The 123,671-nt window shown below is 39.8% G+C and overlaps 1 protein-coding gene across 2 annotated transcripts; it reads left to right on the plus strand.

Annotated features, from left to right (window-relative positions):
- Positions 1–51,074: 51,074 nt before the first annotated feature.
- On the plus strand, positions 51,075–120,028 carry etv4 (ETS variant transcription factor 4). Of its 2 annotated transcripts, XM_041815114.1 has the most exons (13): positions 51,075–51,550; positions 51,661–51,768; positions 52,317–52,407; positions 52,607–52,654; positions 70,291–70,344; positions 101,217–101,346; positions 103,434–103,616; positions 104,005–104,465; positions 112,302–112,370; positions 112,970–113,017; positions 115,311–115,483; positions 117,430–117,531; positions 119,513–120,028. In XM_041815114.1, exons 2-13 carry the CDS (start codon positions 51,712–51,714, stop codon positions 119,738–119,740), a joined length of 1,644 nt encoding a protein of 547 aa, XP_041671048.1. In that variant the 5' UTR covers positions 51,075–51,550; positions 51,661–51,711; the 3' UTR covers positions 119,741–120,028. The 2 variants fall into 2 exon arrangements, with proteins under 2 accessions (XP_041671048.1, XP_041671047.1); XM_041815113.1 differs by lacking the exon at positions 51,075–51,550 and having other exon boundaries at positions 51,562–51,768.
- The last annotated feature ends 3,643 nt before the right edge of the window (positions 120,029–123,671 follow it).

Here is a 123,671-nt window from a genome sequence, read left to right on the forward strand (position 1 = left end):
ATGCATATGATAAAATGCAAATAAAAAATGTATAAAGGGGGAATATATTTTGGAGCAAAAATATTTTCATGAAATGCAGAAAAAAAACCCAAAAGATTAAGTTTAAAAAAAACATTTTGTGAAAGTCAAAATCATTGCATAAATTTGAAACAGGAAAAAATGCATGAAACCTCAAAAGATTAAATATCAATTTTGTTAAAAAAAAAAAAAAAAAAGAAAGACAAAAGGAATTTAGAAACATTCAACAACTCTAAAACTTGTTATATCTTATAATAGTTTAATGTAAAAAAAAAAAAAATTTAACTGAACAAAAATACAATATGTAACATGATAACACTTCAAGACACAAAAAAAACATTCAAGCGAAAGGCAAGAAAAGTAAGGAAAAGAAAAATAAAGAAGAAAAAAAGAAAGGGGAATGAATCCCATTGGATGTTAAAAAAAAAATTTTTTTTGAAAGTCAAAATGATTTCCAAAAACTTTAAACATTAAGAAAACATATAAACATTTCACCAAGCAGAGAAAAATGGATGAAAACTCAAAAGAATAAATAAAAAAACATTTAGTAAAAAAAAGGATTTTAAACTCTTCATGAAATTAAAAAGCATTCAGCAACTCTAAAACAATATTTTAATGTAACAAAAACGTGAATTAAACAAAAATACAGTATCTTACAAGATATGCAAAATGAAGAACTGAAGCTCCTAGACACTTCAAAACACACAAAAACATTTCATGGAACTCAAGAAAAGAAAATAAGAAAAAAAAGAAAAGGGAGTGGATCAAATAAAATACAACATTTAAGGAGTGACAACAAAAAAATAATTTCATGAAATAAAACATTTTCTGATAACCAAGAATATTTTAGAAGACATGATGAAACACAAAATCCCTGGAAAACATGACACACAAAGATTTACTGCAAAATAAAAAAGATTAATTAAACAGTTATCCATAATCTTGTGGGGTTTTTATATTTTTTTTCTGTCTTTGCCTTTAAATAAATATTTTATGTTGACTGAATTGTTTTTGTCTTTTTGGAAGTTTTTGTATTTCATGTGATACTTTTGTGTTGAGTGAAATATTTTTTGCATTTTTTCTTTAGGGCCACCGTACCAAAGCTATCTTTGTTTGACCCAGCTTCCTGTAAAGCAGAATTTTGCTTTTACATGAGAAAACATCATCAAACCTCTGCTGTTTGATCACATTTCAAACTGAATCAGAGGAAATAACCACAGAGTGGTAGAGTCATGGACTTAAACTAATCTTAGAGTGAAATTGTTGTCAAAAGGTGTCATAAAGCTGTTTGTTCCTCCTCTGTCCATCTGCAGCTCTGCTGTGAGCTGTAGGGTGTTACGTTCAACACGTCCAAAGACAAACACACCAAAAAGAGGAAATGCCTCACCAAATGGCCCCAAAAGTGAAGTGACCGCTGTATAGCGTGCCTCCTCTCACGTCACCTGTGAAGAAATGCACGATGGAGGGCGTTAAGAGCTGTTAAATCCAGCACAGCGGCTGTTAGAGGAGAACGCTCCCCTGCTGGCTCTGCAACATAACATTTGACACCGCAGCCTGACATGAGAAACAAACTTTTGGCACCGGCGTCTGTCCTAAACAAACGGAGAGCTCTGCTGGGCACAACAGGAGGCAAAAAGCCCCTGATAAAAAACAGAAACGGTACACAAGTCAGGAAGTATTTGTCATTATTATGGATTATTTCTGACAGGCCGTATTCCTGGACGTGGAAACTATTTTGTGTTTCTGTGTTCTGGAGGGTCTGGGAGCAACCGCCGCAAAATAAAGCTGTTCAAATTTCCATATGCTGCTGCGTGCAATTATGTTGTTTTCTGCCCGCAAGTAATGCCTTTGTCGTCTAGGTATCTGTTCAGATTAGCCGTCCTGTCAGAGCGCACGGATCAGCAGATCAGTCCAGAAACCTGCTGCCAGGAAGGAAATCTCTGAGAGAATCTGGTCAAACTCTTGCTGGAGATCTAGGAGAATAAGCAGAAAATGTTTATCCTCTCAAAATTCATGGGGTTCATATAAATCCCAGCATGCATTTCATGAAATTTAGTTTGAATCAAGGAGGGGTTGTACTCATAAATCCCATAGAGATGATCAGGATTTATGGTTTTGGAGCTTCATTGCTCGGCCTCTCCTTCTTATAAAATCAACATGAGGTGGCTCCTATTGCTGAGACTGATATCGTCTGTTATAGAAATGTTTATGCATTAAACACCTCAATGATTTCATGATCCTGTGTGACTTTTTTTTTTTTTTAACCAAAAACAAGGTAATGTCTAGTCTAAATGAGTAACTTTGTATTTGTTGTTTTTTAACCATCAAAAAAAGCAGAAAACGTCCTCACACTGTCTAAATTGCATAAAAATGTTGGCAACATTTGGAGAGAAGGGTAGAACTGGCAATGCGTGCTAATTTCCTTGCTGATGTATGATACCATTTTGCCATTCAAGGCTTTATTTGAGGGTGCACATGGTCTAGCAATCAGGTTTTGTCCATGTAGGTGTGTGTCCTGTGGCTCCTTTCCTTAAAATCTCTCCCCGCTTTCTCATTCCTGTTTCCAGCACTATCCTGTCTATGGCAAGCCGTTTTAACATTTAAAAGTTACGTCTGACTATTCGGAATTCAAATTGTAGGTATCTATAATTCAATTTCACCTAGTCAAAAAGAACATTTCGGATATCTGAAAATAACTTTCTGCCTATCCAGAATTGTCATTTAAGATATCTACAACGTCATTTTGACTAGGTGAAATGACGTCACTTTTTCCATTCATGTGAATGGGGTATGTCATTTCAGATATCCACAATGTGAATTACGGATATCTGAAAATGAATTGTAGATATCTGTAATTCTAATTCAAGATATCTCTAATTACATTTTGACTAGGCAGAATTAGAATTACAGATATCTTGAATTGTATAGAATTGATGCGAATTAAAGATATCTGTAATTCTAGATATCTACAATTTAAATTCCAGATAGTCAAACGTAACTTTTAAATGTTAAAACGGCTTGCCATACCCGTCCTCCTCTTTAGAAGTAAAGACAAACGGAGCTCAAAAACACACATGAAAGGGTAATAATGGAGATTTGCTTGGATGACTGTGTCTTGACTGCGGCTGCATGAAAACATTCTGGACCTAGCTGTGGAGTGAGTAGGCCGCATCATATCAAGGCTGTCGGAACGAATTTCGGGGTTCGAATATAATTCGAATATTCAAAAATGTATTAATATTCGAAAGCTGAAGTTGCTATTTAGGCGTGTTCTTTAAAATATTTTTGCTGATATAATCATTCTCGAGTCTCTCCCCTCTCTCCTTGGCCTCTACTTCACCCATATGTAGGTGTGGGCACCAAATGTTCCGTCACATGACACATGACATGATGAACAATTAAATTTTCACACCAAAGCACGGAGGCGCAGCAATGGCCGCCTTTGGGAAAGTTTATCGCCAAGGTGGTGCACATGCTGGTGGTGATTTGGCAAGTGAGGCTTCGCCACATCAAGAGATGCTGATGTACAAGAGTAAACCGCTCTGCCCACCGACAGTAACTCGCTGTTGTGGTGGAAAACGTTCCAGACCAGGTATCCTCTCCTGTCCCAGCTGGCACACCGTTACCTGTGCATCCCAGGCACCTCCATCAGGGCGGAGAGGGTTTTTCCATGGCTAGGACTATAGTTTACAAAAAATGCTCTGTTCTTGATTCAGAAAACATGGATCGCCCCATGTTTTTAGGTAAAACACGTCCGGGCAAAATAGTGTCAACATTTTTTAAAATGTTTTGTTCATTATAAACACGATGTCATCACCGCCGTAAGCGGCGCAATTTTGGCCTCTAAATGGTGCAGGTGGCTGTGTTTGCACTAAAAAAGTACATTCAAATTAACATTAACTACTTTTGCTTTTAGCTCATCATTTCTTCGTTGCAATCTTTAATGTAATATTGGAGGGTCCTCTAGTAGACGGTGATTAAAGCAACTGAATGTTTTACATACATATTAATTTAAAAAAAATGTGCATAACTATTTCAATATAATTTGAAATCTGTAAAAAATAAATGAAATTCGAATGGGACTGTAGATAAATAATGACAACCCTACACCAGAGCGGACAGGACACCCGACTTCTGTAATACTAGAGGGGGTTGTTGGCTCTCCCCTCCCTCCTCTTAAAGACATCTACCAGAGTCGTCTCCACTAGCAGGCCTCCAGGATCCTGATGGACCCCTCGCACCCTGGACACAGTCTGTTCAGCATCACCCACACAAACCTGCCGTAGCGAGCATCTTTCTCGCACCCTCACCAGCAGGATGGACGACGGGGGGCTGCGGATTTCTAACCACCACTTGGACGACTGAGTTTGCTGCTACAGAGGAGACTGCCAAATGAAATTTAATTGTATTTTTACTATGCAATGACAATAAACTATCTATCTTTATCACTTGGATATCATTAGACATCCTTGACATATGGAAAAAATCGCCAGTGTGCTGCTTCGTGCAGTTTAGACATGTGAAGTTTGTCTGCCATTTTTTAAAATTATTTAAAACTAAAAATTGCCTAGTATCATGTGTCTGGGACTTTCAGTTTTATTGACCCCACAGCTGGCACAGTATCAAGACAAGCTGATGTGGAATTTCAAAATAAAAGCCATCGCAAATATGTCAAAATCACTCAACATCTGTCAACATTTGATTTTAATTTAAAAAAAAAAAAAAAAAAAACTACCTCTTACCATGGACTCATTAGAATTTAGATTGATAGTTGACAAGCCTTTAATACAACTGGCATAGTGTCAAAATAATCTAATGTGGAATTTCAAAATAAAAGCCATTGCAAATGTGGAATCAAAAGAGTTTCATTAAGGGTTGATTTTTAACAGAATTGTTTAAAACTTTACTGTTCTGATGTTGTTTCCTTAAAAAAAAATATATTGGGACTCATGTCATGTCTTTTCATTCAGTTAATAAATATTGAGATGTGATTGTTGGTCCGTGTCACCCAGACACATACATGGGGAGGGACCCCTCCCCATGTATGAATGTGGATATGAATGAGTTAATAATGCTCTGTGCAGATTTCAGGAGCTAAAGTACTTATTCTACTGCAGAATTCTTATTCTAAAAAGTGTAAGAAAGTCAGCGATCTGCGGCCCCAGCCTGTCTCCCATGAACTTCTTGACCGTAGGACCCGTGTTCATGTGTGTGTACCACACATGTTTAAAGAGAGTGACTGCTCAGGAGGTTTCCGGGAGCTTTCTATGTGTTTTTCCTTACTCTTTCACCCACTGACACCCACATGACTTTTCTTTGGATCTCTTACACCAGTCATGATATATCTGGACTCTCGGCACAGCAGCGCTCTGACAGATCTCATGAGTTTGCTACCTGCAGAAAGGGGGTTCCCTGTTGACCCACCTCGGGCCCGGGATCGTGGCAGCGGGGTGGAACAGCGGCAGGGCCTATTTACTCAGCTGTGGGGCTCCCCGGGTCCAGGGGAAAGAGAGGATGTGTTCAGGGTCTCATTAATCATGGCTGCTTCGGAAGAGATAAACAGGCCGGGCCCAGCAGGGATGCTGCAGCTCCTGCTGCTGGTTGGGGGAGGGGGGGAGAGGTGGACAGCACGGAGGGAAAAAAGAGGAGGTGCAGAGGGCCACGAGGAGAGGAGACGGTGGACTTGCACACCAGGGGATACACCATAACACTTGCTCTTTGGTTCCACATCTGCATGGCCGTGCAGGCTTGTAAATCTACATTCCTCGTCTGGCCGGATGCAAACAGACGCCCGATGCAAGTGCATGAACTCAAGGCCACTTCTGCACACAGGGTTGGATTGTTGTGCAGTTTAATTTTAGAGCCAAGTTATGTGCACATTTGTAAGCATGAATCTGCAGATTTCCTCTTCAGAATTATACTCAAACTTTTTTAGTGAATGAGATATGAAGTGTAGATTTTCTCACCATATTATCCCCCCTTGCACAATCCAAAGCAAACTTGATTTTTACAGCTCATTTTTCTCCAAACCTAGATTCACAGTTGTGATTTTCACTGTAAATGTCAGCTCACATTAGCTCTGAGAATGTATGTTGCTGCTTTAGGGAGGTTTCACCTCACAGCCAGTTCAGACAGAATGAAAAATTGAGGGAAAAGCCGACTATTTTGGTATACATATGTTCGAGATTGTTTAAAGATTAGGTTGAAAAATGTAAACCCATTTTTACTCATGCAGGACAGCAAAACTACAACTTTTCTGTCTAACAGAAGTCATGTTTCATGTCTGTCTACACACCTGGTTATTGAATGAAGACAAAAATGGAAGTGCAATTTAAAACACACAAAAAGAGAATAACTCAAAAATGGAAAGTGAATGTTTTCGGTCTTATTTCTAACCTGTTGCACACGTGGAATTACTGGGAAACATGTAGAGAAGTATTCCAGCAGGAATAAGAACCAAAAGCAAGCTTTTTTCAGCCAAACAGAATAGACTGTTAAAGCATTCAACCACACCGATTGCTAATAAGTTCTTGTAGGTGCACCCTAGCTAAGCTGCCCTTGTACGGCTGCGGTTTGATACTACCCACTTTAGCTTCTTCCTGCTCTTACAGTGATGGAATAAAGTCAAGTCAAAAGTAATCAACACCTTATGATGTCAATTATTTCTTTCTTTTTGCTGTCTTCATTTAATTTTCTATTCCATGGTTGAGCATATGTCATTACTTCTGCTGTATTTGAACTTCTTTACTTTCTTTTCAGTTTTTACTTACCTTACAAGGCACATTGATAAACCAAACTCCATGTCTGTAATCAGATGGATCCATCCTACAAAACATCAAGCTGATACACTTGTTCCTGGTCAGAATGACCAGACCAATCAATCATTAGAAGAGAAAGAGGCAGTAGCTATGGGTGTGGTTTACTTGAAACAACTGCAACCCAGTAAACAATGGTGGCTGCCCAAGAAATTAGTGTGGATCTAGTTATAGCAGCAGTTTGATCAGAACTGGTCAACATTTCTTAATTAAAAGACGTGAAGAGCCACACTCAAGCTTTTCTTGGCAGAAAAGAGGTTTTTGCTCTTCTCTTGACCAGTGCTGGCAAGAATTTAATTGATGGTAAGAAATCAGGACATCTTCCTGTCGAGCTTGTATCATGGGGTTTACGCATTACACAAGTTTCAGTCCTTTTTAAACACCATCTATGGGGTGTTGCCGAAACAGATATGAAAATAATCCCATGCCATCGATATGTATCTATATGTATATATGGTTTTATAAGTGCTAATCCAAATTATAATAATTATAATCCTAACTAATCTTAGGATGTGAATAATCACAATTACTGATAGGAATTCTTTTTATCACATTTTTACATCCCTCTAGTTTGCACTTTAAACTGCTTTTGTGCCGATGTAATATGTCGAGTGTCCACTTGAGGCTGGCTGCAGGAACACTGAAAGCCCATCTGAGCACCTGTTAAAAAGCCGGTTCTTACATTAGAAATATACTGGTTTGCAGACTGGTTTAAAAACGTAATGTATCTCATTAGCTAATGTCTTTATGTGCTCTCACTGTAGGTGGGGGGGTGGGGGGTGGGGGGTCACAATCGTTTTGATTATATTTAGGAAAAGCCTCACTGCGGACTGATTGGCATGTCTTATTTAATTAACAGATAGCTTGACAGGCAGGAGCTACCTTTCTGTCAACCAGAAGGAAGTCAAGCTTAGTGGGCGGGCTGTTAGGTTGATCAAAAGTTTGGTTGAGACAGTGATTTTAATATGAAGCCCGCCACAGATTGGTTTCCAAAGCTGTTTGAGTCCACGTATTGTAAGCAGATGGCTGACGTCACACAGGCTTTGTCCAATTCTTTCTACAGTCTATGTGGTAGACTTACTTTACATCGCTGTGCTGCAGTGACTTGTGTCATTTATTTATTACAATCTTTTTGATTAATCTTGACAGCTCTAGTTTTTATCCCAAGAGGAAGTATCTTTATCTTAACATAGTGTAAATTGCAAAGTACAAACATAAAGACAACAGTTTCTTGAGGAAAATCTCTTGGACATCACTGAGTCATTTTGTACACGCACTCCTGCATATTTCTTAATGTTTTAATGATTTAAACAGTATATTTTAAAGGAACAAGCACTGCAGGTTGTCTCCTGCCTCTAAGTCATGGTTTAAGACCACACTGGAGTAGCAGAGTACTCAGTCGACTTACAAATCAATACAGGAAGGAATTTATTTTAAATCATCAATATAAGCTGAAAATGTTTTGAAATGCAAATAATTGAATTTTAAGCATGTAATTGATGTGAAAACATGATAACTGGGACCTGGATTTTGCTGGTGATCCTTGTGAAGGGTCTTAACTTGCTGAGTGAGGAGGCTTAAGCATTGGGAATGCACGTCTACTGTGCCCAAACAAGATCCAGGAGTTTGGGGATGCCTTAGATGCTGCTATGAATCTGAGTCTGAGTGACAGCGTGCAAGACTGAGATCAACGGCAGACTTGGACTCGCGCATGGGGTGATGGGTGCGCTCGGCAAGACAGTGTGGCGTCCCCGGTATCCGAGCATACGTACGAAAGTCAGTCTTTGGGTCCTTGATTGTTACGGTCTTACTCTTGTGAGGCCTGGACGTTGACTTGTGGCCAGAGGTGCCGACTGGACTCGATCTCTTCAGTGCATCGTTGGGTATCATTGGAAAGACCGTGTGTCTAATGGTGACATGCTCAAGAGAGAGGGGGAATGGCAACAGTGCTTTTTACATGCCTTCCCAGGCCTGATCCTGCTCACCAAGGACCCGGTGGGCTGCTCCAGATAGGATGGATATATTATGGTGTATTTATATGTTTACATTCATTCACTCTGCTTAGCAATAATCACTCTGATATGTTGCAGACCGAGCATTTAGTCTGTTTTATTTATTAACGGAAAGTTCTGGACTCTCCAACTCTAACCACAAATATCTGCTTTATTTGATACAAATAAAATCTCTCTGGATGTTAACTTGACTCTGCTGGCTTTTATCCCAGCAGATCTCTCCGTCCTTCTCACTTTCTCATTAAAAGAAAAGGGAGATTTGTATGCGACTGTAGGGAAACGACAGAGAGAAATAGTGTTTGTGTCAATCTGTCATGTGGATGAGACAGCAGGGTTGCGCTGCTGTTATTCTACACCCACTCCCTCCAAAAACCCCACCATCATGACCTGCTTCTCCTCTCCTCGGCCTGCAGACTTCCTCTCAGACCTTTCTCCTACCGTCTGCGTGTCAGAGCAGGCAAGATTTCACTCATCTCCTGCACTATATTTCATCAGACTGCAGGAAAGAAAGAGAAATGTCTGCGAGCTGAGGACCAATCAGTTTGAATGAGCTGACAAATGTAATAAGGCGAAGGTTTATTTCACTTCTGCCTCTAAATGGGTTTTAAGATATTGTATTTCTCTGTTTATGTAGGTCTATTTCTTAATTATAGGCTGTGTTCGTGCTCGTGGATGTATGTTTGTGTGTGTCTGTCTGTGCCTGTGAGCACGTGTCCTTGTGTTGAACACTAATTGCTCTTGATAGGCTCGGAAAAGTGACATCATTACCAGATCGTCTGGATTTCCCTCCGAGGTCAAACAGGAGGGCACGAGTGCAGCCCGATGAGAAGGAGGAAACAGATATTCTCTCCTCTGCTACTATCATAACTCCATCACTGAGGGTAACTGAGTCCGACACTGCTGGCGGACCGGGGCCTGTATTTATGCATGTCAGTAGTTTTCATCTTGAACTTACACAGAGCAGCGTGATGGAGGAGCAGAATATTATCTCCAACATCTCAAAGTCAGAGAGAGAAAGAGAAGCAATCTAGACGCTACGCAACCTCAGCTTCTATTGGATCAGTGGCTCTAGGAGAAATGTGAGGACATCATCACGATGTGGACACTTTATAATAAGACCCACAGAAATTACCAGGAGAAATTAGTAACTAAGAGAACAAGTCTCCAAATAATGAAAAGATAACTATAGGGTAATTAATAACAGGATAGGATAATGCTCCACTTTACAAGAGGTGATAAAAATTTTTAACTAACATTAGATAATCATCAAGTACTGATTTAACATTGAGTATCTACCCAGTTTGATGATCAACTGTAAGCAATCAGTTACTTTACAGAGTTTAAGAGGAGTTACCTATAACCTGTCAGTTTACTAATGGTTAACAACAGTTAGGGGCACAAAATAGTGAAATTTAAGATACCGAATTTCAAGTTACTTAATTAAGTTATCATTAGTTATCCAATCAATTTAAGGAGGATTTACTCCCGAGCTATATGTCAATGACTGGTCAACTAGCAGTTAGTTACTGACTCGTTACCTGCTAAATTGTTCTAGTTTTGTATCTGACAAATAGTAGCAAATTTGTAAACAACTAGCTTTGTCTCTTTCATGTCAGTTGACTCGCAGTTATGGACTTGTTAATAACCTGGTAAACTAGCAGTTGTTGATTCTTTCCTACTTAACTAGCAGGACATACCTCTTTGATCACTGGTTAATTAGCAGTAAGTGACAATCCAAATCCAGTTTCACTTGCAGTCAGTAACTCATTCTTTCCATGGTTTGCAGGCGGATACTACTTTTTTCTCTGGTTGACTGGCAAATAGTTACTCATTCTTTACCCTATTAACTAGCAGTCGGATACTACTTTTTTCTCTGGTTGACTGGCAAATAGTTACTCATTCTCTACCCTATTAATTAGCAGTCGGATAATACTTTTTTCTCTGGTTGACTGGCAAATAGTTACTCATTCTTTACCCTATTAACTAGCAGTTGGATACTACTTTTTTCTCTGGTTGACCAGAAAATAGCTACTCATTCTTTACCCTATTAACAACCAGTTGGATACTACTTTTTTCTCTGGTTGACTGGCAAATAGTTACTCAATCTTCCCACGGTAACTAGCAGTCGGATACTACTTTTTTCTCTGGTTGACTGGCAAACAGTTACTCAATCTTCCCCCGGTAACTACCAGTCGGATACTACTTTTTTAATTGGTTGACTGGCAAATAGTTACTCATTCTTTACCCTATTAACTAGCAGTCGGATACTACTTTTTTCTCTGGTTGACTGGCAAATAGTTACTCAATCTTTCCATGGCTAACTAGCAGTCGGATACTACTTTTTCACTGGTTGACCAGAAAATAGTTACTCATTCTTTACCCTGTTAACAACCAGTTGGATACTACTTTTTTCTCTGGTTGACTGGCAAATAGTTACTCAATCTTCCCACGGTAACTAGCAGTCGGATACTACTTTTTTCTCTGGTTGACTGGCAAACAGTTACTCAATCTTCCCCCGGTAACTACCAGTCGGATACTACTTTTTTCTCTGGTTGACTGGCAAATAGTTACTCATTCTCTACCCTATTAATTAGCAGTCGGATAATACTTTTTTCTCTGGTTGACTGGCAAATAGTTACTCATTCTTTACCCTATTAACTAGCAGTTGGATACTACTTTTTTCTCTGGTTGACTGGCAAATAGTTACTCAATCTTCCCACGGTAACTAGCAGTCAGATACTACTTTTTTCTCTGGTTGACTGGCAAACAGTTACTCAATCTTCCCCCGGTACCTACCAGTCAGATACTACTTTTTTCTCTGGTTGACTGGCAACAGTTACTCAATCTTCCCCTACTACCAGTCGGATACTACTTTTTTAATTGGTTGACTGGCAAATAGTTACTCATTCTTTACCCTATTAACTAGCAGTCGGATACTACTTTTTTCTCTGGTTGACTGGCAAATAGTTACTCAATCTTTCCATGGCTAACTAGCAGTCGGATACTACTTTTTTCACTGGTTGACCAGAAAATAGTTACTCATTCTTTACCCTGTTAACAACCAGTTGGATACTACTTTTTTCTCTGGTTGACTGGCAAATAGTTACTCAATCTTCCCACGGTAACTAGCAGTCGGATACTACTTTTTTCTCTGGTTGACTGGCAAACAGTTACTCAATCTTCCCCCGGTAACTACCAGTCGGATACTACTTTTTTAATTGGTTGACTGGCAAATAGTTACTCATTCTTTACCCTATTAACTAGCAGTCGGATACTACTTTTTTCTCTGGTTGACTGGCAAATAGTTTCTCCATCTTCCCCCAGTAACTAGCAGTCAGATACTACTTTTTCTCTGGTTGACTGGCAAATAGTTACTCCATCTTCCCCCAGTAACTAGCAGTCAGATACTACTTTTTCACTGGTTGACTGGCAAATATTTACTCAATCTTCCCCCGGTAACTAGCAGTCAGATACTACTTTTTTCACTGGTTGACTGGCAAATAGTTACTCATTCTTTACGCTATTAACTAGCAGTCGGGTATTACTTTTTCACTGGTTGACTGGCAAATAGTTACTCATTCTTTCCTCCGTCAACAAGCAATAGGATGATACTTTCTTAATTGGTTAACTAGCAACAGTTACTCGGTCTTTCCCCCTTACCTAGCAGTCGGCTATTATGGTTTTTCAATGATTGACCCATTCTTTCTCCCATTGGTTGGGGACTAGCAGTTGGATACTACTTTTGAACAAGTCAAATACAAATAGTTACTCATTCTTTCCCTTGTTAACTGGCAGTAAGTCTGTTTTTTTTTTTACTGGTTAACTAGCGAGAAGTTAGCCATTCTTTTCTGGTTTACAAGCAGAGGGTCATTTTTTATTGGTTTAACAGTGAGTTACATATCCAAATGTGTTTAACAAGCAGCTTTGACTCATTTTTCCCTGGCTAACTAGCATTAAGTCATGAATTCTTTAACCCATTAACTTGCAGTAAGTGACCGATTATTTCCCTGGTTAACTAGTAGTTAATTACTCATTCTTTCCCAGGTGCAGAGTTTTGTGTAATATCTGTGAATATTTGCCTATGTTATTATTAAGTTCTACATGGATATAATAAAATGTTTTTTTTATATAAATGAACAAAAGCACCCTAAAAGAGAGGAATCATATTTGTCTACAATTATCTCAGTATATTTACTCAGGCCTTTCCCTAGGCTAAAAAAAAAAAGAAAATGAGTTACTGTAGTCCTAATGATTTTTCTGTATGAATTTACTGTTGACAGTCACACATAAGTCTTCATTTAGACCAGGAAGGTGTGTCACATTAATCCAGTATTTGAATGTTTACACAGACTTCCTGAGTGTCAAAGAACTGGCTCTAAATTTATATAAAGTGCCGACCGTTTTAGGCCAAAACACATTTCCCACCTGATGCAATGTTGCAAACCTTCCTGTCTCCATCAGTTTAAAATACAAAGCAAAATGACACAGATCTACTTTAAATCTGCTCCAGGTCAAATATAGACAATTTAGATGTGTTAAACTTTAGCGCATAAAAGCTAACAGCGGATAGGAGATGCTTATACAGTCACGCTTGTCTTTTTTTTCTACAATATTCACACCAGTCTTAACAGAAACTATGCCACACACATATATGTATGCTACTGCCTTACCTGCACATTTATGCAAAATGCTCAAATCTAAGTTTTTATTTGTGTAATAATACAGGGCTTGGGCTTTGTCTGTCCATCAAACTCAACTGTTGTCTTCTGTGTTGCTCTGATTTTTTATTTCAGTAAACATTTCTGAAACTTTTTTAACACTATGTTGTGTTTCTGTTTAAACACCTTTCATGGCTGATTTTCAGTTTTCAGTTTCCTTAGAAAAATTGTTGTACTACCAACTTCTTCTCTCCCCTTGACTGAAAAATCCAAATCTGAAAATGAATCAAACTCAAATGAAAGACGATGTTTGATAGAGACCTAAGTGAGACTTTAAACCTGAGCATGTGTGGGTCCAAACTTGGTCAAAAAAGTTGTGTTTTTCATGTAAAGTTATTTTCAAGCTATTTATTTGTCAGTTTAGCGGAAAATCACATTTTCATTTTGTAACTGAATATCAGCCATTCATAATTTGATATGAAATTAAATACCACACACTTAATCTGTTTTAAAAAAGCATAGCTTCCATAAAGAGTCAGCCACTGAAATAACTCTCTTGAATAAATTTATTTCTTCCTTTATTCCCCTTCAGTGTTATAAAAGCTGAAGTAGTTTCTCTTTTCATCTGAATTCCAGACTTTTTTTTAACCTTGAATGTTGTTATTTAGTGCTTTCATTGCTCTCATATTCATCTGTGCCAGCTCACTGGTGGGGTTAAAGATCACTTAACACAACAGTAAGTCACTGACGCCACCTAGTGGCCAGCTACAGCACTCAGCCATTCACATGTCTGGATAAGAGAATGAAACCTACACCTAAACACAACTTCTGTTTGACTTTGGCCTTTGTAACAAAAATTTATTTTTGGACTGTTGAGAACAAAAATATCAAGACAGGATTTTTTTTTTCCTCTTTAAAGACTCGGATCTTATTTCCAATAGTTTTGATTAATGTAGCACATCTAAAGCCAGTTTATATCTAAAACATGACTGATTTTTCTTTATATGGAAGAAAAAGAAATATAAAGGCTCAATAGTGGATGGGATTTTATTTTTTATTAGTGGACACAGCTCAGGACATGACTATGATGAACAAAATGTATTTTCATACATGATTATTTTCTTACACAATGTTTGATTTACGAGGAAAAAAATGTACTTGCTGAGTGGGCATGAAAAATATAATAATAATAATAATAATAATAAATACAATTATTTAAACAAGCTAATTCTGTTCCACTTTTAAGACTCAAGTCCTTGCAGCTGCTTTATATAAAATAGAATACTTTTTTCATTTTAATACTTTAAATGGGAAACTGAAGACCTAATGCAACTAGGCTAATTTTAATTTTTAAAAACTGACTTAATTTCTACATATTTAATGCTCACCTTTTATTCTTTGGTGAACACAGTCTGGAACATGTTAATGATTGACTAGCAATGAAACTAAGAAGGCAAACACAAGCTTCAACTTCAACTTTTTTTCATTTTACTCAAGAATTTACTGTGGGCCAGTCATGGGTGTAGCATGGGGGGGAGTACTGATTACCCAGGTCCACAGTGGAGAGGGGCCCTTGAGCGGCCTGCAATGAAAAGTGTGTTTTTATTTATTTTTACTAGTAAAGAGTGTCATTATTGAACCAAAAGCGATTAAATGAATTCATCAAGCGACTGCAATTTGCACCAAATAGAGTAAAATACAATACTGGGGTCCCCTGCTCCACCTTTAAAAGTGTCCAAATGGTGTAGTCCAGCGCTGCAGAATAATGCAAGTAAATTTAATTTAACCATAGTAAAAATATCGCTCATAAATGGGGAAATTATGGTTCAAAAATACATTAAAATGCAAAGATATTTGTCAAAATTTTGCAACATTTGTAGCTTGGCTAGCTGGGTAAGGGGGGCCTGTGTATTCTTTCTGGGGGCCAAAGATCCTTAGCTGTGCCCCTGGGGCCTTTAGTTGTTTTAGGCCACGGGCCATAGGTTGGACACCAGTCTATAGGGATATAATCTGCTTTATATGAAGACATTTTAGGGCTGTTTGAGGGACTTAGACCTTGCTGTTGGAGCCAGGAGTCACCAACTTTTTGTAACCTGAAATGTCTGGGAAGGGAAGGACTTGTCAAAAAACTCCTGGAAGCTGAATGGATGAATCCCCAAGCTAAAGAATACAACAACCCCAGGCCTGAATGAGGCTCTGGACCAAGGTTGTTATAGTTAAATTAAACTAAATAACTAACTAAAATTCAAAAACCATTTTAGTTTACTGAAACAAAATAAAAACTGAGCTTTACCAAAAAAATTAAAACTAACTAAAACTGTATAGTGCACTTACAAAACTAAATAAATAAAATACAATGGAGACAAAATATCTTTCATTTTAGTCTTTGACACAACCATACTGACTGGCACCGACACACAAGTCTGGGGAGTGTAAAATGGCCTGATCTGATTGGTTAAGATTTCACACAGTGGTAGTTTGATGTCTGCAGTTGTATTCAAACGTCATCTTTAAAACTAAACTAAAACCAAGAATTTTTGCAAAATAAAAACTAAACTAGCAAACCAGCAGTAAAAACTAATAAAAACTAAACTGAAATCGAACACAGAAAGTGAAAACAAAATAGAAATAGAAACTAATGAAAAATCCAAAACTATTACAACCTTGCACTGGACTACACCTTATATCTGTGGGTCACTTTAATTCCCATCATTAGAGATCCTTGGTTGTGTCCGTAATCATTATTTTTTTACTCTTTTTATCCTTTTCTTTGTGATAAAGGTTTAAATTTCTTTGTTATTGCTGATTGTGTAACAGTTGTATTTCGCTCTGAGCCTGCCTTATTGGATTGCACCAATCAGGAAACACACCCGCTTTTCTCTCTGCTCCTGAGACGAGCAATTACTCTGATTGAAAGGCAGCTGCCACAGTCTTCAGATCTGTGACCAGTCATGCTTTAAAAGCCCTGGTGGAGACTTTGTAAGATGAAACACGTAGGCGCTTTAGCCCATTTGTTTAAAAAAAAAAAAAAAAAAACATTTTTGCAAGACGGTGTGCCTTAGTTTTTTCTGGTTTTGACTTTTTTCACACTCAGGCAAAATAAGTCTGACCCTCCTTGTTTGATTTCATGAATTTTTCTTTGAGACCTGAGAACACCTGTGTTTGATAAAAATACGTGAAGCAGCATCTTGGCTCTTTTTCATCAGTGATTCTATGTTCTGTTTGTCTTATGACGGGCAAATCAGAGCATCAAAATAAACTGAGGTAGTAGACATGCATTACTGGTGGGAGTATACTACAGTATCGACATACCTGTGCTGACCTCACTGTTTGTCTGTTTATCAGACATGTCTTTCCTGCCGTACCATGTGACCACATGTAAACACCACTAAATGTATGAGGATCAATTTGTAAAACCTTTAAAAGAAAAATATTTCAATGAAAACCTTTTGATGACTTGTATTTCTGAAATTCTTGATTCACTGTTTCCTCAAAGGCAGCATGAGTGACATTTGAGTGGCTCTGTGTACCAAATATGTTTAATTTCCTTCATAAAGAACAAATATTAAATCAGTATCCTCTAGCACAAGGCTTCTCAACGTTGGGTCGAGACCCCATTTGGAGTCACGAGACACTGAGAGGGGTCTCCAGATGCCTTAAAAACAGAACATTTTTGAACTACACTGTTGCCACCTTACACCAATTTTGCCTAATTCTAACCCATTTTTATCACTTTTCCATCAATTTTGCCTTTTTAACACATTTTTGCAACTTAAAACCCTTTTTTTTGTCTATTTTAAACCCTTTCCATCACTTTTTTCTGCCTGTTTTTGCCACTTCAAACCCAAATCTTGCAACTCTCTGCCTGTTGTTGGCTCTGTTGACACATTATTGCCACTATTAACCCCTTTTACCACTTTTTAAGCCACATTTCACAACTTGCTATGCCCATTTTGGCAGTTTCTAAATATTTCTGACTCAGCTGTTTTTTTCGCCAGTTTATATCAATTTTCATCCCATTTCACCAAATTTCCACCTTTGTTTGCCACTTTAATGCCATTTCAGCCACTTTTGAATCCCCTTTTACCACTAAATATACCATTTTTGCCACTTTAACACATTTTGCCATTTTGGGGGTTATGTTTTGCCACTTTTTTGTAATTTTTTGCATTTCTAACCCATTTCTGCTACTTTCAAAATCTAATTTCACCACCTTTCCCACCATTTTTTGCCATTATTAAACCATTTTAGCTATTTTAATGTAGTTTTATTCTGTTTATGACAAAAAGATTTACATTTTTAAGAGGGCTACTTACTACACTAATGAATTAAACTTTGTCTCTTTGATAAGAGTGGCTATTATTGAGGTTAAATATAAAATACCACTGTTTAACTTTACAATGGACCATAATTTTGCTGGCCCCCAGTCTGGCTGGGCCCCAGGAAGCTCTCCCATTTTTCCCCCTCTAATGGACGGCCTTGTCTGTACATGACTATTCTTGAATGTGCATGGCTGTGTTCAACCACCTTCAGGTACAGTGGGGGTCCCCGGTCTCTGGCACCTTTATTTTGGGGTCACGGGCTGAAAAAGTTGAGAACCCCTGCTCTGACAAGCCCATGCTCTTCCAGAAGTCACCTCAAGGTGGCATCAGTGACTGCAGCAAGACAAACGCTTCCCTGAACCCTCTTTAAACCCCCCCATTTCCTTTCAGAGAACATTACTAAAAACACACAGTCAACAATCAAACACCACAGAGGTGTAAGAAATGTTTTTCCTCCTTGTTCTCTGCATTCACAAACAGTGGCTCTAAATATGACGAATGAGTGCAGCGGTTGCCACCATACACCCTCCAAAATATTTACTCAAATCAAACACAGCAGCAGAATTTTATCGCCGTCACACTGTGTTGCCCGGGGACGTCACCATAAACCTTATCGTCTGCTCTTAGCTCATCACCTCGGCCATCTGCTCTCACTTAGTCAGAGAGAAAGGCCACATGTGCAGGTAGAAGCAGGAGTTTAATGTTTTATTCCCAGCATGGACATCTATTTCTTTATTTAACGCACTGCCCTGTTTAGTGAGCTAGCACACAAAAAGGAGGAAAGTCTGAGCCATACAGTACATTTTTATTGAGAGCAGGTTTCATAATAAATTGGGAAAATGTTGCACCTAAAAAACTCTTTAATGTCAAAGTAAGACTGATTCCTACAAATTAATGTCAATTAAATAACAATATTGAAAATAAGTGAGTGCGTAAATATTTACTCCTTCAAGTCAGTATTAAATAGAGTCACATTTTGCTGCAATCACAGCACTGAGTCTGTGTGGATAAGTCTCAATCAGGCTTGCACATCTGCTCAAGCTCTGTCAGGTTGCACAGGAATCAGGTGGGACCAGCTCTTTCAAGTCCAGCCACAAATTCTCTACTGGATTGAGGTCTGGGCTTTGACTCAGAACATTCACTTTGTTGTCTTTAAACATTTCTGTGTAGCTTTGTACGCCTTGGGTCAGTGTCCTGCAAAAAAATCTTCTCCCAATCCGTAGTTGTCTTGCTGACTGAATAAGATAGTCCTCCAGGATTTTCCTATATTTTTCTGCATTCATTTTTAAGCTCTACCTTTACTTCCAGGGCTGACTGTCGAGGAGCATCCCCACAGCATGATGCTGCCACCACTGTGCTTCAAAGTGGGGATAATGTGTTTGTGTCAACCAATCATAGCATCTTGTCTGATGGACAAAAAGCACCATGCAGGCTTCCATGGTGAACTCCTTTGGTAAACTCTAGTCCAGATGTAATTTGAGTAGCTTTCTCTTTGCCACTCTCCCATAAAGCTTTGACTGGTGAAGAAACGGCCAACAGTTGTTGCATGCAGAGTCTCTCCCATCTCAGCTGCTGAAACTTGTGAATCTTTCAGTGTAGTCATAGGTGTCTTGTTGACCTCTCTCTCTCTCCGTCTTGCACTGTCACTTAGTTTGTGAGGACGGCCTGATCTAGGCAGATTTACACATGAGCCCTACTCCTTCCATTTCTTGATGTTGGATTTAGCTGAACTCCAGGGTATACTCAGTGCTTTGGATTTTTTGTATTCATCTTATGCTTTTCAATAACATTTTCTCTCAGTTGCTTGGAGTGTTCTTTTGTCTTTTTGGAGCAATGGTAGCCAGGTTGATTAACCAGTGACTGGACCTTCTAGGCATAGGTGTCTTTATACTAAAATCATTGGGGCACATTCACTGTGATCCCCATTTCACTGACTGTGAGACTACTAGCACCAATTGGCTGGAACACCATTGACTTCAGTCAGTCCCTGAATATTCATGCAGTCACTTATTTTACTTCGCATATTTTTTTGACCCACTCTACTTTGCAGAATTGTTTTAATTCAGCCACATTGGAATGACCCCCAACAGGAATGACCTCTTTAAGGTCATGCCATAATACCTAAGTCAGATTTAAGTCCTGACATTGACTAGGCCACTCAAAAACCACCATAATGGTTTTTTAACCTTTTAAGCCCTAGTGGGACCACATTTGGTCCTGCTCACCTTGAGCCAAACAAATTTGCTGTGTGCACTCTATTCTAGCACAAAAGCAGTCACGTTACACATCAAATTAAACAGCAGAAGCCCGGCTACAAGCCCAAATAAACCATTTTTACCTTCACTACATCCAAGTCAAAAAGGACTCAAATCGATGAACACATGTCAAAGTGGCCGTAGTGCTACATAGCCAGACACTTCCGCCCCCTATGGGACGGTGCCTGGTACTACAGACACAAACATGGTCTCATTTGAAAGCCCAACCTCTGCTGAAAATTCTAGTCATGTTTGTGCAGTTTTCATTTTTTTTCTTTTAGTTTTTTGCACTTTATTTTGTCGGGTTTTTTTGTTTTGTTTTTTTGTTTGTTTGTTTTTTGTGCCATGGAAATCAAATCTGCTCCTCTTGGTGCCAAACTTTAGTTCCTTTGTAAGACTTCCTTGAAAGGGAACTATATGGAGGTCTGGGTGATTTGAAGGGGAAAAAATTATTCCATGATGCAGTAACCACCTATAATGGCATATAAGTTAAAAAAAAAAAAAAAAAAGTTTGTTACCTGAGATTTTTCAAATGGCAGAGATAGTGCCAAATTGGGCCCAAAGACAAAAGAGGGGATTTTTCCTGGATATTTTTTTACTAAAATCTCTCTTATTTTGTCCTAATAACCCTCTAGTGGCATGAAAGTTGAAAGAAGTAATGTCAAAATGTGGTGCTTTGGCCGACTGGAGATTTTTGGGCTTCAGCTGCATTATTTCAAGGGGTATATATGCAAAAATTGCAAAAAGAAAAAAAAATGGCAAAATGAAATTTTTCATTTGCCAACTTGATTCTCTCTGATCCAGTAACATATATACAAATATTTACACTTCCAAACAAATTTCACAAGTGCTCTCTTCATTATTGTACCTTGATCATTGTGCGCTCAATGCAATGGACATGTTAACAGACTGATAGGGATTTTTGTGAGCCTGCTCCTCATCCTCACTGCTCTAAATATCATTAACAATGAACAGGCCACTTCTTTCAAGAGTACCTGGATGCATCTGAGGACCTCCACTTCACACCAGAAGTCAGAAAATCGCCGCCATATCTCGTCTTCTCGTCTAATACCAGAAGTCACTTGAACTGAAAGTCTTCTTCGTTGTTTTTCTTTGTTGTGTTGCCGCCATGTTAATAGAGGCAAGCCCGCCAAGAAAGGAAACACAAATCAAAAAGCACTCGTAGTTACAGAGTTATACTCATTTAAAGATGGGCTATAAATTACAAGCAGTAGCCTAATAAAAGAGGCTAAAAGAGACATGCTGGTGTGTTCTGGATCTCTGTCCTGCTGCATAACCCAACAGTGTTTGAGCTTGAAGTTGCAAACTGATGGCCAGACATTCCTTCAGGATTTTCTAGCAGCGAGCGGAATTCATACAACTTTTGTCTCGTCAGTCCACAGCATATTTTCCTAGAAGTCTTGGGAGTCATCAAGATGTTTCAAGTTAAATGTGAGACGATCCTTTATTTCCTTTTAGCCTACTTAACTTTGTCAGACAGGTTCCATTTAAGGGACTTCTTCATTCAACATGTCTACTTCAAATATAGAACAGGTACAGATTTAGTAAGCCATGCATGTAGCTGGACGTGCAACCTGGTTTGAACACACGCAAGTCATGGCTTTAAATAAGTTAATGAATTAAACAACACAAGTGTAGAAATGATCAGCTTTTCCTCAAAGAAGCTTACTCCTCAGTTTTAGCAGACTCAACATCCAGCACCATGTCACCAGTCAGATAGTGTTACCAATAAGTGTTGAGTGACCTGTCTTGTGAAACTCCAGCGTAACTCCTGCATATGGATAGAAAGCTTCCTATATCCCAGAAGCTCTGTATTATGACACAGAGAACATCTGATATGGGAGGGTCTGATTCAGTGAAAACATTTTCCCTGTGCTATTCTGTTACACTCAGCATTGCATAATCTGAAGTGATTCTAAATGGGTCATTCAGGCAGCGGTTATTTAAGATCTTTGGAGGACCTGTTGTGACAGTCATGATCATTGATCCAGCCTGGAGTCCAGTTTCACATGAGGATTGATTATGAGATAAAGATAGAGAGACTGATTGGCTTGATTCAGAAAACTCTGAATGGTACACATAAGTCAACAAAGGGAGGCTTTATAGGATGCAGTGGGTTACATCATAGATTAAACTGATCCAATAAATTAGAAAGTTTGTTTAAAATCCAGCGATGGACTTTTGGCTTGTGTTGAGCCAGAGACTGGTCCACAGCCTAGACCAGTGATACTCAACGTGTGGCTCTGGAGCCACATGTGGCTCTTTTTGGGACAATTTGTGGCTTTTTTTATGTCTTAATTTGAAACATTTTCCCATTTTTGCCACTTCTTTTTGGCACTTCTCACCCATTTTTGACACTTTTATCCAGCGTTTTGCAAATTTTTTTGCTCCTTTTAGCCTATTTTTGCCAGTTCTTGCCCATTTAAGCTGTCTTTTGCAGTTAAATGCCAATTAATTCCTGTTTTCCTACCTTTTTTTCTGATTTTTGCAACTTTTTGCCACGATTATTTATTTTTGGGTCCCACCCGTTTTTGCCACTTTCTGCCCTTTTTCGCCACTTTTCTCACAGTGTTTGCTGCTTTTCATCACTTAGATTGTGGCTCTTGCAAATATATTTTTCAACAATTTGGCTCTTTGGTTGAGCAGGGTTGAGTAACACTGGCCTGGACCATGTCAGTTCAGGATCCCTGCTTCTCCTCTCTGGCCTATGCTGAGTGGAGAATATTTTACCTTAGATTTTATCTTTTTATTACATTTTCTTATAACGTCATTGAAACTTAACTCAGTGCAGACCCACTGTACAAACTATGAGACGCACTACTGATCATGGTACTTGAATTAAAAGTCTTAAAAACTCATTCCAAGCTGGTAAACATCACTTCACTGTTGTCTTTAAATGTGTTGTACTGTGCCTCAGTTTTAGGCATGTTTAGGCCAAAAACTGAGGCTAAAGTAAGGTGTAGATGTGGCAAGTAAACTGGAAACCGGAAGGAGGATTGACACAACCCCAGTCATGCTCTGGATGTCCTTGCATATTACCGGGGGCATGCATAAATAATCTGTTTACAAATAACAAATTCTGCACCTTTAGGGTAGAGTAGGGATGGATGTGGAGCCGTGACGCCAAAACATCTGATGCATTTATACCTAGCACCGGCTTCCTCCTTGCTGCAAACCAATTTTCACCCTAAAGCTAAGTGGGGAAGTCTCTTCAAAAAAATCACATCTAAAGCATGTTTTAATGAAAGTTATAGAGGAAAAGAATTGTTGTTTTGACTAAAGAGAACCATGAAGAAGAAATGCTGTGCGTACTCTTGTTGCTACGACAAAGAAAGGAGAGGAGATGGTCTGTTCGGCCACTCAACCAAGAGTGGCTGGTCAAGGAGTACAATATACTTGTGTGCTCAATGCAGGGGACATGGGAGGAAGTACACCATTCTTCTTTTTTTCCTACTGTGTGTGATATTTCCAGCCCCACTCAACTCCAATCTTTTACAAACTTGTTCCAAGCCAGCAATGTTTAATCATCTGGCTGCATCCGAGGACCTCCACTTCACACCAGAAGTCAGAAAATCGCCACCAAATTCTTGTCTTCTAGTACCACAAGTCACTTGAACTGAACGTCTTCTATGGTGTTTTTCTTCTTTGTGTCGCCGCCATGTTAATAGAGGCAAGCCCACCAAGAAAGGAAACACAAGTAGACGAAAAATTAGCGAGTTTTCGGGTTAACAACCACAGTGATAACATTACATTTATTTTAATTAATCGATTTATGATCGAATTCACGTATCACTATGCACAGACATAATATGCAACTGGCTGGCCGGACATTGCTGTCGCCGCAAGGTTGCCAGAGGCAGGTCTCTAATACAGTGGACAAGGATTGTGCAAGTTTTAGGAATAAAAAGCTCAAATGACGAGATTGCATGGATTTTAATGAATCATTTACAACAAAAGATCCATGTTTAAATAATAACTGACAGTGAAACATAAAAGCAGAATCTGCTTTCTTGTATTTTCTCAGTTAAATGAAAAGATGTACTCCATGATTTCAAATAAAATAATTCTATATATAATACTTTCATATATGTATAGATATTTTTTATTTTAAATATATATATACATATATTCATATATTAATCTGTTCGTTTGACCTTTTTTATTTCAACAACTTGCACAACAAGGCCTTTTTCACCTGTATACGAAGTACTTCCAGTTCAGCGTTCATTGTGGCGGACCACTTCCACCCAAATGGACTATCTGCACGAGAAACGATTTACGACTTATTTATATATACATTATATATATTATTATTATTATACAGATCATTTTCAAATGATTCATTAAAATCCATGTAATCTTGTCATTTGAGCTTTTTATTCTGAAAACGTGCAGAGTCCTTCTCTACTGTATTGAGTGACGTAGTGGACTTGCCTCTGGAAACATGGCGGCGATGTCAGCGTCCAGCCAGTCAATCTCCGGTCGCGTATTCTGTATGTACAAAATGATACTTGAATTTAGATCATAAATCAATTTAGTAAAATTAATGTTATGTAATCACAGTGCTTGTTAGTCTGAAGAGTCACATATTTTTTGTCTACTTATATTTCCTTATGCGACGAACTTGCCTCTATTAATATGGCAGCGATGCACGAAGAAAACAATGAAGAAGCCACTCAGTTCAAGTGACTTCTGGTATTAGAAGATGAGATATGGCGACGCTCGTCCGACTTCCGGTGTGAAGTGTAGGTCCTCTGATGCATCCAGGTCCCTCTCACTTCTTTAATACATGCCCCTGTTTTAGGTTCATTTCGATCACACCTGAAGAAATTTCTGTCATTAAAACAACTCAGAAGTGCAGTTTAATTTGAATAGAACAGCTAATTTAGAAGAAAATGTTAGGTTTAAATCACACTCAGGTCCGTAAATACAGTTATTGTAATGTAATGACTGGCCGTGCTCAAACAGAACAGGCTCTGGTAGGGTAGAGCTGGTATTTTTAGACCTAATCTAAACTCTAATGTTTGCTCTGCAGCACATTTAGAGTAGTATTTGATCCTTGGCGTTCAAGCTTGTCTGGGGCTTGACCTACTGGAAGGATGTGGCTTTTGATGTTTTATTAGTAAGGTAAATAGTGCTTTGGTTAGAAATGGTGTTGCATCGACCCTAGAGTCCTACCAGTCAGCTCCCTTCTCCAAATGACGCCATCAGTGCCATACGCCACTTTCCATTGTGGGGGGTATTTTGGCCTTAGAGAAACAGAGAAGTGCTGTCCATTTTGATGCTTTAAACCTGGATAAATCCCAGCACTGATGCTTTAAAACCAGCTATCCAAACTCATATCTTACCAGGCAAATCAGAGCATCCTGTTAACCCAACCTGCACGTCTTAGGATAGGACCTACCAGCTTGTTTTTTAGTTCACTGGAGCACCTGTAAAACCAGTGCTGGGAATCACTGTTTACCTTTCTTTACATCTCACCATCTCCCATGAGAAAGTAGCAAGACAGACACCTGATACAGCTGCTCTCAGCTCAGGAGAATGCTCTTGTATAATAATATATGACAGGAATGTGTGGGAACCATATGAGTGAAGAGTTCAAACAAAGCAGTGAGTAATACAGTAAGGAGACGTGTACCTGCCAATAGAGAAACCAGTCTGAAGAAGAAATGTTATCAATTAATCCTGATTTACAAGCAATCAAGCATCGTCTCAGGTGTTTGTGGGGTTGAGGTCAAATTCGTCACTCCGTTTCTTTCTGTTCTGAGGCTATGTGTGAGATCTCAGTGCATTCCTTCCCCAGTGTTGCCAGTAAAGTGATTACTGAGTATCATTTCCTCTAGCTGTGGAAACCCATTTTCTGGGTCAGTGGACCCCACCAAAGGACTGATTGAGTCTTAAAAGAGGCTCCGTCAAGCATACGTTTGCTCGCCTTGTACCCGAGACAATGGGCCCAACTGCTGCAAAGTAAAGCAACAACGCCCTCGCAACATTACCGGGAAATGCTAGAACATCAGAAGAAAAGGCGCTAAAGTCAACAAGACAACCATCACAGAGACCCTCGGCCTGATTTATAGCCTGAGTGCTACCACCATGGCATGGATGGTAATCGGAAACAGGAATAAGGTGGACTAAACGTTTGGTCTGCCTGGTGTCGATGCATTAGTTTACTGCTGAGCGTCCATACTGTTGTTGCCTCTTTAGGCTTGTAAACTGTGTAACAGTAATTTTTCCATGCCACCCCCTCATCAGCCCCATCACTTGGCCTCTGTTGGTTCATTCACGGCATCAGTGGTGGAGGAGAGGAGCGGTGGAGTACAGAGGAGGAGGGATCTGTTGCCCCATGTGTAACAAGATTCTCAGCTAATCAGTGACTTTCCTCCTTATCGCTGCCATCAGGACACTCGGGAGGCCGAGTAACCCAGGACGAGCTGATGTCATGCTGAGATGGGTGAAATGGGGGGAGGTGTGTGTGACTGTGAGTGTAATCCTATTTGTTTGTGGGCACAAGTGTTTTGTTTCGTGTTTTTTGTTACAGTGTGTTTCAGGTGTAACATGCCTGTGCTCCAGTTAAGGTATGTCACTAACTACAGGTGAGTTTAACACTTAAACACTTGTTTTATGTGGGGGTGATAAAGAGAAAATGTACAAAGAAGGAGACAACAAATGCAAAATAAGACATATCTTTTATCCTTTTTATACAATGTATGCAAGGGGAATCGTCAGTTTTGGGTGTTTGGGTACCAAGCAGTAACTCTATGTGTTTTTGCCAGTCCATCCATCCATCGAAACCCATCCATCCATTCATCCATCTTCTCCCTCTTATCTGAGGTCAGGTTGCTTTGGCCACAGACGAAGTAAGTCAACACAGATATCCCTCTCCCCTGCAACAATTTCCATTTCCCCATGAGGGAGTCCAAGGTGCACCCAGACCAGCCGGTATATATAATCTCTAGAGAGTTCTGGGCCTACCACGGGGTCTTCTTTCAGGTGAACGTGCCCGGAAGACCTCCAAAGGGAGCCAACCAGGAGGCATCCTAATCAGATACCCGAACCACCTCAACTGGCTTTTTTTATGGAAGTGAGCAGTGGCTCTACTTTGAGATCCCTCTGGATGTCTGAACTCCTTACTGCATCTATAAGCTTGAGCCCAGCCACCCTCCTGAGGAATCTTATTTCAACCACTTGTATCCACGATCTCATTCTTTCGGTCATTACCCAGAAGTCATCCCCACAGATGGCTTGAATATAGATCAACCAGTAAATTGGAAGCTCCCTTTTTACCACAACAGTCTGGCTCAACGTCTGCAACACTGCTGATAGTTATTGAATTCAGGTGTTTCAATTGGACCTGTCGCCACAAGCATATAAAAACAAGCTCCTAGCCATGCAGTCTCCATTTGCAAACATTTGTGATACAAAATGTGTTGTTCTGAAGAGCTCAGTGACTCAAAACCTGGTACTGTGATGGATGCCACCTTTGCAATAAGACAGTTTGTGAATTTCCTCCTTGCTGGATACTCCACAGTCAGCTGTAAGTGATATTAGAAAGTGGAAGCATTTAGGAACAACAGCAACTCAACCACAAAGCAGAAGACCCCGTAAAATCTCAGAGCAGGGTCTATGACAGCTAAAGACTCCACATATGGATGCAAATGGACTTCTTCATCCTAACTCAGTGTTCATTTCGTCTGTTCTGTCAAAGCTTATGGATAGCTTACAGAACAAACACTGCAATACCAGCGCCAGTCATTGGGCAGTGTTGAGCAATGCGGCCAACGTTTCAGCACACACTTTGCTACAACATTGGCAAACACAGCAAACATTTGAAAGAACTTAATCGAGTTTTCTGAGGAAATATAAACAAATATGGAGTGAGTTATTAGAAAACACAAACCTAATAATGATGTTAGCTCACCTGGGCACAAAGACAGACAGCTACAAGAGCACAACTGAGCAGTGGACAGATGGTTCTGTTTTTTCACTCTATGGGACGCATGGAGCAGCATCAGAGTAGCTCGATGAGAGACGACAGCCTCTTGTGGATTCGTTTTTCAATGTCCACGCCAACGGTTGTAAAGTTCAAAACGCACAGATCTGTTTTCATGCATGCGTACAGCATAAATGAGCCTTAAAGGGCATGGTGCATAAAAGTTGCTAACTCTCTGCTGAGTTCTGGATTTCCACTTGCATTAATGTAAGCACAAAAACTGTGCGGCAGGAGCTTCATGGAATGGCTTTCCATGGCCAAACATCCTCACATCACCAAGTCCAATGCCAAGCATTGGATGGAGAAGTGTAAGGCATTCCAACATTGGACTGTGGAGCAGTGGAAACGTCGAGTGAGGAATCACGCGTCTCTTTTTGGCAGTCACATGGCAAGTCGGGTTTGGCAGAAGCTGGGAGAACATTACCTACCTGACAGCATTGTGCCAACTGTGAAGTTTGGCAGGGGATGGATAATGGTATGGGGCTGTTTTTAAGGGTTTACGTCAATCTTCATGCTTCAGCATACCAAGGCATTTTGGACAATGCTATGCTTCCAACTTTGTGGGAACAGTTTGGGGAAGGCCCTTTTCTATTCCAACATGACTGTACCCAAGTGCACAAAGAAGGACTATAAAGATATGGTTTGATGAGTTCAGTGTGGAAGAACTTGACTGGCCCACACAGAGACCTGACCTCAACCCCATCGAGCACCTTTGGAATGAACTGGAATGGAGATTGCAAGCTGTACCTTCTCGGCCTGACCTCATAAATGCTCTGCAGAATGATTGGGCACAAATTCCCACCAAAACACTCCTAAGAATTTGATTATTAGCCACATTGTTATGAATAGCAAAGTCAGACTTACCACAAGCCTCCTGGATGTGAAATATTAATACAAGCTGTAAAAACAAAAGTTTGTAAGATATCAACCTCTTTTGAAGAAAAACTGTTTTCCATTTATGAATGCCATTTTTGTGCTGAATGAAATGTTTAATAGTCATGAGTGTTCTTGGTTTAAAAGTGTTGTAATAAGGATTTAGCTAAATCTTGACCAGCCTGTGTTTTGTTCATCATCTCTTTGGAATGCATGTCTGACAGACAGCTGAGCCCACAGAAAGACGAGCAGGGAGGCATAAGAGCAGATAGACAGGCAGGTCGATAGACAGGCGAGCAGGCAGACCAGCAAACATCTCCCTGATTGCCACAAGAGGTGTCCCTTACAGCGGCCCACTCTGCAGTCAATGGAAAAATGATCTCACCCCTTCAAACACGGCTGACTTCATCTCCTGATGTGAGGCAGAGAGAGGGGCTGACATCAGGGCGGCTTTACCTGCAAAGAGCAAATAAAGCATGACATGAGGAGGGAGTGGTCACTTTGCACTGCCCGCAGTACGGGCCCGAGTCTCCTCAAAGGAATATTGTTTTAATTATGTCATGCTGCATGGTGCTGTACCCTCATAACATGGACTGAGAGAGAGGAAAACAAGGTGCCATGTTACATTAGACTGCTCACACCCTGGCTCTACTTAACACTGCTTATACACAGTCATGTAGTGGTGTCTGAAAACATGGATATACTCTTTATTCATCCCCCATACTTTTAAGCCGTTGCATTAGCATTGAATTGAATTCACTTAAATATGCCTTTTTTATTAACAGATCATGAAGTCGCCTCTGCTCCACAGAAAATATGTATTTTGGGTGAACTATTCCATAACTCTTAGAAGTGTGAAAGGAAAAGCATCACAAAGAAATGCACTAGTGTGCTCAGATTGCTCTTTTTGTTGTCTTTGCCATCATACAAGAGAGGATTTAGAAGTACATATACCCTAAGAAGACTGAAATATGTTTAAATACTCCATACACCTGTGTATACACTGTGCACTACTGTGTTCAATCTACTGGGCAATCCTCTTAAACAATAGCTTCAGTTTATGCCAAGGTTACATGACAGGAAGTTACAAGACTTTGAATATTCTACAGTCCATAATATCATCAAAAGATTCTGAGAATCTGGAGAAATCTCTGTGCAAGGAACAAGAACAAAGGTCCAGATTTAATGCTTATCATCTTTTGGCCCTCAGGCAGCACTGCATTAAAAACAGGCATGGTTCTGTACTGGAAATCATTGCATGGGCTCACAAACACTTCCAGAAATCATTGTCTGTCACAACACAGTTCACCATGCCATCCCCAAATGAAAGCTAAGGCTGTGTCATGCAAAGAGCAAGCCATATGTGAACATGATCTGGAAACGCTGCCATCTTCTCTGGGCCAAACTCATTTCAAATAGACAGAGGCACAACGGAAAACTGTTCTGTGGTCAGTTGAATGCAAATTTGAAATTCTTTTTGGAAACCATGAATGCCGTGTCCAACAGACTAGGAGAGAGAGACCATCCAACTTGTTATCAGCACATTGTTCAAAACCCTGCATCGTTGATGGTATGGGGTTACATTAGTGCCAATGGCAGTGACCATCAACTGGTGGTCCGGTTCAGAATACATGCAGAGAAAAAGATGTTGCTGTATCTTTTTTTTTTTCTTCTTCTTCATATAAATGCCCTACAGCTATTAAAACAACTCAAAAACATCTGAGATCAAAACAGTTTTATCAAGAGTGACTTTATGTTTCATCCTTTTTTCAAAAATCTACCTTTCAGTCGTCACTAGCAAATATAATGCTTATTAAACATGAATATATCAGTCCGTTCTTGATTTAAAAAAAAAGAAAAAAGAGGTTTTTTGTGTCAACTTTCATCTTCAGATGTTTTGGATGGCTGTTTTCCTGCTTGGGGTTTTCACTTTTACTACACATCATATTGGCATCAACCCCAGTGATGAACTACATGACAGCCACAGAAATCCATCCATCCATCCATCCATCCATCCATCCATCTATCTTCTTCTGCTTATCCGGGTCCAGGTCGCGGTAGTCTCAGCAGAGAAGCCCAGACACTCCCCTGGGCTTCTCTGCTGAGACACTTCCACTAGCTCCTCTGGGAGGATACCGAGGCGTTCCTAGGCCAGCTGAGAGATGTACTCTCTCCAACACGTCTTGGGTCTGCCCCGGGGTCTCCTCCCAGATGGACATGCCTGAAACACCTTCCCAGGGAGACATCTGGCAGGCATCCTTACAAGATGCCCAAACCACTTCATCTGATCTCATTGCTAGAACCTAAAAATTACATACATTCAAAAGAAAAGAAAATATTTCAACAAAGATATGTTAATTAGGCAAGTATTTAAAAAAACATTTTGTTAATTTGAAAGTTTGGCCCCTAAATTACCTGATTAGGAAAAAGCTGGCCCTTGTGTAGAACTAATTGATGACCCCTGACCTATGGCATGGGCAGCTTATACATCTAGAAAGGCACGGTCAGTGCTGAAGTATAAGAGCAACATATGCTCCCATCCAGACAACGTCTCTTTCAGGGAAGGCCTTTCACATTTCAGCAAGACAATCCTCAACCACATACCACATCCACCACAACAGCATGGCTTCACAGTATAAGAGTCCGGGTGCCTGCAGTCCTGACCTTTCACCAGTAGAGAACATTTAGGGCGTCTGTAATGCAAAAAATCCAGCAAAGAAGGCCCAGTACTGTTGAGCAGCTTGAATCCTACATCAGAAAAGTATGGGACAACATTCCTCTCCCAAAACTCCATCAGCTGGTCTCCTCACATCCTGGATGTTTAGACTGTTGTTTTATTTACATGCTATTTTTCATTAAATGGTCAAATGTCCCACTCTACTGTGAATAAAATATGGGTTTGTGAGATTTGCAAACCACTGCTTTCTGTTTTAATTTACATTTTACATACTTTTTTAAAATTGAGGTTGTATAAACTTGTATTTTGGGAAAACAAGAAACATTTCTCCTCTTTATAATATATCAAAGGTGTTTTATGTTACTATAAAGATAGCTCCTGAAACATACAAGCATATCAGCTTATATCTGAAAACACTAACATATCAGCGCTACAGAGGAGGCTTTATCTGCAATCATTACAACAAAGCATAAGATGAAAGGTGACCTTTTGCACCTGTACGGCCAGCTAATGCCCAACACGTCGTCCTGTAACTTTAAGCTCTCTTTGAAGTGAGCAAACGGTGGGAATTGTATCTGAGATCAGCACTCGTGCCATCCTGTGACATCTGGGACTCGAGCGGTCCAGGAATGTGCCTGACTGCCCTTCATGGAGGTTCATGTACGGTACTGTATGTGGGACTGATATCAGAGGCATGAGGACATGGTTTAAAGGTAATTACCATAAGCTGTGTCCTTCAGGGTGGAAATGCCGGTGGGTTTCTGGGATGTGGTTCTAATGAATGGCATCCTCTGACAGAAAGTGGATGCCTGTCATTGATATTAGTGCTATGTGTTTGAGGCTGACACCTCAGTTTGAGCTCTTATTACATACAGATCTTTCTTTTCTTTCAAAGTCTTCTCACAGGACTTTATTTTCACTGAAGGTATATTGTGATCGTGTATGTGAGCTGAAAGTACATAACATCCAGCTAGTGACAATGTGGCCCTTCCATCTATAACATCAAACATGTCTAAGGAGGGGTAAATCTGGCCTAAAATCAGGCTTTAAAAAGTGCAACCAGCCTTAAAGACATGATGTAAATCTGGGTAATGTTCTCCCACAGAAATTATGCATGCATGCCTCAGGAAAAACACCAAAACTGAGCCTTAAAACCCCTCCAGATTCCCTGTTTGACATCCTGATGCAGCACCGGCCTGAATGAAGTCATCTAAACTGTACTCCCTCAGTCTAAACTATCAACATGTCCTGTGTATTCACTGGATTTTTTTTAATACAACACACTTCGGGGGAGCTAAACAGTTTGTCCCTGGAAAGGTTTCCTACTTATGAAAAAAGATAAATCCAAACAGAGGCCGGGAAAGACACTTTACACATTACATATATTTGCACATCTAAGTGGGAAATCTGTGTTTAACCTCAAGTCTAAATAATGATATTTATTTATCTACTGGATTTTAGCAGCTACTCCCAAGAATTTTTTCAGGGAATTAAAGGTACAACCCCAACTATACTTAAGAAAAATGCTAATTTTGATTCATCTGACCACAGAACAGTTTTCCATTTCTCAGTCCATTTTAAACGAGCTTTGGCCCAGAGAGGACAGCGGTGTGTCTGGATCGTGTTCACATATATGTTCTCTTTTGCATGACACAGCTTTGAGTTGCATTTGTGGATGGCACAGGGAACTGTGTGATGATTTTTAAAAGTGTTCCTGAGCCCATGCAGTGATTTCCAGTGTAGAATCATGCCTGTTTTTAATGCATTGCTGCCTGAGAGTCCAAAGATCACAAGCGCCCCCTCCAAAAAATAGATTTAAATTGTTATACTGATAAAATCCTAAAAAGAAGCCTATGCACGCTTTTCTTATCAAAAGACCTTTGCATAAACTACTTAATAATTGCTATATCATGGTTTTTCAGCAGCCTCAGAACAGACAAAGCCATGTGGCCCCCCCCAAAGATCTTTGGCGCCCACCCTGGAGGACCCACACAGAAAAAAAGTGATAAACTGCTGTCAGAAATACACATGAATTTGAAATGTATTCATCGTTAAAAGCCAAACACAATAGCCCCAACCACAAGTGTTATTTGGAAAAGACCTTGGTATGAACCATTCGTATAGGTTTTACCTTGATTTTAGGTTGTCTGAGTGAACCTAATTTTAACAACCTCAGAGCTGACAGACCATTGCCCTCCCCTGAAATCTCTAGCGCCCCCTCAAGGGGGTCCTGGGAACCAAGACTCCAGAAGGTGGTATATTCAAAGTCTAACACTAACAATATTCGACATGTTTTTCATGCTGATGAACCTCTGCCTTTACTTCGGAGTGACTCTCCTTCTCTAAAATCCTGCTTTTATACCCAGTCATGTTACTGACACATTGCCAGTTAATTTAATTAGTTGCAAAACGCTCCTCCAGCCATTTTTATTAGTACCACTTACTTTTCCAGCCTTCTGTTGCCCTGTCCCTACTTTTTTTGAGATGCCATCAAACTCAAACTGGGCTAACGGGTTAAATTGTGAATAATGTGTGAAGTAATGAGATTTGCAAATCATTGCATTCTGTTTTTGACATTTTACAGAGTGTCCCAATACTCTTGCTGTCTAAAAAATACAAATTTCTGAAGTTTTTGGCTTAATGTGTATGAAGGCCTTGCTGCCACCACAGCAAGTTACAAAGACAAATCATCCAATAAATACTGGATGATGATTTGCCATGAAATGTTAAACAAGCATTGGATGGCCTCAGAGGATAAATTCCAACAAAATGACCTTTTGACCTTTTAGCAAGCTTAACCAGAAAGCCACATTTACAGATCAAATCTTCTGTGATCAGCAGGAAAGACAAGGGCATGGATGTTCAAGTTCACAGAGAACGTCAGTCCTGCTGCATTTATCTCTTTTTCCACCATAAGGCCAAAGTTTTTGACCTTATGTTCACAGATAATTCCACAGAATCAAATGCTTAAAGGGATTAGATCTTGCTTATATATTAGCATGCTAATGTAGCAACTATCGAAAACACATTTCCAGATAAGTATGGAGAATGTTGCTGACCTTTATAAGTTTACTTTCTACCATAGGTTCTTTGCAAATGATGCCACATGGCAGCGAAGAGCACCCCTTGGGGGGCAAGTAGTGATGTCTGCATGGAGAAATGGGGGATTCTGAGTTCATTAAGACAGGATTTCTGCAGAGAGACAGAAAATATTAGGACAGAGAGTTGGGGGAAGACATGCACCAATCAGTGTTGAGAGCAGGAATCGATCCTGTGACCAGTGTGCCAAGGACCAGTGTCTCCACATATGGGCACCCGCTCTACCCTATGAACTGAACCAGCGCCCCAAAAATGCCCTGTTTTGAGATATTTATGTCTTGGCCAAGCCTCCACCTAAGCCTGGACGAGCCGTTACGTAACACTCATTTATGATCCATTTCCACAATGCAGTCCGGTTTGGTTCAGTACAGTTTTGCCATGGTTTTAACACGAGGCCCTGATCAACTGACTAACCACCAACCTCTCACATTGTGATGGGCAATCTGTCTCTTTAAAGAGATCCAGATCATTATGCTCAGCTCGGCAGAGCAGGTCGCTCTTCATTTGGTAACAGATTGGCTTTTTAAATGAATGATTAACTAACGACAAAGAATAGAGGAATGGAAACTGGCACTCAAACAGGAGCTAGCTACAGTAGCTTGCATTAAAGAGCCATTTTGTAGGACATTTTTATTCATGAAAGACATCATCATCATTCGGTTGCTTACCCCACAACCATTGCTTCAATTAAAATCATGTTTGTTGAAAAAAATATGGACTTTTTGCATGTTAAAGGGGCTCAGCTCTCTCGTCAGACTCTCATCTCCCTTCATCTCTCTAGAGGGTCGCCTACACACCAGGCAAATCAGTTAAACTGTATTTAAAATCACTGCTTTGTGAAGTGTAGTGATCACACTAAATGTAATGTGGAAATTTTCTGATGATAGAGTTTTAGAGTGCTACTTTTTCATCTGTTTCCACTTATTATTAATGGCTGTCCCCCACTTCCTGCCCCCCAACGGACATTCTGGATCACATTACTGTCAACAATCTATAATTTGGACCTTTAATCTCATACCCTTTACAATTCAGTCTTATAAAACATTGCAGTGTTGATCAAATCAATCTATTTTCCCACTGTTATTGGAAAACAAAACAATGCCAAACATAAGTTTTTGGCACCAAAAAGACAGAGTTAAGCAAATATTTCTGTCCTCATCAACAGCAATAAAGTAGCATTGGGTTAAGTTTTTTTTGAGGTGTGTTTTTGAACTCTTTACATGCCATTAAACTCCTAATCAGCCATGGTGGGACACATGCAGTCAAGCTGAGAGACCTCATGTTATCAGGTCTCCTAGTACCGGATAAACCCACACTAAACACAACCGCCCACTCGTTCAGGCCTCCAAACAGACTTGTGTGTTGTTTTGGTGGAAAGATCTGGAGGCATTGTTTACACCACAGAGTTTACAAGGATTGAGAGTCATTACAAGCAGGAATCCGACTAAATTAGACTAGCTCCCTTGTGAAAACACTACAATACTGGATTTCAAAACCATGAAACCCCAGCAGAAAATGGGGAGCAGTGCACAGAGAAGCTAAAATAACTTGGCTATTAATCTGTCTTTGTTTGATTTTCAACCACAGAGCGGAGCATTATGCTGAATTCATAAGAGACATCTTTATGGTCAGTGTGCCAAACAGTCCCAGCATGTAAATATCCTGTCTTTGATTCAACAGAGGCAGTTTTGATGAGGGGGAGGCCGTGCCCCCAGGCCAGCCCCTCTGGTTTTCCCCCTTGTATGGATGGATAAACCAGCTGCATCACTATAAAATGACATAATATGGGAGTTTTTGTCCCTGAAAATTAGCATGGAAATGAAGTGGAAAATGGGATATAAATGGAAATGTGGGTGAAGAGGAGGCTGGTGGCAACAATGGGAGGGTTTACACAGAACCAGCGCTATGTGGACCGCGAAGGAGTGAGAGGGAGACATCAACAAGGCTCCTCTGTGTCTCCTCAAAGCCATCCTGCTCTCAGAACAAAACAATGTCTCCCACAACACTTGTTGGTTTCCATGAGATGTCCTTGGCCACTAAAAGAGCGGCTGGTTTTATGGAGTCAGAGTGTGAATGAACATGAATGTGAATACCAGCACATTTGCATCTTGCATCTGCGACCCCATTTTAGTGAGTAAGTAAAGGTCAAAGCAAGTGTTATAAACCTCAAAACTAAATGTTGGAAAAATAGATTCCACTTGTTTTAAGGTGTAAAAACATTTTACAAATAGCCTCTTTGTCTTTGTGGTCCAAATGCAGAATTTGCAACAGAGCCATTATTTGACATACTTCCTTACTTAGATTTTTAATCCCAAGCTTCTCTTCTACTTCCAGCTAAGGCCACCCATAAGGGGGAGAAAGGGAAGAGCTTTCATTGGGCACCCAGGTCAGGACAGGTATGGGAGCAAATGTTGCTTCCACACTTGGTCCTGTACTACCCTGGCCTCCTGATAGACATCATCCAGACCTACGCCAGGCCCATGCCCCATCTCTCCCTTCCACGTTAGCATTAGCCACACTGACTTGCCAACAATGCCAAGGCCTCACAAGAGAATAGTAGGACTGGAGGAACCAAGGACTGAAAGACTCTGACTCTCACCCACAATACCTTGCAACTCGGTGGTTGATCTCAGGTTTGCAGTCAGTGGATTGTATTACCAAGGTAGGTGAACTCTCCATGGCAAAAACATGGTCAATTATTAAGTTAATCTACTGCAACCATATTTTACTTTAAACAAAAAACATTCTTGTTAAAGAGATATTTTAATATTTTTCAAGTTGGATTGTTTAAGGTACTTGGCACACCAGATCCATCTGGAAAACCTTCAATACTAAGCGTTTTGGAAAAACGAGGATTTGAAAAAACTCAAATCAAAAGTGTGACTGGATGAACTTTCTGTTGCACATCTTTATGGGCCAATCAGAGCAACAAAACACATGATGTAGCCATGACCGAAGTGCGCGTGCGCAGCTAGCAAGGAATAACACGAAACATGGCGACTATAGACATGTCAGTACACAACTTTTGTCGTTTTTGGAAAGAAAACAACAAACTGCTGTTCTTTGTTCTTCCTTTAACAAAGAAATGTCGTCAAGTTCTGAATAAACTGGTGCTTTAGCAGCATCCACGCTTATCTCTTCTGCCATAATTGCACAGGCCTCTTGTTGCTGCTTGCTTATGTCACGACTCCACCACGCCTGAAAGTACTGCCTGTCATCACTGATTGGTCCTGTCACTTTCTAACCGGGCCCAACGGATCAGGCGGGAGCTTTACAAGATGGATTCTCCAGTGAGAAACAAGGAAACAGATGTCTCCATCTGCTTTGCAAGGTTAGGTACTGGTATTAGCCTCCACAGATTTAAGTGTGTTGCCCCTTTAAGGAGAGCTGTGGTAGGAAGCTAGGCTATACAGCGCTACAGTTGCGCTGCATGTTTTAGCCGATTTTAAGGAAAAATACGCCTACATGAAAAATATGTCAACAGATTTGACAGAAACCTAGAATTTGGATTCAGGTACACAGAGGCTTGTTAGAATATTTAATTGTATGTATTCTTGTGAAAATGATACATTTAATTGTCTTACTTTTAAATGTAACAACTGTGTCACTGGATGATAAAAAATAAATTTATAAAATAATCCCATTTATTTTCTCCATAGCACATTTGATTATGAGCCTCTATTATCAAGAGTATCAAAGGTAGACTCACCATTCACTACTTCAGTATGAAATGATGATATATACTCATATAGAAGCCAAAAGATTACAAGATATTATCCCTGTTTAAAAAAACATAGTTTATTTGTGATCAAAGCCAAAAATACTACAATACCAACAATCCTTGAGTATCACGGCAGCATCTCTGATTGGTGGGATCTCCAGTTACCATGGAAATGTCCACCAAGCCGCGAACAAAGGCTGTAGGCAGTTGATGATGACGATACTGCCATAGTATGAAGAGGTAAATACTCAAACTATGATATATTACAAGATTACAATTTCAAATATAATCAGTGTAAAAAAAGCTATAAATAACAACAAATAAAATATATCGCAATGGATTGTGGGATATGTAGTTCCTTCCTTCTTGTAAAGAAATATGCACACAGTCTTGCACCTTTGCCTTTTTCTCCATTTTCAAGCGCCGTTTTTGTGCTGAACCAAATTTATGGTCATCAGTACACAGGTAGCTGTTTAAGGCCCATTTGTGCTCAACGTTAAATATGGATCCAGATACGGACGGAGCCTTCGGTCCGTGCTCCGCGTTCGTTTCATCCGTATTTCTGCACGTTTCCATAAAGCTTAGGGATACGGGCCAAACGGAGCAGTACCACCGGAAACCGTGAGGGCAGTGTTGCTGTCACTACCCGACACGTAGCTCTAGTGAGACACGAAGAAGAAATAACAATGTCGGAACTTTTTAAAGAAAAGTTGAACGAGTTGGTTTGAAACGCTGCCTCCATTTTTGTCTTATATGCAAGAGGTACATTATCAATACCTCCTCCACAGTCGCAATGTTTGTTTTTGAGTTTGTTGTTGTCATAAACTTTTGACTCTGGACTGTGTTGTTTTGTGTTGTCTGTGTTGTTTTGAAGCATGGCTAGCAATGCTGACATACTGAGTATAAAACATGTCTTTCATTAAACACGAACTTTTTTATGTGCTTTTGTCATGTTGCCAAATTTAAAGGGAGACTATGAATATAAAGTGCACATTTTTCATCAAATTGATCTGTACTGGTTCGAAATTTGACATTACCAGCTGCTTACTGGGCGCCGAACGTGTCTGGCCCGGCTACATTTCTTAATTTTCAAATTTGGCCCAGTTGAATTTCTAATTGAATAGCCCTGCTCTAGACCCCCACTCCAACATAGCCCTCCACCCTGAATTTTGGCTTGCATGACACCCCTGTATGTGTATACAGATTTCAATGCATGTAGCTCACATGGGCTTCTGTGTGATTGAACTGCCTCACTTTGATCACTTTTTTGGGCCTTACATAAAGATAGATACACCTGCTGTTTCCTGTATTTCCACCTGTTGTAAATCATTAAATGCTGCATTCTGCTGAGTCTGTGTATCTGTGAGTGGGAGCATTTAGACTCAGCTTTGTGTTTAATCTGGCAGCTCAGCTGTGCTGGTGCAGCTGCATGGCAGCTCCTTCTCTTCAGTGCTGCTGGTCAAAAACAGCCCTATAAATGCTATTGTGCTCACCTGATTGATCTTTCACAACCCAGACAGGCTGAGTTTGGAGGGCGATGGTGGGGAATGGTCGGTGAACAAACAAGCGGGCCAGTGTCTGCGGCGGAGGAGGTTGGGCCGCAGGTGGCTAGGAGGCACGCTCGGGTTGGCGCACTAGTCCTCATCAGATGCCAACAGTGACATTTCCTGACTATGGCTATACACAAGCAGGCATCCCAGCAACGGTGCGGCGTCCTGGGGGAATGAAGAACAGGCCCTGGGCGGGTTTTACAGCACACACAGACGGAGGGGGAGGAGGAGATGTATAGAAGCACAGAATACACAAACGCATGCATTAAACATGACACAGACTCTACATTAAACAAGCTAATAAAGATCTCTTTCACCTCCATTGAAGCTCATCTGCTGCTTTGAGCAGGCACAGATCAGCTGAGGGGAGTGAAGCCTGTCTGGGTGCTGAATGAACATCACTGCCAGGAATTCCACAGGGGTGGTGCTCGGGTGGGAAATCACTGATGTGCTTGGTGTTTAAAGCCCTACAGGCAGCGGCCTCAGGAGGAGGTGCAAATCAAAGTCCTTTGTTGTCAACAGAAATGACTCATAAATAAGCTTTTCAGTGCAGTTAAATACTGTAAGTTGCTCTTTTTCTGATTTTCCATAACCAAGGCACTGTGCCATAGGGCAGCTCTCCAAGAGCAACCTGATATGAAGAACTTTAACGCCCTAAACAATGGGATATTTTCAGGAAGGTTGCAAGTTCAAATAATCCTTTTAAGGAAGTGTTATTTTCTTTTAAAAATCATGTAAGAAAAACATCTCTGGAGCTATTTTCAGGTAGGTATTGTTTGCTGAGGAAATATTGTGCTAAAAAAATCAGACTGGTTGGTTTTTACGTAAGCAGGACACGAAGCAGCCCTGGGGGGGTCCAGATTTGGCACTATGATGTGGTAAGGAAGTGACATAAATAAGACAACTTGCGTAGAGTTGGTATTATTTTTGGTCACGCTAAACTGGTCTGCAGGTACAGACACGCAAGCCAGTTACAAGGACATGAGAAATAATGGCATACAGTGTTGCATTGGGGATTATTTTTCGTGGCTGCTCTTCCTCAGGAGTGTACCTCACGCAGAACAGACCAGGACTCCACAGTGACCTCCAGCCAGAGAGTATTTCTGTTTTAAAGGGGCTGTGGTGCTCAGCCAAACCCTCAGGATGGACGTTGAGCCTTGAGGCTAATTTGGCGAAGGAGCCAAATCCGTTGTGTGACAACTTTTGTGTCTGTGTCGTGATACAATCTGGGTCAAAAGACTTTTCCAGAGTTGTTTTCACGCATGCACTCCTGAGGCAGGATGTGGTTAAAAAAGGAATGGCATTAACATGACAGATTTTGCTTTTATATCAATGCTACGTGAAGAAAATTCACCATACACCCATAAAGATTGTACAAGCCACAGGATGCACTCAGTGAATTTTCTACTATTTCTACTACTACCAGCAATGTTCCTGTTTGTCTTCACACGTGAAGCTTATGCTGGAAATTTTAATACATTTCAGCATGACTGTGTAAAAACATTCAACATGAGTGTAAAAGAGAAAAGAGAATGTTCTCAAAAGTTCCTTATGCCCATTCATAGTGGGGCTGATCGCCCCAAACTGTGCTGAAGCAGGACCCCCTTCTAAGTCCACCTGCTGACCTCGCATTGCTCTAAGCCACTGGTGTGCCTTGAGCCAAGTCTTTGTTTGCCATGGGAATATATACAACCGTAAGTATTTAGTACAAATATACAATAACTTAGGTTCAGTCTGGACCACTTTTTCAAGAAACACACATGATTTGTGGTTATAAATAGTTTTTATTTATTATTGACATTGATAAAGTCAGAGGCAGAATAAAAGAGGAGCTGGGGTGGAGCAGGGTTGTAAAAAGGGGCTTGCAGAGGGAGCAGCGATGCGTAGCAAGTATAGACTGTAGAAAGAATTGGACAAACCCTGTGTGACGTCAGCCATCTGCTTACAGTAGGCGGATTCAAACTGCTTTTGAAGCCAATCCACGGCGGCTTCCATATTGAAATCGCTGTCCCAACTGAACTTTGGATCACCCTAACAGCCCGCCCACAAAGCTCGACTTCCTTTCAGCTAGCTAGCATTCTGCTTGACAGAAATGTAGCTTCTATCTGTCAAGCTATCTGTCACTCAAATGAGACGCACCAATCAGTGCACAGTGAGATTTTTCCTAAATATAATCTAAACCATTGTGGTACAAAAAAAAATTCACCCCTGTGCAGTGAGAGGACATGAAAACATTAGCGAATGAGACATGTTTGGACTTGTAAACCAGTTTATTTCTAGTGTAAAAAACACGTGTTTAACAGATGTTCAGACATAACTTCATGTGTTCCTGCACCAGCCTCAAGTGGACACTTGCTGTATTGCAATTTTTTGCACTTCCACATTGGCTTCATTTTTCAGGACTGGAGGTTGCCTCTTGGTAGCAAGGAAAGAGCAGTTTAAATGTGGCAGCATGAGTGTGATTTGCCTATACTGTGCTTAGAATGAATTAGCTTGCCATCAGCTGATGAGGGCTTGTGTGAGATAATCTGGTCTCAGTTACATGGCAGGGCTTGACTCTGTGGCCTTCCTGAACTAATGCTATATTCTTGATTTGCTGTAACATGTAAGGGCGCATTCACACCAGAGCTGTTTGGTCAGTTCTCCCATTTGGAGTGGTGTGAAAGCTCACACAAACTCTGATGCAGACCAAACAAGCGAACTCTGGTCCGCTTGAAACCAGGGGATCTTGGTCCGCTTCCAAACAAACCCTGATGTGGTTCATTTGAGGTTTGAAAGCAACGTAGACCAACTTGTGAACCAAAGGCAGGAAGTGGCATAAAGTGTTATGATTAATGGATTTATATGTGATTTAATACACTCAAATACATTTCAGTACCTCGCTCAGCATCTGTGTAGCCATGGCAACACGTCATAGTCTCTAGAATGACATGCTTGGTGGCTCACCACCTCGCTGGCTGCTCATAATTCCCAGGTGTGAGGTCAGGTGTGAAAACGACCTAAGAGGCTTTTTCTTTTTTTTTTTTGTACATATATGGTTTTGTCTTAGCTTGATCTTAGGATCTTAGGTTTGCCTTGTGCAAAAAAGAAAACTACAGCTCTAAGCCCAACTGCACCTGAGCACAGACACAGCATAACATGCAGATATGGCGTACGCAGTTTACAAGATGCACGGCCTCAGAGTTGGCACAGTGAAGGAAAACACAGACAACTTGACGGTAACTTTACTCACTTTGTGGATTAATCTGACTCATTCTGGTCAAACAGATTGCTAAATAACTAGTATATTGACCCCAAAATGTACTGTAAGCACTGAGTATAAAGGTACAAATATGTACAAGAGCAATGTGAATGTTTGAAGGGCATGGAAATGCCAGAAGAAGGCAGGATTTGACAAGACATTACAAGAAATCGCAGTGGAGCAATATAGAGTATATGAAATGATATTATGAGGAAATTATGAGTCACCGATAAAGCAGAGACTAATCTAAATAATTATACATAGGGTGAGGTAATATACTAATGCAGAGTGGAATAGATAGGTAAGAGCAGTAGTGTAAGCTAAAACATAGCTGTGCAGTAAAATAAGTTATTTAAAAGTGCATGGTGCTGTTTTTTATGAATATATATACCTCATATACATGCATGCATTATCTCAGAACACTGCTTTTGTTTAAAGTGGTTGCAGAGAGGAATAGTCATATCAGTTATATACCATATGCATGCAGCACAACCACGCTTGTGTGCATGTAAGCGGTCATACCGTGTTGTGAAACACCTAGGACTAAGGAGGTGTGCCATGCCTTGGCACGCTACGGATACTCACTTGGGTAAAAAAAAAAAAAAAAAAACTGGAGTGTGGGGGTCAAACATGCTTGGGCACAGTAAAGATTGCCTTGTTTGATCAGGTCTTGCATAAAGTTTAAGGATGTGTTGTGGAAAAAAATGGGCAAAAAAAATTTCAAGAGCACGGATAGAAGTTCAGCAAATTTACTGAAAAAGACCTCAGAATGGCCTTGTTTTCTCAACTTTTACTCTGATTTTTGTTCCATGAAGTTTCCTGGTATTACAACTGATTTTTTTGTTTTATCTACAATAAAAAAAATCCATTAAAGTTTTATAAAATGAACAATAATTTCATTCAGGTTGCATTGTGTTAACCCAGTGTCCGAGGAAAGTGAACTGGTGGAATTCAAATGTTTTATTCATGCTTCCAGTAAGTCGCTGTCCTTGTTTTATCACAGATCTTCATTTGTTTATCGGTCACCATCGGCCTTATCAGGAGCGAGAGAGAAGTGGGAGAGGAAGATGAAGCTCCAGAGAGGAACGAGAGGGAAGATGAAGGGGTGTTGTCGACAAGCCTTCCAAACAGCACCATCCCCCATGGATGCCTCGGCCTTCAGCTCTGTCTCTCTTTAACCCCATCATCTCACCTTCTTTATTCTCTCTTTTATGTGTCTTTTTAGAATTATTTCACTCTGAATATTCCTCTCTGTCTACCTCCATTTCCACATATCTCACTCCATCTTGCTACAACTACAACAGCTGAGGCTTTAATGACATTTGGTCCATCCATCAAGCACAGCCTGCCTTGATCAATAAGCACTTTGAGTCCACTCCACAGCACCGCACTGAACTTAAAATGTCTCCCGTCTGTCTCCGTCAGTACTTATCTGTGTGCTGACAAAGCCATATTACACTCAGGGCTGTGGATGACTGTTACAAGAGATTTTACGACGCATTTCACCTCTGTGCCGAATGTACTCTCAATGAAATACAGTGAGGCGATCTGAGGATACAACTGCTCTCTAGTACTTCATTCATCATGAACTATTTAAGATATCTACAGTGCTGTGAAAAAGGTATTTTCCCCTTCCTGATTTCTTCTTTTTGTATATATACCACACCAGAATGTTTCAGGTCATTAAACAAGTTTAATAATAGACAAGGATAACCAGAGCAAATGTAGTTTTTAAATGATGATTTCATTTATTAAGGGACAAAAAATAATCCAAAGCTACCTGGCTCTATGTGAAAAGTAACCCCCCCCCGAAACCAAATAAGTTGTGCTACCCTTAGCAGCAATAACTTTAAGCAAGTGTTTTGCAACATAGTTGTGGAGGAATTTTGGCCCAGTCTTCGTTGTAGAATTCAGCTCTATTGGAGGGTTTTCAAGCCTGTTTAAGGCCATTTAAGGCCAGACTTTGACTAGGCCACTTCTAAACCTTCATTTTGATTCTTTAAGCTATTCAGAGGTGGACTTGCCGGTGTGTTTCAGGTCATTGTCCTGCTGCTTAACCCAGTTGTTCTTGAGCTTGAGGTCACAAAATGATGGTTGTCTGGTAAAGATCAGACTTCATGAGTTCATCAGTTACATCAGCAGACCCAGACCATCACACTGTCACCACCTTGTTTGACTGTTGGTTTGACGTTTTTTTTTAATGAAATGCTGTGTTAGTTATACTCCAGATGTAACAGGAAGCATACATCTGAAAAGTTTAACTTTTGTCTCATCAATCCACGCAATATTTTCCCGAAAGTCTTGAGGATCATCAAGATGTTTTAGTCAGATGTTAGACAAGCCTTTGTGTTCTTTTTTCTCAGCAGTGGTTCTGGCCTTGGAACTCTCCCATGGGTCCGGTTTTGGCCCAGTCTCTTTCTTATTGTTGAGTCATGAACACTGACCTTAAGAGAGACAAGTGAGGCCTGCAGGTCTTTAGATGTTGTTCTGGGTTCTTTTGTGACCTCCCGGATGAGTCGTTTATGCACTCTTTGAGTCATTTTGGTAGATCAGCCACTCCTGGAAAGGTTCACCACTGTTCCAAATTTTACGCATTTGTAGTTAATGGCTTGAGATGTTGTTCTGGGACCTTTTGTGACCTCCTAAATGAGTCGTTGATGCGTTGTTGGAGTAATTTTGGTGGACAGGCCACTCCTGGGAAGGTTCACTACTGTTCCAAGTTCTCCCTGTTTGTGGATAATGGCTCTCACATGCTTCACTTCAGTCAAAAAGCCTTAGAGATGAGTGTAACCCTTTCCAGACTGATAGATGTCAATGACTTTGTCATCTGTTCTTGAATTTCTTTAGATGGGGTATGATGTGTTACTTTTTAAGATCTTGTAGCCTACTTTACTTTGTCAGACAAATTCTATTTAAGGGATTTCTGGATTCAACAGGTCTGGAAGTAATCAGGACCAGGTAGGTTTCTATGACTTTTATTCACTAAATCAATTAAACCATTATTTAAAAACTGCATCTGTATTGACTCAGGCTATCCTTGTCCAAATTTGTTTGATGGTCTGAAACAATTAAGTGTGACAAATATGCAAAAAATACAGGAAATCAGGAAGGAGAAAAATACTTTTCAGCAGCATTGTATGGAGTACATCCACTGGTCAATGACATGACTGTATCTGTGTCAGAAAAACGTGTTTCACTGGCATGGCAGTCCCTTACCTTTTTTTTTGTCTTTTTAAATATGTCAAACACGTGAATTTTAGACACATGGCCTCTGAACACATGCCGTTCTTCAAAAAGGTCAACTTTTCTTCTCCCTGTTGTATTCTGTCTGGAATCGCCTGCAACAGTTAAAATTAAGGCTCGGCTTTCATGACAATTCAAGTTGAAAATGGCCCCCTCTGATGCGTTTCATTGTTCGTTCACAACAACATCTCAAGTGCCTGAAAATGGAAAGTTTTAAAAATGTACGTGTGCAATTCCTCTAAGAAATCTTGTACATGCTGGCGCTGTTCCAAATACGAAAACTCTTACTGTACCGCTGAGTTGAAAATGTGTCATTTTCAAAAGGGGAAATTTGGTGTTTCTTTCCACTAGCTTGTACTTTTTATGTCACATGAATTATCATGTGCTACCTTTTTGCATTGTCAGGAGTTTCCTGTGCGGTAAAAACAAAGTACTGTTGAGTCATGCTTCAAAACCAGGGACAAATACCGCGGTTGCGGAAATAAAGTGAAGGGAAATCCAACCACCAGCACAAACTCTCTCTTTCTGTTTTAGAAAACAAAAAGAGGCATGGTGAACCTCATCATGGTGACTGTTCCTTCAGTGTAAACATAAACAGTGCAGGTTTGGAGTGATGGCCAACAGCAGATCACCCATATCTGTTTTTATTTACATTTATTTAACCGGGAAAAACCTAACTGAGATTAAGACGATAAAGTTGATTAAAGGGAAGAAGGTTTTCTATTAACATGGCATCATTTTAAGAAATGTCCACATATGCATGAAACCCCCAAAAACACTGTAGTATTCTGTGTTACACTGCCAGAGAAATGCACCAAAAACAGAGAGGACTGTGAAGCAGGTGCACCCAAAACTTTCTCTTCCAAAATTTTCTCCTGAATCCATCTTGCAAAGCTCCCATCTGAACATTTTGGGCCCTGTAAGAAAGTGACAGGGCCAACGAGGAGTAAGAGGCTGTACTTTCAGGCACGGCAGAGTCGCGATGTAAGCAAGCCGCGAGAAGAGGCCGGTGCAAGTATGGTGGAAGAGACTAGCATGGATGCTGCAATAGTGTGAGTCACCGGTGTCAAACTCAAGGCCCGGGGGCCAAATCTGGCCCGTGGAACAGTTAAATCCGGCCCAAAAGATGACCTCATATTTCTGTTATAACTGGCCCATCAGTCTTAGGTCTGCAGGTTTCCCTTAAGTATAAAAATGTGAACTTATCCTTGACGATTTAAGATATCCTTGTTAAGTCATAAAATCTGAAAAGTAGGGAGTAAAAATAATCAGATAAGAAGTCAGGAATGTGAGGAAAGAAATTAATTTGTGTTTTAATTTCACATTTTCAATTTAGCATCTCACAATCAGGACTCAAACTTAAGATTTTGACTTTTAATTTCATACTTGAGTGTTTCAACTCATAATTTTGACTTCTCATACAATATTTTGTGCTTTAAGATTCATAATTCTGATTTTCAAGTAATATTTTAAGCTTTTAACCAATTATTTTGTATTTTACCTCATATTTTTGACTCCAAACTTTGACGTCATAATCCCTAGTTTGACCTTTTTGACACTATTTAAAATTTTGAATCATATTTTGACTTTTAATTTCATGATTACAATTTTCATTTCATAATTTGACCTTTTAAACTCATGATTTTGACTTCTTTGTAATATATTTGACATTAAAAAACATTTTTTATTTCAATTTCATGTTTTGACTTTTTTGAACTAATAAATTTACTTTTCTCGGACTGTGAGCCTTTAAACTTAACTTTTTAATTTTTTAAAAGTCAAAATCAGTTATCATCAGTGCTAGGTTTTTGCCCTTATATTTCATTACCAGTGAAACAAGGTTGACAGGTTATGGTTAAAAAGCTGACCCTGTTAGGCCCTCAGGCTAGTCCTGAATCCAGAATCTGGCCCCTGCTGTGATTTAGTTTGACACCCCTGGTGTAAGTTTTATCAGAACTTGACGACATTTCTTCATTAAAAGAAGAACAAAGAACAGCAGTGAGTCGTTTTCTTATCAAAAACGACAAAAGTCATGTATTGACATGTCTACAGTCGACGTTCTCAGTATCTATGTAATCTAGAGCTAAGGTTATGAAATTTACAAAAGTATGAACAGTATTTGTCTTGATCTGAATTTTGTTGGATTTGGGATAATGATGAATACATCACTGAACAACATTTGTAGTCTAGCTACATCTTTAAAGAAATTCAAGAGATTTTTTCATGTTACACATGTAGACTTAAACCAAGAGTCAAAATATGAATAGAGTTCTTCAATCCAGATATGGATATAAGTTCACACAATGTTGCAATCAGTGATTTTTAAAGGAAGAGGGTGGCATGATTATCTTCAATGAAAAGGACACTTTTTGTTCAAAGTTCACAAGGTTTGTAATCACATCGTATTGGTTTTCCTGGCAGCGCGTTACAACATAATAATGTTTAGTCATGCTTAAATGTCTGGAGTGAAATGAGGAACAGAGGAAATGTAAGCATCAGCACAAACAGTTCCAATAAAGTTTGAGTTCAGTCTGTTGATCTTAACCTTTTATTTGCCCCAAAGTCAACCTGAAATCACAGGATATGGTCTGAAGTGGACCTTATTGTTTGGTTTAGATATTTATTTTTAGGGTCAAAGAGGGTAAACTATGTTTTAATGTAGCAGAATACAAAAAAGAAAGACAAAAATGCCATGCTTGTCTTCATATTGGGTTATTCTTTGCCCTTTTTCTAAAAAGTATTCACCCTCTTTGGATGTTCTGTCCTTTAACTGATTTTATAAATCAATACCACCAAGACACCTCTGACTACTCTGAAGGAGTAACAAGCTTCAGCAGCTGAGATGGGAGAGACTCTGCATACAACACCAGCCACAGCTTTATGGGAGAGTGGCTAAGAGAAAGACACTGTTGAAGAAAACACATTAAATCTGGACTAGAGTTCACCAAAAGTATGGGGAGACTCCACGGTCAAGCAGTGTTAATTTTGCTGACTAATTATTTTCGTTATAGTTTTCGTTAATAGCCTTTTTTTTATTAACACTGTGGTCAAGTGGAAGAAAAATCTTTGGTCAGATGAGACCAAAATAGCAGACATTAATCACTCAACAAACACCGAACCCCACTGTGAAGCACAGTGGTGGCAGCATCATGCTGTGGGGATGCTTCTCAGCAGCCGGCCCTGGAAGGCTTGTAAAGGTAGAGGGTAAAATGACCGAAAACACATGAAACTACTGAAGGACAATCTTATTCAAGTCTGTGAGAGAACTAAGGCTTGGGAGAAGATATACTTTCCAGCAAGACAATGACCCAAAGCCTATATAATAGGAATTACTTTGTAAAAATGTATTTTGACTTTTACAAAGTTACTTTTTTGTCAAAAAAAAAAAGCCAAAATGTATTGCCCATGATTATTTACAATAAAACCAAAGGAGGAGAATACTCTTTATAGGCACTCAAGATTTTAAATTAGGTTATATGTGGGCTTATGCATGTCAAAACAGCCATAATGCTTTCTTTTTTGAAACCTTTGAGTCCATTTTGCGCAGCAAAGCTGCTCACTGTTGCCTGTTCTGACAGAGTACGGCTGATGCAATATTTACAGTCTGTTGAGTTCATCTAAATGTGCATCTAAACATCATTAAGCAGGAAATAATATGAGGAGCATACACTCTAACTGTTCTGAATCAATATCCAAAAAAGCTTGAATCCATTCAGCAGATTTTAAGAGGTTTAAAGTCAGCTATTTCCCTCTTCTGTTTGTCTTGTGTACAAAGCTTCGAGGAGACTCGAGCCCTACATCCTGTGGTTGCGCTGCAGTGTGGACTTAAAACCACAAAAATGCAAGAATGCATATCCCTGTGCTGATTTACGTCAGTTTAGGTGCTCGTTTTTATTGTTCAAGTCTCCTGCTGAGGTTGTGCCACTCTTTTCCTGCTTGTCAAACACAGAGGCAGAGACATGAAATGAGGTAAACAAGTTCTTGAGTTTGTCCGGGCAGAGAAAGAAAAACATGTCAGGACTTTCGTGCCAGGGCAGGTTTTTATGAATGGAAGTTTTCCCCCCCTTAACTTTCCCTCTCTCTCTTTTTTGTGAATGAAAAACAACTGGAAAATCCAGTATAAAGCCCGCAGTCTACTGGGACATGATTGGCCTGTGTGGCGCAAGCTCCGCCTACGGTTGCTAAGAGCCTGACTACTCGGCTTGTGATTGGTTAGTGTTGGGAACCGAGACTTCATTCATTAGTCAGTGTATTCAAGCGGACAAAGAGGAGAAATTCGAGCTCTTGAAAGAGGAAATGCACCAATCACGAGCTTCGTCTGGCTCGAGCGAGAAAAGCAAGTCTCGCTTTTATCGCCAAAATCGCGTCTGAGTGAGGAATGACAGCACAGCTGGGGCTCAAAGTCACCACATTTCAAAAACAAGTACACAAAATCAGTCTTAACAGCGTCTTTTTCTCTTAAAATATGGTTAAATGTTTGTTGAAGTGACTGCAGTCAAACGCAACATCTGTTTCGTGTCACATCTTGAGCGCTGGACTGCTTCCTAAAGAAAGTGTTGCGGTTTAAAGAGCGACCGTGCTATCTGGTGGCTCTCAGGAGAATGCGCTCGTGATTGTAGCACTTACAACAGACGCTGAGGACGTAAAGTGTCCTCGCGAATGCCTGTTTCTTTCTTTTCTTTTATGAGAATATCAACCCTTGGATACGCTGTTAATAAAAGCTAAACAAAAAGAAAAGACACCCGTTTACACGGGTCACTTTTTAAAGCATAACACCTGCATGGTGTTATATGGGCGGATGTGGCAAAGAGCCCAAAAAGCAGGCTGCTAAATAGCACTCATAACTCATATACTCCTGACGAGCCGTGCTGTTTTGTTTTTAAGCTAGCATGACACGACTTAAACGCAAAAAAGTCGAACAAACCCGCAAAATTCTGCTTAAACTCGCACAAAAAAGTGCCTAAGGTGTTAAACTTGGGTTACCTGGACTCATGAGGAGCTGTCTATCACACAGACAAAAAAAGAGATTTGTAAAGGAGGGCAGCAGCCCGCTGGGTAATCACTCGCCATCACTTCCCCTCGGTATTTTTTGTGAATGGAGCTCATTATGCATGCAGCCTCCACGCAGCTCCATTCACAAGCAGCGCTCCCTCCTCTCCCTGCAGGCTGCGTGGATCGCACTCAACTCAGCCTAAATGACCACAAACGGTTAACGGATGGATTATAAGATGGATGGATATTTGGACCAGCAAGTGCCTTACACTTTAGCAAATGTACGTATGGGTTATTATCGCTACATGTTCTTTCTAAGCTCTTTTTAATGACTCTGCTACCGGGCTTTATCTGTGTCTCCGTCTCGCGTCTGCACGAGTTTTGGCCGAAGCAACTGTATGTGTTGCGCGATAGAAAAGTAATATTTCTCTCACAGTTTAGCACGCAATAACCTCAATGCCAAGCGCGATAAGTTTTGCATTTAAAGCTGTTTTGATACGGGTTTGTTTGTGCGTTAAAGGAAGTGGCAAAGTGTGCCAAATGGTCACTTTCTCAGACGCAAACAGCGCGTTTGTTTTCCCAAGACTGCCTCCTCAGCGGAGGGATTTCATGTTCACATAAGCCTCATATTTGTAGCTAATCAAAACTACGCCTTGAGCATGTTACAAGTATTACTTGGTGTTATTTTTTGCCATGTGTTTGTGCTGTTTTCCTCCCCACATGCCACATTAAACATGCCATTAGCTCCTCTGACTCTGATGTTCTGGAAATGCCCAGTTGGGAGTCTGTTTTCTCACTTCTGCTCTCTGTACATGGATGCGTTTTGCAGAAGTCGCATGGAAATGGGCCCCTAAATAGACTGTTGATGGCAGCGAAAAGGAAATACATGGACACAGAATTACCCCCTCAGGAATCTGAAGGTAAAGTACAGTGGAGGCTCAGCTCTCCTTTTACATGACGCATGTTTACATCATGGTCTATCAACCCCAGGCCAAGTCAGTCTGAGTATCAGTTTACTACAATTAAATATCACGAAGGACCAAACAGGCATTAGTAAGTCTTAGTGGTTTGTCATTATTCAGTGTGCTCATTAGACTCTCTTTTTATCTTTCTGTTCAGACCTCTTCCAGGATTTAAGCCAACTCCAGGAGACATGGCTCACAGAAGGTGAGGCTGCCTCAAGGCTGCTTTTACTTTAATTTGTACTTTTTGTGGTGTTTCACAACTCACAGCCAACATAAGGATTCATGGTGTGTCTGCCTGGAAAGACTGGTAAAGGACACCTAAAAATAAGACATTTACAGCCCAATATCTCCTTTTTCACTTCGGCTCTGAAGGAATTAAAACCATATGGCATATGCAGTCTTGAAAATCTGCAATAGTGACTGTTCACTTTATATTATTCTTTTTTCTTGAACTATTTAGGAATTTTATGCATTTGCCTAAATGTTTATTTAAAACTCAAGCCAATGGAATGTATTTATCTTATTTACAAGTGGGTGGATAGAGTCATGTAGGATTTAAAATATATTTTGATTCTATTAAAGACCTAATTTAAGGATTGTAAGTGAAGTCAACAAGCACAAACAGAGCAAAATAAGGCTGTTATCTTGTATTTTACTCATATTTTTAAGGATTTAGCCACAAATGCTGCTTTGCATCCTCTACAGCCTACACATAAATACCTCAGTAGGTGGATTAAATGGAACATAAAAACCCAACTGTCAAATTTTGAGGTTTCAGAGTAGATTTGTATGCAAGAAACCTTTCAAAATAAAACAAATGTATCACTACTTTTAAGGCATTCTTCTCAACTTCTCTTCCCATGAGGTAAAAACGGAATAAATGTGCAATTTCTTAGGCATCTGGATTGAATCTTGTATGATAAGCCCCCCCCCTTCAAAAAAAGAGAAAAAACTAGGACATATACAGCCGCTATCAACTGTTTTTCTTTGGCTCTTAAAGAACTATAAATATGATAATTCAGACTTATTCATATGAGAAGATAAAGGGCTTTTTGTTTTTGCTTTATGAATAAAATAGTGAACACAAAAGCAGAAAAAAACAGGGAAAAAAGGCTGCATCTTCTACACATAACATCATATATGTAAGATATCCTAGTAGGTGGACAAAACGGAAGATAAAAGACCAGCTTGGTCTAATTTCCAGGCTTTTGGATATAAACATGAGCAAGAAACCTTTTAAGATAAGAAAAACTCAGCTTATTTCCCTTTATTTCATTGAGTTATTGAGGAGTTATCTACAATTCAAGATGTTACTTGAAGGTGTCTGGAGAAAATCAAGATGGAGACACTAAAAAAAAAAAGCCAGTTTCTGTTTTTTGTACAAATGAACAGAGAACACATGCCACTCTCAGCCTTTACACAAATCTACATTTGAGTCTAATTCATAAGCTTTTGATTGAGCAGAATTTTAAGGGATTTATTTTTTAGGTTTAAAGATAATAATTGAACACGAACATCTTCTATTTTAGTCATTTTTTAAAGGATTTATTCAGAAATGCTCCTCTGCATCCTTCATACATTTATGTAAGACACCACCGCAGACCAGCTTGGCCTAAACCTTTCAAAATAAGACAAATTCAGTTTATTTTCTTACATTTTATAAAAGTAATCCAACTTATGTACCTCTTGTGGAGCATTCAAATCAGCATACATGTATATTTTACTCAAAAGCTGATCTATACAGTTTAAGATGGCAGAGTTTGCATCACTTCTAGGTGTCTGGGCAGAGTCATGCATGAAAAGCCTAAAAACAGCCATTATCTTTTTTACTTCTATTTTTAAAATAATTTTTAAAAGCCTACATTTGAGACTTATTCTTGAGATTTTGTTAAATAAGGAGACAAAGGGCCTTATTTAAGTGTTTTTGGTAGACAAGTGAATAAAAAGCTTTTATCAATTTTTTAAATCATATTTTTAAAGATTCATTCACAGATGCTGCTTTACATCTTCTTTACATAGCAGCATACATAAGAGACCACAGCAGGTGGTGAAAATGGATGATAAAAGAGACATTTCAAAAAGTTTTTAGGTTTCAGAAGAGAGTATTGTGCAAGAAATCTTTCAAAATGAGACAAATTATGTTTATTTTCTTCTATTGTACACATTTGCCACTCCCAGTCTTTTCAAAAAGCAACATTTGTGACTGTGTCTGAAGATTTAAATGAAACAGAATATAAACGACAAGTTTCTCATTATTTTAGCTTTAAGGATATATCAATGAGTAGGAAACTCCCAAAATAAGACAAAAAACGTTTAATTAGGGAGGATTAAATATAAGATATGGGTCCACATTTGCTCTGTTTCATAGCTTCTGGTTGGATTTGTGAGCAAGAAAATATTCAGTTCTCTTCCCATTAATTTAACTCCTAAGAAATTCAATTCATATGCATCTTTTTATGGAGTACTAAAAGCAGCAAATATGAACAAACTTTTTAAAAAGATACTGAGATTCAGGTTGTGCTGCCTTATTTTTGGGTGTTTGTAAGGATAAGTGTACAAGAATTGCCCAAATCAAGTGAAATACTGTCTTTCCTCTTGTATTTCACATGCATTTTGAGTAATAACGTATGACTTTTATGGGTTTTCAAATGGATAAGTAAATTAGAAACCTAAAAATAAGAGCTGAACAAGCTTCTTTATTTCATTTTGACCCTGTTTTGAGGAATCCTACACTTATCCTGCGGTCTGACAGCCATGTCAAGCATTTAATCACTGATTTGTTGCTACCAGCTTCTCTTTAAATGCTGAAGTGTTGCTACAAAGCCGTATGAATGCTCTGTTATCCAAATGCTTTAAAAATGGTGGTGTATGTTGGAAAGATGGCCTTCTTAGTTGAGCTGATTCTCACTTTAGAGCCCCAAAACTTTGTGATGAAACTCTCAAAGCCATAAAACATGGAGCAGAGGAAAAAAAAAAGAGAACACAGACGGGACATTATTAGCTTAGAGCATGTCCTATTTTGGCCATGTTGGCATGTAGCGTGCGTGCCAGCCAGCAGCCAATGCAAACAAACAGGCTATTTGGCTTGTGTCACTCAAAGGCACATAGCGATGAAATGAGGCCCAGTCGGAGGCAATTGTCAGCTAGTAGACTTTAATAAGAGCAATGATGATGTGAGCCCTAATAGAGTAATTATACCGTACGTCAGACGAGGGGAAAACAACGCTGTGAGTCACCGCTCTGTGTCTGTTTGTGGTGTTTAACCTGCAGCTCCGCGGCTGAGGGTCTGAATGAGGAGCAGGAGTGCTGCAGGAGGTGTGAATTTGGTTGTGTTAGTCTGCTTTGATGTGCTTTGATGTGGGGCTTTAAAGGGAAATGCCACTCATTTTTGACATTTAATGTGAACCACATCAGTCTGATAAATCCTGTGGAAAGTCTCCCCTCCATGCAGAAATGCTTCTGTTGTATCTTGGCTGTTACACAGAAAATATCGTGCTGAATGGTGCTTGTGCAGTTTGTTTTGCATTTATTAGCTAATAGGAGTTTAAGTGTGAACACTTTTTGCCAGAAACTTGCATTTAGAATGTAAAGAGAGGCTGTTTGAGATGAAACATCAACACTGGAGGCTAGATTGCACAAAGCTGGATCATGTTTGAGGCTTAAACTGTGATTGGTTGAAGTGTACTGCCTTTATTTGATCAAATTCAACCATTTAAGATTACAGGCCGACCAATCCAGAGAATTTAACATGATATATGCGCTCCTTTGACGTTGTAATGAAGTTTGTTGGCCAAAAATCCCATGCTAGAAAAGTTTATCTGTATGCTTACATTGAAAACGGACAAAACCTGCCATGTAGTTGCACTATAACGCACATTCAAAGATTTTCTGTCCCTTAAGAGAAAATAAATTAGCAGCATTAAACATTAAAAAGCCTAGAGTATATTCTGTTTCCAAGATATCAACTTTTTGTTGCATTTGGGTATTTATTTTAATTGATTTTATGTGTTTCGTTAAACTTTTTGGCAACTTTTATGCAAAATCTGTGTTGCTTTTCATGAGGATAAAGTAATTTTTTGCTAATTATTTAATATTTTTATGGTTGCACTGATTAAAAACCCTTGTTATATGGTGTTTCAGAGTAGCAAACATAAATATTGTTAAATAAAGGATGCACAGTAGGATTAGGAAATAAATTGAGTTTTTAAGCTATAATGGTTAAGTTTCAAATGGCTAAGACAATATTGATTTAGTTTATACTGATATGTAAAAAATAGACACATGGAGTAAAAAGATTATTTACAGTAAGAACCATTAAAAAGTAATTTACATATTGACTTAAAAGCAATCTGTTTGAAGTGTCAGTAATTTTTTGTACAACAAAATTCTGTATATAAACTGCACTTTTATGCCTTTTTCCCATTTATAAAGTGTATGTGCAAAAAAGGAACTGAGACATGCAATGACTTTACCACAAATGTGTGCAGCTGCAAGCGTCACAACCTGCCTGAAACCTCACGTGATTGAAAATTCGTAAACATTCGAAAATTCATTGTTGTGTAATAGAGCACAAACTTTGCTGCTCAGAATAAGCTGGAATACATAACAACACAGTCCAAACCACTAGGGTTTAGCCCCACTTTTTAACCGCTTTTCTCCCCTGTTAGGTCATAAGAAAAAGGTAGCATACTGTGAAGAGGACAGAGGATGGCAGAGCTACTTGTAGGCTGTGAGTCACAGCAGTCACCGTAAGATGAGATCTAAACTATAGTACTATAGCTTGTAGATTTGCAGATCCAGATGAAAGCAGATGATACTAAAAGAGTGACACAGATGTGTACAAACTACACATTGTGGACTTTTCTGAAAGAAATGGAAATTGTCATGCAGGAGAACCATGGGGGGAATTCAAAATGCAGGCTGCAGCCCAGATATGGGAGAAACACCACTCCAGATTTACGCTACACGTTTGCATTTTGCCACTGGGCGTTGATAAAGTATTCGTGTGACATTTGGCATTTTGCCCATGTGGATTTGACTCAGAACAGACTTTTCTTGTGTTATATCCTAACAGAAAAAAATAACAAGATATATAACATTCATGGCCGTTTAACTAAAAAAAATATCCAGATACGATTTTTTTGTCCATATCGCCTAGCCCTATGACTGTGTATATTTAATGTTGTGGAAATACCAGGTCTCTGTTGTTGTATTTTATATTTTGCACAAAAACTTAATGCTCCTTACTCAGCTAGTTAACCTAATAAAATTGTGAGTTGATTAGTCAGGAGTTTAAATAACTTTGCCACCCATTCCAACTTTTTTGAAAGGGTTGCAGCAAAGAATAAAAATGGCATGTATTTTTTCTGAAAACCTTTACTCATTAACCTTTGCAATACAGGACAGTTCGATTAAGATACCTTAAGATATGATACACTAAGATATGAGACGATAAGATAGCGTACGATGTGATTCGTTAAGACATGGTAACATGCGATTAAGATACTAAACAATACGATACATTAAGATACAATTTGTTAAGATGTTACATTAACAAACAATATGATTTATGTGAAGATACGATACATTTAGATACAACACGTTACGATGTGATACATTAAGATACGATACGATAAGATACGATACATTTAGATACAATACATTAAGATACGATACGATAAGATACAATACATTAAGATAGGATAAGATACAATACATTAAGATACAATACATTAAGATAAGATACATTAAGATACAATATGTTAAGATACATTAAGATATGATACGTTAATACGATACGAAGAATATGTTACGAAACAATCCATTAAGATACCTTAAGATAAGATACACTATGATACTTCAAGATACAAATCTATATGATATGTTAGGATATGAAACAATATGTTAAGAAACAATACATTAAGATATGTTAAAATACAATACAATAAGATATGTTAGGATATGATATGCTACTAAATGATTTGTTAAGATATGGTACAATACGATGTGTTAAGATACAAAACAATATGTTAAGATATGATACGATATGATATATTAGGATACAATATATTAAATTATGATACGATATGATATGTTAAGATATGACACGTTACTATACAGTTTGTTGAGATACGATGTATTGTTTTTAAACAATACTTTAAGATTATGCTATGATACGTTATGATACATTAAGATATGATACATTAAGAAACAATATGATATGATATGATACGATAGGATTTTTGTTAGATATGATAGATACAGATATCATGATGTATATTCCCTTTGGTAAAGTTTGCCATTGACTCCATGGATGTGTGCAGCACTTTGAGTCCAAGACAAATTTCAACAAGGGTATCGGATCGCATCCTAACGTATCATGTTGTACCATATTGTTTTGTATCGTGCTGTTATGTATCATATCATATTCTATCATATTGTATTCTATTGTACTGTAAATAATATTCAACAAAGTTAAATGGTAGAGACTAACCATTAAAAACTGTCTTTGTTGCTTTTCATTGGGTAAAGTGCAGATTTTTAAAGTATTTTTATATGAACTGATATAGTTGTATTGATTTACAAAGCCATTAATGCTGTGTTTCCATCAGATCATTGTACTTTGGTTGAGAAACAGAAGCATGAACACCACACATTAGGTAATAAAGGGTTACTGGGTGAATTCAATGTAATTTTCTATGGAAATAAAACTTCAATCTGAAGTTTTTTTCTCATCCAAAGGGGAGGAGTTGAGGCAGAAGTGCTGTTGTGTATTCTCTGTAACTGCTGTTCTCATTAATTGTAGGTACATTGTGTGAGGTTGTTTTTGGTAAAGTGGAACTTCTTCAGAAGTTTCGCCTTCTTTCATCATGAGGACGGTTTGTTCCAGCAGTCATACCCCAAACACATCAGGTCAGCAAACTGTAAGGAAGTGATGACGTTACAGCCAGGCATTGTGGAAGCTCCTCTGTCTGCCCTAAATTTAAATAGAGACGATTCCTGTTTATGGCAAACAATGCTGCATCCACGTTAGCCTCTCACCTTTTCTCATGCATCGTCAAAAAGCCGGCAAGTTCACTTCACACCTGCGTCTCAGGCAGACAAAGACCAGAGACCAAGGCAATAAAAGTGTAACAATGGGTGTCGCTTTAAAGATTGAGCCCATTTGTATTCATAGATTTCACTCTTAAAGGCTCAGTTCACTCAAAATCACACTTTTCACTTAACCCTTGTGCTGTTAAACAAGAGCACGGGCGTTAGAGAACACCATTTTATGGTACAGGTTTTTTGAAGATAAATATTTTGAATTAGGAGGACATTGTATTTTGTTATTTTTTTTTATTTCTCACTTACCACTTGTACGGTGCATGTCACAACGTATGTTTGACTTGTGTTGGTACAACATATGTCTGAAACAACAGGATTTTAAGGAGTTTCAAAATTTTTCAAGATGCAATGCAACTCATAAATACATGCATTAAATCATTAAGCATAAGCATATTATATAAGCATATTTCATTATGCATTAAGCATATTCTGTTTTCTCCTTTTTTGCTTACTGTAGTTTGACTAGCAGGGCTGGATACTACTCACTGAAACATCCTCCTGCTCTCACAGTGATGTAAAATATTGACATGGCTGCTTCTTTGAACATCTTATTTTTCTTTTATAAAATGGTGAACAGCTTAGTGGACAAGTCAAAAGTGATCTGCACCTTGTGATGTCAAATATCCTCTCTTTCAATAAGTAGTAGTAGTAGTTTTCCAGGGTTAAACTTTCATGTCCTACCTGCTTCCTATTTCTCTCAGAATAAATGCAGGCATTTATCTGAACAGCACATAAATTACTGAGTCACTTACACAGAGAGACTGACAAAATGTGAACTCCTGAACAGCGTAAATGAGGTCGCATTAGACAGGAATCACTGGACTTCAGTGAGTCATTTTGTACATGAAAACTGTGTTTCACTGAATAAGCACTCTGAAGCTGTGTCCTATCTCTGAGTCATGGCTTCAGGCCACACCGCTGTAGCAGTGCACCACTCATTAAAATGATAAACCTAAAAATTATCATTAAAAAACCACGTCACTTTGACCCCCAAATCAAGACGCTGGTAAGAATTGCTTCTAGTTGTCAGTATAACCTTTTAAAACAAATTAATGCAAAATGGTTCAATCTTGATAAGCAATCAAAGACATTTTAATTACAATCAAGTGTTGAAATTCAGAGATTTATCATGATAAAAAATTTTTAAAATCCTCTATAATAATGTTAGCCACTTTGTTCAGTTTTCTTCTTTGACTACTGACTGAACTAAAGAAATGAAGTCCATATGAAAACAGATAGATATGTTTATGCCCCTTCTTTAACTGGTTTGAGCAACATGTATATAAATGATGAATAGACAGGAATTATTTGACTTCAGTGAGTCATTGCGTACATGCACTCCTGCATATTAAAACTTGGTTTCACAGAGTAAGCAGTTGTAAACTGTCTCCTAGATCTGAGTCATGCTGACCATGCTGGTGTTGCAGTGCAACGCTTGTTTAAATAATAAATCTAAAAAATCTACATCATAGAAAACATAACTTTGACTTTATTTGATTTCCAAATCAAGATGCTGGTAAAATAACTTGGGTAGGACTTAAAAATAGTTTTCGAAGCAAAATTATTCAGTTTTAAACACAAAATCAATTGGTTGTGATTAACCCTTTTGCTGTTTTAATTTTCTGCATATTGCTGGTGTCGGGCTGAAACCTTGTATCTCTACTTTGCATGATTTTTTTTTTTTTTTCATAAATCAGTGCTAATAGTTACTCTTTACTTTTGTCTGTGGGTTTAAACCATAATGAAAGCAATGATAAGTGTCAAAAAGATGCTTACTGTGACCATTCAGTGTTAAATTAGATAAAAAATACTTTTTTTTTTTCATTCCTTGAAAAGTGGTGATTTTGGAGATAGGAGGTTTTGGCCAGAAGCCAGCGATGTTCCCCTTATCCTAAGGGTCAGAAATTGAATTAAATTCCCTTCACTCCTACCATAAAGAAATAACTTGTGGTTAACAGGAATGTAGCTAATATCTGGGTTTTCATGGAAAAAGGCTCAATTTAACCACTAAATACCATTCATTTTGTTAAGGAAAACCCTTGTCATGATGTTTTCTTTACTCAGTTAGAGGTTTACTATTTTTTCATTATTGCTTAAATTACTGCATTGCTATAAATATATTTTTTATTACTTGTAAAGCCTATAAGAAGCAAAAATGTGCAGAAATTAGCTTTAAATGTAGTTTATTATGTGCACAAAGAGATATTGCATATTCTTCTTCCACCTTTAACAACCATTTCCACTAATATTGTGAATAAACAACATTATATATGTCTAGGATAAGATAATGGATGAAAATCATTCAGATTGGTCTAGGCCACTTTTGATGACACAAGGGTTAACTACTGAAATACAGAGATTTATCATGATTAACAATTTGATCATTTTAAAATCCTTTCTAATAACATGAGCCACTTTAATCAGGTTTCTCCTAGAGTTGCTGTTTGACTCAGAGGGAAGAGTTGCTTATGAAAAACAGACAGTAGTTCTGGACTATGTTTGAGGAGAAAGAGCATTTCTTTTACTTTGAGGAATATGTTTATGCCCTTTTTTAATTGGTTTGAGCACCACAAATCATCTTTTTTTAACCTTAATTTTATTGAGCTGGCAGAGAAGATTAGTGGGACGGAAAAGTCAAAACCATTGTGAATGAAAATAAAACCAGAACTCATGGCTAGACGCCACTTTGGCATGAATGAGAGGGCTTGTTTCTTTTGTGTATTTGTGGTGAACCAAACCTTAAAGAGGCATTATTTTATGTTCCATGTTTAACTGTTTAAAGGCAGAGAAAGAGATGGGCAAAGATGGAAGTGTACCTTCACTATCAAAGTGTTATTTAACCCTAAGTACTGGCTTGTTTTCAGCTTCCCCGGCTAAGACCTCTCCTTTCCTGTTGCATTAATTAAAGACCTTATCATGACTGATTGCAGTTGTGAGGGATTCACCGAGATTGTAAAAAGCTGGGTAGCTGGAGGGAGTTTCTTTTTTTTTTTCACTGCCAAAGGAGAGCGGAAGCGAGTGAGAGACAGAGAGGGGTGAAGCGCTGAATGGCAAGAGTTCAGGAGCTTGTCACATCTTGTCTCATTTTTGGCCTTTAGGTTTATATGACTGCGGTGGCTTAGCTCCTCCCAGGATCTCCCACTGAGAGAAAAAAAAAAGTCATTCAAGGTGCCTGGAAGCATCGGGGAGAACATGCGTCCGTGCTCGTATAAACACTCTTCCCCTTCTTGTGCTGACTTGCATCTCAAAGCCCCCCTGACGGCGTGTTCCTGGAAACAAATCACACGTACAGGAAAGCGCACAGACGCACGATGAAGCCTGATGTTCATCCGTGTCTCTTCTTCTTTTTATGAGGTCCAGCGTTTTCCCTTTTGGACATGTTGAAACTAGCAGAAATGATTGATTGTTGGGTCTGCAGAACTAAATATCAGCCCCTGCTCTGTCTCACACAGCAGACTTTATCCCTCCGTCCCCGAGGGCGAGAGGCTGAAAAGTTAAAAGGGGGTAATATTATTATGGTATAGTAGGCCACAGGATGCGGCGTTATATAAGAAATCGATGTAATTTATCTGAACATGCTCCAAAACGCCATCATCCGGTTTCCTCTGTACAGGAAGGACGAGTGTGACGACATGAAAGTAGATTTCAATTTCTTGTTTCCTCTTTTTGTCCTCTGCTGCTGTCTCTCTGGCTGGAGTTTTGGTTTCTGTGTTTTGTGGCATTAATTGCAAAGTAAAAGAGAAAGAAAGGACAGTTGAGGCTGAATTTTGGAGACACATTTAGGTGAATAGATACAGTTACTCTCACATTGGTTTGATGCAAAATGCACTGGATTCTGCACATTTAAGAGGTACAGAGAAAAATTCTAGCCACTTTACAATACACCCTCCACCCAAGAAAGTCCCACAAAAACATAATCTGATCATTTCCAAAACACTGAAATTGACTTCTCCTATGCTATTTAGTTGATTCCACTTCCTTAATTGTAACTTTTTGCCATGACAGAGCCACAGGCATTATTATTTCTGTGGTAACACTGTATGTTACGCCAAAGATGGAGGGAAGCATGTACTGCTACTGGAAGCTGCTGTTCTGTTGCTGTACCAGTCATGCTTTCTGCTTACTGGTAATCAGCAATGATCATTTTCTGCCTCTCTTCCCTATTCTCTCTGTTGTGCAAGCGCCCCATCATTTGGCCCTTCTAGATATTTCCAGGTCAAGTAGGAACCAGACCCCACTCCACCCATCTCAGTAGTTACTTCCTCTTAAAATTCAAGGACTTTTTTTCAATCAAAACTGCTTTCCATAAGGTGTGTTTGCTGAATAGTGTACTGACATATATGTTCATGGATGTCGTTCACATAATACAGTGGTTCCAAAAGTGGGGGTCGGGACCCCCAGAAGGGCTTTCCAAAAAACAGAGAAATTTAAACTGATTGAAAATAGGTCTGAACAATTTGCAAAAACAATCTTGTTGCGATTTTTTTCCCACAAAATATTGTGATTGAGATTTAATATGCGATTATTCTTGAGTTAATCTTATGTATTTTTCAACCAATTCAAGCAATAAAGAATTCCATAAATAAGACCATGTGTATTGAAAACAATGAAATTATTTCCAAAACAATTAATCCATAGTAGCATGAATCTGAATATGGGGGTGCAACAAGCTTTAAGCTATAAAGGAGGCAGCTTGGATGGGGGAGGTGAGGCTGGCTACCAGCTGATCGCAGCCGGGTTATGACTCTAGTGAAGCAACGCTAGGCTTCATCAGTTTTTGAGAGAATGAACTATTTTTGCTCGTATTGCAAATGTGATGTCATTTGTTTTGTTTAAGGGCATTATCATTTTTATGTCACTCATTTTGATTAAGAAAAAACATATTTAAGACACAAAAAAGAGGATTTTTGTAAACCCTTATAAAAATAATTCACACTTGATCTCTGATGCCATTATTTTGGGGTCACAGGCTTAAAAGTTTGGGAACCCCTGACATAATAAAGGAGAAAAGCTGTTAAAAGTGACCTTCCTGATTTATGCTGCAAGCTCCCTGCAAAGCACTCTGGGTTTACTTGCACCATTAACCAGGAAGGCCTCTTTTAACAGCTTTTCTCCCTTATTATGTGAAATCCATCAATGAACCAAAACATTGGATTAAAGTTGGTAAATACATGTTAAGTGCATTTCTTTTTTATTGAAGATAGTCCTCGATTAGAATTAAAAAAATCTGCTGGGACTTTGGGCAGAGCTGAGAGTGTCCCTTATTTTCATCTTTTATTATTGTTCTGATAGAGCGCCCCCTGGTGCTGGGATTTACAGACGCATTGAAACAGCATACGTCATTAATGACCATGTTAACACAAAAACAGACAAAATTTTTTGTTTTGAAAAAAACTTCCAAATACAAAGTATCCACCCACTTGGATATTTTACCCTTCTATTATATTTCATAAATCATTCATGATAAATAAAATTGGCTTTTCTGACAAAATGAAGTTTAAAACAAAGGTTTATTATCAAAATGAAAACAATATTCACCCCTTTCAAGTCAGTATTTAGTAGTATTCTTGGTGTACAACATAAAAATGGCTAACCCACAGACATTTGTGTGTGAGGAGATTGGGTTGCCGCTCCTCTAAACTACAAACGGTGTAAATTGCAAGAAAATATCTTCTGGAATTGGCTTGAAAAATACAAGAGTCCACCTCATGAAAACATTATAAGCAGTATGTACCAATCAAAGCTGCCAATAAGTGCAACTTATGGAAAGTCTAAAAGAGGCTTGCAGAAGAAACTCTGGATAAAGTTAAAGTAAAAAAGTTTGGCTCATTTGTTTAGCTCGCTTCCGAAACTTCAGGAAGTTCAGGACTGATACTGATTTTTCAGACCTGATACTAATACCAGTTCATAGCAGCTAGTAGGACCAGTCACTGATATTTGGAGTTGATGTGTATTGGCAGTAGTCAGGCTTCAGTGTTGATTGGCGACTACTCACGTGATGTCTAACAAAGTTGACAGGAAATGCGGTAAAGACTATGAATGCTGAATATCGTCCATAAAAATCAGCTTGGCCAACAAACAGTTGGCCTATAATTGAGGGTAGTAGGTTATTGTGATCATTAGGCATGATAGAGAAGTAAACCTGCATATCGTCTGCGTAAGAACAATAACAGTGACCACAAACTGGAGGATGGTATGGCCTAGAGGGAACTTAAAACATGAAAACAGAATGGGACCAAGGATTGAACCCTGTGGGACGCCACACAAGAGGGCAGCAGAGAAAACTACATAGTTGTTGATTTAACTTTGAAATCTAGAACCGAAGGTGCTTTCAGTGTCTGGTTTAACTTTCAAAACAGGTGGTACGCCTGTTTTTGAAACTGTACCATATAGAAAAAGCCTTAAGCACAGCTCTAGATAATCGTTCAGATGCTGAGTATCAGCCCCAGTAGTGCATCTGGACCCTAATTCCAGGAGTGGAATCATCAGGGTCTTCATTGCCATATGTTCTAAACATGTTGCTAATAAGTTAACCTTATTAAAATGTGAGATGTTCCATTTGGGTGTTCTTGTAGCATTTCAACACTTTTCCAGCCCTTTTCCTCACTCTCAACTATTTTAAAAGGTGTTGCTGGCATAAAATTCAAATTTGGTGCATATGAAAACAATGACACTTCAACATGTGATATGATTTGCTCTATTTTGAATTAAATGTGGTTTTAGTGATCTAAAACTCATCAGAATCAGTTTTATTCACATTTAAACAACTTCAAAGGAATTCTTCTTTTTATTTTTCACTGAAATAAATAGGGAAATGGTCCTTTTGTCCATTTTCAGCAAGTGAAAGGTGCTAAAGTACTCACAGCATGGCCCCACTTTGTTTTGCAGCCCATTACGCCCCTGATTGAGTCCATGTTATTTAATGATACCCATCAACTTTTCCCTACCAGTTAGCTTGTACCATGACGTAAGTGTGACTCTCAGGCGATGGAAACACTTTAAACCCAGAGAAACTTGTGGAGATGGACCGGCGCCAGTTCCAAAGGTTGCTAGCTGTGGTTCTGCTTTACTTTACGACTGTTAAATCAAACGTAGGGGAACCAAACGCCAGCGCCTGTTGGTGAATCTGACCTCTGAGCCTCTGCTGGCAGTCAAATGTTTTTGGCTTTTCTGAACTGTTTGTGTAACTCGATGTCCAAAGCTCCGAAAGCACAATTGTGAATGGGTTTGGATTCCCAAAAAAAAAGAGCTGCACAATGGTGTCTGTCTAGCTGAGCTGCACCTGGGCTTGGCATCGCTGACTCTGCTTTTTCAGTTCGACCCTATGAGGTTCATTATGAGAGAGTGTCACTGAAATGGACACCACGCCATTGATTCTAATACAAATCTTTAAAATCTGGCTGCACATTATCTTTGTGGCACTCATAATAAAGGCTGACTCATTAACTGTTTCTACATGGGAGATGTAGTGGGCTTAAATCTTGTAGAAAACACACATTCAAAGCAGTTTGTTGCCACTTGACAAGATCTAAGAAGTACAGTACTTCTGCTCTCCTTGTTTTATATCCGCTTGTATCAAGCCATTCCTCATTTACGCAGCAGATGAAATCCAGACTTCTTTTACAATGGAAGACAGAGTCCCTAACTCTTTGGGGCAGAGAGACTGTTTCTTCACAGCACTTGACAGATTTCCACAGTTGTTAAGCCAGAACAGCCTGTTTAAGTCCATCTGGATTTATATGATTGAAGTTAAGGGAACTGACTAATGCCTGGTTGTTTATCTGTATGACTCATCTGTTTGAAATAAAAAGTCAATAAAGATATTACTCATCTCAGATAGGATGTACTATAAAGTATGGTGTCAGACATATGATTTCCCGATGAAAAGGAGCATTGTAAAAATGGTCCCTGGGGAAAATGGGGTTGTAACGTATGAGTGAATGGACAATTTGAAATAAGAAACCATTGAATTGAACTGCCCTTGTCTCAGTCATTAATGAAGGCGTATTTCTGACATGCATTCAGCTCTGGTCTGTATGCTGCCTCTCTGCTCAGATTAATAGACATCAAAAGGACATATTGTGCTGTGTCCTATTATAGCTTTAAGTCATGAATCTTTGATCTTTAGTCAGTATTCCTCGCTACCATTACACCATGAAGTCAAAAGAACACCCCAGGCAACTCAAAGAAAATCTTACTGAAAAGTGTAAGTTAGGGGATGGATGCACAAAAATTTCCAAGAAACTGAACATCCCCTGGAGGTCACTTAAATCCATCATCGAGAAAATGAAAGGAATAGGGCACACGTGTCAGTCTGCCTAGATCCTCACAAACTGAGTGAGCATGAAAGAAGGGAACTAGTGAGAGAGGCCAACAAGACACCTATGACTACTCTGAAGGAGTTACAAGCCTCAGCAGCTGAGATGGGAGAGACTCTGCATACAACTGTTGGCTGGGTTCTTCACCAGTCAAAGCTTTATGGGAGAGTGGCAAAGACAAAACCACTGTTGAAGAAAAGTCAGCAAATCTTGACTAAAATTCATTTGTGGGATGTTCAAGTGGAAGAACACACTGGACTTGAAAAGAGCCATTCATGCTCCATCCCTGCGTGACAGAGCTTGAGCAGTTTTTCAACGAAGAATGGAGGACAATTACAGAGTCCATATGTGCAAGCCTGACTGAGACCTATCCAGACTCAGTGCTGTGGTTGCAGCCAAAGGTGCAGTCTACTAAATACAGACTTAAAGGGGGGGGGGGGGGGATATTGATATATATCAATATTGGAATATATCAATTGGCATTACTTTGTTAAATTTGTAAAAAAGCCAACTTATGTTGACCATAATTGAGTTATATAATTAATAAAAGGGTTCAACATCTTATGCAATACTGTATCGCATCACATTGTATCATACTGTATCAAACTAAACTGTACTGTACTGCGTCATATCATATGTCATACTGTATCGTATTGCATTGCATCACATTGCATTTTATTGTATTGCATCACGTCACATCGTATCGCATCAAATTGCATCGTGTGATATCATAATGTACAATAATTTATCCTCGTGTATCAGATCGACCCATATCATAACTTAATTCGAATGTAATATATTTTGTGTCTTTAGGTATGGAATGGTATAGGGCTGAACGATTTTGGAAAATAATCTAACTGCAATTTTTTTCCCCATTATTGCGATTGTGATTTGATATGCGATTATTCCTGAACTCTATTTCATTCGTAAACAAGGGCCGAAAAATTCTTTAGAAATGTGTAATTCTGATGATTTTGACTCGTATTGCAAATTGGATACGAATTGTTGCGTTGACAAGTTTTTGTCATTCTCATATTTAATAAGAAAAATGTACAAAAATGAAGGTAGGGTTTTTTTTTATAGACTATTCTAAAAAATTGTCACTTTAATGATTGCATGATATGTCATGCATAGCATTTCTGCTGCAGAAAAATGTGTAAAACTGCTATTTTTACACAAATTTCAGTTCAAAGAAAATTGCACTTTCTGCGGTTTGAAAATTACGGCAGGCCATATTAAGATTTTATTTAATTTTCGATTAATTGCCCAGCCTTAGTGTGGTGTAGCATAGCAATGCATCATATCTTTGCTTAAATATCTTAAGGTATTATAATATGGCATATCTTCCTTCCCAAAATGATACTACATGTCAGTATTACTCAACCTTGCTCAACCAAAGAGCCAAATTGTTGAAAAATACCTTTGCAAGAGCCACAATCTAAGTGGTGACAAGTGGCAAGAAGTGGCAATATAAAAAGTTGTAGGTGGCAAACATGGTCAAAAAACTGCAAAAAGTGGCAAAAATGGGGAGAGAAAGTGGCAAAAATGGTCAAAATAGCTGTGAAAAATTAGCAAAAATGAGTGAAAATTGGCTAAAATGGGGAAAAAAGCAGCAGAATGGTAAAAATGGGAAAAAATAGCAAATAACAGCAATGAAAATGTACAGACAAAAATAAAGGCTGACAGTGAAGTTTGACATTAAAGTGTGGGAAACAAACTGATTAAGGTGACTTGCACTGGATAATTTCTGAGGACAAAGTTTCCCTTTTTTAAAGATTTTCTGGGAAATAATATTTCAAATCAATACATAAAAGAGCCACAATTCATCACAATAGAGCCACACATTGAGTAACACTGCTATATACAATCATATCATACTTTTTTATTTTTGTATCATACTTAAATTGTATTTTTTCATGTTGCATTAGTTCTTATGTTTCATGTTTTTATTTTGAATTCTGTCATTTTTCCTGTCCTGTCTCATATTATATTACATTTGGAGATATAACACAATGTACTCATAGTTTGTTGTAATGTTTCGTCACATAGATTGTATCCTATCAAATCTCTTCGTTAGAACGTTCTAGGTATCTTACTAATTGATCATACTGTAATAAATATCTCAATCTAAGTCCAAAGTAGGCGCTTCCAAGCGAAATGATTTACAAACCAGGCTGGTGGTGGTTAACATCTTTGATGTCTCTCAGGAGCTTTGTGTCTTCATGTATTGATCTCTGGGTGAACAAAGCACTGACATGCTGAAAAAAACAGGAAGTGAAGGTCGCATAAATGAAGGCGAGCCTCGCTCTAATTTCAGAGAGAAGCAGAGAGGAAATGAGGCACAGAGAAAGGTCAGATTTAGCCTGAACAATAATAATAATAACAATGTTATGTTTTTTTCTTTTTATTTCAGCTCAAGTTCCTGACAGTGACGAGCAATTTGTTCCTGATTTCCACTCGGAGAACTGTGAGTACTCCACTTTAAATCGCCATGTCCTCTAAACACATCCATATAAATGTGTTGTTATGCTCTTAAACCACATGGAGTGGGTATATATTTATTGTTTATTCAGTCAGATGTTGATTCATGAAGCAGAGCTGTGCGTTGAGTCTGGCTCCAACATGTTCCCTCTTTGACCATTAGGCCTGCTCATGTAATTCAAAGTCTGCGTGTCATGAGAAAGTGTTGAAGAAAGCAGTGGTCAGATCTGTGCCGTGGGACCGCCAGAGGCTTAGGTGGGGATACTATAACCCGCTGATGTTACAGTAATCTCTTTGGCAGACAGAGCCGTGCAGAAACAGAAGGCCTAATGAGCCGGTCATCATGAGGTGAATTTGGATCCCAGCATTGTGTGCTGCCGTCACCCATTTGCATGCCTTTGAAAAGCTGAATGGGTACGGCCCAGGAAACCAGTAAAAAATAATTCAGGGCGCAGGTACAAAGATTTCCCTTTGTGTACATCGGAAGGTGTAAAATGGAAAAGCAAATTCCTGGGCTACACAACTGAGCGCCTATTTGAATGTGTTTCCCTTTTCTTGTTGTAGTCTCAACAATGGCGATTCAGGATCTGGGCGGGGGTACGTGTTGCTCTACAAACACTCTTTTTCTGCCCCATTGAACTCGCTGCGGGCTTCTCCATCTTCTAGCAATGACTCTGAAATGCCCTGAACCCCAAAAAGAGCTTGAAACGCCTCCAAGAATAATCTCAACAGCAAAGTAAAAGTGACAGCTTTCAGTCGCAGTCAAAGGCACTTCCTCTCATTGAAGCCCCGTGTGTCTTTTGTGTGTAAACATCATGTGATTTAACCAGCTCCGAGTCACAACTGCTCGGCCCCTCTGTGACACATGCCCTGTGCGAGATTGTCGCTGTCTGCCGGCCAACAATGCGAAGGAGGAAGTGCAGATGAACCCCAGGGCACGCCGAGGTCGTGTCTACTTAACCCCCTGACCTGTCAGCCAATCAGCTGTCAGGCCTTTTGCTAACGGTTGAGCAGGGTATGATTTGCAGGGTCACGGGGGCTTCAGTTTGACGGGCAGCTCACTTATACACGGCAGAGACACTCCTGCGTTGACAGACAGTATCCCTGCTGGTCTCAGTGAATAGCCACGGCGTCCAGTAAGAGCGTCGCTATTCATCTTTGATTTATGGGAAATTTAAGCTGACAAGCGCCATCAGTATATTCATCTATCTGACTAATAAAGGCATGCACAGGCTTGAGTTTTCCCATGTTTTAAAATCATCATGAAGTGTCTTAACAACACTTTTCAATCAAGAAGTTGCAAAGTGCTTTATACTTAAACATAAAAAAAGCATTAAGTCCTACACAAATGATATAGATGAGCATCATATTTGAACAAAAACCTGCTCACATGACTAAAATAACACCTGAAAGGAAAAAAGGGAGTAGTTATAAAACAGGGAGGCCTTTAAAAATACATTTTTAACAGCCTTTCTTGAAAAGCCACAGATTTATCCAAGGCTGTCTTAGAGTTTGGGAGCTGATCCTGCAAAAGCACACACACCTCTGATTTAAAACTGGGATATTCTTGCTGATATTCAATATGCTGATATATACAAATTCACTTTAGCTGATTGAGATGTGTAGAAATGTGGTTCAGACCAAAAAATCAGTCCTTAAAAAGACTTTGAAGTTTAGGGACTAAGGAGCTGATGTAGTTCTGTTGGTCCTTTTGATACTGGCATTTTACTGATACTACCTAACCTGGCAAGCCAGATAAACTGTTTCATGCACCCTGTAGCTGCCCTCGGCATCAACGACACAGCGGTAGATTTCCACTGGTGCTCAATCTTGTCTTTATTATACTCCGTAAAACAAAACCAGGGACAAGGACTGCAAATTAGCCATGGCTAGATGTCTTTTATATATTGCATCGGTTGCACTGTAATTAAATGCAGCAATGCTTATGTATTGTCCCTGATAAATAAATGGATAAATAAATAAATAAATAAATAAATGAATAAAACTTACAAAAGCATTTTCATTGTAACAAAGTTAAAATGTGATCAAGCAAACAGTGTCAGTAAATTGCAGTTTTGCATTCCTTTTAAATCGCTACACAGCAAGGTATAAATGGTCATTAAAAACGTAGAAAACAATGACCTCGCTTCGCCTGCCAAGGGTGCAAATTTTGACTGCCAACGGGTATGCTTCCGTTTACTCACTGTTCGTGATCAAATACACAAATACAATCAAACACGCATAAAAACAACAGAATTAAACCCATAAAAAGATTATTTGATGCTACATTCCTCCCGAAACTTCCTGCACACACACAATGAACTTTTGTCTTCAATCAAAGTTGGCGTGTGACGACACACCTGATCTTTATATCATTTCCGGGGAGTGCCGCTCAACCATGGAACATGAATACACAGCAATAACAAAAAATGCCGGTGGCCACTTACATACCCATTGCATGGATATATCATATTGGACAGCTCCCACGGAAAAGTGGAAGCTTACAATACTTAGCTACTGCCTCACTCTTCTTAAATGACGCTGATTGATCAGAACCAGTTTCTGGTCTGGCACAAACGTTGCACACTGAAGCTTTGCAAAATGGATTTGCCAGATTACAGAAATAGAGTTGAATTGATCTGCTTTGCAAGACCGTGTATTATCATGCATCCCCAAAAATGGCAAGTGATATTTGATGTTTCTCCAGGTAAAAACTGCTTGAACAGTGCTAATCTGTTAGCCTGTCAATGGCAATTCCAATTATGTGTTTGCATCAAGCTAGCCAACCAGATGTGCATACTAATCTATCTCTCAGAAGTTGGAATTTTCTTTGGATAGTTGCCAACTACTACACAAGATATTGAAATTATTCTGTTTTTGCTGGAAGTCAATGTAGAGAGGAAAGAATTGGGGTGATTTTTTTTTTATCTGAATACAAGTTAATACCAGTGAAGAGAAAATTAGGATGTTTACATTATGTGTTATGTGTGGGGATAGCAAAGGTTTGGTCTTGCACAAGCCCTCAAGAGACTAAACAATCTTGGTATAAAATATTGGCCTTAAGAGTTCAAGCATTTCTAGACGTAGAGCTTTTTTGCAAAGCACATGGGGACAAACAACAGGCCCTTAATCTTGCCTGAATCACAGTGAAGGAAATTTGTAGACATCAAATTTGTACCAGCTGCTAGACCCTTATTAAAGCTAGTAAGGTTGTTGAAATCATTAGTCTTGATTGAGAAGCAAATCAGCGTATCGTCTGCATAGCGGTGATACCAGCTACCACAAATGGGAATTTAATAGATATCGCAGCGGTAATGGAAACAGAATTGGTCCCAGGATTGAACCCTGAGGGACGCCACACAGTTGTTGATTTAACTTTGAAATTTAGAACTGAAGGTGCTCTCAGTGTCTGGTTTAACTTTCAAAACAAGTGACTCACCTGTTTTGAAACTCTACCATGTTAAAAAAAAAAAAAAAAAAAACATAAAGCACAGCTCTAATCCCAGGTGACCGGAGTATAATTGAGGCTTTTATTGAAAACGGCGCCCTGTTAAAATTAAACATTGTTGTTTACTGAGTCAGGTTTTTACCTGCATGGGTGTGGTGTTGACGGAGAGAGAGGGAAAAGAGTCTAAGAGTGAAAGAGGAGAGGTTTAAAAACAAGGGGACATGCTGGAATGCTAGATTAGAGGAAGGAAAGGAGGGGGCAAAGGAGGAATTGTGCAATACCTGCACATCTGGTAAATCTATCTCATCTGGTCCTTCAGTTTACAGCTAACAAGCGTGCTCTGTCTGCAGGCTGCCATAGCGGGAAGGTTACGCAAACATGCAGCTTTAAAGGACTTTCTGACCTTCCTTAACTGTAATGGAGCCATTCGTGATAACCTTGCTAGGTTTTTTTTAGCATGATTGGAAGCAGGGTGTGATTTTAATCTCACAAAGAGCAGATGAGGATTAATGTTTAGTGTTGACAGCTCTTCAAGATTTTATCCTCTCCTGACGCTGAGCTGTCGGACAGACTCCTTTGTCTGTTTTCTGCCTGCAGGGAAAGAAACACATGGAGGTGTCACTCAAATTTATGGAGCACGTTTAATTAAAATAGTTCCAACATGTCAATTATTTGCCTTTTTTTGTGTCCGAATGTCTGAGCCGGAGCGTTTAGCGAGGCCCTGGCTGCGCTCGAGAGCTCGTCCTTCTTTGTCCAAGTATGTTGTTTACACTTGGAGCAGCTCGAGAGATGTGACCCATTCATAAATTTTCTTCCCTGTGTGCGTAAGAGGAAGTGTGCCTCCCCCTCCCCCCGCTCCTTCTCTCTCTTTCAGTCCTTCGCTGCTCTCCTTCGCTCTTCATTCATAAAAAAGCCCTACAGTACTACAGACCCCCCCCTTCCCTCTCGCTCTCTCTCTGACACCCCCTCCTCTCAGAGTGGATACTCCAAACCCCTCCCTCCCTTCCTGTGTCTGTACAAACTAAGTCGAATTTAAAAATCTGGACTCCCCCTCCCTCCCCTTTCCCTTTTCTCTCTCTCTTTCTACCTCTCTCTTCTGTCTCTGCACACACAAACACACTCTCTGAGTGTTCCAAGATGTGAACTAATCCAGCGATTTTGGAGTTGTGTGGGACGATTGTTTAGTTTTGTGCCTTGCAGTAATTATATAGGAAGTTGTGGCTATAGAACGGCGTTACAGCGCTTTCCAGAGAGTTTGACAAAGAGGACAGACGAAGTAGGACTGGAGAAGGAAATGAGAGATTTAAAATAATATGCAAATTTTCAGAATTTTCCAGTCCCTTGGAATATTTTTGTCTTTTGGCATTTATTTAACATGAAATCTATATTTTCCTTTGGATTTGCATTTTTTGTTCGAAACTATTTTTGCAAGAATACGCTTTCTTTATAGCATGAAAGAGACTGCAAATGTATTTCTCATTGAATTGACTGAAAAGGAAAGAAAACCAGGGATGCAGATCAAAACCTGGGTCCTCAAGAACTCAGTTCTGCCAATGTTGAGCTTTTGGACAAGGCTGCCCATAAAGGGGGGATAAAGGGGAGAGCTTTCTGGGGCCAAATGGGGGGCCCATGGAAGTCAGCAAAATCATTGCTGTGATATCAAAGAAAAAATAAACTTAATTTTTGCTGTCAGTGTAGCCTAATTAAAATGTAAACACCTGATCTCAAACTGAAATTCCCTTTCTTTTGCTAGTGTTAACAATGTGCATGAGCAAATTGACTCAAATATTTGAAAGTACTGTCAGAGTCCATAGCGAGGCCATAATGTGCACAAATGTCAGGATGGCAGGGAACAAAGTAGAAGGAACTGGAATAACCTTTAGAAAAAAAGAAATTATTGGGGGGGGGGTAAAAGGGGAAAAATTGGTTAAAATATGCAAAAATAGTTCCAGGAAAGACAAAAAGGGGGAATAAAATGAGTGGGAAAATAGTGAAAAGTGGCAAAAATAGGATAAAAATGGGCCATGAAAGGCAACAAGGAGCAAAAGATGGGAGGAAAAAATGGGACAAGCACCTTCAAAGGGGCAAAAATGGGTGAAGAAAGGCAACAAAGGAGCAAAATGGGTGGGAAAATGGTGAAAAGTGGCAAAAATAGGATTAAAGAGGCAAAACTGGGTGAAGTAAGGCAAAAAGGGGCAAAGTGGAAATGGGAAAAGCAGATAAAAAGTGGCAAAAATTGGCCAAGAAAGGCAAAAGGTGGGAGGGAAAATTGTGGGAAGTGGTCAAAAAAGTGGCAAAAATCAGATAAAAGGGGCAAAAATGAGTCAAGAAGGCAACAAAGGGGGAAAAATTGGTGGGGAAGTGGTTCAAAAGAGGCGAATAGGATAAAAGAGATGAATGGCATAAATGGCAGGAAAAGTGGAGAAAAATGGTTAAAAAGGACAAAAAAGGGTTAAAAGAGGCAAAAATGGGTTAAGAAAGGCAAAGAAGGGCAAAAGATGTGAGGGAAAATAGTGGAAAGTGGTTAAAAAGTGCCAGAGTTGGATAAAAGAGGTAAAAAATGAGTTAAGTATGGCAGAAAGGGGGCAAAAAATGGGAGGAAAAATCTCAAAAATCACTTACAAAGGGGCAAAAATGTGTCAAGAAAGGCAACAAAGGGGCAAAAAATGGGAATGGAAATGGTTAGAAAATGGCAAATGGGATTAAAGAGGCAAAAATGGGTCAAATAAGGCAAAGCAGGCAAATAATAGGAGGGAAAAATGGAAAATGGTTAAAAAAATGGCAAAAATGGGACGAAATGGGTCAAGAAAGGCAAAAAGGGACAAAAGATGTGAGGGTAAAATGTTGAAAGTGGTTAAAAATTGGCAAAATGGAATAAAAGAGGCAAAAAATGAGTCAATTACTGCAAAAAGTAAACAAAAGTGGGAGGAAAATTGTGAAAAGTGCCTACAAAGGGGCAAAAATTGGTAGGGAAAATGTTGTAAAGTGGTTAAAAAGTGGCAAATTGGGATAAAAGTTGCCAAAACGGTTCAAGAAGTCAAAAAGGGGGAAATATGGGGTTAAAAGAGGCAAAAATGGGTAAAATGGGGGGAAATGGCTGGTCACAGCCGGGCGTCTGACTGCCGTGTCCTGCATGAACTACTGCTGAGCTTCATTAATGTCTGTTTTTGGTTGTTTTAATGGGAAATAACAGTTTGTAGGTGTAAACGTAATCATGGTGCAAATTTAACTTGTCTTTCCATCTTCTGTGGGCCCCTGTGTGACTCTGAGTAAAGCTTTACCCTTTTTCACCCCTTATGAGCAGATTTGCTACAGCACCCATAAAAAGGACCTAAAATTACATAGGACAAGAAGAATTGTTCAGGGTGTAATTAAAAAGTAAAAATCCCCGTCCCTTATGGAAGCTCTTGATGTGAGAAAAGGATGAAAAATCAAAGTAACCCCGTTTGTATCATGTCCTGGCCTTTAAGAAAGTAGATGTTGGTTATAAATTTCTCTTTTGCTTATCAATAACTCCAATGATGGGTCAGAAACAGCAGAAAGAAAGACACAATGAAAGAAAAGAATGAACAAAGAAATGCGGGGTTCCAGTAACCCAGTTGAACCAAATCCTCACAGCGGTGTGTCCCTCTGACCCTCTGTGTTCTGCTTTGTCATGAATTCACAGCCTTCCTCTTGTTTGGGTTGTTTTTCTGGACCAGAACTGGCCCAATCAGGCCCCTATTTGGCACATGGGACCATGGGTGAACGGAGCCCCTCCCTCCTCCTCTCTAACTCCCTTTCTCCCCCGACAGAGAAACATGCAGCTCTGTGTTCTCCACTTTCCAAAATACAGCTGCTATGCAACAAAGTGAGCAAAAACAGCCAGGTGCCTGCCAGAAATGCACGGATACCGTCTCTTTCTGCCGCTCTGCCGCTCGCTCTGGGGGGGCGGGGCTTCCTCTAAAGGCTGTTTGTGGCTCTGTTTTGTTTTGTTTATGAGTGAAATGCTTGATTTTGCTCTAAAGTGAACACATGATTTCTCCTGACAGCCTCTCATGCACTTACTCGAGCGCACGCATAAACACACTTGGCACGTCGCACGCACAAACTTGAGGAGAGCAGTTTTATGAATGGGCCGGTTGTGAGAGACTGGCTGAGGCAGCACATTGAGTTAAGGGGAGGGAACCTTCATTCATGACATGGGGGGACATTACTCCACCAGTAACAACACCTAGGAGAGGTGTAGGCTTGTTTTTCAGTCAGCCTTTGTCCGACTACACTGGTTTTTCAAAGTAAACGGCATTTTTAGGCACAGAAGTAGAGTTTTATCATTCTAAATGTGTGATCTCTTTTGCATTTTCCTTTTTAAGGAAGGAGCTACACATCACAGATTTGATTTCCACTAGCTTATGGGTGTTTTGATTGATTGATACTACTCAGCCTGAAGATACCTGTTTTTCAAAGTAAAAGCCACTTTTAATGAACACAACTGCTGTTTTATTTCACTAAAAAAATCCTTTTTTGGGGGGAGTAGTTACACGTCACAGCTTTGATTTCCACAACTTTCAGAATGGTTTGATTTAATTTAGTCAGAGAGACATTTTTCAGCCTGAAAAGAATTGTTTTTTCAAAGTAAAAGCCATTTTAAGACATGCTACTGCTGTTTATCATTCTAAATGTATGAAATATTTTGCATTTTCCTTTACTAGAAAGTAGTTACTCATTGCATCTTTGATTTTCTTTTAGGATAATTTGATTGATCTTTGTTAGAAAGAAACTATTTAGCCTTAAAAAGATTGTGCTTTTTCAAAATAAAAGGCAATTTTAGTCACACAACTGCAGTTTTGTCATGCTAAATTTGTTATTTATTATGCATTTTCCTCTTTTAGGAAGGAGTTACACATCCCATCTTTGATTTCCATAAGTTCAAATGTGTTTTAAATGATTTTGGTGAGGGAGACACTACCCAGCCTGAAGATGGTGTGTTTTCAAAGTAAAAGCCATTTTAAGGCATGAAACTCCATTTTTTATGCTAAATTCGTCGTTTATTTTGCATTTTATTTTTTAGGACATACCTACACACCACATCTCTGATTTCCACAGGTTTTAGGAAGTTTTGGTTGATTTTAATTGGGTAGACACTCTTTAGCCTGAAGATCACCAAAGTAAAAGTCATTTTTAAGAGATGCAACTGCATTTTTCAACGCTGAATGTATGGTTTCTTTGCATTTTCCTTTTTAAGGAACTCATTGCATATCACATTTTTTAGATTCACAAGTTTTAGGATGTTTTGATTGATTTTGCTCCTGGTTTTAACCTTAAAAGTGACACAAATCAGCCTGAAAATAAGGATTTTCAAAATAAGGGCCATTATTAAAGAATGCAACCTCCATTTTATTTCGCCTTCCTTCAAAAAAGATGCTTTATAGGAAATTTTTACTCATCCAGTCTTTGATTTACACAAGTTTTAGGGTGTTTTGATTGATTTTGCTCCTGATTTTACCTTAAAAGTGACACAAATCAGCCTGAAGATAGGGATTTTCAAAGTAAAAGTCATTTTTGGCATGCAATCTCAGTTTTGTTGTTCTTTTCTTTAAAAGATCCTTTTTTGAAAGTTTTTACTTATCAAATAGTTTTATTTCCACAAGTTTTAGGATGTTTTGATTGATTTTGCTCCTGGTTTTAACCTTAAAAGTGACACAAATCAGCCTGAAAATAAGGATTTTCAAAATAAGGGCCATTATTAAGGAATGCAACCTCCATTTTTTTTTCGCCTTCCTTCAAAAAGATGCTTTATAGGAAGTTTTTACTCTTCCAGTCTTTGATTTACACAAGTTTTAGGGTGTTCTGATTGATTTTGCTCCTGGTTTTAACCTTAAAAGTGACACAAATCAGCCTGTAAGTAAGGATTTTCACAGTAAAAGCCATTTTCAAGGCATGCAACTACAGTTTTATTATGTGAATGGCCATTGAAGACAAAGTTGCATATCACATTTTTCATATCCATTAGTTTTAGGATGTTTTGATTGATTTTGCTCCTGGTTTTACCTTAAAAGTGACACAAATCAGCCTGAAGATAGGGTTTTTCAAAGTAAAAGGTAATTTTTGGCATGTAATCTCAGTTTTGTTATGTTAAGTTAGGAAGTAATTCACATCTCATTTTGATTTCCTCAAGTTTTGGGTTGTTTTATCTAATTTTCTGGTAATTTTCTGGCTTCTGGTACGTACTTTAAAAGAGACACTTATAAGTCTTAAGATAACTATTTTTCAAAGTGAAAGCCATTTTAAGGCACACAACCTTAGTTTTATCATGCTAAATTAGTCATTTCTTTTGCATTTTCCTTTTTTCAGGACATAGCTACACATAACATCTTTGATTTCCACGTGTTTTAGGGGGTTTTCATTGAATTTGGTTTGGATTTTAACCTTAAAAGACACACTACAATGAGCCTGAAGATAAAGTTTGTTCACCACATCATTTAGCCAGCTTTAGTCAATCAGATCCACTGAAAATGGGTTTATATGTGCAGTAATGGCCGTTTAACAGCTTCCAGTGGGGAAGTAAAAGCCGTACTGCTGCGTGTTGATTCAGAACAGCCCTGTCAAAGCCGGGGGGCCGCGGGGATTTGAGCCAGGCAGCACAGCCCGAGTGTCAGCAGCATAGCTTTGTGAATGGACGGCAGTGTGTGTTTTATTACAGGAGAGCCAGGGGAGGTGTGTGATGCTTCTATGCGTGCCTGTGCATTAGTGAGTCCGTGTTGGTGAGTTTACTCGGACAGGACAGCTCGGCGCTCTGAAGCTGGAATGTTTTCTCTGTTTGAAAGAGATGGGAACAGAGGCTGTGAAAGGGGGATGGGTGAGGCCGTTAGAATAACAGTAGCTGGACTTGAAGGGATCATTAATAAGGAGATACTGGAGCTGTGTGATCTTTGGCTGCAAGGAAGTCATAATAGTTAGAACTTTAGCTTTAGTCCTGTTTATTTCATCCTTTCTATCTGAACAAATAAAATAGTAATCACTGTGTGAATGGATGAAAATATGGTGAGTTTGGTTAAATGAAGACCGGGAGCAACCAGACCAGTGGACCTCAACTGGTCTAGAGTCACGACCCACCAACACCATTTTGTCAATCAATCGCTACCCAAATCTTTGAAAATTTTAAGTGTTTTCAGCAAAAAATGGGGCAGTTTGGCTTCCACATGTCAGAATTAATAGTCACCAGACCCTCTAAACTTTGTCACTCAGTTTTCCCTCCCCACTTGTAGCATCCACCGTTTTTGCACTATTAGATCAAGCCAGTGGAGCACAAAGGATGATGGGTACCCAAGGCCCAATGGTAACCATAGTTCCTGCAACCCTTTGACCTGCTCCAGTAAGGAAAAGGCACTTTTTGCCCTGAAGACCTATCACTTGAAACTGTCACATGTCCATGACAGTACTGAGGTGCTTCCGCCACCACTACACCACAAAATTAACGGTACCTTTACATCTCTAGCTGTAGGCTGGTAGAAATCAATGCAACGATTCTCCTAAAACTTCAGCGTCTTTGATTTTATGAGAACTTTCAAAAATGCTAAATGGCTTTTAAACAGAAACTGTATATTCCAAAGAATACCCAACAGATCAGGCTGTTCACACATGAACCTCACAGCCAGAGACTATACCTGCTGGACATTAAAGATCCACATGGAAGTGGGATTTGGAGCACAGCATCGACAAATGAAAGCATCATGCAGATAAATAACATACACTGTGATGACACTGGTGACTTGCGTGCAGTCTGTGGCCATGCACCGATTGCAGGGAATAAGCACCACTCCCTCCCACTCACTTCTGGGGAACTCTCCTAATTATATTTTTCACATCAGCTCACTTAGACTTCCTGCAGAAATGCTACACCGTGGTCTCTCAGGGAGGTCCGTTTGCTTTAATGCAATTCTCCAGAAACTTCAGGAAGTTTTCAGGAGTTTTGTGCAAACAACATTCGGCTTGTTTGGACACTTTTTACACTTTCACAGTCAATCAGGGACTCTTACTTTAAACAGGCTTTTGCCAGGCTCCATACATCATCATCATCAATGCACATAATAAAAGATTTGTCTTGAACTTTCTGTTTGGAGAATGAGCATAACAGTGCTCTGGAGTCTTTCACCCCTTCAAAACAGCTCTGAACTTTTTAGCCTTCAGATGTGGTACAGTGACACATCGTTTGAACTAGATTGTTTCAACCCCAGCCTTCTGATCATGTTGTGTTTTTTGCCTTCTCTGATTTTGTTGCAACAGTGTCACCAAATATCCCAGATCATAGCGATTACTTAGGTCAGTCCAGTGTTTTCATAACTGTAGAAGCAGTTCCAGTGAATTGATCGCAGAGATTTACCCTTTAGAAGACGTCTTTCTGTCTTTCCTGAGCAAACGTCTCGCTGTATTTTCTACTTTCACATCCCGTACAATCCCGCACCCGCTCTTATCGACCCACTAAACACACCAACACATAAGTGGAGGAGGTGTCTGCAGAGCGTGGACCCATAGTAACCTGCTGACACAGAGCTGTAGGTGTGCGGAGTGAGCTGAGAGCCAGCGTATGACCGTATCGATCCTCGCTGATCTGCGGGAGGAGTCGGAGGAGATGGAGAGGGTTGATAGATGAGTTGATAGAGATAAAGCAGAGATAAATCAGCGCAAGGAGGGGCAGGAGAGGGGGTTCAGATCCTGATCATGAAAGGGTGAAACGGGGGGGGGAGTAAGAGATGTAGATGTGGCAGGCATCCTGATAATTTAAGGCAAGGTGTCCTGGCCTTTCTTTACAATTATCTCCCTCTGATGAGGTAGAGTCAGCCATCAGTGCTCACATACAGGCATGCATTGTAACATCTAGGTGAATGAATATGGAAACACTGCACACAGACACCCCTCCCTCACACGCTGACCCCCTGCTAAGCGCTGGGAGCTCATTATATCATTGCAGTAACAGTGTGGGGGGAGGATCGATCGCTACATTAAACATTAAGAGGGGACAGCTATATTGGGGGCCGAGAGATCGAGAGTGTGGAGTCAATATTGTGCCAGATTAATTACATCCACCCCGCGCCTGTGACGGCCTGTCCCTCTCGCTGCACATGTCCCGGGACAGGGATGTATTGTATCGGCTCCACTAAACAGCAATGGAAGAGCGAGATTTATGGCTGGTCAATGGCCGTTTATAAAAAGCCAACGCGGCACAATTGAGAGTGAAGTGGACAATGGGGAAAACGTGAGATGTCAGGGCATTTACCGATTAAAAATGTGATCCGTTGAAGCTAAGGAAACTGAGAAAACATGAGCGTTTTTATTCAGTTTTTGGTATATCTTTTAATATCAGCTGTTGTGATATCTGAAGCAAGCTTTTCCAAACATCCCAAAGTCATGGCCCATCTAGAAACCTGAAAATCTTCTGAGATCCACTAACAAAACTTCTCTACAGTAACATGAGACTCAAAGTATTTACCTCCTCATATTTAGGATATTTGCTGAGTCAAAAAGTACAGCTAACATGCCACTGCTACTCACTGTGTTTTGATCAGGCATCTGCAAAGTAATCGATATTTTCTTGCTCTATTTTTGTGTTCCATAATTCACTTATTTAACTTACTTTTGGGATCCAAAAACTCTTTAATATCTCAGAAAGTAGTGGCAAACCCTTATGAAAGTGAAGCCAGCAGCCAAGCGAATGCTCTCCAAAGAAGCAGTTAATCTAACACCAGTTTCACCATGACACTGATTCTACACACAAAAAACAAAAAAATTATAGAAGGTTATACCTTAGTTAAATTGTCTCTTGGTTTTGGACTTTCCAAAACACATTTTTATGTAATCAAGTATTTAATGATAATTTAAAACATGATTTCCATTTTTGAAATCATGTTTATGGTTTCTATTTATGCAAAAGAACTCCTGCCGTCCACCAGTAGTACCAAAGGGGCCCAACAGGGGGAAGCACATTAGGAAGGACTGATCTAAATCACCAAAATGATGGCCTTGGATGGGACAAAGTTCCAGAAGGTCATCCATCACTGCAGCCTTCCACTTATCCAGGAGTGGAGGCCTGGAGTTCGCAAAAAAGCACCTGATGAACCCTCAGTCTGTGAGAAACAAGATTCTTTAGTTTGATAAAACCAAGATTAAATTCTTTGGCTTCTATTCTTTACATAATGTCTGGAGGAAACCAAGCATCGCTCATCACCTGCCCAATACCATCCCAGCAGTGAAGCATGGTGGTGGCAGCATCATGCTGTGGGGGTATTTTTTAGGTGGGAGACTGGTCGGAGTTGAGGAAAAGCTGAATGGAGCAAAGTACAGAGATATCCTCCATGAAAACCTGTTCAGAAGCACTCAGGACCTCAGACTGGACCAAAGGTTCACCATCCAAAATAACAATGACCCCTACGAACACAGCCAAGACAATACAGGAGTGGCCCTCCTGTATCAAGAGCCCTGACCTGAACCCTGTCAAACATCTCTGGAGAGACCTGTTAGTGGCAGACAGTCCCCATCCAACCTGACTGAACTTGAGAGGGCTTACAAGAGAGAATGATAGAAAATTCCACAGTGCTGGTGTTGCAAAGCTTGTGTTATATTTGAAAAGACTTGAGGCTATAATTGCAGCCAAAGGTGCTTCAACTAAGTTCTGAGTAAAGTGTCTAAATATTTATGTCAATGTGATATTTAAGGTTTTTCTTTTAATAAGTTTAAAAAATTCTGTTTTGTCATAATGTAGAATAATAAGCAAAAAATGAAATTGTCCAACTAAAACTGGGCATTAAAGGCATTTTAGTCCAACTGAAATCAAAAGGGAGGCACGATATTAGAATGACATCAGTATCAGCATACTGATATTTACAGACAATATAGTGCAAATGTTTGCCTTAATTGGCTCTAAATACCAGCCATATTACTGACAAACTATGGAGTTTTCAGGTGGACCAACAGACCTACATCAGCTCAAGTCTTCTTTGTTCATCCTGAAGTTTCAGATCTGAAATTGAGCATATAGTGTTAGTTCAGGCAGGCCACAGTGTCAAGCGCTGCCATTTCATTGAGATCAGCTGATTTTACGCAACCCCATATCAGCTGACGGCCTGCTAATTCACGCTAAGCTAAAGTCACTCATGCCACCATATGCATGGTATGCCTTCTCTTTGCTGCTCCCTTTGCAAGCCGCTTTTGCAACCCTCCTCCACCCCAGCTCCTCCTTCATGCTGCATCTGATTTAATCAATGTCGTACTGTTGTCAATAAGGCCCCATCCACATGGAGATGGAAAATATATATTGCCATTTCATTTTGAAAAAGTTTTCCGTAAAGACGGGATCGTTTCAGGAAATATCCGCGCAAGCACGGAACCGCTGAAATGACTGAAAACGCTTTAGTGCATATGCCAAGCCTGTACATGGTGCTGTGACACTGCCACAGAAATGCACCAAAGGAGAAGAAGAAAATCACAGAAAACTGACACAAACTTTCTTCTAGTTGCCCTTCTGGTTGTTCTCCGTGTTGGACTTAAGAACATGTGGTGTATGCGTTTCGCAGTGGTGGTAAAGGAGCATCAGATTTTGCTGTAAAAGCCATAACAAGCTCAGTAGCTTCTGCAGCACGAATACAACCTTGTAGTCCGCCATTATTGTTTTGGCTGGACCCGCGCAGGCGCCTTAAGAGAGCTATGCTATGTGACATAATCTTTTCAAGAAAGATGCGGACAGCCGTCCACACAGTGATGACACGGTAGTCGTTTACGGATTTATGCACTCTGGGACTCGTTTTCAAAAAGTATCGTTTACAGTCACCCGAAACGCCATTTCCGTGGGGATGAAATGCTGCTTCAACAAAAAACTTTTGCGTATACACCTGAATTCGTTTCCGTGTGGACGGGGTCTAAGGCTTTGGGGTTGCTTCCTGCCTCAGGCTTTCCTTGTAGGCGCAGGAAGAGCAGAAGTGTTCCCAGAACAGCCTCACCACCAAATATGAATAACAATTGCAATAGCAAATTTTGATGGATGTATTTTATTTATTATTCTTGGGGCTTTTTATTGTGTATAAAACACCCAAAGTTTCAAAGTTTGAATGTTCTATTGGATCTCACTTGCCTCATAAAGCTCAAATATTTCTGACTCTAAAAACTAGACCTTGTAAATGATTTGGCACAAGACATTTTTTATCTTTGAAGGTTGAAGTTCAGTGGAAAAATTCAGAACAAGAGGTAGAGAGTGTGAGAGAGGGAAGCAATACAATATGATCCAGACCGCTTCGACTGCACAGTGTATCCAGTCATTCCACTGATGCATGGAAACATGTGCTGGACATGTGTGAGCACTTCTCAGGTCACTGCACAATCAGGAAGACACAGAGAGAAAAAAAATCAGCCTGGCCGGCACTAACAGGCTCATCCTCATCTGGCCCGAGAGCAGCTTCAGTCTCTGTCTGCTCGGGGAGCGTCGGGAGTGTTGCATCCATTAGTGTCTGCTCTATCTGATTTACAGGTTGTCCTCTCCCATCTGATAATGGCCCAGGCTCCTTGAATATTTAAAGAATGGTTGTCAGATACCTGCCAAACAAGCCTAACGAGATTGATGGAAAGAACGCTGGTATCAGCAAGACAGATGATTGGCTGTAACCGAACTGGAGCCCTGCTCAAATGTGTTGTTCTTTCTCCTTTTTGATGCATGATGTGGAGTTGGCTAACAGGAAGTAGATGTGAATGACACTCAGCATGAGAAAGGCAGCAGCCCAGTCAAATTTTGCAAACATCAAAGTTTCGTTTCCCTTTTGTAGACCCAAAATAGATTGCAATGTTTGTCTGAAAGGATGGGAAAGTTCTTGTCTGAACAAGTACAAAGCTTTTTCTCTGAGTGATCTTTAACTGTTGGCTTTGAATCTTTTCTTTGAGCACTGATACGAGAGAAACAGTCCACATTTATGCACTGTTAAGACCCAAATCTGGCAATTGTTTGTCTAATTTCAGTCAAAATCTATCATTACTTTCCATAAAGCCAGGCTAAGTCTCTATAAAGTGCAACCCAAATTCTAAAAAAGTTGGGATGTTGTGTAAGTCAGAGGACAGTGATTTGCAAATCATTTTCAACATATATTCATCATAAGGCAGCACAAAGACAAGATATTCAATGTCCAAACTGCAATGTGCAGACTGCTGTATTTTATGCCTGCAACACATTCCAAAAAATTGGAACAGGGGAAAGAAACATGAAAAAGTTGTGAATTGCTTAGAAATACCTAGTACATTCCACAGCTAAGAATGTTAATTGGTAACAGGTGATAGTATTATCATTGGGTTTTAAAGGGGCACTCCTGAAAGGCTCAGCCAGTCATGATCAACAATGGCTTGAGTTTCTCCACTTTGTCTCACAGTTTATGAATGTTACTCAATGTGAAACTGCAGCTTGTGCAGTCTGAAATCTCAGCATGTAGGGGGCAAGGCCAAAAATCAACACTGACTGCCTGTGACCTTCAATTTTCATCAGGCTGCTCTGCATTAAAAACAGCATTATGTTGTGATGGATGTTACTGTATTGGCTCAGGAACACTTTAGAACACCATTGCCAGTTAGCACACAAATGTGAGATGTGACTATACAATGCAAAACAAAAGCCACATATTATCAAAATCCAGAAACACTGCTAATTGTTCTTGGCCTGAACTCATCTGACATGGACTGACCTGAAGAGGAAAGGTGTGTTGTGGTCTGATGAGTTGAGCTTGAGCTTCTACAGCGCTTTTCTAGCCCTTTGACTACTCAGAGATAAAACCCACAACCTTCTGGACTCTGTCTACTGAGGCACCGTGGCCACATTTGACAGAGACCAGCATCTTGATATGTGTCAAAAGGAACAAATGAATGACATAAGAGAAGAGAGTACAGTCATTCTTCACAATAAAACATCTTTCAGATCTTGATAGTCAGTCAAAGGGAAGTAAAATTATCTTTTTATTTTCTGTGCAGCCTGGCACCAATGGACCAGTACTGGTCTATGGCCTGGTGGTTGGGGACTGTTGTTTTAGAGGATGCCAGGCCACAGTTACAACACCATGGCTTCACAGTGAAAGATCAGTGTTCTAGACCATGCTTCCTCAACCATTTTTCCTTGGAGCCCCCGTATATGTACCTAACAAAGCAAAGCCCCCCCACCCCACCCCCAAGGACCCAAGAGAGAAGAAAAAGTGATACACTGCCATCAAAAGTCAACATAGATTTGAATTGTCCCACTGATAAACCCCCTAAAAGGCCTATGCATCATTTCTTATCAAAAGACCTTAGTATAAACTACTTAACTACTTAGTAATCATGGTTTTAATCAATATTTGCAAATCCCCCCTAAAATTTTTGCCACCCCCCCTGGGGGATCCTGGATCTCAGGTTGGGAACCAGTGTTCTAGACTGGCCTGTCTCCTATTCAATATGTGTGGGACATTGTGTACTGAATAGCATCTAGGTGTACATCAAGCAAGAAGAGGAGAGAATTCCACTTTTAATGCTTCAACAATTTGTGTTTGGTGGTGGAATAAAGTGGTAAACATGCTCCTGTACCAACTTTTTTGGGATGTTTTGCAGGCATCAAATTCAACATGTATGCATACTCCCCCTGAAAAGAATACTTTACCAGTTTGAACATCAAATGTCTTGTCTTTGCGCTGCATTAAATTGAGACAGTATTCAAGTCACTGTTGTCATGTTTTACACAACGTCCCAACTTTTTGGCAATTTAGGTTTGTAGTCACATACAGTCATTGCTACTCTGATTTTAGTGGTCATAAAATTTGTCTCTCAGCCTTGTTGACTGTTTTATTTTACTATTAATCATGAATTTCTAAAGACTTTCAGATTTTATCTTTGTGAACTCGGAAAAGTTCATGCCGTCACTGTTGCTCAGTAAACGAGTTCCTGTGCTGTCATCTTCTTTATTTAACTCTAAATAGTTATTGTCTATTATAAAACCAAAGCACAGACTTAGAAATAGCATCTTAACTTGGTCTGAGATAGCCAAACATACCACTGTGTCTTTTTAAACTTTAAATAACCATGAAAGTATACGTTCCATCTAACTTATGCCTGTGTTGACAGCCGGATACTTTCAAATTACACTGTTGAGATTCCCCATTACGCCTCCCTTTTACCACAATGGAGACATGCATTCAACCGAGCTACTAATGTCATTGCAGCTCATGTGAATCAATACTTTCCTTTTTAACCTTGTGGCATAATTGGCATCCTTGTTTGTATTGATCCATCACCACATAAGGCTGAAGAACCAGCAGGTGTAACCTATGAGAGCAGCTCCAACTGCACACACTGTACATATGTGAGACAAGAACCAGGTCTCCAGAGAGATACACCTAAGATTAAGCTTGTATTTATGTTACGATCACATGTTCCTCGCTGTAGCACGGTTCAGTCACCCTGTTTGACACGGAGGCTGATGTCCGATGAGTTATCATGAGTACGGCTGTCATGTCATGTGCTGCAGACTTTCAGAGGCTTAAGACTTGGCCAAGTAACACATAAACATCCAAAGTAAGAATCTCCAGATCCACGGCTGTCTTCAGGCTGGATTTCCCTTCGCCAGGGCCTTTAATGGTCGGAAATATTGAGCATAAATAAAAAAGAGGACGGGGGAGTTTAGAAGGAGATCTGGCCAACTGCTTAAAACAACTTGTTTAAAAGTGGTGATAAAAATTGGGATAAGATGGATAGGTCTTTTCTGGAGATGTTTTAGAACTAAAATGTTCCTCTTGAGACATATTTCAAACCCCGTTATTGATCTGATTATAGGGTGATAAAACAATGCATATAACTGGAGTGGTGACATGCTGATATCAGTACCATAATGTAGCAATCAAAGGCATTAGTTGTGCATGGACCCCTTTGTCCTGTAAATTTCTGATCCAGGTAAAGTTTGCATTCAAATTCTGTCCATCTGCATCCACACATGCAGCCTTACTCAGAAAAATATAAGGAGTTTTGTGCTTGTTGGAAATTCTTTGTAACAATTTCAACAGCAATATTGAACTAAAATCAAAAAGTGTCCTTAAAGGAGTAGGATGTAGTTTGTGCTTTTAATATGTCCTTTGTATATTTACAATGCAAGGCATGGAATTAATGCTATCTGCAAGTTTTTTTTCCCTTTCCACGCATCATCCAAATACACCCTGAACTCAGAATTCCAACTCAGAAAGTGGGAGTAGCTTCAGTAGTTATGAAGTCGTAGCAAATTGAACCCATTCAACTCAGGTGTGATGTCAACCCCAGCTCCAACCTCCAAGGTAAATGGAACGCAGCATATATCCTGCCCCTCTTGATTGTGATTGGTTAGTGAGGGAGATTTGGCATTGATGAGTGCAGCGCTGTTGCAAACGTTGAACTGTTTTCAAAAGTTAAATTGGCAGCTGTGGCTCAGTAGGTAGTGTCGGTTGTTTCGCAATCACGAGCTCCTGCAGTCACTTGTTGATGTGTTCTTGGGCAAGACACTTAACCCCAATTTGCTCCCATTGCAGCATCGTCGTATCTGTGTTATATCGATGGATTTGAAAGATATTTGGCCTCAGTGTATGAATGTGGAGTGAATGTGTATGAATGGGTGGGTGTGACCTCCAGTGTCAAAGTGCTTTAAGTAGTTAGATAACTAGAAAAGCCTTTTACAACCTCAAGTCTATTTACCATTTAAAATAGAGTGCTGTAGGTACGGCAACATAAACAGCTGTTGCTGGATGCTCAGGATGCTGAGAACAAAAAAATGCTTCACTATGTTTGTTTTAGACACAGAGGCCCTAGATCTACTGGATCAGAGTTTCCCAATTATTTTTCCTTGAATATATGACCCTACCCCACCCCAACCTTCTAGCCCACTCCCACCTCACAATCCTACAGTCCTTACACAATGTTAGCAAAATACATCATAAATAAAAGACACTATAAGAACAGGAGCTTACAGACCAAGTACGTTCTGAGGCAACGCCATCTTAAAGGTTTATAATGAGGAAACACTGGAGGTTTGGTTCAAGTGTAGAATAAAATATCAGATGAAATAAAAATCAATTATTTTCTCAGACTAAGCACTTTGACAGTGCGTCCTACCTCTAAAGCCAGGCATACACTGCAATTTCCAGCCAGCTCTACAACAATCAGAGTGAATGTTTGCCCTCCATGTGCTACTGAATTGTTTGAGATACACAACCATTGTGCAAGAAGTTGGGATAGACTTTGACAAATATCAGTAAAGTTTCCCTGGAAAAAGTCTCAGACGTGGAGGTTGAAGTCATATCTATTGACTCGTTTTCATGATTCAAATAGCCACAAACAGATCATCCATATCAGTTGGAGGCCCGCGGGTAGACTTATTTCCTTCTTGTTTATTTCCTTGATTATGTCAGCTATCATGCACTGTACCCTGCACCACAAACAATCCATGATCACCCTGAAAGTTGGCACGACTTCTAAGTGAGTAGTGTGACTCAACATTATTGTGTGACTCGACTGAAAATCCCACCGTGTACGCCCAACTTCAGTCATAGTTTCAGACATAATCTGAAACCATGATCTATTTTTAAGCATATGATCAAAAGCACTTATGCAATTCTGTGTTCTGTGTTTTCAAAACTAATTGCTCGACAGTCCTGGTCGCAACCACGTTTTAAAAGATGCAGACCAATAGCAGCGTTGTTTCTAGTATCTCTCAGGCCTGTTGTGTTTTTTAGGAATCCCAGAGGAATTCTGTGGCGTTTCCTGACGTGTTCACACTCCCTGCGTATGGCTCAGCTGAGGGGCCCATTGTGTAAAGTACTGTGTGAGTGTGCTGGGGGTTGCCATCCTCTTCTCTTACGATTTGTTTGAGGTGGGTGTCTGTTGAATGGGACCCCCCCCATGTAATGATCCCTCTACTTCCTAAAGCACTCAACCATGACCATCACCTTTCACCCCACACCCTCCCCCTCTTAGAGCCAACATTTACATTTGTATACGTCCATCTCCACCCAGTCTTTAGCTGGGGGTCATCTCTATACGCCGGGGCTCAGAATAGGGTGTGAAAGGGCGCTGGTGAAGAATACAACAAAATAAGGAAGGAGGAGACATGACAAGGTTTGGGTGAGGAAGAACCCTTTGACCTTATCAGTGTAGGAGGTGCTGGGAATGTGCCGCGGTTCACCCAGCGCTGACGGAGAAAGTGCATACATTCAACGCACTTCTGCTTTACCTCAAACTGTCTGCTCCCAACGCCAGCATCTACTGTGTACTGTATCTGTCTTCTCACTTCTAAACACCTTTCAGGTTCTTCACGCTCTGCGCTGAAGTTCACGAACCGATCGTCCCCTTCAGCGTAGAAAAGAAACAATGAAGGATCTCTTTGACAGGGTGATGTAACATTCAACAAAGCAGTCATAGGAGGTCGCACTGCCTCGAATAAAAGCAGGAAGAGAAGGGAACCTGAGGAGCATAACTCTTACTGCATCCGTTTACAAGACTGCCACCACAGAATAAACTTAAGCAGCAGATTGGACATGATTTGGACAGGAGGATTTACTGCAATGTACCAGAGAGTTTGGAATACTTTAAGGAGAGCAGAGTTTGTTTTAAGGACAATTCTTGGGACTGTTTGATCAATTTCAAAAATGAGTTTTTGCCAAACAAGCAGCTGAGCCCAGAGTTAAAAATATCACTTTAGTCCAGACATCGTTAGCATTGATTGGCATGGAATTTGGCACAAGTACTCCCAGTTCCCAGAGGATGAATCCTCATAAATTTGGCAAATATCTCATGTACATCCTGTTCCTGTAAAGTTTTACTTATTCAGGGTATCTCAACATTTACAAGAAAGCTTTGTCTACCCAGTGAAGTAGTAAGACATTTGTGGTTAGATCACGTATTTCAATGTTGACTTTGCCATAAAATGTGAGTTCATTTTAGGCTGACATGACAGGTACGGTAAACCACCACTGGGATTTTACAAAGTAAAAGCCTGATGTTTTTGTTTCCGTGGTGAGGCGACTCGTGTTTTCGGGATAGTTCCTCAGTTGTCCACCAGATGCATGATGGGAAATAAGCTCAAAAGGAATCGTATTCTAGTTAGTGACCCACAGTCTTTGCAAAATCTCAGTCTGAGACTAAAAACTCAACGGCTTGCCGACAAATCGACTTTAGATGTGAGAGGGTCTCAGATGTCCGTCTTTTTAGAGTCTTTTAGCAAAGTCCTATGGTGTAAGGCCAGCCTTAGATAACTCCTGTCATTCCCTAGAGCCCCCAGTTGCAGTCTCAATGTTAACTGATAATCATATATACTGCTATTTAACAAGCTAACCCAAAGCAATGAACATGGAACATAGATATCTTTAAAATTGCATTCCACCATCCCATCCCAAAAATCCATTACCAGACTCCAATGTGTTCTCTATGTTGGGATGGTCATTAACCCCTTAGAAATCCAGGTGAAATGAGTGAAAATGCATATCCAGGGTACCCAAATTAAACTGAATAATGTGATCAAACAATTTAGAGTACACGCACAAACAAGACATCTTTAGGACGATAACGATCAGAAGTTTCTTCTCAAAGTGTCAGACATGCTTTAGCTGCTGCTGTATTGAATGATACAACAAAAACTTTTTTAAGAAACCTCAACTCGACTAAGCATGAAGCATTAGTCAGTTCAGATTTAAAGCTGATAACATTTGAACTGAAAATGAGGATTTTACTCCTGTTTTTATGAGAGAAAGTCCAGGTGTTTCCAGAAAAAAGGACCAAGGTTTCCAGACATTTTTTTCAATATAACATTGCTAATTATTGCCTTGAGAAAAGACTTTAATAGAGCAGGTACAGCAGACTGTTTAGAACAAAAGCAGCAAATTTGATATCATACTAAAACAGTCCATGGATTGTTATGGATGAAATCCTTTAGATTGTGGGAGCTCTTTTTGATGCAGCAGGACTGTTTTTGATGGGAGATTATGATCAGGAAAGTATAGAAGAGCGGTGTTGCTTTTAAAATAGTTTGTTTGTTTAAAGCCCAACAAATGCATTAGTTGTGACTGTCGTGATGGTTTTATGCTGGAATGGTCAGAATCTTGAGAACCAAAGCTTTCTGGTGATCTTGGATAGAATTTGTCTGTCATCAAACTGACATTTAGGCATTTTTTATACTAATTTCACCCAAAAATATCCATCCATGTACATATGGGTATCAGACATGGGTATTGTGACATGGCATTCTCTTTTATTATTCTGATACAAAGATGCAATGTGATGTCAATGTGTTAGTGATATTAAACACAAAGGTGGTGTGGGATGCCTTCATCCTGACTGGACTAGCAGTCTGGATACATGCATTGAAGATTTCCCCATCAGCTGAAATTATCTGCTGTGTTCTGCTTGGAAACTAAAAGCATGGCTTAATTTAGGTCCTTCCTGCCTTGCTGGGAGTAATGGGAAATGTGTGTCTTTTTGAGAAATTTGGGTTGTGTGTCTTGGCTCAGAAATAGAAACTGAAAATTCAGCTGCCAAATGGCTCTTCATTTGGCACCATTTTGCCATCTTTAAAACAACAGAAACAGTAAATAAACAACTCTCGAATGGGAGCACGCTCCCATGGCTCTCCAGTGGAGCCAGCTCTTAAGCTTTGTTTCCATCAAGGGGTTTGGTTTGATTCAGTACGGTTTGTTATGGTTTGGTACGCTAAACCCCCAAAATAGTTTGCATTTCCACAGACACCCTCACTGCCCTCACTTGGTGTGCGGGCTGTAAAAGCATGCATGTGAAGTCACAGTCAGTCTGCTGGTCCAGCTGCTTAGTTGTAGAAAGGATGAGTGACAGAAATCAGAAGGGAATAAGAATTAAACAGCTTTATTTCAGCTGAAAGTTTAAAAAAATAACTAAATATTGATGATGTTAACCGCTGTCAGTACAGATCCTTAGCTGATGGAATACGTGTACAGAGACATTTAGAGTTATAACGCTACATTAATATGTGAATATATTTGGTCTAGAGCAGTTTATATGACAAAATATGAAAGTTTAGAGCTGTATTGTGAGAATTCGCCATATTTAAAAAGTAAAAGTCCAGCCGGTGTTAAAATCAAACTGTATTGCGTCAGAAATCCTGGGTGCGCTGATCTTGTTTCAAAATAGGCTGCAGGCCGAAGTTTTAAGAGCACGTTCAACAACCACAGAGCGATGTTTTCACAAGTTACCTAAAGTGAGAAGTAGATGAATAAGTAGTTACAGTACAGAGAATTAACTGATCCAAAGCTTCGTATTCACAAAACTTCTGCATTAATTTAGTTTCACATCCATCGTGGATAGACCAGGCTGATGTAGGCCTCCAGGCTCTGATTTGTGTTCTTACAATCAGGTCGAGGTAAATGTCAGGAAACTTGATTTGCGGCCAGATATCAATATCCACAGACTAGGAAACAGTTTGGATTTCTGTCGAGTCCAAATATCCCAGATTAATGCAGACATTAGTCCATGTGTCTCCCGTTTTCGCTGCTCCTCACAGAGACTTCCGTGTTTTGCCGCCTGGAGGCGAACAGCTGTGTCGCACGCTGACGTGACGTCAGTGCAACCCCCCTGTTGTTGTATGTGTAGCTTCCTTCTTGGGACGGATAGGTAAGATTGGTACCCCTACAGAAGGGTGCCGAAAAGTGGTACGGATCAGTTTTTTCAGACTCTTTCCAACTTTTGCTCTATGGAAACGCACAAAGAATGAGTGCCGTTCCGCACTGAACTAAGCCAGACTGCTTGGTTGAAACGACCTATTAGAACTGGCTCATCTGCAAATTAAACATCACAACTCCATTTGAACACCAGTTGAGTTTCCATTTGGGTTTAACCATTTCCCCATGTGATTATTTTTTGCCAAAAAAAGTCAGCATGTCCTTTATGAGTATGCTTATAAAAACACAAGGGGGAAAAGCTGTTAAAGAGGCACTAGCTTCTTAGCCTGTGATCTGCCCCCATTCATTCGTGCAGGGAAGCTTAGCCACGATAAAAGGGCCTCAGAAATGATGAATGGGCTGTTGTTTGTATAAGTGACGGCAGTTAAGTTCCGATATCAGATGTATTGGTGATAAATGTTATGGATGCTTTAGTGCAGTTACTTGGTATTCAAATGCCCATCAAATAGGATCAAGCATGCATGGCATAAACACCCTCAATTTCTCCTGACATCTGCACCATCCTGGATTTCACAAACTCTATTAACGGTGACTTTTATGAAAGATCACTGCTTAGTTCTAATCTAAAATCTCGTGGATTGCACGTTCAGCAGCAAACACTTTGACTTTGACCCAAACCATACAGTCTGTGGTCCAAACAGATATCTCTGCTAAAAGTTTTCGCTGTCACTGTTCTGTGTTTGTAATTTTTTCTGCAGCTAAGCAACAAACCATAGAGCAGACAGCCCTGCTTCCTGTTAACATTGGTCAATGTTTTATTTCTGAAATGCTTGTTTGGGATGGGATTACTTTGTCTTACATTGTTCTAAAGTGGAAAAAAGACTGAAAACAGCCTTACAGAGCAGACAGCACAGCCAAAATTTATTTGTTCATCAAAATCAAATTCAGAATCTAACTATCAAAGTATGTTGAGTTGTGCAATTTTCTCTTTGGCTCATTGATCAATAGCCTTATACACTGCCGCTTCCTTGTTTGACAAATTGTTTATCACAAAAGCAAAATCTCTCTCTAATTGGAAAGGCATGGAGCATATCAGATTTACAATCCCAGGCAAATACACAAACACAAAACACTGGCTGATGCTCATTTACCAAATGATCTGAAATTATTCTAAAAGGTCGCACACAAATGGTTCAAGCAGACACACACACCACCACACACACAGACATGTGCCGCCTGACGCCGATCCCAGGCCGGACTGTTTGAAACAGAACATCCTCATAAAGCGGAGCCACATCAAGGGCAATATTCCTGCCAATCGCATTAGTGTCTCTACTTGGCTGAACTCTGAGTGTTCGCTCTCTGAGGATTGTTTGCAGTTCATGACCATGGCAGAGAGAAAAGGGGAGAAGACAAACACAGTAGTATTATTGGAGGGGCGGTCATGTGCCACCCTCTGCGCGCTCGCTCGCTCGCAGACGGGCTGTCGCAGACTCAGAGGAGGCTGGAATCCCATCGTGTCTGTCTGGGAAATCTGGGTAAATGCTCTCTAATCCTGTTGATCTCCTCTAAAGCCAACACTTCCTCACCTGCCTGCCTGCCATGGGAGAGTGAGTCTGAGCCAAAAATAGGGCGGTTATGATGATGAGCGGCACAGTTTCATGAAGATTTAGGGGCAGAATCGTGATCTCACAAAACTGCAGACTAATTTCAGTGAAATAAATAGAAATGCTGCTTTTATAGCAACAATACAATAAAATTGATGAGATTTAGGCTGATGTTTCTGGGCTTTTTATTGGCCTTCCATGCCTCTTTTAAAGAGACAGGACCATGGATAGAGTGAAACATGGGGAGTCAGTTGGGAATGACGGAGGAAAGGAGCCACACACTAGATCTGATTTTTTTGCTGCACCTGTTGTGCATGCTAGGACAGTCTGTTGTGGAGGGACAGAAAGAGGATATATCGACAGACATCTGTGTTTTTTTTTTCCTGAATCCTAAATTTAACCATTTTACCAATTAACCTCACACATCCCTACTTCTAAATGTTAAAGTGTAAGTGAACCCCCAGCTCAGAGCTAACTCCGCCCACTTCAAGATTTCAAAAAATGCACAGAAAGTGAGCAGTTTGGTACTGAGAGGAGGGAGGGGAAAAGGACAAGGTTTTCCAGATGAAGCGGAAGTGACAGTGGCCCCCTTGCCAGAGAGTGACACAGAGTCCCGCAGCACTGCTGCCTCAGAGAGATCTTTTGAGGTGGAGGATTTTTCCCCTCCAGAGTCCCCTCCAGCAGGCTGTGGAGCTGTGGCAGACTGTGTTGGTCCTCAGCACTACCTGTTTGGTCCGTTTGCTCCAGCGCTGGCGTTACTAAAGCCGGAGTTCATGGAGCCAAGGCAGCGCAGGCAGGAGAGGATGGGAGTGGTCTCTGAATGGTGAAGTCAGTTAGAGGTGGTAACGTTCTACCTTTTGTATAGAGTTTGTTTTTTAGAAGCACCGCCTTCTAAGAAAAGATTTTCCTAAGCAGATGTCCGTTTGAGCTGATCAAAAGTCGTAAAATGCAGATTTTTATCGGTTTAGTGCAAATGTCAGAAAAAACCCCAGCATTGATGTGTTTTATCTTAATTCAGTCAGATACCTCAGTGTTCAGCTGGAAAACAAAGGTTAAAGTGTTCACTACTTCTTTAAATATTTTACAATATGACAGAAATATTACACTTGTTGCTCTTGAAAATTTGCCAAGAACAAAGCAGTGTGTCAGCCTCATAGAAAGGCAATACATACTGATGAAGAATATCCACTGTGTTTTATAGGAGCACCTAAAGTCACAGGTGGGTCTCAAACTTCGTGGCAGGGATCTCTGTACAAGAAAAAATCTCCAAACATGACTAAGCACCCTACCCAAGGGCATGATGGACATCCCCCAGACTTAAAATTGCAGTGGGAGGAGCTTAGATCAACTGGCCTTTTACCTATTTGAAATAGGACATGATACCGTGTCATACCACGATCTAATACAATATGACACCAAGGTATGATTTGCAATTTTTCCAATAAAGTATGACACAGTAATAAGATATGATCTTATACAACACGATCTGATCTGAAACAATACTCGGGAATTTAACAAGTCAGCACATTTTCGGCATTTAAATGATTTTCAAACTGTCCCAATTTTTTGCTCATGGATTTGCTATGCACTCATCAGTAGACCACATGGCCATGTTTCTATGTCAGGGGTGTCAAACTCAAAGCCCAGGGGCCAAATCCGGCCCGGAGTACAGTTATACCTGGCCCACCAGATCATATCATATTTTAATTATTGGTCCACTGGTTTGAGGCCTGCAGATTTCCTCCAGTTTAAAAATGTAAAACTAACCTTGTTGGTTTAAAATATCCTTATTAAGTCATAAAAAATTGAAAAAGAAAAAAAAAAGTTAGAATAATCAGATAAAAAGTCAGGAATGTGGGAAAATACATTTCTGATTTCATTTCATATTCTTCATTTTGCGTCTCACAGTAGTGACACAAAGTTATGGTTTTGACTTTTTATTTCATGTTAGCTTTTTCAATTCACAATTTTGACCTTTTTTTCTTATTTTTTGACCTTTTTGATCCTATATTTTAAATTTTTTTGTAGCATTTTGACCTTTTAAAGCTCCTTACTTTGACTTTTGTCTCATAATTTGACCTTTTAGATCCTTAATTTTAAATTTTAAGTAATATATATACTTTTTGTTTTTAAAGATTTATCTTTGGGCATTTTTGTACCTTTATTTGATAGAAGAGGACAGTTGATAGAGTCGTAAACAGGGACGAGAGCTGGGGAGAGACATGCGGTGAAGGGTCTCAGGCCGGATTTGAACCCGGGCCATCCGCGTACATGGGGCGCGCCTTTAACCACCAGGCCACCTGCACCCCAAACTTTAAGTAACATTTTGACCTTTAAAACACAAAATGTAAAGTTTTTTCTCATGCCTTGACATTTTAAACCATTGATTTTGGATTTTATCTCATATATTTGCCTTTTGAAAACATTTTTTTTCTTTAAATACCATGTTTGGACCTTTTGAGCTACTAACTTAAAATTTTGATCTCAGATTTTGAGCCTTTAAACTTCTCATTTTGACTTTTTCAGTCTTAAAATCATTTATCATCAGTGCAAAGGTTTTTCTCCCCCCATAATTCATTGCTGCTGAAAATGAGGTTGATAGTTTATGGTTAAATGTGGACCCTGTTCAGTCCTCAGGTTGGACCCAAATTCATAATTCGAGTTTGATTGCGTTTGACACCCCTGTCCTATGTTATCATGCTCAGGGTGGGAAACTCATATGATGTTGTACTGCTATATTTCAGGCTGCATGTCATATAAACATATAAATTCTGATAACTTTTTATTTTGTTGTTTACCAAACTGCAAAGCGATTACAAAGACAATGGATCCTGAAAATCCTGAGAGAATCTCTACCATATTTCTGTTTAAAAACAACAACATGATAACAGCGATATACCATCAGATCTTAGATAAAGTTAGCATTCAGCCACTTCCTAGTTATCTTTAAGATAAGAAAGAAAAGGGGGAGTATTAATTGAATATTTATTGACATTAATTTTGCACACAGTCCAGTAAAACTCTCTAGAGTTCAAGAAAAGTTTCTATTTTAATCTTTTAAGAACTCATCTTCAAGGTCGGCTGTAATCTTTTCTCTCTTTTGTCACTTTCTACCTCTCGCCTCAGCAGAACGGTCGACTCGTTCAGCCAGCCAGACATTTTTTCTTCTCCTTTTTGTGAATGGACGACAGTGTGTAATTACCTGGGCTGAGCTTTGAGTGTGGCCCGCTCCGTCAGCTCCACACCCACTACACATCCACACACATATGCACTTTTCAGCATACGCACACGCCGAGATTTCTAATACAAGCGTGCACTCTAACACTCGTGCACTCACATAAATACAGGCCTCCCCAGCTGGAAGTGCACAGCTGCTGCTGTTTACCCTGTCGGGACCAGAAAAACATCCTGTACAGTTCTCCGGGTGAAAACCTCCCCTCACATAATAAACACAAGCCCTCGGCACAGTTTGAAGCTCCACTTTGGGTGGTTTCTGTGGCCGTCGAGGCAAAGGTCCCCTCCAGCGGGGCAACTTGATCGACAGTTTGGTGAGCTGGAGTCTTTTAGGGGTAAAATAAATGAAGTGATTTTAAAAAAATCTCCCCTTTGACTATGGAAATCCTTGTTTTCATGATACTTTCCTAAAAAGCCAAAAGCAAAACTTGTGGCCAACATCTGGATACCAATAGGAAAGAATGCCAAACAGAGATTTGGTGTATATGCTGTTCCTACAGAGGTGTGACAGTCTCTTTCATCAGTGTGCAGACATCTCTCTGGCCCATAGAGTTGTTTACCTCCAAGCTCGGCTTTGACAGAGGAAGTTTTGGCTGCTGTTGTGTCTGGAAGAGTGAAGAAAAGTGGGCGAGGACACTCCGGGCTGCTGGAATGCAGTCGTGTGTGAGCGTGTGTGGTGTTTTTTTACCGTTCCTGTTCTCCTCAGTGTGTTTATACGTGTCTGTCTGCTGCCCTGTTTTTTGCCGCTGACAGTCACTTAAGCATTTTGGCTGGCACGTAAAAGAGATTCCTGTGCAGACAGAAGTATTTGCCTTCTCCTTTCAGCCTAATGACAGTAGTATCGGGGCAGGGCCGAACAAGAGAAAGAAAAAAAAAAAAAACACAAAAGCTGCTGTCTGAGTGCCAGCGCTCATCTCTGTGTCCTGTCCGTTTACAGCCGTGGCGTTTCACAGCCCTCCAGTCACCATCAAGAAGGAGCCGCAGAGCCCGGGATCCGACCCCAGCCAGTCCTGTAGCCACAAGCAGAGCTTCAGCTACCCCAGCGGAGAGCAGTGCCTTTATGCCAGGTACACCAGGTTCTCCTAAAAAGTGCTTAAACACATAAAGGGTCCCTCACAGTCCCTTAAACTTTACATGCTTTACAGAGCCAGTGACACAAAAAATGAAGTCCAAAAGAACACGGTTCTCAACAGTGTTAATTTGTCAGCTAGAACTATGACTAAAAATGTTCGTCAACAGCCCTTTTTTCCATGACAAAAACTAGACTAAGACTAACAAAAATACATCTGTGATGATTAAAACTTACAAAAAGTGAGTTTAATTTTCGTCAAGATGACTAAAATGTAATGTAGTTTTCTGTCAGATATTCAAATCTGTGATATTTCTCTACTGTGGGTTAATGTGTCAAAAAAGAATGCATCTTAGCTATTCTGCCTCTCAGCTGTAGAGAGTAGGGACCCCAGGTAAGGCAGAGGGCAGAGAACACACTACCATGATTTGGTACCAAGATTAGGCAAGAAAATAAATGCTTGGACAAAATGTAAAGACTAAAATGTGAGGATAGAAATCAGTAAAATGTGACTAAAACTAAAATACATTTCATTTAGAGACTAAAACTGCGACTTAAAGTAAAAATAGCTGCCAAAATTAACACTGGTTCTCAAATGGTGGGTAGGGACCCAAAAGTGGGTCGCGGAGCAGTTTTCAGTGGGTCGCGACTAGGTGTCTAAAAAAAATGGTGTCAAAAGTCCTGAAGTCCCTATTGGACATGCACTGATACCTTTTATTTTACCCTATTTTATTGTTAAATTTGGTAAATTTCAATGTTGGATCAGTATTTCAACTAATTCATCTCCTTTTCTTGCAATAAATGTCTACTTTACCCATGATAATGAAGTTATTTCACAAGTTGTCTAGAAAATTAATAATAATGATGGGAAAAGCGGGTATAAAATTTGTCGGTTTGTCCTTTTTCTTTTTTTTATATCAGGTGTTTTGGGCCAGTCATGCCCCAAACTGCAACAAATTAATGTAAATAAGCATGCATTGTTGCTAACTGTTTGGAAACTTGGGTCACGATCTGTCATAAGACAGATTTGTGGGTCCTGAGGCCGGACCAGTTGAGAACCACTGCTTTAGAGACATCAAGGGACTAAGTTTGAAAAGAATTGGGAGAATTCAGATAAAAACTCAGTGTAAAGGCAAAGAGGGTGGTAAAGTATAACATATTAAACTGACTGAGAGAGCATAAGGCTTTCAAACAAGTTGTAATTCAGCTGGTTAAGGTGGATTAAGAGACTGGAATTAAAGAAGGCAGCAATGCCACCTCCATGACAAGTGTCTCATGGTTTATGAGCATTATCATGACTGGGGGTTCTAACAAATATGAACATTTCTAGCTCCAAAAAATAGGACCGAAGCAGCCAAGAATGCCAAATGAGGCTCAAAAATGATTCTCCCCAAAAACCAAAGGTTGGTTTGAACTATTAGGTTGTGATTTTTCTACTCTCCAAAGAACAGTCATCTTCTAAAGCTCAGCAGAACAAACAAAACACAGTTCATCCTCTGTTTATTGTGTTAAAGAGGCAGTACAAGCTCAGAAAAAGAATCTTCAAACACATAAAGCCTAAACTCTCAATGCAATAATCAATGCAATGTCTACCATGTACATCAGTGTCTTCAGTGTAAACTATTTTGTTTACAAACTGTCCATGAGTTCTGGTCTTTTCTTTCACTTTTGTTTCCTTGATAAGAGCAAAAAAGAGACTCATCATTTCCTCTCCTTATTTCTCCTCTCCACCAGACTTCCTTTAAGTTTTTTTTTAGCTCTTATTTGGGGCATGTTTCAGATTTTATTATTCCGCAGATATGTAAACTGATTTATTGCTTCTCATATCTCTTATTTTACTGACATCCTTTTTACCATGGAGTGAGCAGAGGAAACAAACTTCACTGTCCACTCTAACAGCAGTTATCTTTGTCCAATGAGGCGTATGACACACATAAGTCAAAACACTGACCACATGCTATTGACCACTCCACCTCTGACCATTAGTTTGTTTGTTGTATTGACTGAAAATAGCTAGTAAAGCTGACCCCGTTGTTCATGCGTGTTTGCATGTGTTACATGTGTTTATGTATTGATGTGTTTCAGTGCCTATGAGCAGAAAAGGGCTGCTGGAGGGGCCAAGAGCTCCTGCCCAGGGACCCCCATGTCTCCCATGCAGCAGCATTACTCCCCAAAACCTGCCTCGGCCGGACGGCCCGATGCTGGCTACATGAACCCCGCCGCCACCTCCCAGCCATTGCCCAGCAACAGTTACCCCATCAACGCCAGGTGATTGACAGCTGGGATTGACTCTTCTTGAACAAAGAAACTCTATTATTAGCAAAGGCATTAAGGCTCTTAAGCATGAGTGGAAAACACTGCCAACAACAGTAGTGATAATGATTTAACTGTGGTTGTCATTTGTAAGCTAAATTACAAGTTTACATTTTTTTAAAGCTGACATTTTTGTAAACGTTGTCTGCTGTGTTCAATCTTTCAAAACGTCCACTTCAGGCAGGATGGTACATTTTATAAAAAGTCCCAATGGTGCTAGCCTTGATATCAGCAATGCCCCTTGTCCAATCAGAGTACTTGGTTAACACTGTTGTATAAAATGAGTAAACTAAAAGGCTGCATAATATCTTGTAATAACAAGTTGCATTGTCGAATATCACAGTTCCAGGTATCAGGGCGCCTCAGGAGACCCCATGTGCCCCCAGTTCCCTCCACCAGGGCAGACCTTTCAGCGCATGCCATCCGCCCCAGCCGGACATGGAAGCAGTGGGGCAGGTGGAGGTGGAGGACCAGGGGGTGGAGGTGGAGGTGGAAGTGGAGGCGGCGGCGGCGGTGGAGGTTATCACCGGCAGCACTCGGACCCCTGCATGCCGTACCTGCAGCAGAGCTTTAAGCAGGAGTATATGGACCCGCTGTATGAGCGGGCGGCTCACATGGCCGGACCGGGGCACGGGAGCGGAGCGGGACATGGGCACGGTCATGGGCACGGGCACGGACCTCACCCCCATCCACACCAACATCCTCACCCCCATCCACATCCACACTCACACCCGCTCCCACACAGGTTCCCACCAGCCCACATGATGGTGAAGCAGGAGCCGACAGACTACACCTACGAGCCTGGTGAGTAATTCATGATGATGTCACCATAGAAAAGATTAGCACCAAAAGATAAACAAAACCAACACAGTTTATACAAATAAGTATGCTGACAAGGAAATGAACTATTGGGGTTTTTTGGTTTGTTTGTTTGTTTGGTTTTTTTTTAAGTCTCCTTAATTGAAGACAGCCACTGACCAACTGTAACCTGACATACCAGACATACCAGATAGACTGTATTGCATAGATATATTTCATATTCATTTGGGAATCTTCCCCTACAAAGTGTTTGGGAAAGGCAGGACTTTTCAAATAATTCTCAAATGGTGATTGGACGAATGTTCTCTCCGTCACAATCATGACGGACCAATCAGGGAGCATGTGCAGCTTCAGTAGTAACCTGAGCCCGACAGACAGGCACTGACGGGAGCTTATTGGTGGATAAATCTCATGCCGAGGCCGGTTGGGAGAAGTGCAAAAACATCTTCTCTGCCAAGAGAAGCTATCAGTGTGGCTCTTTGCTCTTGTTTTAATAAAAAGATGTGGTTCTGCTTTACTACAGCTACATCCAAGCTAAGTGCTAAATTGGTGGAAACCATTGCTATCCTCTCCCAGTACAATTAAACCCAGCCCATAGCTACCACTTTGTTCCCCTCAAATGACGCTGATTGGGCAGGTCCGTTTTCCGACCTGGCACAGTTGTTTCAGACTGGAGCTTTGCAAGATGGATTTGCCTGATGTCAGACATGGAACTTGAACATCTATTTGCTTTGCAGAGATGTGCGGTGCAACTCGCAGGCTGTGTATCTGTACTTCACAACTATCACCATAGGCTTAGCGCTAAATTCCAGTAGTGTTGGCTGACAGGATTACAAACTCCACATGGCAAAAAAATGGCAAAATGTCACACTGGAAGACAGTTTAAAGCCTCTTTTTTTTGCTCTGAAACTCCAATGAGGGACTCTAGGTGTTTTCACTGTGCATTTCTGCAATAGGGCTGCAACATCTTGATACCTTGGGACAAGACATTCATACTGACACCAGGGCAGCGTGTTATCTTCTGTTAATTCATGGTGCATTTCAGTATTGCAGGACAGCAAGAGTGCACAGCAAAATGGTAGCTACACTTACACAGCGCTGAACTACCTTGCTGGCTCTGCTGATCCTGTTTTAGTAACGACTCTGTAACTGCCTCATTATGAGGGCAAAAAGTTACAGGGCATTCATTTCATAGCTTCAAACAGCACTTTGAATTAGGCTTCTGTCTTATATTCCTATGCAGCTTAGATTCTGGATTTTACAGTACATGAAACATATTTGAAATTTGATTCTGGACTTGAACTAGTAGAAGTTTGGCAGTTTTTGCTAACTGATGAAGAAAGTTGTTGGCTAAAAGTAAACCTTATGGGCTGTTTTTTAAAAGTATGATGGATTGAAGTCACTGTACAACAACATTAAAAGAAATTAATCCTAAAACAGAGGAGAATGGGCATTCTTATTGGTTTAGATAGAGTAGAAAATCAACTTTATAAAGCACGGTTTTGTCTTGTAAACTTGACTTGTGTCTGTGAGAGATAATTCATTAGGGAAGTCTAGCGTTGGACTACCAAAGTCATTTTAAAGGCAAATCCCTCGCCAGTGTGCAAAGCAAACTCAAGAACAAAATGTCCAAAAGGCAAACAAACTTCTTCACTGTATCTACACTCCTACTCCACTCCCTCCCTGCCTTCAAAACTCCTCCTTTCAACCCTCTGACACTTTTAAAAGAAAAAAAAAACACTTTTTTCTGCTGCAGCTTCACCCCTCCTCCCTCACCGCTCTCCCTCCCTCTCTCCCCTGCGCTCTGTGAGAGAGAGCAAGGCAGAGGAATTTCATTGAGAAAATGGAGGGCACTGGAAAGACTAGAGTCCCTGGTGGAGTGCTCCAGGGTTTCAGGTTGCACCAGCGGCTTCCTTTTTCTGCAGGCAGATGAACTCATAATGGAAAAATGAGCGTGGCCGCAGTAACCCGAACCTCCCACTGGCTGGGCTTTGGAAGGAGAGGGTGAGGGGGGAAGTGGTGGGTGACTGGGGGGGGAGTATGGGGTGGGGTGGCAAGCTCAGCCGCTTTGAAAACGAGCAGAAACCAGCTCCTCTGGCTGTCTGAGTTTGAAATACAGGCGAGGACTAGTGCTGGGTGACATGGACCAAGAATCTTATCTTGATATTTTTTATACTGAATGGAGATACATGATAAATATCCTTATTTCTCTCTGTAAATACATAACAAATGGTTTTCACTATTATAAACTCTAAGATGGTTCCATGGAAAATCAAATATTGGCAATGTTTTCACATATTGAGGTTATTCAATTTTCTGTAATCCTATGGCACACTTTCTTCAGGCTCAGTTGCCTCGTACCGTGCCAAAGCATGACTGCTGCCCTCCCCAGTACCCAGCTGGCTTACACTCACATTGCTCCAGGCCCAATCGAGCCTGAGCATGGTTACTTCTTGTGCATGCATCACCACATTGTAACAATGCAACCCCCTTGAATGCGTCCAAATCAGGCTGTGGTGTAGTGTCATGCTTCACCCACCTTCGTAGCTTACTTTAAAGCCTGATTCGAGGTTTGACTCTTACACCCAGTCATTTATTTCAGATATTTGGTACCATTATAACTTGCCCAATATTTGACGATTAAGACTTATATTGGTTACAAATAATAATAAAATAGTACAAACAAACCCACATTAAATAAAATTTTTAAAAAGGTAATTCTCAATTTGAATCAAACATTTTAAAGAGATTATTTTGGGGGCAACATCTTTTTTAAAATCAACATAAACTATATTAATATCATAAGTACTTCCTAACATCTCCAAAAACTTAAAAATTGCTCATAGAGGACAATACTCCAGTTACATTGTGTTCTCAATCATCTACACTAAATACCACTCCTATATGAACATATGTGTATGACAACAAAGAAAGAAAAACCCTCAAGTGCCAAACATACTAGATGCAACATAAAAACCTAAGAGAAAGGACCTGATTCTTTATAATTATTGTCCTTTGGTCTTGCTCTTGATTTCCTGGCTGGACCAGAAATCATGCGACCTTGAGAAAAAATATACAAAAAGTACCAAAGGATGTTTTTCTGTGGATAACAGCAGGGAGGAAGAGAAAGTTGAATTGGTGGAGTTTCCTCAGAAGTGTCTCTGATATGAGTTTGACCGACTGCAGAAGCCGACGAGACACAAAAGAGCAGAGTTTATCTTTGGTTGGTAGACGGATAAACAATATTCTGCACGTGTCAGGAGATATTACAGGTTCCATTCTGTTCACTGTCAGTGATTAACAGCAGGACTCATCAAAAAGACACTTATAAGAGTTGACAACGTATAAATCAGTTAAAAATGAAAGGTGATAAGGCCGATGTCTTGTAAGATGTAAAAAGGAGAGAGACTTTTTTGCATTTCAGAATAAGGTGGAAAATGTCATTAAACTTTCAAAGTCAATCATGTATCTTATTAAATCACTGTTAAGTAGTACATCTCATTTTAATTACTTAACAAGTGAAATTCAGGTCTTGTTTTGCTCCTATCCTCTCAAATGTTCGTCTGGATCTTTCAGATGAATGTGGCTGCACAGTTGAATAGGAAAGATATGACTGGAAATGAGACTGATAAATATGTTTATATTGCAGTTTCTCCATAACTCCTATTGCACATTTATATTGTATTGTTTGTATTAGGCTGGGCTGCTTCCTGCTTTAAATCCCTGTCTTACTTGGCCTTTCTGCAAAGAGTTAGCATTTTCTCAGTGGATTCTATCTGCTACTTTGGCTTCCTCCCAGTCCACAAAAGCATGCTCTTTGGGTAATCTGGTGACTCCGTGGTGCAGTTGCATCTCTGCACCATAATAAAGCTCAATTGTCTTTGCACCTTTAGACATTCATCAATTGCACGGTATCACAGTCAGACATGCTTCTCCCATTTTCGCCTCTGTAACACCTCTGTTACCATCTAGAATGCGGAGCATCACAGGGGTGTAAATATAGCAGCTTTAAGCTGCATGTTTAATTGGGCTTTTATTGCACACAGGTGCCCAAAGGTGCAAGTATGAGCAAGACTCCTTGTCAAGTGGATTTCCACAAAGTGATCTGGTTCAGTTCTGTACACATCTATTTGCATTCCCAATGTCAGAGGTTAGGAAAGATACCAAGATAACCAATCCATACTGTCCTACTTTTTGGCACTCTTCTGCTCCAGTACATGTAAGGGAGGAGCAATAGGCTTATTGCCTAGGCTATATAGTAAGAGTTAGGGAGGCAAATGATTAGCTGACTATATAGATTCAGATCCCTTGGTGGGCAGCACCAGAAGTAGGTAGGTAGAACTGATTATTAATGTTTTCTGTCATTTCAGGCCCATAATCCTTGTCAAACATTCTGTCGAAACTGTAACACAGCCTAGCTGTTCTTAATGACTATTGTCATGCTGCCTCTGTGCTCTCTAATTCAATGTAAATAACAGTAAACTGATAGCATTGATAGCATATTGTAGGAACAGTGATGTTTAGCATTATTTCAATAGCTCAGTGGTTTACAACGCTGACTTTGCTAAGGGAGGGGGTTCAAATCCCTATGTAAGCACAATCAGTATTCAGTGTGGACCCTTTGGCAAAGTCCCTAACACCATTGAACACCAGTCTATCACTTAGATATAAGTCATTTTAGCTAACAGCGTCCACTAAGTGATGATATTTAGCACATAATGTGGACATTAAGAGACTAATGTAAGCTGTGCTAGCACTGCTAACTTTAGCCACATTCTGTACTCCAACTTTGCATGGTTACAGTGTGAACTTGGTTTACAGGATGTGTTTACTCGACTTTAGACTAGTCGGCTTAGTGCAATTACAATTTGCAGTAACTGGCTGTTAAAAGGCGAGCAAGATCAACGTTTATGAAACCAAACTGCACCAAGGTGAAATGAAACCAGACCACTAGCTGGAAACTCACCATCTGTTTTTGTATGCCAGCGAAGTTGGCGGGGATCAAGTCTAGTTCCCAACCTTCCCTCCCCTGCAACCTTGCATCAGATAAGCGTGGATATTGGGGCTGCCGATGACATTCAGTTTTATTGCAATTAACACTCTGAAATGTCTGAATTTATTGAAATAAAGAAAAAAGTAAATTTAAGCCAACAGGCAATGCTTTCTGACTCAACATGGGAACATTTTGTACGCTCTTACACCATTTTGAAGCAGCCAGATGAAACTAAAACTACTCTCAGAGAGAGGATAAATCTTTCTTTTTCAATTTTATCTCTCAAAAATGCAACAGTTTTGAAAGTCTGAATTCTTTTTCACCCCTTTTTTTCTCAGAATGTAACTCCTCATATTTGCCTTCCTTATTCCTGGCACTAAATCTCTTCTGTATATAAGTCATTTGACTCCAGGTTGTCTTTAGATAAATCCAATTAAAAACATCTGTATAAACAGGAAACCTTACTCCAGCAGTAATTAAATGGAGTAATGTGCGTTGAATTAATTAGATTTAATTTACATATACAGTTGGAATATTATTTTTTGGGGGAATTTAAAGACCTTTATGAATGAATGCATCAAAAATGAAGGTTTAAAAGGAAACACTGTTTTCAAAGGTGGCTGTTTATTTGATTTATGTTGCTATCCATTTATAAATAGTTACATAAATGGCTAAAAGCATCCATGAGAAAAGGTAATGGAGCGTATCGAGAGGTGTATTGAGGTAAATAGCATGTAAAGAAAACAGACTTAGTTTCACATACAAAGAGGAACTCCATGGCTTAATCACTGCTATTGTATCATATGAAAGACACAAAATGCTCATGCCACTCGGTGCACAATTAACCCTGGCTGCTCTCGCACCTAATCTACCCATCACTCCCCAGTGGGAGAACTGCCATTGCAGGCGGACGTATTATTTACAGTATGATCGAGTGCTGCCGCCCCAGAATGGAGGGTTTGATTTTTCCCCAATGGCATCTTATCACGGTCACAGAGCTGCAGCTGCATTCCCCGCAAGTGAGTCACAGAGCGGGACCAGAGGCTCAGAGCTGCACCTTTTTCACTTTTTTATGCTCTCGCTTGTCTTGTTCATACAGCTCTCAGACGGAATTAAAGCAGACAAACATATACAATAGTCTGTGGCACGCCTGTTTTTTACGCCAAAGAAAAAGATTCAAAAACACACAAAGGTGAGCGGAGCGGTCACAGGATGTGGAGCACAAATCTCTGAGCAACGCCCCTCACATTACCGAAGTCATTAAAGCATAAATGTGATTCAGAAGTGTCCAAACATGCAGAGGATTTCGCCTCGAGGGCTCATGAACAGGGTTATACAATCTATTTTTGTGAATGCACCTATTGGAGACAGTCAGTGATGAGGCCAGATAAAGTGCAGACACTGTATACTGTAGCACTTTTCTGGTCTGGTGAAGGTGCTGTCTCACGGCCTAAAAATATCCATACAGACAAGAGAAGGGATATGATAAATGCATACTCTGTCCTTGCATTGCCCGGGACAATAACACAATACATTTATATAATATGCCACTCTAAAGCTCTTACAGCTTAGGAGGCAGCGTTAAAGGGGGGGTTGTTTATTGGACTTACAGAGTTAGGAGCTGTTTTCACCACACATGCACTCCATGTGGGGGGAAACAGAAGAAGCTTGTCCCTGGGATCCCTCTGGGTTGCTAACTCATTCGTTCTTCACCGCAAATGACTTAGTCACTTTTTGTGTGTGCTTTCTATTAAACAGTGACATCATGTATTCAAACAGGCACTGATTGATCCCAAAAATATTTGAGTATTTGGTAGTTTTGCCAAGAACTGAAGTTGACCCAAAGACTTAGCCCCAAAAAGTGTAAAAAATTGTGGATTTTTTCAGCAACTTTTTTTGGAATTGGATATTTCTACCTAAAAATGATGTAAATTCTACATTTAACACCAATCAAACAGTCAACTATGCATCAGTTAATTTACTACTTATCTCTGACTTATCCAAGACTGCCAATATTATCTACATGAAATCAGTGCTAGAAAACATTGGCTAAAACGTGAATTATCGTATCAGCAGATAGGACCTCTTCTGCCAATATCTTGCTAGAAAAGTCAGTCGATATCAGCTGTAAATATTGGCTGTACAAACAAACAGGTTAATGGAGTTTAGGCTGGACCAACAGACCTACATCAGCTAGTGTCTTTTCTTTTATTCATTCTTTACAAATGAAGACCGTGGTTCCCAACATCTGGCCAGGACATCTGGCACTTGGCCCCAGTCTCTATTGGGGGCGAGGACCCTAGTTTGGGAACCATCGGTTTAAAGTTTGTTTGTTTTAAAGAATTAAATTTGTTAATTTGTTCATCCTAAAACCTTAGATCGTGAGTTTAAGAACTGAAGGTTTTAGGTTTGAACTGATCTTAAATATCAGTATCAGTAAATCTGCATGTGTCGGCATACTGGGTAACAACAAAAATTCAATATCAAGCATCTCTACTGTGATTCAAAATACCAAACCCCAATCAGTAGTTATATAGAAAATAAGATATGTTTGTGTTTTATCTTTTAATAATTATAGGGATATCAGTGGCATTTTAAGGGGGAAGAAATAAGAGACTATCATACTCAAGTAAGAAGTCAGTTATTTTAGTTAAAATTGACTTTTAGTAGAAGAAACGGCACTAGCCTTTAATCTACACAAGTAAAGTAAAGTTGTTGGAAGAATTAATTGGTGGAAAGTTATGAAAGCATTTTGCATTGTGTTGTAACAGTTAGAGTTACCAAATAAACACATTTTTTGACCTAAAAGGATTGTGTTTCTGTTCCAGATGTGCCTGGATGTCCCTCCATGTACCACCACAATGAGGGCTACCCAAACGCCCAGCACAGCAATGAAGGTAACATGACGGCTCTTATTGTGAAAATCTTCTAATTCTACCTTTTTCAGAGCACCAGTCCAACTATTATCCAGTAGTAATGATGCAAACATTGCAGTTACATGAGCATGGTCTCCTCCAGCACTTTATCTTCACTGAGAGTCTGCTGGTTAGAGCTCTGTGGTCATTGGCTAACCAGCACAGAGTGTCTATGTTTCTATTGGCTTACCAGCAGTGGGACTATGTTTCCATTGGCAGGGGCCCTCGCCTCACCCCTGCCTCAAGAATCCCTAAATAAACATAACTTCAGAAAAAAAGAGAGAAAAAAGGCACAATTTCCCCTGCAAAAAAAGGGAAAACAAACCCTCCCTCTGCTTTCATTGTTTGATATGTTTGAGGTCATACCTATTCTGATTCCCCCAGTGCTGTGAGCATAAAGACATAACACCACACTCATCTCCTCTACCTTTGGAAAACTAAAGAATAGACTTATTTTCTTAAAGTTTCTCCATTATTTATTGTGTTATAAGATCCTGTATTTGGCTGTGGTTGTATTTAATTCCCTAATGTTCATGCTTAAATGAAAGCTAAACTCTAACACTCCTCTGTTTGTCTCTCAGGTTATCTGTTTGAAAACGACTCTCGTGTGGTTCCAGAGAAGTTCGAAGGTGAGACTTTACTACCCACAATCCCTCTCCCTATATTCCTCACCAGGGCTGGGTGACACATTTTGATATGTTTTAGCTGATGCACAACCTATGTTCCAAAAAAGTTGGGACACTGTGTAAAATGTAAATAAAAACAGAATGCAACACATCTAAAAAAATAGTTAGGGATGGAGCAACAAGTGGCATGTTGCAGTTAATTAGGTTAATTGGCAACATGTCACTGACATGACTGGGTATAAAAAGAGCATTTTAGAGAGGCAGAGTGTCTCAGAAATAAACATGGGCAGAGGTTCACCAATCTGCAAAAAAATGCATCTAAAAAGTTGTGGAACAATTTCAGAAAAAAGTGTTCCTCAAAGACTTTGAATATCACACCATATACAGGACATGATATCATCAAAAGATTCAGAGAATCTGGAAAAATCTCTCAGTAAGGGACAAGGATGAAGTTCAATATTTGGTGCTTGTAATGTTCAGACGGTGCTGCATGGGCTCAGGAACACTCCCAGAAATAATTCTGTCAACGCAGTCGGTCGTGCAATCCGCAAAATGCAAGTCAAAGTTGTGTCATTCAGAGAAAAAGCCATCTTCTGAAGCAAAATGGAAAGCTGTTCTCTGGTCAGATTAATTAAAATCTGAAATTCCTTTTGGAAAACCACTGACGCCGTGTCCTGAGGACTAAAGAGGCGAGGCACCATCCAGGTTGTTACCAATGCACAGTCCAAAAACCTGCATCTCTAATGGTATGGGGTTGCACCAGTGCAGTTCCAATGCTAAAAAGGAGAAAGAGGTTTTTACAGCTACATCCAGACAATGTCTCTTTCAGCAAAACATTGCTAAACCACATACCACATCTATCACAACAGCATGGCTTCACAATAGAAGAGTCTGGGTGTTGAACTGGCCTGCCCACAACCCAGACCTTTCACCAATAGAAAACATAAAAATCCAGCAATGAAGCAGCTAGAATCCTACATCAGACAAGAATGGGACAACATTCCTCTCCCAAAACATCAGCAAATGGTGTCCTCACTTTTCAGATGTTTACAGACTGTTATTAAAAGCTTAGTTGCTGCCATCAAATTCAAAATCAGCCAGTATTTTTTAGGAAATTTAAAAATTTGATATGTTATTTATGTTCTATTGTGCATATATCTTGAATACACCCTGTCCCAGCTTTTTTGGAAGTGGGGTTGTGAATACTTATGGATTATCTTGTGCTCAAAGAACATACTACTGGAAGCAATCTTCTTATCAAGCACAAGGCCTGGAATCAATTTTAGCAAAACTATAAAGATGTAAATAGCATCGTCTTCCTCTTTATCTCATATATAGATACATCATGAAAATCTGATATATTTCCCAGCCCCAGCCTTCACACACTTTTCCATTTTCACACCGCCGTCTTCTTGCTGAGGTGTTAGTTAGATGACAGCAGGTATCACAGAGAAACTCTAGCCCTACCGTCACTCACCCCATCTCTCGAGCTGACCTATCTTCTCGTCCTGACGTCAGGGCTGCTTGTGTAACACGTACATGGCTCTCCATGCACTCTCAGGCTTAGTTAGTGGGTTTAGTTTCTGCTCACACACGATGTCGGGCTCCTCTGTCAGGGCAAGAGTAGTTTCCCATGGTGTCAGTGGTGTTGGTGATTGACGCTAAAGGAGATTGAGTGGAGAGCCCGAGGGTGTCAGCACTGGTTGAGCCAGTGAAGTGTGCAAGCTCTCATAGAGACAACAGCAGTAACTTAGCTGAGCTTCTCAGGTTGCCACATTTGTGTACAACGTATCGAGTAACAGGTAAACAACGAGAACGCAACACGAATCAGTGTCTACTTACCTGCATGTAGCTTTAACTCAGCATTAGTAATCATTCCTTATTTTGCAAGTAGAACACATATCTTTCTCCTTAGCATCTATGGGGTTTTTATATCTCCTTTTTGGTCCCTAAGTGCCCCAAAATTTCCAAAATATGTTGCTATTTCTGTCTAAATTCCTCATAGTGCTGCAATTTAAGTGCTCAGTTTGATAAGCTGTGGTTAAGGAGTTGACATCACTTCACAAACATGAAACATCAAGATTAGAAGGCCTGCTGATGCTGTTACCACACTAGAACTTTCCAGCTGTTATTAGTCAAAGATTTTCTCATACTCTTTAAGAGTGAAGTCTGACAATTTGATGCAGATTATTGAGTCAAAAATGTGTTCAACATCAGAATAATGTGCATGGATTGAAAAAAAGGAAGCATTTTGTCATTTATCACTAAATTTTAGGTCCTGTTGTCCTCATTTCAGGCGAGGTGAAGCAGGAAGGGGGTGGCGTTTTTCGTGAGGGCACGCCTTACCAGCGCCGAGGCTCTCTGCAGCTCTGGCAGTTCCTGGTGGCCCTGCTGGACGACCCGGGGAACGCCCACTTCATCGCCTGGACCGGTCGCGGCATGGAGTTCAAACTCATCGAGCCAGAGGAGGTACTCCTTCACTTTAATCTCCTCTAGTCCAAAAGATACTCAATGATTGTCTCATCCTATATTCACACAAAATAACAAGGGAACTCTAATGCCCCATTAAGGAGTATGGATTCATAGTTGTTGATTAGGTAGATGGTATTAAGATTTTTATGACGTCAACAATGATGGTGCTTGTTTGGGCTGAGCCAAAGATTTCCCATTTGCAAATTTCCAAATGTAAATTTTTGAAAATAAGCCTTGCCAGGAATATTTCAGAAAGTCAAGCTGATTTTAAGGAACTGAATACTATTAAAATATTCATAAGAACATCCATTTTTCAATTCAACCAATATCAGCTGCCTTTTGTATCAAGTTCTGACTTTCCACAACCTTGACAACAGAGAAACTTCACGGTCCTTTCTTTGTTTGTTTTTTAGTTATGTTAGTTAAGTTATGTTTTCTGCAGGCCAAATAGAAAAGGGCCAAGGGCCGCACCCGACCTGTGGCCACCCCTGTCATAGTTGTTTTACATCTCTTTTGTGATATTGTATCCCTGTTTTGCTTATATAAAGCTGTTGTAACATAAATAAACTCCAACATGTTATTAAAGAACAGTAATTGAAACCACATTGGAAGAATTTCACTAATTGGCTCACCAGTTGGCGGCCAGTCGACTATCGAAATAGCCCTTTGTTGCATCCGTAACACGATATTGCACCCATGCATTGCTTGTTGTAATGTAAATAAGCTCTAAAGTCTCATTTCGGGAAATAAATTAAAAAGCATCAGCACTATTTTTAGTCCGTATTACTGCACAGCCTCGCCACAGATAGTGGAGAAGTGTTGATAGAGATCAAGACATGCATATAAATCTGATACGAACAGCACCCGAGTTATTCTGGGAATGACTTTATGTTAGCAGAGTTTAAAGGCGCTATGTAGATAAGAGCGATTAGAAGTGAGATTTGGCCACTTTCTTCTCTTATCTTTGTCCATTAGTCGCCCATTTATTATTCAACACATGAAACTCTGGATTGATAAATGAAGGACAAGCACGCTATCACAGAATCATCCAACACCCGCCGTTCTCCTCACATTTCTGTAGTTGAGACATTTTTGCTATGTTTAAGTCTGAAATTTGACTGGACGCGTCAGGCGGCATCCATTTAGGCAGGTCCAGGTCTATGCTGTGTTTTCCATTATCTTTTTACTGTACATTAAAAATGGATGGAGTAAGAGTTTTACAAGAGCAATTAGGGCTGAGAGCACACTCAGAGATCAAACAGGGCTGCTGGCTTGATGGCCACGGTGGGATACAACCCGTCTCTTCCTGAGTCATGAATCTCAGCGTCCCCCTCCCCCCAAACTTTACAGTCCCTCCCCCTCCTCGCATGTTTGTCAACAGAAAGATCCTCCGCTGTTGTGAGATGATTTGATTTACGTCTCCCATCTGTGTCAGGTTCTGAGATACTAATTTGTCGATCAGAGTTCCCTCATCAGCTGAGAGTTCAGTTTTGGGTTGGGGGTGTATTTCATGGCCTGCCTTTGACAACCAGCCGTGACTCTTATTTCACTGTGAACACTGTGGGACTCTGGTTGTATTCAAGTGGTAATGGGTTACATAAAAAGGAAGTGAATCCACATGTGGGGACTCGCCCCAGTCTTGGCATGTTTACGCTGTTGTGTTAAAGAGCAGAGAGGACTTTTTATGCTCGCCATCGAGGACCCCTAGTGGCCACAGAGTGGAAATACACACAACTGTGTCTAATTAGGATCTGGGGAATCTGAACTTCAGGGGGAAAAATGCTGACACAAACAATTCTCTGCTGTTGACGTGTCACCCGAGGAAGACTTTATCCCTGAGATCTACAAAATCATGCGAATAACAAAAAGCTTTAAAATGAAATTCATTAAAACTGCCAGAAAAGTAACCACAGTCATTTCCCGTCCTGCTGTCCTCTCCTCAGGTCGCCCGGCTGTGGGGGATGCAGAAGAACCGTCCGGCCATGAACTACGACAAACTCAGTCGCTCTCTGCGCTATTACTATGAGAAGGGAATCATGCAGAAGGTACAAAACACACTCTTTTGCTAGAAGGAATTATAATCTTTTAAAATGTGTGTCATTTTCTAAGGCATTCGCAGTGAGGAGTTGCTGCAGCAGGTTTTCTTTAACAAGTTCATGGTACCACTTTCTAATTGCAGAGCAGCTTGGTATAACAACTTGTTCAGTATTATCATGCACAAAAATGTGTCTTGGGTGCAGAAAAGTTTGCAAAACTGTGTTAAGGTTGTCAGATTGAATGGTACTAATTTAACAAATCACAGCAAAGTGATTCTTGTGAAATATCAACTCGATCACGGCATCCATCCATCAAGGGGATGATGAATTTAGGCAAGCATGGACACATACTCCTTTATAACTTCAAAAAATAAGTTAAGGTCCCATGCAAAAGTAATAACATCCAGTGTTTCCCACATATAGATCATACCCATAACCCTAACCCAGGGATACTTACCATCACACAAGTTTACTTTTTTACAACAGCATATTAGGGCAACTCTAAGGACAAAAAATAAATACTTTTAAAAACTGTTGAGACAAACATGATTGTATTGAGTTTACAAACTCAAAAGAATGAATTTTTGAGGTTATAAATGATATAAATAAATGAATAACATACAATAATATACATTAACTAGAGAAACTTGAACCTCTCAAGCCTTGAATGTCAGAAATTTAAATAAATACATTTTTGAGAAATAAGCCTAGAAATTCTGGTGTTTAAAAAATCAGAAATGTACATGAAACCAAATTTAGAATTTCTGCGTTTATTAAGCTTTCAATTTATAGCAAAGAAATGTGAAATTTTTAAATTTCAAATGTCAACAAATTAAAAAAAATAATAATAAATTTCAATTCTACAAATTCAAAAGTGTATGGTGAATAAGCCTAGACATTTTGGAGCTTGACAATTTTAAATGAAGCCAGGCTTAGAAAACTTACAAGAAATAACTTGAAATCTTCAAATTTAGTATTTCAGAAAAAAACTCAAATTTTCAAACCTTGCAAATTTGGAGTTTTAAAAAAACCTGAAATGTTAGTGAAACCAAAAGAAGAATTTTTGAGTTTAATAAAATGTTTTTGATTTGAATATATAAGAAATATATGAAAACAAACTAATTTTTATGTGAAAGAGCCTCAAAATTTATGACAAAATAATTTGAATTATTTCAAATTTCATACATACAAAAGTCATACATTCACAAAAAAAAAAATCTAAATTTTCAAGTTTAAGAAGATGAAAATTTTAGAGAAATGAACTAAAAAATTTTGAGTTTGAAAAAAGGAAATTCAAGAGAAAATGTTTACATTTTGCGTTTAAAAAGTCAGAAATTAAGACCACCAAAATTTTGAATTTTTGACATTACAAAGTCAAGTCTACAGAGTGGCAAAAAAAAAAAAAAAGCCATTTGCCTTGCACAAGTATGGCAGTTTAATGCCTGATGAAGTAAGAAATTTACTTGGACTGAACAATAAGGAGATTGTTGTGATTTTAGCCCATCATCATCACATCATCACAAGCATCCAGACCTAAAAAAAGACACTTCCATAAGCTGGGGCCATTCAAGTGAAAAAAAACACACTGAACCCAGGCAGGAGAAAACTAGAAAGTTTATTCTCATCAGCTGCAATCTGCTAGAGTGAGTTCACTCAGCTTAGAAAGATCATTCCAATACACTCTGTCATCAACAATAAGCCTTCACACTGGGATCACCTGCTGTGATAATGGAAAATCAAGTGAAAATTTCCAAAATATACTGTAACATTATTTGAGCACCTCTGGAATTAGGGGATGGTGGTAATGTAGGCTTGCCTCTTAGATTTCAGATGTGTTTAAACAATCCTGACCACAACTACGTGATAAAATAGAAAAACAAGGATGTAAAGCCTCTGATGTGCACCTCAGTTGTGCAATATGAAGAGCAAAAACATGAGATGAAGGTGATACATTCCTCTAAAACTAACCCAGTCCCGTCTTTTTCTTCAGGTGGCGGGGGAGCGCTATGTTTACAAGTTTGTGTGTGAGCCCGAGGCTCTCATCTCTCTGGCCTTCCCCGACAATCAGCGGCCCAGCCTGAAGTCCGAGTTCGAGCGCTACGTCAACGAAGAGGACACGGTGCCCCTGTCCCACCTGGACGAGGGAGTCCCCTACACCACAGAACAAGCCCCCCAAAACCTGGGCCCCCAGCCCTACTCCAAAGGCTACATGTACTAAAGCCAGCCCCCTTCCCAGCCATCCTCCCACGTTCCTCCCCACCTCCAGAGATCTTCCTGTTGTACCGACCCATCATCATACACACCCCGAAACCCCCTGCACCTCTTGCACATGCCCACCCCCTCCACTTGTATATAAGGCTATGGTGTTTTTGTTTTAAATTAATCTCATTAGGGATTTTTTTGTTTTTGTTTTTAAGAGCTGCATTCCTCTCACATCTGAGGCCTGTTCAAGCCAGAAGACATGATTGTGGTTGAAGAGATTGCTTAATAAATACCCATAATAATACGCTAACTCAACTCCTGACTTTTCTTTATGACTCTGTTTCAGTTCTTCTTTTTTAAACATGACACACCTAACTGTTGAATTTATTCAGCCTTCAGATAAAGGAATAGTCCATCTTTTAAAAGAATTGCATTAACTTGCAAGCAGCTGCTTAGCATAGCTTATAGCATAAACAAAAGAAAAGACCTAGTGTAGGCAATTTGTTTATTTTATTGCACCTTTGACAAAAACAAGGTGAAACCATAAAATTGGCAGCTCATAAATGAGGTAGCATGTAATTTGTGTCACTTTTGGACAAAAACAACCAGTTTTGACCCTGTTTTATATCTTAATGCTAAACTAAGAGATTTAGGAAATACATAAGGTATTCACTAATTCTGCAGATAAAAAGCACAGAGGTATGTTTGTTAAAATGTTCCTTTAAACATTAGGGTTTTTGGTCACTACATGCATGATTTAATGTCTCATTTTTGGCAATATATATGGCAAACATCTTATCAAAGTGCATAAGTGTAGTCTGCAATCATCAAAAAGGAATGTCAAGATTGCAATTAAAACTAGAAAAGCACTGGAGAGCGCAGACCCCTGCCATTTGCCGTATCTCCTAATAGTAAGGAATCCTTTAAAAAATCATTAGTATGACCCAAACTTTGTGATGGGAGTAAATTCACTCATCCAATTTGCATATTCTGACATCCCCAGGTGGCCTTCACCACCATTGCAGATGCATTGCCTGCTCTCACGACTGGAAGTAATGGCAGAGGATGAATATTCTTCTATTCCTCCCAGCATTGTGAGTATTCTCACTACAATTTGCTGTCTTTCTCTCTGTTACGCTCCGACTCGTCTCCTCGACCAGGCGTGCATCTATCAAACTCTATAAACTCCAAAACTTTGAATAGAAACACACCTAAAATGCTGCTGGGATTGAAGTTACTCATGTCTGCCATCTCCTGGTGTAAAGTGGTAATAGCGCAGACCTCCACCATTAGCCCTATCTCCCAATGGTACAGAATCCTTCAAAAAATTCCTGCATCCAGACGATGATCCGGAACACTGCCAACATCTAATCAGTTCTTTATGCCATTTCTGACATTTCCTGAAAATGTCATCAAAATCTGTCCACAACTTTTTGAGTTATGTTACTAACAAACTAACAAACCCACCTGATCACATAACCTCCTTGGCAGAGGTAAAAATCCTTAAAAAACTAAATTAATTAAAGCTGCAAGCAGTGATAACGGGCCCTCGCAACCCGTTGCATGTCGAGTTGTTATGCGAAAACAGTTACGTAGCAACCGCTGCATGCCAGCAACAAGGCGCGCTGCACCCATGGGTTATGTGAGCTTTGCAACACTCACACTGTCACAGAAACAGAGGGTGGTACCTGTCATTAATTTCCAGGGCTTGCCATTATTTTGGCAGTAAAACTAATGGGAAGGAGGCATGCACCCAGAAAATTCTGAATGCAGCTCCAAATTATGAACAAATCATTGTATAGTCATTTTCTTTCTGCTCTGCTTGGCTCAGCCACTCTTTCTCCATCTCTCTCTCCTGCATGCTTGCAGCCTCACTCCCTCTCCCTCGTGTGCACACTCACTTCACAGGATAAAAATGACAGAGTGGCTAAAAGCATTAACTGAATGTTCCAATCATCGGTGATGAAGATCAACCATTGGAGCAAATAGCGAGCTCAAGATGTGTATGTTTGTTTCATGATTTTCGTCAATACTTTTATATCTATTTATATCTCCTCTCAAGTATGAAACTGGTCTTCAGCAGCAAAGATTATCATTCATGGAGATGTGCAACTCAAGATGTGAAAACAGTCTTCAGCAGCAAAGATTACCACTCATGGAGATGTGCAACTCAAGTATGAAAATGGTCTTCAGCAGCAAAGATTATCACTCATGGAGATGTGCAACTCAAGAAGGGAAAATGGTCTTCAGCAGCAAAGATTATAACTCATGGAGATGTGCAACTCAAGTATGAAAACAGTCCTCAGCAGCAAAGATTATTACTCATGGAAATGTGCAACTCACGATGGGAAAAACGTCTTCAGCAGCAAAGATTATCACTCATGAAGATGTGCAACTCAAGATGAAAATATGGTCTTGAGCAGCAAAGATTATCACTCATGAAGATGTGCAACTCAAGATGGGAAAATGGTCCTCAGCAGCAAAGATTATCACTCATGGAGATGTGCAACTCAAGTATGAAACCAGTCTTCAGCAGCAGAGATTATCACTCTTGGAGATGTTTAACTCAAGATGGGAAAATGGTCTTCAGCAGCAAAGATTATCATTCATGGAGATGTGCAACTCACGATGGGAAAAACGTCTTCAGCAGCAAAGATTATCACTCATGGAGATGTGCAACTCAAGTATGAAAATGGTCTTCAGCAGCAAAGATTATCACTCATGGAGATGTGCAACTCAAGTATGAAAATGGTCTTCAGCAGCAAAGATTATCACTCATGGAGATGTGCAACTCAAGTATGAAAATGGTCTTCAGCAGCAAAGATTATCACTCATGGAGATGTGCTACTCGAGATGGGAAATGGTCTTCAGCAGCAAAGATTATCACTCATGGAGATGTGCAACTCACAATGGGAAAAACGTCTTCAGCAGCAAAGATTATCACTCATGAAGATGTGCAACTCAAGATGAAAATATGGTCTTGAGCAGCAAAGATTATCACTCATGGAGATGTGCAACTCAAGTATGAAACCAGTCTTCAGCAGCAAAGATTATCACTCATGGAGATGTGCAACTCAAGTATGAAAATGGTCTTCAGCAGCAAAGATTATCACTCATGGAGATGTAAAACTTAAGATGTGAAAATGGTCTTCAGCAGCAAAGATTGTCGATCCTAGAGATGTTCTACTCTAGTATGAATATGGTCTTAATCAGCAAAGATCATCACTCATGGAGATGTTCTACTCTAGTATGAATATGGTCTTCAGCAACAAAGATTGGGGATCTTCGAGATGTTCTACTCTAGTATGAATATGGTCTTAATCAGCAAAGATCATCACTCATGGAGATGTTCTACTCTAGTATGAAAATGGTCTTCAGCAACAAAGATGGTCGATTGTAGAGATGTTCTACTCTAGTATGAATATGGTCTTAATCAGCAAAGATCATCACTCATGGAGATGTTCTACTCTAGTATGAAAATGGTCTCCAGCAGCAGATTGGGGAGCTTCGAGATGTTCTACCCCAGATGTGAAGTCTCAGAGAAACTGCAGTTAGCTTTAGCCTGTGTGTTAGCTCAGTTGGACAGGTAAGTGCCCTGGAGTCATGAGGTTGTCAGATCAAATCTGTGGTTTTTTTGAAGCTGCTGGTGTAAATCACTGACTCAGGAGTAAAAAGGACTGCCATAGAGTTGGAAGGTTGTGGGTTTGATTCTTGGTGCATTTTTAAGTCCAGTCCCCAAAAGCAGAGATCAGATCCTCTGAGAAAGAGGAACAGGTGTGTGTCTCAGTGGATACGTGGAAAAGCCAACCGACTGTGAATCAGGAGTTCACAGGTTCAAATTTTACCATGGGGTCATCTATTTTAAAATGCTGAGTCCACATATAGACCTCAGGAGACCTGGACAGGAGTTGGCCTTTCAAATCTAACAAATGTTGTTAAGATTTCAA

This window comes from Cheilinus undulatus, linkage group 20, assembly GCF_018320785.1.
Source record: "Cheilinus undulatus linkage group 20, ASM1832078v1, whole genome shotgun sequence".
Classification (NCBI taxonomy): Eukaryota; Metazoa; Chordata; class Actinopteri; order Labriformes; family Labridae; genus Cheilinus; species Cheilinus undulatus.

Excerpts from the sequence above, each read along its gene's own strand:
- etv4 (XM_041815114.1), top strand. The coding sequence starts at position 51,712 with ATGGATTATAAGATGGATGGATATTTGGACCAGCAAGTGCCTTACACT. Across the intron at positions 51,769-52,316 it reads TGCCTTACACTTTAGCAAAT|AAGTCGCATGGAAATGGGCC; the intron begins GTACGTATGGGT and ends TGCGTTTTGCAG. Across the intron at positions 103,617-104,004 it reads AGTTACCCCATCAACGCCAG|TTCCAGGTATCAGGGCGCCT; the intron begins GTGATTGACAGC and ends CGAATATCACAG.